The following is a 133,798-nucleotide window of genomic DNA, read 5'->3' as shown; positions in this document are numbered from 1 at the left end:
GTTTACTTTGTGTTTCTCCACGTCCACCAGCACCAACTCGCCGCAGCCCCGCCTTTTTTTTGTTTCCTACCCTTGCTGTTCGTTCTTTGCGCCTGTTCCTCTTCTTGTGTGGTGCAAAAAGCAAGAAAGCCAATAAAAACGACAAGTACGGGTGTTACTCTACGCCGGTGGAAAGCGAGAGCGCACTAAAAGGAAAAGCAGCGCAGAGATGAAAGGTGAAGTTAAGTGGAGAGGGGCTAGAAAAAAAAGAGCGGGAGAAAGCTTTTTGTTTGGACGACGCACACGTTACCCACACACGAGCAGGTATCTTCGCTGCCACACACCCCACTCGTCTCACTCCGATCTGGAGCGCTGTTGTGGCTTCCTTTTTCTTTTTGTGTTCTTCTCCGCCTCTCTGCCCGTGTGACTCTTCGTCTTTGTGTTTCACTTTCTCTCGTGCCTCATGTCTTTACGGGAGGCTTGTATGCACTCTTTCTGTGCGCGTAGCAAAGTCCTTCTTCCTCAGCTTCTTTCTTTTTCCTCGCACTTTCATTACTATGCACCGTTGTTTCGCTCCTTTTATATATATATGTTGTGTGTGCATGTGTGTGCATGTGTGTGTGTGCTTTTGTTTCCATTCATCGTCAAGCATTACCACTAAAGCAGCCACTCCCAAGCTCACTTTATCTCTTGCTATATATATATATATATACATATATATCACTCACCTGTTTCTGGTCTTTGCTCCTTCTCTGGCCTTGTGACTGACCCTCTTTGGCTCCTTCCTCCCCCTTTTTCGATTGCCTTGATGACGGCAGACACACACCTCAGTGCGTGGTATACAGGGCTCAGCACCCACTTTCTGAGGACGCCAAGCAGTCCCCCCTATCCCTGCCGCATGCTTAGCGACGTTCTGGTGGGGGTCACAATTAGGCACCTACGACATGGGAATATCGGAGCGACCTATAGCTGCGCATATAGGCGGCCAGAACACATAAAAAGAGAGGATACACAACATGCAACATCATCCATAAGCGTTTTAGGGCGCTCCCAGCAATAAACGCAGCGGCGACGCAAGAGGTGCCCCGCATTCGCCCACGCGTCACCCCCTCCCCTCCTCCCCTTCAATCCCGACACCCCCGCCCTTCGCCTGCATATTTGCAGGGCCGTACGGACGGCAAGTGCGGAGGTGGGGGTGGGATGTATGGAGCGGAGAGGAGATGATCACACGGCGTTGCCGATCAACTGAACAGCTCTCCCTCTTCTTCCCGCACATCCTTTTTTTTCTTGTTTTCCTCTTTGTGCAGTGGAGAACTATTCCGAAATAGGAGAACCAAAGAAAAAGAAAACAATTTGAGTGTGTCTCTGTGTACCCGGCTGCCACTCCACCCTCGTGCATCGTTCAACCGCGGCGTTACTCGTGAGCTCGGTGACACTGTTCTACCACTCCGCTTCCCCCTCTCCTGCTCTCTCCTCACCATCTTTCCTCGTCCTGTGCCTATGGATCTGGCTTGATCGACTGGCCGCACGCCAGCACACATACACGAATGCACGGGTACTTCTGTTGTTACCGCCGCGCTCATGCAGTCTCCTTTGCGTGCCCCTCCCGCATCGCTTCCGGGAGACAGCCGCCACAGTGAGGCGCTGCCCGCGTTTGAATACGTGCCAAGCGGCTTCCACCCTGGTGGGTCGTACGGCGTGTCCATGCCGGGGATTGCCGACTCTTTGAGTGGAGTCGCCGTAGGGTCAAGCACGATGTTTACGCGTGGTACGCATTCGAGCCAAGGCGCCGTCCACCACACCGACACTGCAGCGGCGGCCGAGTGGCGTGCTCTCTATGGCGCCAGCGCTGACATGATGAACTCGACAGCGCACACATTCCGTGCCGGCGGCGCCGGTGTCTCATACATGACCCCCATCTTCCATCTTACCGCCGACGACGCCACCATCCTGTCCATGGAACACAACAACCACTGCAGGCTGCTGGGTATTGCCACCTCCAAGAACCAGATTTTCGTCACGTGGACACAGCTTATGCCGGTGATAGAGAACATGGGCATGCTGCGGGCACCAGATGACGACCTGTTTGGCGGCGAGCACGCCACGCCAGTGGATGAGCGACTGCTCGAGTGGGACCCGGCGACGATGTCTATCTTGATTGACGAGTTGCCTTACACCTGCACCGAGTTGTCATGGGCGCCATGGCAACAAGGCATCTACCTTGCTGGGCTCTGCCCGGGGAACGGCATCCGGCTCTATCGCTACTCGCACGGGAATTGGGCGCTGGACGACTGCATCCGCTCCAGAGAGAGTGTGAGCTGCTCCATCTCCAAAAACTTCACCGTGGCGTGTGCATGTCGCGGCGGTCGAGTGGAGCTGTGGGTGAAGGGCACCACCGCGTTTGGCACTGCAGTTGCACCTGGGCCGTCGCCTAGCTTGAGTGTGGGTGACAGCACAGCAACAAACGGAGGCGATGGGGTGAGCGGCACCTCATGGGTGCTGTGCCGCGTCCTCACGCTTCCCTTCACCGAGGACGACGACAGCGGTTCCCGCACGCACGACGGCGACAGGAGCGGCGGTGCTGGCTCGTCCTCCGCAGCTGCCACGCGACATCGTCAGCGAGACACACTCGGCGTCGCCTGGGACGAGTCCGGCGCCCTGCTGGCGGCAGGCGATCAAGGAGGGTCTGTTTACGTTGTGGCGGCCACCCAAGACAGCACGTGGTTTGGCGAGGTAGTCTACCACCAACTGCCGTTTGCTTTGTGCGGCCCGTGCAAGCAGGTTGCCTGGTCTCCATCCTCGGGGCGTAGCTTTTTGTGTCTGGCGATGGTGTTCACGACTTGCGTTCGACTGGTGCTCTTTCGCCGGCCGCGCTTTATGAACGCGGCTGGCCTGCCTCACGCGGCACACAGCGTTGGCGGCGGTGGCGGTGGGCGAATGGGATTGGCGCACGGCAGCGTAGCGCCGATAGCCGCCAGCCCCCTTGAGGTGCTGGCAATGGCGCAGGTGCCGTGCGAGGAGGTCGCGAAACTGTCGTGGAACAACACCGGCACGCGCTTCGTCACGGCGCACCTCGACAGCTCCGTAAACATCTGGGCAGTTGACTTCAGATACCAGCACCCCGTGAAGGGTGACGAGGCGAACGCGACCGGCAGTCGAGAGGAGGCCAATACGCTGCACAGCGTTGACAGTGCCCGCATGATTGGGCAGGTAGAAAGGAGCGTGTTTGCAGCGGCGGGGGAGAAACGACTCGGGATTGCTGTATCCGTGCGGCGCACCTCCGCGGTGCACCCTTACCACGCCGTATCGAAGTGATGTGGGTCGACGACGTTTTGGGGACCGCTCTCTCTTGCTCATTTTCTCTCGCTCTTTCCTCCTCATGCCCTGCTCCTCCTCGGTGCGCCTGTGGTCTTCTTGGAGGGAGGCCTCTTGTGAGCGCTGCGGTGTGCGGATGAGTGTGTGCGTGTCGGCTGTGGTGGTTCTATCGTCAGGAGCGAAAAATGCGAACGGAGCTGACGCTCTTGCGAGAGCAACACGCATGACGTGGGAGGGAGGGTGGGCACGTCTGTCGGCGACAACAGAAGACTTTCGCAGGTGGTCTCGCTTCCCGGTGCTTGCTGCTGTGAGAAGCGCGCTCTGCTTTTCTTTTTTTTTTCGTGCATTGCCCTCTTTCCAACCCCTTGTCCCTCTTGCGCAGCTCTTTAGCAGGAAGGCATCAAAAATCGTGGCGGGAGCACACAAGCAGTTGGCGACTGGCCGAAGGGCCATTGTTGCCTTTCGCCTTCAGAGAGACCCCCTTTATGCGACGGCGTCTCGAGTGTGTGCTACACATCGCTCACCTCGTTCCTTGCTGCATGGCGGAGCATGTTGCTGTGCTTCTGTGTGCGTGTGTGGGTCGTCTGTGTTCACGGTGGCCGATGCTCGCTTTCAGTGTTCCCGAATCATGACGCCCAGCTGATATTTGACCCCATCTTCACCGCACCACCGCGCCGTAGGTGCCTGGCGTTTCGATGGCCTCTGAAGTCCTCTCTCCTTATCCCCTTGTCTTTCTCGGTGCCTTTTTTCTTGATTGCTTTCGTCTTCCCCCCTTCCCCTCCCCTCCTCCTCCCTCTATATGCACGCAGGTCCGAGACAGCTCCTCCGCTGCGTTGGAGCAAAAAGAAAAACGTGGGTGTCTTTACAGGGACGCCTGTGCACCCTCCCCTCCTTCCCACTGATTTAGCGGCAGGAGATGCCGGGCTCTCTGAGGGTACAGGCCGGCAGGAGCGATGCTCGGAAGACTGTAAAGAAGACGGTCCGTACGAAAGGCAATATCGCACGCAGTGATGTACCCGCGAGGGCCACTCACTCGGCGGCTTCTGCCTCTGTGGCGACGAGCAGCGCCACCCCTGCGTCAACCCTGGCGAATGTGGTGGCGCTCAGCACGTCCGAGCAAGAGCGGGCAGTGGAGGCGGTCAAGGAGACTATTCCCGCATCCGCAAGTCGAGATGTGCTTCGCAAGGATCCGATCTACCGAATCATGCATGCCCTTCCTCGCTCTGATGTGCTGGAGGTGGTGCGCAGCCGTTTTGAAAAGCCGCACTGCGAACGCGCCGCGGCGTATTTCGACCTCTCCTACATGAAAAATCCGCTGCGGCATCTACGCCTGCAGCTCGGGTGTGACGGTCCTACAGGGATTTACTTGTTTTTCCGTCGCATCGCTGCACATCGCCACACCCTGCGGGTGGTGGACTTTTCACGAAACCGACTGAGCGCCGACGATGCCGTTCTACTGTGCAACACACTGGGATTTGGGGTCGCCGGAGACGCAGCAACCGCGCCGGGTACCGCGAAAGCCTCCTCGGCAGGCGCTGCAGTGGATTCGACTGTTTCGATGGCGGCGGGGGCCTCCGCCCAACCGTCTTCCTCGCTCGAGCTTTTGGATCTCAGTTACAACGCGCAACTTGGTAATGACGGCGCCGTGCATGTTGTGACGGCCGTGCGGCGCCTTCCGTCAATACGGGCAGTGATACTAAAGAGTGTAGGCATCGATGATGATGGTGCAATGGCCGTGGCGAATATTGTACGCCGCTGGCCGGCGCCAGCGCTCTGCGCGAACTCAGCTACCCCACACTCGCTGCTCCGTCCAGTCACCGCCTCTGCGACCAAGTTTTATCTGAACTTGAACGAGAACTACATCGGCGCTCGCGGCACGGACGTGTTGGGGAAGGGGCTGCCGCATCACGTTTCACTTACCCTGGCAAAACAGCGGCCAGACCCGGCGCCTGACCGGAAGCGCTCGCGAGACGATGACGGAGCCGCGCGTCGATGAGCGGGCGATTCTCGAAGGCACAGGACAACCGATGCCCAAATGCCCGTGGGAGAAACTGACGCGATGCCCCTTATGCTGTTTTTTTTTGTTTACTTTCCGGCTGCGTCTTTTGACCCCTGATGACCAATCGATGGCATCATCGGCTTGATGTCAAGTGGTGACGATGGGGACGCGGTGTGTCGTGGCGCGTGGGCTTGGTGGTGGTGGTGCGGAACAGGGAGGTAGGCGTGTATCGCGTGTCACAGCGCAGTTGCCACATGTCGGCTTCACATGTCGTCGCTCTCGTCTCACGCATCTGTGGTTACGCACGGTTTGCAGATTTTCTCTGACCGCCCTTGCCTGCGTGTTGGCGCGGGGTGGCTCACATGGGTGCCACCAGAGCGCAATCGCCATATTAGCTGTTTTTGTTGTGGCTGTTAAAGGTGGCAACACGCGCACGCAGAAAAACCAATCAGCGAACGGCATCACGCTCGCAGGTGCGTAGAAGGAGGAGGAGGATGGTGGTACGACACACCGCTGTGGTGGCTGGTCCTTCTCCGCTTTCGTTGCGCAATCGTTTCGGGCGCCCTTTTACGACACCGCCAAGCGGTGTGCGTTTTTTTTGTCGGTGTTTCACCTCCCTGGCGACGAGGACGCCATGCTCGTTCTGGAGCGAGTCGCTCTCCCAATCCTGCGCCTCTTCTCATCCGCCTTATTCCCCCCCCCCTCACACACACTCACCCGCTCACACGTCATCACAACCGCGCTACCCTTGCTTACATTCGCCACCATCGTCCACGAGACGAAAGAACAGAGAAGCAGCGCGCTGTGACGAGGGTGCCTTTGTGCGGCGTGCAGTCTCTGTCCCCACGACTCTGTCGTCCAGTGTCCGCCTCACTGGATTGCCTTCTGAACATTCCGCTTTACCTGCCCGTCATCATGACACAGCAAGATGGCGGCCCCGGCCCCTCTTCGGCGGTCGCCCTGAATGGGGATGTCAGCGATGTGACGCATTCGACGGCGTACGTGGTGCTGAACGCGCTCGTCGACGAGGGTCAAATCTCTGAGGAGCGTGCCGATTACTTGAAGCGAAAGTTCAAAGACATGCACTCCCGCGTTCTCGCCATCTACAGGCGCGACAACACACTTCTGAAGCACGCCCGGCAGCTGAGGAGCCGGCTTGAAGTGGAGCGGCAGCGTATTTACACCTTCGGCGACGCAGCCAAGAAGGATGACGAGATGATTCAGGCCCTAAAGCGCAACTTAATGGAGCACGAGCGTGATCTCGCGGCTGCGTTGGAGCGCGACAGCGTTCTCCAGGTCGAGGTGCTCGAGTATGATCGACGTAAGCAGCACCTTATCCTTGAGCGCGAGGACGCCATTGCGGCAGAGGAGGCGCGGATACGGCCCAAGATGGAGTCCATGCAGGCAGAGATCGCGGAGATGGGCACCCACATCAAAGAACTGGCCGCTGACTTGGCCAGGTGCCAAACAGAGAAAGATGAGCTCGTCAAGGAAGAGGCGCAGAAGAAAGAGGAGATCGCGAACTTCGCGACCACCCTGGCTCAGGCGAGGCAGCAGCTGCAGAACGTGCAGAGCGACCCTGATCGCGCGAAGAAGCAACTCGACCTCGTCCAGGGAAGCCTGGTCGGGGCCCAGCGCGAGCTTTCCAGCACCGAGGAGAAGGTCTCGGCGCAGGCAGAGCGCATTCAGTCGATGGAGCTGCAGCGCAACAGCCGCGCCGAGGACCATGAGACTGCCAAGAAGCGCTTACAGACTCTACGTGCCGAAATGGACGCGAAGCGCAAGACACTCGCCACGATGAACACGTCCCTGGAGGTGGAGGTGGAGACACGCCAGTCAACTCAGGAGCGCGTCGCCGAGCTCGATCAGCTCATCCTGACGACGAAGATAGCACTTCAACAGGAGCAGGACGGTGTCGACCGCACCGAGCGTGAGCGGGAAAAGTGCATGCGAATCTTCTCCGCTCTGGAGCGCGAGAAGGAGGACTCACGGCGCGAGGAGGTATCTCTGAGGGAGCAGATTGGCCTCCTGGACAGGGAGGTGGAGCAGGTGACGCGTACCACGGGGCACGTGGAGAAGGAGATCCTAGCCCACCGCAAGGATGCTGATGCTCGCACGAAGAAGCTGCTGCTTGAGCAGGCCAAGTCGAAGGACTTCGTCAAGAAGGCGGAGCAGGTGCTCGCTGAGATCCGCGAGGCTGAGGAGACGATCGCTGTGAAGGGAAAGCAAGAGGACGTCAAGCGGCGAGAGCTGGCGGCGATTGCGGTGAAGCGGCAGGAGTTCAGCCGAGCCAGCGCGCGCGAGGAGACCCGCGTGTCTTTGGCTCAAAGTGAGCTGCAGATGCGCGAGGTTTTGGTCAAGGAGGCGCAGCGGCGCCACAGCGAGCTGGAAAAGCGGTTTAATAAGGCTATAGATTTGTTTCAAAAGGTGAAGCAGGAGCGGGCGCAGAAGGCTACGCAGATCCAAGCGATTGCGCAGGCCATGGCCCAGGTGGCGGAGAAGACAAAGCTGCTCGAAAAAGAGCTCTCCGTGGTGACGCGCGAGTCTGCCCTGAAGGACCAGGAGATCGCGAAGGCCAAGTTCCAGTTGCACGAGCTGACGCACCAGTGCGCTAACTTGCGGCTGGAGAAGAACCGGCAACGCAAGCAGATGGAGAAGGCCGCGGACAGTGAGCGGGAAGTGAAGGCGCAGGTGCGCCGCCTGAACACTGACATTGCGGCAATCGAAGACACAATGACGGACCTGCGCCACGCCTACGCAGCGGCGATCGAGAACCGCAACCAGACCGGCATCCAACTTATCGATCGCAACGACGAGGCCGCGCTGCTTGCGGCCCGCACCAAGGCCCAGGAGGCGGCTATCGCCGAGGGTACTCGGATGACGAATGACCGCGCCCATGAGGTGCGCATGCTCAAGACGAAACTGGGATCCTTGCTGCACGACATCGAGGCATGCCAGCACTCCATCCCGAAGGTATCGCAGATGGAACTGGAGCTGACGCGAGTGAGGGAGGAGATCGAGGCGGAGCAGTGGCGCACGCAGGTGCTTGAGGATGACATCACAGACCCCAAGAACCCGCATCGGTGGAACCGCATTCCGCTCGTGCTCTCGAGCAGTGTCGCCTTACCAGTGGTCACTGAGGCGCAAGCCACGGCGGCGGCAGTGGCAATGTGCACCCGGGCGGATAGTGCAACGGCAACACTTAGCGCCTCCTCGTCTCCTGGCGACGCAGGACATGTTGACAGAAGCAGCGGTGGTGCCGGTGCGGCGCCGGTGCCGACACTGGTGGACGGCCCTTCTGAACAGTACGTATGCCTGCAGACTCGCTGCCAGGAGCTGGAGGCGCGCTTGCAGAAGCTGAACGCCAAGCTGCGCGAGAAAAACCTTATCCTCGAGGAGGTGACGGAGCTGTCGGAGCGCGTCGGCGACCAGGCGGATGCCGGTAAGGAATGCACACTAGCTCTAGCGCAGCAAGTCAACAAGTATCACAGCAGCATCCGCCACAAGAGTCGCCAGATGATGGCAACCGTTGCGGAGCTGTCCCTTTTTCAGGCTTCGAGCATTCAGCTTCAGCAGGAGGTGCAGCGCCTCGAGTCCGTCGTGGAGGAAGCTGAGGAGCGCTTGGAGGCTGGCGAGGCCCCTTACGCAGAAGCCGAGCTGCATTACGAGCGGGAGCAGCAGTGCCAACAGCGCTACATGGCCGCCCGCCAGCGCCAGCGCGACGCAGCTAGGGAGAGCGAGGCATCTTTTGGGATGCAGATGGTCCTCACTACGGCGGTGCCCCGCCCCAACGCATACGTACCACAAGGTGACGACCTTGGCCTTCCGCGGCCGTACGGGCCGTTCGCGCCGTTTAAATCGGCGTCGGCGCCCCGCGTGGCGCTCAATCCACCTCGCGCAGATGCGTGGTTGCAGTCTGGAGCTCAAGGACCCTCACCTGCGTCGAGATCTTTGGCAGCGGTGCGCGGCTCCTCAGTGCCCCTCTCGGCGTCTTCGTCCCCGCCGGGAACTTCGGCTGGTGTACCGTCCAAAGCCTGTGGCCCCTCCACACCGCCTCCGCTTTCAACTGCGACGGCAGCAGCTGCGACGACGAACGCCACCTCCTTCAGTAGCTGCGTTCCGACGCGACGGCAGTAACGCACCTCGATAGAGGTAAAGGACGGCGTGACAATATGGCGGCTGCAGCGCATCAGCGAAACCTCACTGCCACCTCGCAAGGGCCGATGCGTGCCAGCCGGTGGACGAGCTCCAGCGGCACTGGTGGTGTAGAGCCACTGAGCTGCCATGACCACAGGCACACAAAACAGTTCATCCACGTCTGCTACACTCCTTGTTTTGTGTGTGTGCGTGTGCGTGTGTGAGGGAGGGGGCTTTTGCCTTTTTTTCTTCACTCTCTGTACAGTCCTTATTGTGTTTCACCTCCGTCTCTTGTTAATAAATACCCCCCTCCATCGCTGCGGTGATGTACAGAGCTTATCCTGGCGCTGCTGCTGCTGCTGCGAGAGAAGGACAGAAAGAAGGAGAGGCAGCCGAGTGTAGACCCGTCGCAGCAGGAGGCATACACATTGGTGGACTTACACCTACGCCTGTTGGTGTGTTTTCCTCGCGCCTTCCTTATCTTACCATCTCGCAACTCGCAAGTGAAGTTTTGCCCTTTGCTCCCTTCTCCGAAGGGAGGAGCGGCACACTCGATGTATACTGGGCGACATGCCCCTCCCCCGTTTCGTTTTATTTGCCCATGCGCGCTCTCGTAGGTGGCCTCTCAGCTGAGAGCGCAGACGAGGGACGAAGGAAGCGCCACCGTCCCTATCCCTCGCCCCCCAAAAGAAACACACACACCCACACCCACACGCGATAAAAGAAGACCTTCCTCCTTTCCCAAGTGCCCGCACAGGTTGGGACAAGGCAACAGCTGCACTTCCGTACAACACGAAACTGTTGCTCATCCAAGTGCCTCTTCTGCTTGATGACGGGTTGTGTGGGAGGGAGAGGGGCGAAGAAAGTGGCTGCGTAGTAAGTGGGGAGGAGAGGTTTTGCCAACCGTGCCCTAGCAATGCAGCCGCGCTCTGGGGGAAGGGCTTGCCGCCTGTGAGGGAAGGATAACGGCAGTGGCGCCGCGGACAACTCTCGGTGCATCAGATGGCCTTGGTTGACCGTGCTGTTGTATGTTCCCCCTTTTTGAGTATGATAGCGCCTTCGCTGAGCGTTTAGGAAACTAGCCGGCAGCTTCCGTCGCCCTCCGCCCTCCCCTCTTCCCTCCTCGGCAATCGTTGCCATCAGCTCAACACCGTGGTCCCATTCTTCAAACGCAAGCGCTGCCGCGTTTGCACGCAGCCGGCTATCTTACCATCCCGCCTCCTCCCTTGATGCTTTTTTTTCGTTCCTTCCCGTTGCCACCCCCTCCATCACTGACATCCGCCTCACTGTCTTGAGCACTAACGGGCTCTCTTCCGTTATCTCACGCATCCTCTTGCGTGAGGCACCTGAAACTCAGCGACGCAGGCGAGGCCCACAGATACACACAAGAGAAAGCGAAACCGAAAAGTCTGCGCTGCACCTCTCTCAACTGCTCCTTCTTTACCTCTCGGTGCCAGGAGCCACCTGCTCTCTTGCTTACCGACGCCTACACAAACATAAAATCACCGGCGTCTTTGGACGGTTTGAGCTCTCAGCGCCAGCGGATGCGCTTTCGGGTTCAGGCTTGCTTCGATACGGCGGCACATGAGCTCATTCTCTCCGCCGAGGCATCCGAGAACTCTGCCCTATTAATCGCAGATGACTGCTCGGTAGAACTACGCGTTTCACCGGTAAGTAGCGGTACTGCCGGTGCCGCTGGCGTCTCACCAATGACGCACGCACTCACAGTATTGCCGTGGGATGGCAGCCGACTGCGACTTGGCGTCAACGGCATCAGCTACGGCACCGGGCCGCTGGTGTTGCGGGATGGAGACGAACTTACGCTGCACCCCAACCACGTCACAGAGGCCACAGCATCGTATGCATACAATGTCAAAGCAGTTCCCACATCGGCAGATGTGGATGGGAATGAGATGGGGGATGGGCCGCCGCTTGAGGCCCGCGCCAGTGCATCCGAAGAGAATCATCGGCTGCGAGTGATCATGTCGAACGTGGAGCAGTACGCAAAGTGGAACAATTATTACAGCGAACGGTTTACCAACCTTGCCACGGTCAGCTTGCCGCCGAGCAACGGCACTTGTAAGACCGGCCAGCTCCACAAATGCGCATGTGGGTCCTATGTACAGACAGAGGCGGCCCCATCCGGTGCCATGCCACGTGCGACACACGCACCCAACGCCGCGCAGACGCAGGTCGTGTGGGATACAGACGCTAGCGTGAGTAAGGCGCTTCCGTCAGCACATGCCCGCACCCTCGTTACGCTGCTCCCCAGCCTCCCCCAGCTGTTAGATTTGGACTCTCCTGCAACGCAACCACAGACAACGCCCCATGCACCCTTGCCAGCAACGTGCTGCTGCTGTCCGCTCATCTCTGCGTCCTCAAATCCGGCGCTGCGGCTCTGCACAAAGAAGACGTCTTATACATCAGCGGCCGCGCCTTCCTCTTCCATCGGTGAGAACAGGGACGCGCAGCAAGTCTGCGAGGCCGGCCCGCCTTTGTGTGCCGATAAGAGACAGACTTCTTGGAGTGTCTATGCCCAAGCTCGTCGCGACGACTGTGTAGCGGCTTCGCACGTCGGCAGTGCCAAGAAAGCGGTCGATGTGGCCAACAGCGGCGCCTTCTTGAGTGGCGCCTCACTTGACAGGCCAGCTGTAGAGCTCTTCAACCGAATTAGCTCCTTAGAGAGTGCATTGATGGGCTTACGCTATGAATGAGCTAACCTTCCTCCAGAGCCTCCTTTTGTTTTCTGGAACTCCGCCAATGGTGCCCAGAGATGCACGGATGGCGAAATTGAGGCTACGCTAGCGCCAGCGCCCGGCCCGCGCCTGTTGCGTACACACGTGGGACGAGGTTTCCTGGTGTATGTGTTCGTCTCCCCCAAAAGGGGATGTTCGTTCCCTCCTTTTATCTCTCCCCCTTTTTTCAAAACAATAACAAAGAAAACGTGTCTGCCCTCTCATCACGCACTCACTCACCGACAGACTGTTCGCCATACATGCGCGTGGCATGCACGTCCGCGCCTAGACTAGATCCTTCGTTCCCTTTTTTCCCTTTTTTTCTTACGTACATACATGTCACCGATGAACCCTGTTCTCGCCTCTCCTGCTGCTTTTTTTCTTATTTTCTTCTCGCTGCCACCCCCCTCCCCCAATGACGAGGGAGGGGGTGTGGGGCAACACACACCGCAAGAGCGCGTGGTATCGCAGGGCTCGGCACACCCCTGCGCGGTGGGCAGGCCGAGCAGCCACCCTCTATCCCTGGCACTGGCCCAACCACTTTCTGGTGGTGTCAGGGTCTGGCGCCGACGACGCGGGCATGTCAGAGCGACGTATCGCTGCTGATGTCGGCGGTGAGGTCATGGGTGGCGTGGCGTCGGAGCGACCTGCGTCCGTACACACAGCCTGCGCCACCCCTATGAGCAGGCAGGGTGTCCGCGTGACTGGAAACGCATCCCGCCCCCGGCCCTCACGTTGCCTACTGGTGTGGTGGTGGGTGGGGGGAGCCTGAGCCACCTCGTGAGGGATGCACAGGTGTGGCGACCTGCAGAGCGGGTGGGTGGGTGGGGGCTGAGGCAGGGGCCCGTGCTCTCGCATGACTGAGCCGGTCCATTGCCGCGACGCGTGTCCACCGGTGCTTCGCACCACGCGATGAGGGGAGGCCTGTGACAAGTCGGTTGGGTTGGTGGTAGAGTGAGGTGCGGCTCATACCGTATGGCAGAGATGGCGGACACGTTGACCAGAAGAGCCCGCCTCCCTGCCATTTCCCGTGAGACGGGGGGATTCCAAACTCTTAAGGCGAATGTATGATAAAAAAACTGTAACCTGTTTTGGGTGAGTCGCAGTATCGGCAGAGGGCAACGCATCATTGGCAACTGAAGGCGAGTTGTTTGAGGTGTGACAGCGATGATGTGATTGGTGTGTACGCGCGCGTACTACGCAGCAGCGTTGACCGTTGTTCACCAAGGCACGTACCCACCAAGAGACCAATACTTTTCCTTTTCCCCTTTTCTCGACTTGTGTGCTCCCTGTCGCTCCCCGCTGCAGGCTTGCCCCTCTCTCTTTGCTTACGCGCGGCGGCTCTCCGATGCCCGCCCTCCTGCTGCTAGCTGCGCGACTTCCCCTTCTTCACCCTATACACTGCCTCTCTCCTCTTTCTCCTCATACCCTGCGTGTTCGCCTCCACACGCTCACGCACGCCTGGACACCGACTCTTGCCCGATCCGTTGCTTTACGTGCTTTGTGCACCTTGTCCTTGCGAGCGGTGAAACGCGGTAGGAGATCCTTTAACATAGACAAAAGACGGTGAGGTGTGAGTGCTTCACCGCCAAGCACAGGGGCCGCACGAATTACATACACCATCCCACGCACCGGGAAGAAAAAAGAACATTCCGAGGAATACCTGCGGAAGAGCTCACAAGGGCAGGAGGCGCTTGGGTATTCTCTGTTGCACACTTCAACTCACGCAGCACCGGCGGCACGTCCAGTGACTGTGGAATTTTTCTCATCATTCACCTCTGCATCTCCTCTGGTTCTTTCTTCTTTTTTTTTGTTTTTGTCCGTCACAGGGCTCGTTGTGCTCTTCTTATCGAAACACGTCTTCACACACCGCTGCCTCTTTCCCGCCTCCAGTTTGCGACTCTGCCTTCTCCTTACTGCCACGTGAGCCTCACTGTGCAAGTTGGCGAGGAACGAACCCCTCGGCCTTCCCCATGAACGCGAACTCCCCTCGACGTACACCGATACACAAACATTTGCTCAACGCCTGAATCGGATGCTAACCGCAGGGGAAGGCAGTTCTTAATACGCATCAGGAGCTTTTTTTTGGGGGGAGTACCTCTCCCCTTCTGCTCGCTTCCTTTTTCGACTTTTTCGTTATCGAACGCCGGCCGCTGCTTCCGTACTGCCTCTTTCGTCTGCTCGTCGCTTGTTTTTTTTCTTAGGTCGTGTATGTCGCACTATGCTTAGAGAGTCAGCCTCGAGCTCGCAAGGTGGCGAAGGCGGGGGAAGCGGAGTCACTGGCGAGAACGCTGTCAGCCGATCGGCCCTCTTGCCGGCCTGGGGGCCCCTCGAAGCCCCCACCCTATATCAGCGATCGGCATCGCTCACACCTCAACTGACCTCAACAACTTACTCGCCCCTGCTAGGCTTTCACCGCTCAAATGCGTCGAAGATGGCCGGGCGCGGTGGCGATGGCTTGCGCGGAGCGGAAGTCAGCGCATCACCACAGCCCCTGCTGGGGAACCCTCGCTTCGGCTTGTCGCCGCAGCGAGCGTCGACGTCACAGAACATGCCGTTGCCACCACTCAACAGCATGCATTTCTCGCTGCAGGTGCCGCAAGCGCGGTATTCAGGCTTGCCGATTACGCCGACGATTGCCTCGCTCATGTCGTCCTCTTCCCATTCCCCTACCGCTGCGCGGGTGTTGATGAGCGCCGCGGCTTGGCCGTCGCCGTCGCGCCGCCCCGTACGATTGGCGCTTGGGGCCTTCTGCGTGTTAAATGCGGTTATCGCTTTCCTGTTCACGTGGATGATGCGCACGCAGCAGACTGGCTTTGCGCTGACGGCGGCGAAGCGGCGGTGGGACCTCAAGGAGCGATCTAGCGCGACCTGCACGGCTGGCGTCTACTATTTAATCATCGGGCTTGTGTTGCTAACAGACCGACTCAGCTCGATTATTGCTGTGGCTGTTCAACTAGGCGTGCGGTTCGTGAGGGTCGCCTTTCCATCGATTCTTCGCTGGTTGCTTTGGTGCGTTAGGAGAATAGCAGCGTCTAGGATTTGTGTTCCACTGCTGCGCCGCTTAGCCCCACACGCCGCCACCGCCTCGTCTGAGAATCAGCGATTGCTAATGCGAAGCAAGTCGGTGCGGTCTCTTCGATCTAGTGCTGCCGTTCCTGCTGTTGATGCGCCGACGGCGCTCTCGAGTCATGGGCTACTGCAACGCTTTTCATGCAGCCAGCTGGGCCCCTCATTTCAGTTGTCGCAGACCAACTCGATGCGCGAATCCATGGCCGATTTGGAGGTGGATAGGCGACCGAGTTCCGCCACCGCTGCATCACTGAGCATTCGGCGACGCGGCGCCTGACGTTGCCGGGGCATGGCACGTGTAGCGGCGTGATCGCCCCTGCTTGTGAGGGTGCCCCGACGGTGCTGCCTTTACAGCAATGTGATCATGCTGTCCTCTTGTGCATCTCGTGCCACGGCGTGGCGACTTTGTGTTGTTTCCGTTCTCTTTGTTGCTCACATCCACCCGACAGTAGCGGCCGCTCTCTTGTACATGCCTTGCTTCGCCTTTCTGTTTTCCTTTGGTGTGTGCGTGTGCATGTATGCTTCTGTCATATCACCAGCGCGTCTTCCTCTTCCCGTGACAGTCTCATCTGAGGGCCTGAGCTCGAGCGTTGCCTGCTCTCGCTTCCTCCCCGTCTTCGTCCATCATACATTGTCGCACATTGCCTTTGGGCGATTTCGAAGTGGAGCTCGATGGGGGAGACACGAGACGATAGTGGCGGAAGCGCACACGCGCTCGTAGCTGTGCTGCCTCCTCTCGCTCTCTTTTTTGCTTCCACTGCGCGTACCCGCTGTCTGCACGTTTTGAAGTGTGTTCGCCTTTGCCCAACTCTCCTCCCCGAAAATGATGCATTGCGGCGCCAACGTCGTTGGAAAGGAGAAGGGTGCGCATCGACCCACCTGCACCTACAGATGGTGCTTTTTGGGCGGTTGTTTTCCCTCCACTTTCTGCCTCCATGCGTCTGCAGAACGGCGTCACGAGGACCGGGGGAGGGGCGAAGTGGGGCGGGGGCGAGAGGCGATGGAAAGTGCATCGGACAAACACATGAATATACCCTCTCAAAAGAAAGAGAAACAAGCACGTATCCCCTGTGCACAGCCGCGGCCGCTCTGCAGAGTTGGCGGCTTCATCGAGTAGAACTGCACCCCCCCCCCTTCCGCCACACAGACACACAGACACATACGTACATACGCATATACGCAAACGGAAACAAGGAGCGCAGCTCCGGCTCTGCACAGAGATGGACGAGGTGCGATGACAAGACGTGAGGGAAGACGCGCTACTTCTTGCCGCTCTTTTTTTTTTGTTTGCGGTGCGCCAATGTGGCAGAACAACCCCACTGCATGCGCCAGGCGTTGAAGTGGTGTCCCTCTTCGACTCACCGTCGTGCATCGACAGTTCGTAACCCCCTCTTCCCTTTTACCTCTTTTCTTGCCTGTTACACGCTCCATATTCTTCGCCCGCGCAACGCCGCCCACTAAAACGTCAACGGCGACGGCGACGGCGACGGCTGCTGTTCGTGTCTGCTTACCCCACAGAAACGAAGAAACGAAAAAAAAAACAACAACAGCGTACTCGCTTGGTTTTCGTACTGCAGCACTGGGTGACTTATCCGGTGCCACACACCCACATACGCCACGCCATAGCGGTGCTCGTGTGCTTCTTTCTTCGTACTGTGCTCGTCTGTATCCCCCCTTTTCTTGCCCTCTGCATATAATCCGTTGATGTGTTGGCGATTCTTGAGGAGGAGTGGGGTGCCGTTTTTGTTGCGCTTTGTCGTACGCAGGCCCACCGGCTTTGCGTAAGCCACTAGAACACAACTCCATTGAGTGCAGGAACAACCTCTGCGATATACCTACTCTCTCATATATATACACGCGCGCACGTATATGCCACGTGTTGCCACATCGACTGTCCCAGGTCCTGAGCGGGTTTCTTTGATAAGGAGAAGAGTCACGTTCATCTGACGCGGTTTCATATACAAACACGCGCACGCGCGAACGATTTGATTCCCTTTTTTTGGTCGTGTTGTTCTCACGCTCGCATTACGTATTTCGGCCACGCCCCGCTCCTGGTCTCGCTCTCTCTCTCTCACACACACACATACGTGCACATGCATATATGTGTACATCTATAGACGTTTGTATGTATATATGTATATGCATGTATGTGTGTATTTTTTTTCGTGTGTGCTGATTGTGCGTTTGGTTTAGTATCGTTCTTTCATCGGCGCTCTGTTTTCTTCCTTTCGGGGACGCCTCCTTTTCCTCCGGTTCACTTGTGACGCACTTGTTCTTATTTTTCCTTTCTCTTCATCGCTTCATCGTTCCGACTTTGGGCTCTCAGTTTGTCACGTGTGTGCTGGTGACGCACAGGTAGCAGCAGCGGCAGCGGAATCCGTATTCTCTTGTCTCTTGTGCTTGATTTCGGTTTAGGGTGCCTTGTTGTCAGGCGTCCCGCGCGTTCCGTCAGGCTCTCATCTGTCTACCAAAACACAGGCACACACACGTCCAGCATCGCTACCCGCTTTCCTTTCTGCTGTCTTTGCCCTTCGCGCCCGCTTTGTTTATCGTCGTACGCTACTCCTCCTCTCCATCCTCTTACCCCTCACGGGTTACATCAACGCAGACCAGCAGACAGTCGTACAGGCGCGCCGCTAGGTATTTCACCATGGGATTTGGCACCCGCTCCTGTATGGTGTTCTGCTACCTGAACGGTGTCTGTGCTGTGTTCATTAGCTATTTGTTCAAAATAGGCATCGACTCGATGGCAATCACCTCGGTGATCAACAAATGGGATCGGCAGGAAAAGGCGCGTGCGTGCCGCAACGCCGGTATTCTGTACTTGATCTTGGCGGTGGCGGTGACGGTAAAGGATGCGATAGACACCTGTCGGGAGCGGCGCCTGAGCAGAGGCGTTGGTCAACGCATGGCAGAGTACGGCATGGCTGACGCACCCGCTGATGCGGCGGAGACCGTACCACTGCTTGAGTGTAGCGCTTACGTCCACGGCAAAGGTACGCGCGGCCGCAGTGTTGCCAGGCGTGGTGGCAGTGACGGCGGCGGATACGGTGGCGCGTATTACTAGGACGATGCACGCATGCATCTTTCTCTCTTGTGTGTGTGCACCCTCTTCTCTATGCAACGTCAGTGCCGCGTCACAGATATTTTTCCCTTTTGACGTGTGGATTTGTGGTCGCGTGTTGTGCTCCTTTCATGGCAAACGCGGTGGCGCAGTTATGTCGACATGCGCATGGGTGGTGTGCGCGTCAACATCCGTGTCTCTGACGTCTTTCCCCGTCCCTTCACTTTTTCTTTTGTTATTTCATATCGTTGGGAAACAACAACAAAAAAGCAGAGGAGGGAGAAGAACGTGGTGAGCGTCTCGATGTACAACGTGGGCAGAGGGCAACACTGCCGGTGACCCCTCACTGCGTGTGCATGTGTGTCATGTAGGACGCAGCAGGCGCAGGAAAAGCGGCGCAGGTGATGATGCAGTCTTGCACGAGCAACGCCATAGCGGAAAGGAGAGAGAAGGGGCAGAAGCCAGGAGGAGGATGCGTCTCCACTTGCTGCAGCAGAGGAGGCGCGCAGCACATTAAAGATAGCTTTTTGATACTCTTCAGCACAGACGCGAAGATGGCTGAGTTTCCGTTGAAGGAGGAGAGCTGATGACGCACGGCGTCCCGCTTCTCAGCAGTGTATCTTTTTTTGTGTTGCCACGCGGGAGTCGCTGTGCAACAGTGAAAGCAAACCTCAGCAGTGCGTCACCACGTGGACGGGCACGCGTTTGCAAGCGGTCTGACAAGGGCAACGCAGCGGGCCGCGGTGCTCGTGTCGTCGAGTGCACGGTGCGTGTACTCACAGAGGCGACCTATGACACGCTGTGCGTCACTTCACGCCGCCGCCTCACTCCCATGTGCCTTTGGGTTCTACCCCCTCGCTCTGAATTATGCGCTATTCCTTTTATTCAAAATCTTTCACCGTTACCAAACCTTCATCCCCCCCCCACACACACACCCACACCCACACAAACAACCTTTTTCTTTACTCGCCTCTGCAGCCGTTAACATCCGGATCGACTTCAACACGGATGACTACCTCGAAGGTCCATTCGCAGCGCAGCAAGAAGCTGCACCAGCTGTCTGCCAAGACGAGCAGGGTGAACCGCAACCGCAAGGCACCTCGTCTTTACATGAAGGGCACCCTCGCCGGCTACACTCGTGGCCTGCACGGTCAGACCAAGCAAACTGCACTGGTCCGCGTTGAGAACGTCAACACCCGCGAGGACGCCACGTGGTACGTGGGCAAGCGCGTCTGCTACGTCTACCACGGGAAGAAGGTCAAGCGGTGTGTGCGCTGGAGCAAGGCGCCCGCGCGCCGCAGCACCACCCGTGCCTTGTGGGGTCGTGTGACGCGTCCGCACGGTAACGCCGGTATGATGCGCGTGAAATTCAACGGCGCGTCTGTGCCGGCGTCCGCCATTGGCCGCCGCATCCGTGTGTACCTGTACCCGAGCCAGATCTAGAGAGCCCCAAGAACCACGAAGAGGGAGGGGCGTCCGTAGCGGCGTTTGGAGCCGATCTCGAGCACGATTGCTTTGTGGGGGCTTTCGCTTCCTCGGCTGACTCTCTGGACGGTACCGGACAGGAAGGTGGGGGATGGGTACGACTGAGGTAGGAAGGCAGGGAAACAAGGCGGCACGGTGGGAGGGTTGGCTCTCGCAGCTTCTCCACACCCTTCTTCTCTTACAAGTTGTGGGTGTTGGCAGCGGCGGCGGCGGCGTGAACCGTCTCCGTTTCCGTTCACCATCGCTTTTCCTTTTCCTTTTTTTTTGTTTGTTCTTTTCGCTTTCAGTATCTACGACGGACAAAAACAAAACACCCGCACCCGCAAATAACCCACCACGCTGCCCAGGCCACACCTCACGCAGTGGCTGGGTGAGTGGAGCAGAAGATGGGGCCGTGACGCCCGCGCTTCGCCAGAGGCGGAGAAGTAGCATGCATCGTCAGCGTTTTCGAACGGCTCCTCTGGGACTGTTGCTGAACTTTCGCCTGTGCAGGCAGTACCGATGTTCACACGCACCGAAAAAGTGTGGACGGTGCTGCACTACTCGTTTGCCCTGCCTGGGGGTTCGTGTGTGGGTGTGCGTGCCGGTCTCCCTCTGGACGCCGCTGTCCTTCGGATGGGATGACTTCCGAGATGCCCCTCTCCGCATAAGGGCTGTTGCCATGCACACGCAAGCGCGCACGCGCACACACGTGTTCACTGACAAGACTCATCTCCTCTCTCGCGCTCCACCCCGCTCCCTCTCGCTCGTGTTGTTTTGTCGTGCCGCTATCCTGTTTGGGGGGAGGAGTACCGTTGTATGGAGCATACCCGCACGCAAGAGAGAAGGACGGACGTGAGGGCCGAAAACCGGTTCCCCCCTTTCTTCCCGTCTTGAGCACCTACACTCACGCACTGTGACATCCACCTATTCCCACCGCCACCCCCCTCCCCCAGCAGCGAGCTCCCGCGAGCTTCCGCCCCCGGTTACTGTGCTTCTCCTTATACAGCAGTTTGCTGTTTGCCTACTGTCATTTCTACTGTTCGTGTGTTGACTGCTGCTGCGCTTTTTCTTCACCGACATTCCCGGTGACTCGAAGCAGAAGGAACAAGGAAACTGTTGAACGAGTGCGCACCTCCCCCCAAAATCCGTATGTGTGTGAGCGGCGACATCGCCTAGTTGTCTTCTCACCCTTGTCTGAAACACGTTGCATGAAGACGTCCATACACACACAGACACAGGTCCATTTTTTCATGTGGCGCACACTAGCTCGGCGTGCTGAGCTGTCTCTCTCTCTCTAAACGCGCCCTTCTCTTGTGTTCACGTCTAGTTGGTGGTCAAGGAGGTGTGTGCTCTGAGACGCCGCCTTCATTCGGCTCTCCTCTACCTTCCTGCACCCCTTGTTGTTCTCCCTCCCCTCCCTTCCCTTCCCCTCCAAAACAAGAAAACAGAGGCGCTTCGTGTTTGCCCCGCTGCCCTCTCCATTCTGGCCTCCTCTCACCAATCCTGTGCGCTTGCCTTCTTTGCTCCCTCCACTCACCCCTCCCCCCTCTCTTTGCCTGTTTATCCTTTCCCCTGCTACGCCGTGTGTTTTGACTTCGCTGAGTATGCTGCAACAGGAGGCGTTTCGAATACACAGGAAGTCTAGCGACGCCACGGCTAGCGCCGGCACGGGCTACCAGGACGATGCCGTCGCCACCACCACCACCCCGTCGTGCACTTCGGCTTCCCACTTCGTGCCACCATCGGCTTTGCCAGCCCCTAATGGATCCTCTTCGACGGCGGCGGTGGGGGCCGGCGAAGTGGCGGCGGTGTCATCAACACTGTCACCATCAACGTCGTCGTCAGCCCAGGGCGAGCAGATGCTGAGTTTCCACGCCGTAGTGCAGGAGACGCATGCTGGGGCGAAATCACAGCAGCAGATCTTTGTTGAGCGCGCGCACGCGTCGTTTCGCCATGACCGCCGCCTTCAACGAGGTCAGATAGATCCCAGAAAGACCGACGCACTTCCATCGTCAACGCCTCACTCCCCTAACCATCTGATGGACTCTCCAGGGTGGGTGGCACTTCCAGAGTCCGTGGTTGCACACAGTGAGGAGACCGCCCCGCCTTCGCTGCTGCTCGATGGCGCCGATAAGGGCGACGCTGTCTCCGCTCGACCGACTACGTGGATGTTCAGCTCCTCCTCCGTTATGAACCCCACTCCGCCTCAGCTGCTTCCGACATCCGCTGCATCCGCGACGAGCTCCGCAACACCTTGTGGACGCACTGGCGGGCTGGCGTCTCAGTCTCTCACCGCGGAGGATGACGAGGGCGATGTGGAGTACAAATGGCGCCTCATTGGCATCTCGCCGAGCCGCTTCCAGCACCTCGTGACGCAAATGCAGTTTCGCGTCTCGGAAGGCCATGGCCAGTGCCTCTACGAGCTCGGTGTCTCCGACGACGGCACCCCTCGCGGGTTGACGCGGCGGGACTTTAACGAGTCCGTGCAGACCATTCACCGTATGGCAGCTCAGCTGCAACTAGAGGCGACGCTGCTGCAATGCTGTGTCGTCAGAAAGACTGCCGCGACCCCGGCCGGAGGCAGCGCTTCCTCCCCATACGACAAGTTAAAGGTCACTGCGGCAGAGTGGGCGGGGCGAGATGGCGAGCAACATGAGCCATGTCACAACAAGGAGAATGAGGAGGAGCTGCTGTGTGGGGAGATTATGCTATCGCGACGTCAGGCAGGCAATGGCGGCCGCGATTTGAGCGTCGCCTTCTGCGGCGCCGTGGGCTCAGGCAAGTCGACGCTGATGGCGGTGCTCCTCACGTCTCGCCTCGACGACGGCTGCGGTGGAACGCGGCAGTCCCTGTTCAACCACAAGCACGAGCTCGACACAGGGCGGACAAGCTCGCTGGCGTCCCGGGTTTGGACGGTGGCGCAGGAACCGGCTGCTACGTCGCCAGAGCCGACGCGGCCCGTCAGTGCAGCACAGCTGCCGTCGCCCAGGGACTCGCCCGCTGCGGCCCTGCGCAGCTCCGCTCCCAGCTGGTCCTGCACCTCATCTCCTGCGGCGCCGCTGCCACCATCAACGCTGCCTTTCATGGGCACCTCGCCTCGCTCCATCACGCTTCTCGACGCTGGCGGCGACATCACTAAGACGATGCTGTTTTGCCTCATGAGCCGAAAGCCGGATTACGTGTCCGTGTGCGTGGCGGCCGACACTGCCGACGTCTCCGACGTCTCTCTCTACGCGCAGGTGTGCTGCGCCATGAACACGCCGTTTGTCGTGGTGGTCACTAAGAGCGACTTGGTGGAGGAATTTGAGCTGGATGGCCTCATCATGGAGCTCGCGATCGCGCTGGAGATGGTGGGGTGTGAGTCGGAGCAGGTGGACTCGACCCTGATGACCGCGGCGTACTGCCGGGCCTGGCTACCACGCCACCGCGACGCCGCCGTGGAGGGAGGTGTGGGCACGACGACTCCCGTTTCCACCCCAAACACGACAGCGGGCCCGCCCCGTGCCGAGCGGCTGCGGGTGCCCGTGTTCTGTGTGTCGTCGGTGCAAGGCGGAGAAGGTCTGGAGTTGTTCCGCTATTGCCTCTCCCACCTACAGAACCCCCCTCCCTCGCCTCTGCTGAGCCCGCCTTCGCAGGTCTCCAAGCCCCCCTTTGAGGTGCTCCTGGACTACGCCTTTGCCGTCGATGGTGTGGGGCATGTTGTGCACGGCCGCGTCGCACGCGGCCCAGTCGAGGTGGGGTGCAGCTGCTACATCGGGCCTGGCAGCGACGGTCGCTTCTATGCTGTGCTTGTGCGCGGCATCCACGTTGACGGTGGGCATGTGAACGAGGCGCAGGTTGGCGACGAGGCCACGTTCGCTCTGAACCGACTGCCGGACGCGGTGACGGTCTCGCACAAGGGCAAAGTTCTTGTGCGTCAGCCGGAGACGGCGGTGTGGTCTTTCCAGGCGGCCGTCTCGGTGCTGTCGCAGTCGATAAGCACACATATGGAGCCGATCATGTACACTCGCAATGCGCGTCAGGCTGTGTGCGTGACTTCTGTCACGTCACGTGGCAGCGAGGAGGAGAGCGACGCCGCAGCAGCTGCCGGCCTCCGCGAGAGCGTCCTGGTACAGTGCCGTTTTCTCTTTCGTCCAGAGGTGGTGAGCGCCGGCGACGCGGTGGTGCTGCACTGGGCTCCGCGCGGCATTGCTGTTGGCCGCATCACGTCCGTGAAGGCGCCGGTCAACGTGTAGACAGAGGTAGTGGCTGATGTAGAAATTTGCAGCATTACAGCGAAGGCCCAGTGGCTCTTCATGGAGAGGAGACTACGTGCGAGTAGGTGTGTATATATATATATGTATGTGTGTGTGTGTGATGGCAGGGGCGCGCGAGGTGCTTGTGCCGAGGTGCTGGAGAAGTGGCAGAAAGAGAAGCAGCTGAAGGCGTTAGTGGCGCAGCGGGCGTTGCACTAAAACTCCTCCCTCCTACAGCGAAAGTTGAACCAGATGGTGATGTTTCGTACTGCAGGTGGGGAGACTGTGTGCGACTGCCTTAGCAAGGAACGACACTGCCGCCTCTTCGCCCCCCTTCTTCCCTCCCTTTGCTGCGCTTCTTCCCACCTCTTCGATTCTCTTCTGCATCCCTGTCGGCTCGCCCGCGTATTCCAGCCAGACGCGCTTTTCATCGAGAGCGACATGATGAACGGCCAGCAAACGAAACAGGCCGCAGCCAGTTTATGATTGTGCTCCGTTTTGCTGTTCTTGTCGCTTGCTTTCGTGTTCAGTCCCCCTCCCCCTCCCCCCACCCAGCCTCCGAAGTCTCCACAGATGCTCCTCTACCTCTTCACCTGTTTCATTGTGAAAGTTACCCTTTTTTATCGTCGTTTCTGTTTCTCCAGTTGCACCTTTCACTGTGAACCCCACGGCAGTGCTGCTGCCGCGGCGGGCGGCCTGGGGGGGATGAGTGTGGGCGTGGGCGAGGAACGATGGAGTCGAGTTCGCGGTGACTGTGTAGAAGGATGTGATTTTGTGTCTCTGCGTGCGCGAGCGTCGAAAGTGTTGTGGAATCATGCGAACACAGTCGAGAGGGTGTGCTCTCGCTGGCTCCCACGAACACATACATGACGAAGTGTTGTATGGGCGTTCCGTCATACAGGAGCGCGCCGCCGCTGTCGTCTGACTTGCACCCACGCATACACAAAAAGGAAGAAGTTCAATGGAGAGACGGGAGGCTGGCACTCACGACCGCTGCTGTGATTCAGCTGAATCTCCCCTCTCTCATGCGCTGCCCTTCTCTTGTCTATATTTGTTGATTCACCATGCTGAGAACGGAAAGAAAACGGGTGGTAACTCGTGTTGGTTTCCTACGATGGACGAGTCGCTGCGGATGGCTTATCCCTCTGCTTTCTTGTCGTCTAGTGTATCTTATCCTCTTTTATTACTTTTTTCTGGTGCACTTCTTCCTCATGAGGAGACACTTTGGTGCGTGGTATCAGGATCCAGCACCCAGTCTCTCGGGAAGGAAAGGGCCTGCTGCCTGCCCTCGGGTGTCTTTGCGGACTTTTGGTATCGGCGGACGGGTTTGAAATGGCGCTGCCACCGGCGTGCCACGCGAGATCCGCGGATCGCCCGACGCCCGAGGCAGACCGCGTTTCACGCAATGATCTTGCGCGCAGGGATGCCATTGCTCGCACGTGACTCGCGCTGCACGGGCTTCCGCCGTCGGGTGTCTATCGCTGCTCGCCACATCCTCCGTCCCCTTTCTCGGAGCGGCGCGCTGTGCGCTCTCTGTGTGCGCAGGCGCTGCCGGGGACAGCTGGCATGGTGTGTCGCACTCCGCGCAGGGTGTGCGGGAGGTGTGCACGGCTCAGCCCCCCGGGTGCGTGTGTGCGGCATCTGCGGCATCTCGTACGCCCGACCGGGGTGGGCTGATGCGGCACAGGCGCCGGAGGCGTGTGTGTGTGTGTGGGGGGGGAGGACCGCACCGCGCTGCCGCGTGGAGCCCTCCAGAAGACTGTGTGGAGAGACACCGCACCGTATGCAGGCAGGGTGCGCGGTGTCTCGGAGGGCCCTTGCCTGAGTCTGGCCAGCGTCCTCCTTGAGCCCACCCGGCACGCGCATAGACGGAGATCCCCTGCTGCCCGCACGACAGACGCCGCCGCTTCCTGGCCTCGAGCAGGAGCCTGGACGCGGTCTGCGCGGGTCAAGCCATGCCGTCCACACCCGGGTCCGTGTGGCGCCGATGGCGCAGCACGCATGCGAGGAAGGGACGAGGAAGGAGACGGAGAGGCCATTCGACACAGGGCCCGACGCAACGGCAGGACGGCTCGCCCTTGATGACCAGGGCGTAGCCGTGGTGGGGAAGTGTTAGATAAACTATGGTTGTACTTTTACACTGGCATGGTTTGTCGTGGTAGACGAAAGGCGTTTGAAAGAAATGTCGCCTTGTTGTTGAAGTGCTGCAGATTGACGGCATTGCACGGCATCCGAATTATTCCCTCCCTCTTTTCCTTCCGCACGGCTACTTAGCTCCCCCCTTCCCCCCTCCCTGTGCCTTTGTCGATCTTTCCATCTTGTGGTGGCATTGCGTTTCGCAGTTTCTTGTTTTCTTTTTTTTGCAATGTTGTCTAACCGATTGTGTCGCGGAAATGTGCGACGACGTTGAGAGCGCTTCCTGTGTGTTCTGCTTGCTTGCTTGCGGCTGGGCTCTCTGCTGTCTCTCTCTCTTGCGAGACATCGAGTTATTTGTGCGGAAGCGTATTGTCAAAACACATCCGTCGGCAGGAAGAGGGGGGAGAAGCCGGATGCTTCGCGCCTGCGTACATGTGTACATGTATACATGCGCATATATGTATAGGTATGCGAGACGAAAGTGTATTGTGCGTGTGTGTGCCAAGCAAACCCCTCGAAAAATTTCGGCTCGGGGGCGTTGGTGTGGCGTGCAAGGTCGGTGTGCGCACGAGCATGAGTGAGGCGAATGTGCCTGGCAACGGCTGCGCTCTTCTTCTTTACTTCATGAAGAAAAAACGAATTCACATATGTTTACATGTATTCGTATGTATATATATATATATATATACGCTATGGACTGCCGTTTACCACCTGGGTTATGTGTTATGTGTATGTGGGTGCGTTCGTGTGTGCGTGTCTTCTTGCACTTTCCCTTGTGGCGGCGTTCCTTGACACCTCATCTCTTTTTTAGTTTGTTGTTCATGTTGCGCCTCCTCCTCCTCCTCCTCCACCCGCATATAGGCGCCACACCTGTGGCGACGGAAGCAAAACTTGGTATGTCTCGTTTTTTTTTTCCCGGCTATCACACGTGGCGCTCATGCGGAGGAAGGGGATGCGCCTTAGTAGTTGACAAGTGTGATATACACGGTGCCGCTGCTCTCTCAGTCGTAGAGGGCGGCAAAAAAAAAGACGCTAGGAGTGAAGCAACACGCGGCGAGGCAACTCTGCTCGTCAGACATCACCTTCAGATGGTTTGGCTGCACTTATGTGCAATATGAGTAGGGAGAGGAGGGCCAGAGAGCGCGCACGATGATGATTGTCACGTGCTTTGGTATCGCACACTGCTGGATTGCAAGCGCGTGGTCGCCGGGGAAGTGCTTCACGGCGCTGTTCTCTCCTCACATAAAATATATTTTATGCGTACAGTGACTTGCTTTCGGTCGTTGAGGACAAAGACAAGAACGCCTCTTTTCTTATATATTTGCTCAGCTTGGTCATTCTGTGCTGCAACATGAGCTACACTGTATGCTTTCCCTGGCTTGTCACAGGCCTCCCCCCATCGCGTGGTGCGAAGCACCGGTGGACACGCGTCGCGGCAATGGGCCGGCTCAGTCATGCGAGAGCACGGGCCCCTGCCTCAACCCCCACCCACCCACCCGCTCTGCAGGTCGCCACACCTGTGCATCCCTCACGAGGTGGCTCAGGCTCCCCCCACCCACCACCACACCAGTAGGCAACGTGAGGGCCGGGGGCGGGATGCGTTTCCAGTCACGCGGACACCCTGCCTGCTCATAGGGGTGGCGCAGGCTGTGTGTACGGACGCAGGTCGCTCCGATGCCACGCCACCCATGACCTCACCGCCGACATCAGCAGCGATACGTCGCTCTGACATGCCCGCGTCGTCGGCGCCAGACCCTGACACCACCAGAAAGTGGTTGGGCCAGTGCCAGGGATAGAGGGTGGCTGCTCGGCCTGCCCACCGCGCAGGGGTGTGCGGAGCCCTGCGATACCACGCGCTCTTGCGGTGTGTGTTGCCCCACACCCTCCCCCGTCATCGAGGGGTAAGCATCTTCTCGTTGGGGAAACACGAAAACGAAAAAGCGCACCCGTCTGCTGCTTACGCTTCTGTTTCCTTTCTCTTCCTACTCTTGCTTCGCTGTCTCTCTCTCTGAGTGCCTTCCTTCCGCTGTTTTTCCCGGCACCGCCAACGGCCTCATCGATGGTTTAGTTGCGCTTGCTGGGCCGTATCGCTTGAGGGAGCCCGGGCTACCTTTTGTTGTGCGTTCCTTTGTATGCTCCTTGAATGCCGCGTGCTGTGTTGCGCTCTGCATTTTACACCACGCGGCGTACTGCTCCATCCTGTCAGCCCTGTGTGCGCGTGCGTGGAGCAACTTCTTTTTCTTTTTTCTCTCTCCCGCCACCGCCGACTGTGGCCGTGCCGGTCCGCTCAAAAGGCTGTTTGAGGTACAACACCCCCCTCTACCGACACCCACCTACCCACACAGAGAAATCTCTTTAGTCATCATCATCCAAAAAAAGGTGCACCATCTTTTCCCCTCGCGCGCCAGTCCTCCTCGGCGTTCGAGTGCCCTCGTCTTCGTTCCTTACGTGTCGTACTCTTTTTTTTTCACGTAGCGCGCCTCCTGCTTGTAGCTCCCTTTACAAGACGCCGCAGTATCACCGGCACCGAGAGGATGGCGTCGGTATGCGCGTCGGCGTGCGATCTGCATGCATCACTGAGCGATATCGGTGAGACAGACAGACAGATGGTGCTTATCCATGTCGATAACACCTTGCTTGCAATGCGCACGAGCAAACGGCTCAATTATCGCAGCGGCCCGCGAAAGGAGAAGGAAGCCAGCGAGTACGCTGTTGCTCAGGAACTGCATGGCCTGCAGCGGCGTCTCTTCGCTGGGGCTCTGCCTGTGTCCAGCCGCACTCCGTCTTTGTCCTCGGTGCACCCTACTCCGCAGGGAGACAGTAATCCTGCCTGTGGCTTCTCCACCGAAGCACTACCGGGTCTCGTTCCATTGACTCTACAGGACAACCACGCGAATCACAGTGAGGTGAGTGAGGTGGCAATTCTGAGCGCCTTCGCGAACGTATGTCGCAGCCCTAACACCTCGGCAGTTGTCACCGGCGTCGCCCTCACCGCTTTGGTCGACATGTTGGACTTGCCCTGCGCATTCGTGTCCATTTACGGCGTGTACGCCGCCATCGAGGCCGCCTCCGAAACGCGGGCTGAGGTGCATGATAGCGCGTCGCATGAGGTGCTGCTCTCTCGCATCTTTAGCGTCTATGTCGCTGCTCTGAATCACCCCGCAGCGGTGATGGCCGACGGCGACGTGCACGTACGGGCACTTGGCCGCATGATGGTGCTGGCCACGCACCCCGAGGCAAGTCAGCTGCTGAAGCGCACCGTGGAGAAGAGCATGCAGCTCATCGTCATGACGTTGTTTCGGCGGTTGCTGCATCTGCCAGTGGACGAGGGCGCGCGCGGGGCGTTAGTGGCGGCGGGTGTGACGGTGCTGCGGTTCATAAGCCGCCTCATCAGCGGCGAAATCGCCTGCTTCGACAACGACGGCCGCGAGGTGGCGTCGACGGTGGCGCTTAGCGGCAGTGAGGGCTTGGGGGGCACTTCAGCGAGCGGTGGAAGCGGCAACGACAAGACCCTACCTTTGGAGAACACGATCACGCTAATTCAACTGGAGGGACTCGCACTCGCGCAGGATTGTCTGCTGCTGCTTCGGTGCTCCCTCAGCAAGCCTTTGTTTGCGCCGCTGCTGGACACGGTGCAGAACCAGCTGTGCCGCGCGCTCTTGATTGCCGGCGTTGGCACTACGCGCATCATCGTTCTTGCCCAGGCGCTGCGCACTGTCCACCTCGTCATGCAGGGCAACTCGGAGCACTTGATCCCGCAGATATACAACTTCATCCGCGTGCTGCACCTCAACCCGCTGGAGGCGCTCGCAAACGAGCTTGCCGACGCCGGTGCGGGCCAGCCGGGATCGCCAGTAGGCAGTAGCGGTTCTCCGGGCGCGTCCAGGTCTCCGGCCAGTCCTGTCAGCAATACTTCCTCCGGCCACGGCAACACTGGCCGGCTCTCTGTGCAGCAGCTGCAGAGGAAGCAGGAGCGGCGCGACATCATTTTGGAGAGCTTGGCGGAGTTTTGCAGCGACCCGCGCTTTGGCATCTTCTGCTTTATCCACTACGACCTTTCGTGGCGATACGCCTCGCTGCTGCCGCAGCTTTACCAGGTCCTGGCAAACCACGCCTACCCCGTCTTTCACGGCGACCCAGAGGAGGTGGCGACAGCGGCGTGGTCACAGCGGCGGGGTGGCATGGCAGGAGACCGCAAGGCCGCCGCCCATCGACGCCAGAGGGCTGCTGCCGCTGTGGACTACCGCAGAGACAGGCGCCAACGGAGCATGGCGGCGAGGCGTCTGCCGCGCAGCACCCAACGCACGTCGCTAGATGCGACGACGAACATGGTGTCCGGCATCGCGATCCGAGCAATCGCGTCAGGCGCATTGCCGTCGAGGGCCGCCGAGTCGGATACCACCATGGGCGCTGGAAGCGCCTCGACGTCCCTCACGGAGTTACATCGCCTCATCGAGCATGCGCAGAAGGAGAAGGACAAGCTGAACCACTTTGCATCCCTCTTCGAGCACTCGCCGATAAAGAAAGGCATCCCGTTCCTGCTCGAGCACGCCATTCGCGTGCCTCCCGGCGCGGAGGAGGAGAGCTCCTTGAAGCACTGTACAAAGCTTGTGCTTGCAGAGCCGGCAGGGGGGCGGGAGCTCGGCGAGGCCCTATACCGTCTCAGCATTGTGCTGAACAAGCGTGTGCTTGGCGACTACATTGGTGAGCAGGGCCGCAACAAGCCAGAGGACGTCGCCGCTGCCGAGGATGCAACGAGACCGGCTGCTCTCTTCTCCGTCCGCTTCTTCGAGGAGCAGCTTGACGGCTTTATTCACCAGTTTGAGTTTCACAACAAGCCGCTGCTAGAGTCGATTCGGGAAATGGTGTTCCTCCTCTGTCTGCCCGGCGAGTCGCAGAAGATTGACCGAGTGATGGAGTCCTTTGCGAAGCACTGGTACCAGCAGAATTTGACCTACCGCGAGGACGGCACAGTGGTCAAGGACGAGACGATCAACCCCTTCCACAGCGAGTCCGGCGCCTTTGTCCTCTCTTTTGCCATCATTATGCTCAACACGGACCAGCACTCCGGCAAGGTGGCGCAGCAGATGAAGAGGGAGGACTTTGTGAAGATGAACCGCGGCATCGACGACGGCAAGGACATTCCCGTGGCCTACCTCCGCAGCATCTACGACGATGTTCGTCAGCACGAGGTGGTGATGGCCGAGATGATGGATCGCGGCTTCGCGAACAGTACGACGTGGAGGCTGGAAATGCAGCCGTGCTTGAGCTTTGTGCATCACGGGCTGAGCGCAGCGGCAGAGCTCGAGAAGGCGGAGCCGGTGAAGACGCTGGCAAACATATCTTACGAACTCGGCGCTGCGACTGCCACCTCCACGGCGGGCTCGACAGTCGGCACGGCGCGTATCCTTGACACTAAGAGTGGCGTCCTTCAGATCTTCGACCTGTTTCTCTTTCAGTCTCTCTGGAAGCGTAGTCTGCTCGTGTTCGATGGCATGTTGGCGTCTGCCGTGGACGAGGTGTCGCTGTCGATTGTGGCCACCGGTGACACCGTCGCGCGCGCCGTCGAGGAGGCGGAGCAGCAGTTGCCGGCCGAGATGGCTATTCTGCAGTTGAGCCTGCGCGGCGTCTGCCTGCTGGCGCGTGCTGCCCACGCGCTTTCTTTACCTGTAGTGGCCGACCAGTGCTTTATGGGGCTGCTAAAGTACGTTGTGATGAGCGACTTGACGAACGCCGAGGAAGAGGTGCGCGCCCTGTACCGCAGTGTGCCGAAACTGTTGTGCATGCGCGAGGTCTTTGCGCTGTTCGTGGACATCCACAGCAGCCTTGCGGACAGCTGGCTGCCGCTGTCGCGCTTGATACTGGACATGCAGTTGATGGGGCTGTTTGTCGAGCCAGCGCAAGAGGCGGCGAGGCGCAGATCGAAACCGTGTGAGGCTGGTGACGGCGACGCTGAGGCATCGGAAAGCAGGGCAGCGCAGCGGTCGGTGTCGACGCCAGCAGGCCCCCTTCACGTGCTTCTGCAGGATCCCGGCATCTGCGCCAACGTCTTTGCACCACTCACGACCGCCTCCACTGCTGGGGACATCGCCGCGGAGCAGAAAGCGGCGAGTGAGCGCGGTTGGTTCTCTTCTCTTTTTGGGGGCAGCGGGGCGCTGCAGGTGTCGGCGGTCCAGCTGTCTGAGCTGCGGGATGCGCTCGGGCGAATAGGCAGCTGCATCCCGAATATGCGTCGGCTTTTGACGATTCTGCAGCGAGTGTCAGCTGACCCGAACGCTGCCCAGCGGTGTGTGTGCAGTCTCTCTGCCGTTTCTAGCATTGAGGAAGATGTCGCCGGCGGCGGCGGTAACGGCGTCAGTCCTGTCTCAGCAGAAGAGGAGGGCAAGAAAGGGAATGGGCACCCCAGCGACCTGGACGAGGCGTCCGCCTACGCCGCCTCGTACGAACTCGCTTTCATCTGCGCAGTTGTGGGTGGCGCCTCAACAGCGGCGGTGCTTCAACCCGCGAACGTCGCCTTGCTCACCACCCGCGTTAGCCGACTGCTGCGGGAGGTGGACGTGTATCTGCGCGACACCCGCGCGAGCGACGGTGTGCGGGCGTACTGGTGCACCCTTGGCAATCGCGTCGTGTGCGCGTCGCTGCAGCTCATGGCGGTTCACTGGCGCGGCCAGCACGGTGCCGTCGCGATGGAGCAGCTATGGGCATGCTGGATGCGCGCTGCTCCTTCGACCTTCGCCGTCGTCGTGGCTCGCCCCGTTGCAGCGTTTCTCTACGATCAAGTTGTGCTGGGTGAAGCTGAGAACGGCACTGGCCCAGGTGAGAGGGAGAGGGATGCAATGGCGCCGTGGGCCTCTGGCAGCGAAGTACTTGTTCTCCTTGCACCCTTCGCTGTACACGCCGTCGCCGTCTCTGATGCTGTGGTACAGCGCCAGATTGGCTGCCTCCTTTTGCATGTGGTGCAGCCACGCCGCTACAGCGTCTCGGACGACACGGAGAGTATTGTGTCGCTCTGTCTGTCGTTTAGCGTGTGGATGCGACACGGCCGCGCCGCAGGGTCGAGTACGGCGGTCGGTGACACGCCAGAGAGCCATGAAGCGGCACTCACGAAAGCGGATTGCGGGACGGTGGAGACTGCATCCCTTCCAAGCGGCGTCAGCGTGGCGGAGGTGCTGGGCCTGTGTGGGCGAAATGTACTCCTGGACAACGCCGACGCGGCTCCCGGTGGGACTGACGGGGGAAGGGGTGAGTGGTGCAGGCTTTGGGTGTTTGTGCTTCGAAGTCTTGGCGCGCTGGCCCTCTGCAGCTCCGATGCGCGCGACGGCAGCGAGGCAATCTTGTGCCTGCAGCGCGCTTTGCTAGATTCGGAAGCACACGATCTTCCCTCCTCTGCGGTTGTGGCTGTGTATGAGGACATCCTCATCCCTCTGACAGAGCGTCTGTGCGCACCGAAGGCGCGATTGCAGACCGGTCTGCAGTGGACCGGCGCGAGAAAGGCTGCCTCGGGCGAAAACAACGGTGCCCTCGCGAGCTTCAGCGGAAGCGTCCTCGGCAGCCTCTTCAACTCACTCCTGTCGCCGGCGTCGCCGGAGCGGAACGGGCACGGTGAGTTGATGGCTTATGTAGCCGGCGCCTCCCCTGCGTCTCGGCGATCTACACCACCGACGCTTGTGTTCACGGAGGTGAAGTGCCGATTACTGAGCTTGGTGCCCAAGGTCCTGCTGCGGTACACGGCCCCGCTGACGACGCAGCCAGATTTGCTGCTGTCTTTGTGGAGGCGGGTTCTGGGCACCTTGTACGCGGTGTACAGTGCTTACCCGGTCATGGAGGATGCTGCCGGACGTGACATGGGCGGCGGTAGCACCTCCCATGATGATGCGATGCTGGTGCAGGAGGCGGTGGAGGAGACTGTAAAGAATATGATCTACGTGGTCGCTTCCACCTGGAACGGCCCGTCGTTGCCCACAGTGGGCGGTGCCACCGGTACCCAGCAGCAGCACGCGGCTGCTTTCTGGGCCGCGATTGTGCGCTTCTTGCAGCCTTTTGCGTTCTCGGCACCGCTGATTGATTTCATGGTCCAGGCTGGCCTTGTGCGGGTAGAAGCCGGTGCTGAGGCTGCTACCGCACCGGACACTGTTGCTCCAGCTGGTTGAGTCTTCTCTCTATCTTGTGCGCTCTGTGCTCTACGCGCGGGGGAAGAGGGGAGCACGAGCTCGTCGGCCGGTTATGCTCGAGGGGGGGGGGTTGCATGCACGCAAGTGGCGGTGGAAAGAAAGGAAAAAAGGCGAAGCTCATGAGGTAAAGCAGGCAAGCAACGGCAACAGCAGAAGTGTGCACCATCGGAAGAACGCAACCGCCTGTCGAGATGCGAACGTGTATGAGCCTGAGGCGCTTTCTTCGGTTTTCACCTTTTTGTGCGCGTCTACCACTAGGGGATGGGCGGGGGGGGGGAAGCTTAGTATGGACAACTCGTGAGTGCGCCTGGCAGATGTCAGGGTGCGGGTGCGTCTGTGGGTATATTGTTTTGCTGCGCGCTTGTTTTTCCCCTCTTGTTTCTGTCTCGTCCGTTGACCGCCTTCGTCCCTCCTCGACTCGCTTGCGTATGTGGCTGCGGCTTCGTTTTGCCAGCTCTGCTCTGGCGAATGTGCAACTCGACTCGCTGCGTCATTTCTGCCCCAGTGTGGTGTCGCTCTCTGTATGTGCGTGTGGGTGTGTAGGTGCTGTGCGGCAGCCCTTGAATTGTGTGTATGCGTGTGTGCCCTGATGCCTTGGTTCTACTTTTCATCCAGTGTGCGCACCTTAGCGTGCTCGCTGGCGCATGTTTCATTCGCTTCGTCGTTTTTTCTTTTTTCGCTTTCCCCTTTTTTTCTGTACTTCGCGTGCTTTTATGTTCCGTTTTCTCGTATGTGACGCGGCCGATGTTGTTCAGCAGCGTGTACATCACGAAGCAGCAAACCGTAGAGCACACGTGCACCTCTCGCTGTGAAACGTGAATCAGGCAGACGAACGAGGTGTAGGGCGTCAAAGCATCCTCTTTCTCTCTGACGGCGATAGCTCACCGTAGCTGCACCTTGGCGGAACGCTAATAAAGGAGCGAACAAGAAAAAGAAAACGCAACGAAGGTAGCTGTGAGCGCTCTTTCTCCAAGCTCACGCCGACTGGAGCGCGTCCAGCGAAGTTGGAAAGTGCAGCGACACCTCTGAGACGAGGAGGAGTCTGCATGTCCGACCGTGCCACATGCATCTCTGCATCTCTCTTTCCCTCCCTGTCCAACGCGCCTTTGCTGGCGCGCACGCCTCCCCCTTCCTCCACTGTCCGTCTCCTATATTCTCTCTGTATCTCTCCCTCTCTCGGTGTGTGTGGCCATGTCACTACCAGGGAGTTGCTTCAACGCGGCACTGATCTTTGTTGTCCTCGTTTTTATTGGTGTCCCCCGTCCCTCTCCCTCGTCGTGTTTCCCTCGTCGGCGTGCGCCAGAGCTACCACAGCGGTACGGTAGAGAAAAAAAGAAAAAGAAAGCGCACGAGAGGCAAGCGCGCATTCACATACACATATACACACACACACGCACACACATCGCTAAACAGCAACAAGGAGGAGAAGCAAATCAAGTTGGCACGCGGCTCTATTCCGTGCACCTCCTCCGTGCCTGTCTTTTCCTCAAATTTTTTTCTTTATGCGTTTTCACCGCACAGCGGCCGCCTCCGGCACTGCTGCCCTTCGTCTGTTTGTTGTGTCTTTGTTTGCCCCTTCACGGCTTACTCAGTTCACTTCGTGTGTGCGTGCCTGCGTGCGTGCGAAGCCGAACATCATCTTTTTCTCTCTGTTGTTGTTGTTGTTGTTGTTGTGTGTGTGCGTGTGTGAGCCACCACAACGAGAAGAGACTCTCACAAGCGCGTACACGACACAGTAGCCCCTCCCCCTCCCTCCCACACTCCGACCTTCTTTTTGTTTGCATTTCTTCCGCCCCTTTTTCTGCTCTTTTCTTGCAACGCGTGCACGCACCCGCACATACACACCTTTGTCTGGTCCGTGCTCGCGCTGTGTGCACTTGACGCAATCTTTCGTCCACAGATCCCCCCCTTCCTCCTCCTCTTCCTCCTCTTCCTCATCCCAGAGTAATTCAGCATAGGTTCCTTCTGTCATCGCTGTCGCCAACACGAAAATGTCGTTCCGAATCGAGAAGCAGCCGGCGAGGAACTTTGCCTTCGCCACCCCCGGAGAGTCCTATCTCATTCTCGCGTCGAGCGCCTCTCTGCGCAAGCACCTAACGGACAGCTACTGGTGCGAGGCGATGGAGCAGGTGTGCGCCGGCAAGCTCGAGGGCATCGTGGTACGCTACACTGGTGAGAACCTTGTAATGGTTCAGTTCCGCCCCACCAACCTCTCTCCCGCCGGCTACCGCTATCCCCTCTTTATGTCCATCCCGATTGAGTTTCTGGTGCCGCTGGCGGAGAGCACCTTCAATATCCCGCCGACATCTGATCTGCAGGGCAGCTTCGGCACGGCAACGACAAGCAGCCTTCACTCCAGATCCAGCAGCGAAGGCCGTTCCCCGTCAAACGGAACGACAATGCCGAAGTTGTGTGTGGTGTGCGGCCGCTTCAACGTTCCCGGCATGATTCACCGCCCGCACGGTTGGAAATGTAAGGAGTGCAAGGGAAAGAAGTCTGATAATCGTCTCCGGCAGGAGGCGCAGAAGCTACGAAAGCGCATGAAGGCACACGCATAGCGGGTCCCGCTTTTGGAGTGTTGTCTAGTTGAATTCACATCATCTTGCTGCTCGCCTCCTCTGCTCCGCATGCTGCTTCCCCTGCCACGCGCTCTCTGTCTATGTCTCCCCAGCCCCTTCTTTTTTTTTCTTCCGTGAAACATGCCGCCTTTCGTGGTTTTGTTGTCACGTTCACAATCCACTTGTCGTTTCAGAATGCCTGCTCGCGTATGTACTGTTGTATATTGGGTACGTGTGTACAAGCACCGTTTTGCCCCTGCCACTCCACTCCTGACGCACGTTGATGTCTTTGCTGGTGCGTGGTTAAAGGCGCGAGCTCCTCCTGTTCCTTTTTTCGCGTTTTTTTTCCCGCTCACCCTCTCGCTTATTCCGTGTGTGACTCGAGGGTGCTCAGTCACGCATACGCGAGTGAGCGATGTGCTCTCTCAACGGACGTTCATATCTGTCTGCGTTGGCGAGCAAAAGAGCGCATGATGGTGGCGCGCGCGCGCCTTTGTGGATCGCTTCGTTGTTTGCTTTTTTTTCTGGTGTCTGTGGCGTTGGGTTGATGATTAAGCGTTTCACTGTACGGTATACACCGCCCGCTCCGGGATTATACTACGCGTGCTTGTGCTTGTGTGCACATCTCCCACCTAGGTCCTCACGCTCGTGTAAGCGCGTGAGGCAAGAAAAAAGTCAAAATAGAAACACACAAACGGAGAGGACTTCAACGACAGTGGCTTCCCTGACAAGCTGGAATCAAGCGGAGCAAAACGCGACGAGTCGCAGCGCATCCTTCATGGACGGATGACTTCCTCTGCTTCTCGTTCTCCTTTGCTGCACAGCGCTCGGGGCAGGCGGTACGAAAGAACGAGGGAGTCGCCAGCTATCCGCTTGCTCGCTACGAGCTGAGGTAGCTCTGTGCTCATTGGAGGTGCGAAGTAACGAAAGGGGGGGGGGTAACACTACCGACCGCTTCCGTTCTCTCTTGCGCGGCACCGATGCATCTACCACCGCTTCCCATTCTGCTTTCCTTCAACTTTCTTTTCTTTTTTTACTCCAACATTTTACCTGCTCTGATCTCGCGCCTTTGACACGCCCTCCCTTCCCTTCTCCTACTCCTCTTTCTCCTCCCGCCCTTTTGCTTGTTCGTCAACGCTGAACGGCGTTACATTGCAAATTCGTATCGCCCACTTTATGTGGCTTCTCGCATCGGGTGACGATAATCCCGTGCTTCCTCTTTTCCCTCTCCCCCCTCCCCCGCGCGACAGTCCTCTTCCCGCAGTCAAGAGCAGCAACTCGTGGCCGCGTCTCTGTCCCTTTCCTCCTGCTGCGGTGTTGGCACCAAGCATCAGCCTTTTGTTTCTGATTTCCACTTTGCAGACGGGGAGGTGCCTGGACTGCCCCTCACCGCCTTCTTCATACTTTCCGATACAGCTTAATTTCGTTTGCTTGTCAGTGCGGCCTGGCTCTTGTTTTGCATACTCTCTGCTTCCCGACCGTGGAGCCGCGTACCGGACTACCGCTCCGTAATTCACTTGGCCCTCTATCAGACTCGCACCTTCCCTTTCCTTTTACTTCTTCCTAGAGACCCTGGCTGCCGCCCGTGTCGACGGCAGCCTCACTCCTGCCCTTCCCGCGCCTTGCTTGTTCTCCTGTGGTGTGCACCCTGCTCAATTAGCTCCCGCGACCCTCAGACCCCCTCCTCCCTCACCTCACACGCACATCCAAGCACGGGTATACCTTTCCATTTTTCTCTCTCGCGGACGTCTCGCCGCTGCAACGGATTACCACCAATTCTTCCTCAACGCCGTGCGCGCGCCGTTGTTCTCCCTTGTTTTTTTTTTCTGTTGTTGTGTGTATGTGTGTATGGTCTACGTCTTGTCTCGCTCTCTGTGGCGCCACTCCTTCGCCGTTTTTCGTTTTCTTTTCGCCAGGCCTTTTCTAGTTGTTGCCGTTTTGCTTCTCAGCGATCGGGTTTCCCGAGGCCCCCTCCCCCTAGTCGTGCCTGCTGCCCGTGCGCCACTGCTGATCGGTGCTCTTTCTCTCCACTCCTGCGTGCTTGTGTGCACGCAGCTGTGCGAGCACACGGGTTTTTGGAGTATCATCTGTTCACAACTGCGTACACAATTTCCTCTCTCGCCGTCGCGCGTTGTTTAGACTTGCACAGTCGTCTGCTCTCACGTGAGCGACATAGAAGCCAGCACCCTCTCCTTTCTTCCCCTTCCCCCGTCATCACAAGTCACTCAGGTGGGGGGACCACTTGGAGAGGACGCGCCACGTGTGCACCAGACATCCCCTCCGCGCTTTCGGTGACGCTCATAGATCGCAAAAGGAACAACAACGAAAAATAAGAAAGTGGGCGACTGTCGGAGAACACAGGCCAGCCCAATCACGGGGGGGGATATACGCTCATATCCGTCTCCTTGTGCCCACGCCTCCGCCATTCAGAAACAGCACAATATCAAGACAGCATCGACAAGGCGCTGAGGGTGCCGGCCATTATCGTTGCTGGTGAACCCACCCGCCCACCCAGCCACCCGCTTGCAGAAGCGCGCAGGACACAGCGCACGCCTCCGCAGAGTTTTTCGCCTGTTCTCACCGCTCGTTTCCCTCGGCTCCCCAATCACAGACGCGCGTGCCATGAGCGCCGCCCTTGGAATGGAGCCGGAGGTGGTGTCTTCATCGGCTTCCTCCTCTTCTAAGTTGGATGAGCCCACCAGCGACCCGCGCGACGTCGGCACCGATGCGGGGAACCGCTCGCCAGAGCTGTCACTGAACACGGCCACCGCCAGCGCGAGCGGCCTGGCCTGGCCCAACAACCTTAACGTCAACAAGATCAGCGGCGTCCGGGCTGGCCCGACAGACAAGCTACAAGGTGGAACTCCTGTCCTTCGCGGTGTCAACGGCGTCGCAGCACGATTCACGGACCCGAAGGATGAGAACGGCTTCACCGTTTTCAGTCGCCGCCCGACCGGTGCCAGTGCCGCCGCGACGGGACCTTCACAGCAGCAGACGAGCCCTAGATCCACCTTGGCGCCAAACGTCGGCAATGGAAGTGGGGCCAACAGCGGTCACGCAATGCGCAGCTCGGCTAATGCAAGCGGCGTCGCTGCCAACGATGAGCATCCAGAGGTGATGGAGTTTGCCAAGAGTCTCTCCGAGCGACATCTCAGGTGTGCTTTGTGTGCCAAGGTAGTGGTAGACGTTGTACTCATCGGGGCGCATGCATCGGTAGCGTGCCGGCGTTGCGCTCTGGCCTTGCCAGGCACCCACATCACAGAGTTGCCGCGACCGCTGCGAGAGGTGCTGCGAGTGCTGAAGGCTGCAGCAGGACTGCCTGAGTCACACGACGACTTCGTGGGCGATCGCCGCATTCTGCGCGCAAAGCGACCCCTTCCAGTGAACGCCACACACCCCAACGGCGCAGAGTCGGTGGCAAAAGAGGAGGCGGTGGCTGTCGCATCGCCCAGCTCACCGGCTCCGGCTTCTGCCACTTCCACAGCCGCGATGCAAGCGGTCTTAGCGGAGCTGACGGATGCCGAGACTGCCGAGCGCCACCAGATCGGCAGCGCGGAAGCCTCTAGCCGCTCGGAGATCACGACGCGCAAAAGCGCTGCCATCACCGCGCGAGCCACCCCGGCGGTTGCCGCCGGGAGGCCTAACGGCGTCACGAGCCGACAGTACAAGCTGGAGGCGGACCGCAAGTATGAGAACGCGGAGTACGTTGCTGCGTTGGAACTTTACACAAAGGCAATCAAGTTGCAGCCGATGGATCATCAGTCCAACGTCAAGTTCCTCTACGGCAACCGTAGTGCGGCACACTATATGGCACAACGGTACAGCGAGTGCATTGAGGACTGCCTCGAGGTAGTGCGCCTGGACCCGAGCAGCGTGAAGATGCTGTCGCGCGCCGCTCGCTCTGCCTGCACGATGGGAAATCTAAAGCGTGCCGTGGAGATCATGGAGAGCACGCCGAGGGATCGCTTGACCAGCGACATGGAGGCGGAGCTTGCCCGGTACAAGAGTGGCCTCGAGGCGTACCGCCACGCCGAGCGTTGCTTCGGCACCCCGGAAGGCGATGAGCAGTACCGGATGTTGGTTGCTCAGTTCAGCGATACCGTGCCGTTCCGAGTTCGGAGTGCCGAGTCGCTGCGGGAGCAGCGGCACTACATGCGCGCCGTGGAGGTGCTGGAGGCGCTCTCGCACTCCACGCGCACCCCGGCTGCGTGCCGCATCATGAGCGAGTGTCTCTACCTCTCCGGCTTCGAGTACTTTGAGCGAGCGCGGAAGTGCATCGTGGACGCGGCGCAGCTGGACGACGCCTGCAACGAGCTTTTGAAGAAGATTGATGCCGTTGACGACGGCAAGCAGAAGGGCAACTCAAACTTCAACAAGAAGAACTACGGCCCGGCGGCCGAGTACTACACGGTCGCCATTCAAGCCGCCGCTGACAACGATCAGGTGCTGCGCGTGCTCTACTGCAACCGCGCCGCCGCGTATAAGGAGCTGGGTCGCTACCGGGAGGGCGTCGAGGACTGCACCAAGACGCTGCAGATCGACAAGGAGTTCTACAAGGCGTACGCGCGCCGCGCGCGCTGCCACGAACACCTTGGCGACCACTTTGCCGCCGTGCGGGACTTCAAGAAGGCGATCGAGTACGACAGCACCGACCGCGAGCTGGCCCGGGAGCTGAGAGCGGCAGAGCAGAACCTGGCCAAGGAGGCGGAGAAGGAGAGGGACTTTTACTTTCAATTAGGTGTCTCTCGCACCGCGACAGAGCGAGAGATCAAGCTCAAGTACCGCGAGCTCTCGCTGCGGTGGCACCCGGACAAGTGCATTGGCCTGGATGAGGTTGAGCGGGAGCGGGCCGAGCACAAATTCAAAATTATCAGTGAGGCGTACGCCACCTTGGCGGATACTGTGAAGAGGCGCGAGTACGACGCGAAGCAGGATCGCGAGCGCTTCACGCGTGCTGGCGGGTTCAATTTCTCCTCCACGTACAGCGGAGGGAGCGCGAACGACTACTACCGCGGTCGTCACCGCGCTGGCGGCAACGGCTTTTGGTAGTGTCACGCACGGAGTTGCCCATATGCGAGGACGGAGAGGCGCAGCAGAGACTCTGCCACCTGCCTCCTTTCACCTCCTCTGACACCCTCTGCTCATGGTGGGGTGAGAACAGCGAACAGAGCGTCTCGCTCTCTTTCACTATGGCTGGTTCGTTTCTGCTCTTCCGTCTCTTCTTTTTTTTTCGCACGGCGCTCTTGGTGATTTCGTGGCCCACTTGCTGAGTCTGCCTCGTGTTCCTTCCCCACCTCCCCTCCCTCCTCCTCCGTGATATTTTTTGGTCTCCCTCTCTGGTGATGTTCACGCTTCGTTTTTCCCTTTCTATGCTGCGTGATGTATGGTGCTATCAGCTTCGTCTTGTTCTCCATGTTGGCCGTCTTTGTCTGCACGCCGTACGTTAGACTTGGGTACCGGGGGTGGGGGAGGGGGAGGGGTGGCTGGATTCCATGGTTGGGTGGCTCGCGTGGTGCAGTTTCTGGTGCGTTGTCGCGCCGCCTCGAGACGCCGCTTGCGCATTCACAAGCAAAACCGGCATGTCGCTTGTTGGCGGCCTCTCGGCGCCCCTTCCCCTTCCTCCTCGATCTTTTTTTTATTTTCCTTAGTGTTGGTTTGCCTTTACTCTCTCTCTCTGTGAGTTTCATGTCTCCATGTCCTCTTCTTGTGTTCCTTCGTGTGATTAGAGAAGACCGCCTCTTTTGTCTTGTCCCGTTTTGCCCGCCTTCGTCGTGTTGTTCCTATGGTTTGTATTGGCGCTTGCTTCTTTTTTTTTGTCGACTGCGCCCCCTCCCTCCCTCCCTCCCTCCGTCTTTTCTTTCCCTCCTCGCTTCCACTCGCCCGCAAGTAAGTTCGCCATCACCGTCCTTTTTTGTTCTTCCGTTTTTCTCTTGCTCTTGATGTGTTCCTGCGTCTGCTCGAGGCACTTGGGCATGTTCACGCTTGCCCCTATCGCTGTGTGTTCGTATGTGTCGGTGTGTGCATATGCCAGCAGGTATTTGTGTCTTTGTGTCTGTGCGCGCCGGCGAGGTGTGAGCGTGGATGTTTCGTTTTTTTTGTGTGTTGGATGTCTGGGCCTCTCTCCCATGTTGCATTGCTCTGTGTGTTTGGTGTGTGCGTGCGTGTGCTGCTGCTGCTCGTTGAGAGAGGGGAAGAGGGACAGATATCGAAAGAGTCCCGTCTCTCTCTTATTATTATCACCTTTTCGCTTCTATGTACGTGAGTTTGCGCGTGTGTACGTGTGTGTCTGTGTGTATGCCTGTGTGCAGGCCTTTTTTTCTTGATGTGACTCTCATCTCTTTTCCTTTGTTTTTGCCGTTGTATTGTGGTTTCGCCCTTGTGTGTGTGCCGGCATATCTCACGGAATCGTCTGTGGTTCTTCCTTCTTCCCCCCTCCCCCTCCATCTCCCCGCCGAGCCTTTCTGTCTTCCTGAAAGGCATGTCCTGTCGTCTTATCGGCCGCGGTACATTTTCTGTTGCCTCGCTCTTGTCCCTCCTTCGCTGATGCGCGGGTTCAGCCGCAAGAGCGAGTATGTCCGGACAGGCAGGAGACAGTTGTGATGGAGCTGTGAGGTGAGTGTTGGCGGTGGCTCGTGCAGATCGGAGAGAAAGGGGAAAAGCGAAGTAAATACCGCAACTGGAGAAAGTGCACGGCTTGCTGGTATGCTCGACGGCCGATAAGGGCAGCACCCTTGGGTATGTCGTTGTACAACCTCGCGTCGACGGCGAATGCGCTGTTAAACACCGTACGCAGCGCATATCTAGTTTCACGGACACCCTCCATGTTGGGCGAATACGCATCGGGAAAGCGACGCACATATTTTACTAGAGCGAACGTCAGCCTCTGCGGAAAACAACAAAAAAAGACGAACGTCAGCGTTTCTTCGAGCGTACTGGAGCGCATAGCAATGGTATTCAGAGTCGCCACTCACTGGAGGCGGAGTAGGTTACGGGGTAGCGTGTTCCGACGGCACCGCAACAAAACCATGTGCCCTTGGCTTGCCGCAGATATGACGCTCTCCTCGCTCCCCTCTCCTCTCCACCTCATCGGAGGATCGCTGTATACGCCATTACTGTTTTCTCATACATCTTACCCTCTGCACCTCTTTCTCTCTTTTTTTCCTCCCCCTTTTGCGCCGGCTGTCTTGTCGGTAACTGGCAGCTGTGGAGTCTCGAAACGTTTTTCGTCCTTCCACCTTCCCTCTTCCTCTTTCTCCCTGTGGCACCCCCCGCGTTTACACTGCCTCTGCCGCCCCCTTTGCCGCCTTCAATCATCGACCTCCACGCCTTTAAACAGAAGGTCTTCACGCGTTCCGGGTAGCGCTATCGTGCAGAGCAAGTGGTCGCTTTGCTTATATATATATACATCTACATCTTTGTGTCTATATTTCCTCCGTCCGCGTGGCGTTGTCCTTGTCGCTGCTGTCGCTGTCTCTATCATTCTGTCTTCTATTTTTTTCCTTGCGTGTCTGCGCTTTCTCAGTGACAAGATCGGCCCTGCATCGGCCGCATCGCATGCTGCGTCTGCTCACCTCTACCCACCACCTCCGTTTCTCCCTTCCATGTCCCTGTCTTATCCGGCCTATTCATGTGTTAACGTGCTGCTTTATTCTTCTTTTCCCGCTCCTCTCATCCTTTGACGCCTATTCGTCTTCTTCCTCCTCGCCCTTCTCATCCTCAAAAATAAGGGCGAAACAGGTACCCTCATCCCGAGAGAGCCGAGCAGACAAAATGGACCTCATGCTGCTCGGTTTCCTCTACGCCTTCGGGGCGACGTGTGTGATGAACTACCTCATTATGCTGGTGCGCATCTGGACGACGGAGATGAACGTTCAACGGCGGAAGAGGATCGTCGAGGCGTACGAAAAGCTGCACGGGCCTTTGAGCAACCGTGCGGCGGAGGAGAGGGAGGGTGAAGGCGACGCGCCTGAGACCGATGCGTCAGCTGACTTGCTGTCCGAGGAGCCGCTACGCGTCGCCTTTCTCCACCCCGACCTCGGCATCGGTGGCGCGGAGCGGCTGATTATCGACGCCGCTGTTGGACTTCAGAAGCGCCAATCGATCCGCCTCGTGGAGGTGATGATCGTCACGAATCACCACGACCGCCGTCGAGCCTTCAAGGAGACGACGGATGACACGGTGCGCATTGTGGTGCGGGGCAGCATGCTGCCCGCCAGTATCTTCGGCCGCGCCAAGGTGCTGTGCGCCACGATCCGCATGGGTTTCGCCGCCTTCGCGACATGCTGGAGCTTTCCGAATACAGACTGTTTCGTTGTAGATCAGGTGGCGGCGGCGATGCCGGTCCTCAACTTTTTCGCCGGCAGAACCCCGATCCTCTTCTACAGCCACTTCCCTGACCAGCTCTGTGACCCGAACCGCAACCCCGACGGAACCTTCAAAAGCCCCGGCTCTGGTGTGGCTCCGTGGCACGAGACCTATCGCGGCTTCTTCGACCAAGTAGAGACCTCTTCCATGAATTTTGCCACGAGCATCGTGTGCAACTCAAAGTTCTCGCGTCAGGTGTGCATCGACACGTTCCCGAAGCTGGCCGACAAAATCGACGAGGCCACCGATATCTTTTACCCGCCAGTGGACATGAAGGTACGCGAGGTGACAGAGGACGCCCTTTCCGAGTCTGCAGCTTTGCGTGAGCTGAAGGAGGCAGTGAGCGGCGCTGTCACCTTCGTCTCCATCAACCGCTACGAGCGCAAGAAAAATATCGAGCTGGCCATCGAGGCCTTCGCGCTCCTGCTGTCGACGGGTGAGTTCAAGAGCGCAGATGGCAAGAAGCCGCTAATGCTGGTCATCGCCGGCGGCTACGACCCCCGGTTGGAGGAGAGCGTGCAGTACGCCGACGAGCTGGCCGCGCTTGCGACAACGAAGCTGCACATTCCAGCATCCCAGGTGCGCTACCTAAAGAATATCAGCGACGATGAAAAGATCGTGCTGCTGTCTGAGATGCGGGCCCTCGTGTACACGCCCTCTCGTGAGCACTTTGGCATTGTGCCGGTGGAGGCCATGGCGTACTCGAAGCCGGTTGTCGCGATCGTCGATGGCGGCCCGTGCGAGAGCGTTGGCAACGTGGAGCTGGAGGACCCATCGAAGTGCGGCGGACTCCTGTCGTCGCCGGATCCGGCGGCTTTTGCGGAGAAGATGGCATGCTTTGCGCGCGACCCGGCCTACGCAGCCAAGGTCGGTGCACAAGGTCGTGCCCGCGTCCTCGAGAGGTTCAGCATGGAGGCGTTCAGCACGCAGCTAGTGACACGCCTGGTGCGCCTGCGGAGTGAAGCGGACAAGAAGTTGTTGGCTGAGGGCATCGAGTTTGCCAGGAAAGAGGCGGCCTCCAAGGCAGGTAAATCTTCACTGAAGGCGAAGAGCGACTGAGCGAAGCAGAAAATGGTGAAGGTGCTGATGACGCACGCACTTTGTGCTCGAGGCGGCGTCGACGCTTCCGGTCCTCCTGGAGCGCACTCACTCACACTCGATTCTTAAGGTTGATCGCCGTGCGACCCGGAGAGGATGGAGGCTGTGCCCATCCCTTCTTCTGCGCCAACATGACGTTTCCGTCTTTAGTGTTCTTTTTTTTTCGCTCGCTCTTGGCTGCTCTCCACTCGCGTATGTGTGTGTGTGTGTGTGAAGGGTAGTACCTGTGCTCGTTGCGCGCTCGGTCTTGCGCTTGCTTTACCGCCTGCCACTCTTCCAAGTCAACTGGAAACTAAGAAAAAAGCCGCAGGAGGCAAGCAAACAGAAGCCCAGTCGTATTCTTTCTGTGCATTACGTGCCCTGTTTAGCGGTGTGCTTCTCTCTCGTCTGTTGGACCGCATGGACCGATGTCAGCTGTGCGTGGGTGGTGGTGGTGGTGATGGTAGAGCGGGGGCCCATTGGGGTGCAAAAGAAGCGGAGGCTCTCGCTGTCGAACGTCGTTGTGTGACCGACATTCCCTTTTTTTCTTGTGTTTTCGCATGCCGGACGCTGCAGTGTTTTCATGCCTCGTGTGCACGTCCTACTCGACCCTCTCTGCTCACCCTCCCCTCTCCGTCTTTCCTTTCACGACTCTTCTCCTCACGGATGCCTCACACCCGCATCCGCTCCACGCGATGACATCTTCTTACCTCTCGCTCCTTGCGGGTGTTTCATCTCTGGACAAGTGGACGGACCCGTCACTACAGCGGAGGGGGACAAAAAGACGATGGAGCGCATCCCTCTTGTCGTGCGCCGGATGGTGGCGGCGGAGCAGTGCTGCGCCTTTGTCCACTTTTTCGCCTCCTTCGACGATGTGTCCGCAACGCCGTTGGCCATCGAGACGAAGGCCTTCAGCAGCGCTGCCGCCGGTGGTGCGGCGACGTCCGCTGCATCACCGGCGTACCAGTTTGTCTACGACGTCATGCGCTCACGAAACGGCCAAATACTCTTCAAGAACTCGTATGCTGAGCGCTTCATGCACAGTCTTACCCTTGCCGCCCCGGCGCACGCTCTTCCAGCCGAGCTACAGTCTCTTGTTCAGTCGCGTCTGCAGGCGTACATCGAGTCGCCTGGCGTTTACCTGGACGGCGCCACCGAGAAGAATGTGAAGTTACTGTCGTGGATTCCGGCCGCCGCTGCGTCCACCAAACAAGCGGAGACGTTCCCGATTCCCGTCATCGTCATGCTTTCCAAGTCGTCCTACCCCTCAGAGTCCATGTACCGCGAAGGTGCCAAGCTCGGCTTACTGTTTAACGCGCACCGCACCAATCCCAATGCGAAAGTAGCCCAGATGGGGCTGCGCGATCGCGCTAACGCCTATCTGGCCGAGAACGGCGTTTATGAGGTGCTACTCGTGCACGACGCCGCCGACGTTTACCTCGTTCCCGAGGGTTCGCGGTCGAACTACCTTTTGCAGAAGTCGGACGGAACGTGGTGGTGCAGCGCCGAGGAGGACATCCTCGTCGGGATCACGCTCAAGACAATGTACCGGGTCCTGCAGGCCTGCGGCCTCGGCAGTGTGCAGCATGCCAAGCTCACCCTCAAGGACATTCTCGAAAGCAAATCGCTCTACATCCTGGGCACAAGCCCGACGATCATGCCAGTTCAATCGGTGCTGCTGTACAGGGATACGGCGACACGCAGGTTCTACGAGGAGGCAGTTCGGACGCTCGGCGCGACCGCGGGAACGGCGCAGCAGGTGTCAGACGACAAGGCAGAGCTTCTCTTGCCCGTGAATGTGGAGCTGGCCGCCGCCCTGCGAACTCAATACTTTGCGGAGGCTGCATCCTCATAGCGGCCGACGGTCCTTCGACCTCCTCCGCTCGGGTCACAATCACCAGCAATTGCGGCTACGTCTTTTCACTCCTCCCTGCCGCCTCCAGCACTTCCTACATTTTTGCGCTGCAACAGGGGGGCCGAGTTTGCGTCCCTCGTCTCTGCCTCAGCGACTCCTCTCGTTGTTTTCTGGCTCATTCTCTGTCACACCTCTGAGTGAACCACAAACGCGCACGCACTGGCACACGCATCACTCCAGAACCGTCTCGAATATCTTTCCGCCCGCCTTCTCCCATGACGTCGTCTCAGCCGCTTCAGACGCCGTCGCTGCTATCGCTATTAGCGCGTCTTTGCTTGCCCCTCGATGACGGGGGAGGGTGTGGGGCAACACACACCGCAAGAGCGCGTGGTATCGCAGGGCTCGGTACACCCCTGCGCGGTGGGCAGGCCGAGCAGCCACCCTCTATCCCTGGCACTGGCCCAACCACTTTCTGGTGGTGTCAGGGTCTGGCGCCGACGACGCGGGCATGTCAGAGCGACGTATCGCTGCTGATGTCGGCGGTGAGGTCATGGGTGGCGTGGCGTCGGAGCGACCTGCGTCCGTACACACAGCCTGCGCCACCCCTATGAGCAGGCAGGGTGTCCGCGTGACTGGAAACGCATCCCGCCCCCGGCCCTCACGTTGCCTACCGGTGTGGTGGTGGGTGGGGGGAGCCTGAGCCACCTCGTGAGGGATGCACAGGTGTGGCGACCTGCAGAGCGGGTGGGTGGGTGGGGGCTGAGGCAGGGGCCCGTGCTCTCGCATGACTGAGCCGGCCCATTGCCGCGACGCGTGTCCACCGGTGCTTCGCACCACGCGATGGGGGGGGCCTGCGAAAAACCGGTGGGATAGTCGTGGCAGAGTGGCGCATGACTCCTGGTGTGCGGCACAGTGAGCGCGTTGCTGGAAATGTTCGTTTCTCCCGCGTGTCGCGCTGACGTTGCGTGCGATGACCTTGCCTCAAAGCAAAAAACAAACCGGTGAAGGGAGTCCATCTGTAAACGCGACGCGGCGCGTCGTCGAAGTGCCTTGTAGCGTTACCATCCTCGATTGCCGGGCGTTTTTCACGCTTACAGTCGCCTCCGACTGGCGCCTCTCTAGGCAACTGGGGCGATATAAAAGTCTCAGTGGACGTTGAGAGGCCCTGACTTGTGCCGCTCTCTTCTTGCGAATCTGGATGATGCTTTCTCTCTCGTATCCGTGGCCAACGCAGAGAGCTTGTGCTGCAGGCTCTAGCAAGCGAGGACGGCGCTGCGTTCACCTTTTGGACTCGCATCATCCTACAAGGCAACCAGGGGAAACTGGAAACGACCCCTACGCTGGGGAAATCGGGCTTACCAAATCTCCTCCACCTCCTCGCTCGCTGGCGCCGTTGCGCTCACGTGACGCATGTGCGCCTGGGTGTGTTGCGCCGGTCTCTATTGCTTTGCCTTGCTCGGCCCATGCCCCTTGCGTCTTTTCTATTTGATTAGTCCCTCTCCTGTCTTTGTTTGGCCGACAAGACGAGAGCAAGTCACGGGGATCGGCATGTCTGTCTGCGCGCCAGCGACCCTTTTGCCCATCGGTTTGATCGCTGTGCTAAGGCTGCTGCCTTGCGGTGCGGACGGAACGCAGTTGATGCGACCCGCTCGATTTCGCGTGTAGCTCCCTCTTTGCTATTTTTTTCAATCTCGCAGTCTGCGTGACGTCTGCAGTACACATGCTTCGGAAGACTGGACGGCGGCTCGCCCTGGAGGGCGAGCGCCAGTTCTTCCACCCCGGCAACTCACCGATGCAGTCGACTGGCGGGTTGCCCTTCTACGGCAACCTGTATGCTGGCCGCGTCGATTCCCAGAACTACGTGCCACCTCGCCAGGGCGGCTCTGGGCTGCTGGAGGTGGACAAGTCCCTCTGGGACAATCCGGCGACACGGCAGAAGCTGCAGTCCTGCCCCTACTTTGCGCTGAGTGATCAGGTCATGTTCCACAACATGGACCCCGTCTACCTTGACCCCGGCCTCCTGTCCCCCGAGGAGCACCAGCTGCTGCTGCTCTTTAGCCGAGCCTACTACGAGAAGTGGGCTGCCATCCATCGCCGCCCCCCGCACGCACTGCCGAGGCTGCGCATCACCTACGGCTCGTCGAAGCTGTTGGACGAGATTCTTTTCTTGCTGGACGTGCACCCGGATGTGTGCGAGGTACTGAAGAAGGAGTACGCCGTCGACGACTCCACGCTCATTGGCATGAATCCAAATCTGTGGAGCTCCGCGTACCTCGACCCTGCCAACATGGATCACCTCTCCGGTCGAGTGCTCGAGTTCGCTGGCGTGCCAGAGCCGAAGCGGCGGAAGTTCTTTCTCCTGCTGGACCAGATGCGCCGCATCAAGGTCCATCGGCGCGACCTCCCCAACGGCGAGGAGAGGGTCGATGTGGTGCCGTTTCGCTACGGCGTCACGCTCTACGACTTCTGCAAGTTTCTCGGCATCACGCCTTACTCGGGTCAGCTGAAGGTGTACGACTACGTCGACCTTCAGGGAACTGCGCGCTCCGAGACGCTCAAAGACGAGGACTCGTACTTTGACTACCTTGTTGCCCTGTTCTACCGCGCCGATGTTCGCTCCGCCACCTTGACGGACCTGGCTGACGCGAGCGACCACACTTGCCGCTACACCGTCACCGTGGAATCTTTTACGGCAGCCGACCGCAGGGTGGGGCGCTGGTTCTGAGCGTGTGGAGAGGGATGTAGTCGGTGTGGCAAACGTGGGGGGAGGGGCGGTCACGGCTGGACTCGTGTTTCTGTGCTAACTGTCTCTGCCGCATGGCTTTGTATCGTTGGGGAGAGGTCTCGCATGGGTTTCTGGTCATTTTCCGCAGCGCTGCCGCTCGTGCTGCCGCCTTCCGGTCCCTGCAAGGCCTCTCCCTGCAGGCGCGCCGGTGCATCTGGGCTTCGACCTCTTGTTTCGCTGCACGTTTGTGGTTGCTGTTGCCTGAATATGCCACTGACGCACAACTTCTTGTTTTGTCCCTTCCCCCCTCCCTCCTCCCCCGACGTGTTTTGTTGTTGTTTCTGCTGCGTGGCGCCCACGCGTGTGGAATGGCGCTGCTGCTGCTCTCACGTCGTCTACCGTCTCCATGATGGCACAGGGTGGTGCAGAAGGGGGGAAAAACACAACACGCACACACACACACACACCAGAATACACGCGAACAGAGCAACAAGGAGAGACTTTCGGAAACGACTAGGGTGGCAGGGAAGGGTGAGGTGTTTTGTGTCCCCACTGATCAACACAGCTGCCTGTGCTCCCTTTCTCGCACCGCTTCCTGCCCTCTTGCCCGATTACTGTCGTAGATGCCGAAGGCACGCCAGACGCCAAAAAAAAAGAGTGACCCACGGCGGGGGGCGGGGTTCGTTGCTTCTCCTGGTGAGTAAGAGACACATTGCCTGTGGCATCCCGCGCAAAAGGGAAACTTCATCGCGTGTGTCGCCGGCTTTCTCAAACACACTCCCCTGACCTCTCCTCCCTCTTCCCCTGACCGCCTCCTCCTCAACGCAACTCTGCAACGCGAAAAAAAAACGACAACCACACAACTCACGGAAAAAGAAGGAAACGAGTCAACCCCACGGGCCTACTTGAGCGCAGAAGCGCGCCTGCGTCTACCACTATCTTCGACTCGTCGCACTGTGGATTCCATAGAAGGCTGCACGTGCTGGTTCTCTTTCGTGTCTTTCACGTGTCACTGTCGCCGCACACGCGCACATATTCAGCTCCGTCCGCCACAGCTGCTGAGCTTTTTCTTTTCTGTGCGTTGGTGTGCTTTACGCGCTCTTCTCACTCCTGCCAAGCCAACCTCCTCCTCTCCCCTCCCAATAAAGCAGATAGAACGTGATGAACATCACTAGTCGCACATCGGGGCCTCTGCGCACCACTGCGCCGGCGGCATCCGCGCCGTCCGCCGCAGCGCGCCGTCGCTTCCAGCTGACGGAGGAGCAGCGCCAGGAGATCCGAGAGGCATTCGAGCTGTTCGACTCGGATAAGAACGGACTCATCGATGTGCATGAGATGAAGGTTAGCATGCGAGCGCTCGGCTTTGATGCAAAGCGGGAGGAGGTGCTGCAGCTCATGCAGGACTGCGCTGCCCGGGACCAGAACAATCAGCCGCTTATGGACTTACCGGGCTTCACCGATATCATGACGGACAAGTTTGCGCAACGCGATCCCCGGCAGGAGATGGTGAAGGCGTTTCAGCTGTTTGACGAGAACAATACCGGCAAAATCTCCCTTCGCTCGCTGCGTCGTGTGGCGCGGGAACTGGGCGAGAACATGAGCGACGAAGAGCTACAGGCCATGATTGACGAGTTTGACGTAGATCAAGATGGCGAGATCAACCTAGAAGAGTTTCTTGCCATTATGCTAGAGGAGGACGACTACTAGGAAGCGGGAGGCGCCAACTCGGACACAGGACGGCTATGATACAAGGGGAATCGTGCAGGGGGCCGTCTGGTGGCTTTGTGCGCTACTGAAGAGAGAAGACGCAGCAAGAGTATCCAGCGTCGAATCGAAAGCGGCGAGACCCACCGCGATGGAGATGTATCACCGGACTCGACAAAGCCACGTGCTTGTGTGATACTTGCTCGCCGGCATAACTCGTTTATGCTGTTTTTCTCCGTGCAAGCTCTGTCCACGACAGCTCTGCTCCTTTTTTATTTGCTCGTTGCTTTCCGCTGCTCGGTGTTGTCCTGCTTCTCCATTCCATTTTCGTTCGCTTGCATAGACGTTGGAATAGAAGTCAGACGCTTGGGCGTGGTGACGATGGCGTTACTGGAACGACGTGCAGGCAGCCGTGCACCCGCACACCTCAGTCGTCTCCCGTATTCGCCCCCCTCTTGCATGTGTGACGTATTGGCATCCCTTTCCTTTGACTTGTGTGCGTCTTGCGTTTTTTTATCCTGGCTGATAGTTGTGCCTCGTTCGTTCTTAGTGTTGAGGTGACTAAAGTGCGATTGAATAGCCTTCACAACACCGCACGCGCACACCGCCGTCATGCGCAGCGGCCGCGTCTGCGTCAGCATACTCCTCCCCAGCTGGGCTGCGGGCGCTCTCCCCAGACGAGGAGAAAAGCAGCAGTTTGCAGGCAGCGACTCTACCGCGTCGCGCAGCTTTTCTATCCGCTGTGCACAGGCGGTGCAGCACAGACAGACAGGAAGCCGCGTGCGGCCACGATGCGCTATCGCGATCATGCACGCACAGGTGTGCATGGGCAAGGGGCTCCGGCACGCCGTTGCGTGCCGTGACCGAAACCACGCGCCGAGTGTGCAGCCGTGGTGCTCGCGCCCGACCTGCTGCGAGGGTGAATTGGCCAGCGAGACGACACCGAGCAGCACGTGTGGTTGCCCTTGCTGCGGACCCGCTCTCCCGCCCTCATGGCACCCGACACGCGCCCTGCAGTTGTGGGCCGTCGCGTGCGCCTGCTTTTGCCGTGAGAGCGTGCGACTCGGTGCCGTGCCCGGCGTGCCACGCGAGATCCGCGGATCGCCCGACGCCCGAGGCAGACCGCGTTTCACGCAATGGTCTTGCGCGCAGGGATGCCATTGCTCGCACGTGACTCGCGCTGCACGGGCTTCCGCCGTCGGGTGTCTATCGCTGCTCGCCACATCCTCCGTCCCCTTTCTCGGAGCGGCGCGCTGTGCGCTCTCTGTGTGCGCAGGCGCTGCCGGGGACAGCTGGCATGGCGTGTCGCACTCCGCGCAGGGTGTGCGGGAGGTGTGCACGGCTCAGCCCCCCGGGTGCGTGTGTGCGGCATCTGCGGCATCTCGTACGCCCGACCGGGGTGGGCTGATGCGGCACAGGCGCCGGAGGCGTGTGTGTGTGTGTGGGGGGGAGGACCGCACCGCGCTGCCGCGTGGAGCCCTCCAGAAGACTGTGTGGAGAGACACCGCACCGTATGCAGGCAGGGTGCGCGGTGTCTCGGAGGGCCCTTGCCTGAGTCTGGCCAGCGTCCTCCTTGAGCCCACCCGGCACGCGCATAGACGGAGATCCCCTGCTGCCCGCACGACAGACGCCGCCGCTTCCTGGCCTCGAGCAGGAGCCTGGACGCGGTCTGCGCGGGTCAAGCCATGCCGTCCACACCCGGGTCCGTGTGGCGCCGATGGCGCAGCACGCATGCGAGGAAGGGACGAGGAAGGAGACGGAGAGGCCATTCGACACAGGGCCCGACGCAACGGCAGGACGGCTCGCCCTTGATGACCAGGGCCGTAGCCGTGGTGCGTCAGGGGTAGGCGAGGTACGGGTATATGCGTAGAAGATTATATGGGTTTGCGCGTCGTCGAGTGAGGGCTTGACAAGAAGGGGATACGTTGTGAGCGATGGCGGGAGGGTGGCGGCGGTGATGCTTCTGCCTCACGGCGGACGAATGATTTGTCGATGTCGCGCTCGTGGTAGGGGGGGGGGAAGGTCCGCTGAGGCTGCGTCACAAAATTCACAACGAATGGGACCGAGGATGATGTGTGGAAGCAGAGGTGTAGTTGAAACGGTGGACACAGAGAGATGTGCATCAGAAGAAGAAAAAAACAGGTACACAAAGAACATTTTAAGCTAGCGGGCTGAAAGGGCGGGAACGGGACCGAATGAGAGTGAGCGCGGGGTACCGGAATTTGGCGAGATGATCGCTTCTCTCCTGCTCTCCCGTAATTGAGCGTGCCCTGTTGAATGCTGCGTTCGGCTGTGCACGCTTGACTGCTCTTGCGATGTCTCGTCTGCCACGGATGAACAACGACCCACTCCCACATTTTAGCGGCACGTGTATGCGTGCTTCCTCAGAGCTGGGCTTTCTTGTCCTCGTTACAGGCAAGTCTGCATTCATGTTTTTTTCGTATTTTTATGAGGGAGGGGGGGGTGCATGCTTCCCATTCCTCAGTCTTGTGGGCAATGTTGAATTCCCGTCTTCTCTCCGCTTGTCATGCCGAACCTTCTCGTCTTTCCCTTCTCTCTGCCTTTTCTTTTTTATGGCATACTCCCCTGCGCGACAACGCGGCATCCCTTTTTCCCTTTTCGTCGATTGGAATACTCCATGCGACGGCGACATCGTTCATTTTTCACGCGCGCGGCGTCTGTGTTTTTTTTTCCGCGGGGGCGTGTACATACCCTCACACCGTGCACACATCTGGCACACGAAGCTTACTCCCCTCCTGCCGCGCACCGCCTCCTTTTCTCTCTTTTTTTCGTGTTTCCTCTCCTTTCCGCCTCTCTGCCACACTTTCTCCTCGCTTCCACATTTGCAGTACACAACCGACAAGGAGAAAATTCTCTGCGAGGACGCAGGAAAAAAAGAGAGAGGTCGGTGTTGTGCTTCCTCGTGCAAGTCTTTCTTTCACGTTCAGTGGATTCGTTCTCTTCTGTGGTGACGCCAATTCTAGTAGTTTCTCGCTCTGCTTTGCGGAGTGAAGTGCGGTCTGTGTCTTCCTGTTCTCCATAGGTGATCGTGTGTGAGGGTTAACCTAATCTTCTTCTTTTCTCCCGCTTGACTCTTTTCCCTGTAGCTCCTCTTACCACGCACGAGGTAAAGCTTTACAGAGCGGCATCGCCTTCCTCGGGGTGGCGCCACTCAACATTTTCTGTGTTTGACCCCTTTGTTTGCATCGGGCTCCCGGGTAGGTATCTGCGGAGACACCTCCCCGCCCCCTCCAACACACACGCTGGCACAGGTAACAGAGGCACAAAAAGTTCCTGGTTGTGAGACGCGGAACCACTTGCGCAACGGACGTGGACCAAAACACCAACAGCTCGGACAAATAGATTCGCAAGCCACCCATACGTTTATGAGGAGGAGGAGAAGGCGGACTGTTTATGTGGTGCCTTCCTCGGCCTTGCCCTCTCACTCTTTTCTGATTCATACCCGCCGCTGCTGCTGTACGGTTTTGCCCTCGTTGTGTTCTCGCCGAGCGTGTCAAAGACGGTTCTTCCAATCGAATCGACGCGATTACGTCCTCCTCCTTCTACCAGATATACACACGCACAAACACACTCGCCTCACGTTAGCGGAGCTCTGTTCTTTTCATTTGTTTGTTTCGTGCGTTTCTCTCGGCCTTGCACCGTTTTACAGTTCGTAGCACCAGTGACCGCACTCGTGGAAGAGGCCGGACGTCGTTAGGAGCGACCTCCCCCTCCCCCACCCACACCACTTCCTCACGTTAGTGGGCAAGCGCGTGCGTTCACATCTCACATTTAGCCAGAGGACCTTGTCTTTTGTGTCCTGTTTTTTCCGGTGTCTCTGTGTGGTGTGCTCTCTCTCGGTTCCTCTGTTGTCCTGAGAGGTCTGATTTCGCACCCACAAAGGAAACCGTACAACCGATTCGGTGTTAGGTTTGTGCGGATCCGTTTCTTTTGCCTTACAGAATTACTGTCGAGCTCGTACACCTCTGCTCTGAAGCGCTCCCTTCTCCCTTCCTGTGCTTTTCGTTTCGTGTGTTCAGTTGTCACGTGGTGGGCACCTGCAACAGTAGCGGAGCCGAGTAGGATTAGACTTGAAAGACAAAGGACGAAAAAGCCTATACCCCGGTCGTCTCCCACTACACCCCACCGCAACTCGTTTGTTTCGTCCTCTTAGCTACCCGAAACCACTGCCCTTTTCTCTCACCACGCCCTCGACTCCCCTCATTCACGCAGAAACTCTTTCGAAAGGGGGCGACCGAGGTAGAAAGCACGTGTGTGTCCCGGCTAAGGGCGCCTCTCATTCTTTTTTTTTGATTCTTGTTCTCTGCTGTCCATTTGTTTTTGTTTATGTGTCTGTGTCTGTTTGTCGTTCGCCCCTCCCCCTTCTCCTGCCTCCCCCTCCCTCCCCCCGCGAGCTTCCTCTTTTGCTCGTTGAAGCGCGGTGACTGGTCCCAGCTTTCCGTCCACAAAGGGTTTCTCATCCCCTGAAGGGGACAGTTGTGGGATTAAACACACACACACACAAGACAGCGGCGCTCATTCTCTCGTTTCTTTTTTCTTTTCTCTTTTGCGTGTCGATAGTGGTAGTCAAGTAGCAACACTCACGCACGCACAGATAAGCCTCTCCCCGCTGACCACCTGTGCTGCTTGGTCCAGCGGGTCCGCACTGTCGCCACCTGCCTCTTGGCAGCGCTCTTCGTCGAACCCTTTCTTCAGTTTGTGGGTTCTTATTCCTGGATTGGCCTGTCAAGAGAACTCTTCTTCGCTTTTTGTGTTTTAACTTTTCTCTCTCAACCACCCCCACACACGCTACACGCACAAGGCAAGATGAACATTCTGCATAAGATCTTCACACCGGGCAGCAAGTCGAAGAAGACACTGCTGCACTGTGATGTAGAGGCCGGGGACAGGCAGTCCAACAGCTCCCCCAAGGTTTCCACCTCCGTCCAAATCAAGCGCAAATCGACCGGGAAGAGCTCCGATGACGACGACTGTGGCCCGCTGATGCGGAGCGTGTCAATGACGGTGGTCAGCGATCCAGTGCCCACATCTTTCAAGACTAATTCGAGCTTTGCAAATCAATCGAGGCCGACACAGGGTCCTGCCTCCTTCAGGTCTGTGCCTCCGGCTAGCTCTCTCTCCAACGCAAGCTGCCATCTCGAGCGGCACCACCAGCACACTGCCGCCCTCGCAAGCAGTGTCTCTCGCCATAACCAACGCTCTCTCTTTGATAAGATACAGGGCAGCGGAAGCTTTGCGGTCGGCGAAACGACGGTATCAGGCGGGAGCTTCACGGCGAACGGCGGCACGGTGAACCTGTGGCGGTTGCCGTGGACGCAGAAGAAGGTGACCATGTGCCCCAACTGCCATCGCCCGCGTGAGCGCGATCGCAACGTGTACGTCTCTCGCGCCAGCTACGTTCTGCAGGAGACAACCATCGAAAATGGCATGGGCGACGACATGAGTGAGGCGAATGAAGACATGTCCTACAGCGAATCGGAGGGCATGGGCGGACCGATGAGCGACTCCGTCACCTGCCGCTGTGGGGTCGTATCAGAGGGCGACGCACCACTGGATTACGACGACTCTGCCGAAGCCACCGAGGAGCACCCGCAGATGTTTATCGTCGAGACGCAGAATCCGTCTGCAGTTCAGTTGCCAGGCACCGTCGCCGAGGCCTCGGACAGCGAAGACGAAGGCCGCGACGACCTCCGGCGGTCGTACAAACTGTCGTTTGTGTCTCCCCCCACCTCCACCTCGCTACGGCGTCGTGCGCCGCATGCGCAGCGGCCGCTGGGCGGCGCATCCCCTCAAAGTAACACCGCCTCCGTGCCGAAGAGGGTGACCCATTGGCTTCACGAGCAGCAGACCTCGGAGGCACCTGTCCTGTCGAAGCCCAAGGCAACCATCTAGGCGCCGAGCAGCCGACATCGAAGCGAGCATGGCGGTTTGCTTCTTCTCCTCTTTGCTGGCCAGCTGAGCGAGCTTCGCCGTCTCTGACAATCCTTTTGTTTGCTTGTTTCTTCCACCACCACCTCCTGCCTCTTCTCTTCCAAGCCAGCCCGAAATCATCAAAGGAGAGAGCGACTGCAACATCCGCACCGTCCTTCGTTAGCTGAGGGGTCTCTCCCACTTGCTTCTCTTACTGTTTACGCTCCTTCATACTCTACTTCGCGGGTGCTATAAGTACATGCGTTCTTTGCCCCCCTCTCCCTCCCCCTCCTCCCTTTTAGGTGGCGTTGCAGGGTGCAAGCGAGTGCCGCCCTACACGTCTAGATTCGCATCAGTCCTCGCTGCTTCTTCATCTGTCTTCTTCTTCTTTTTTTTCCTCTCTTCTGGTTTGGTCCTTCTGAGGTCCCGCCTCTACAAAACGCGTGTTTTTGTTCTCGTTGCGTTCACTTCTCCATTGCTGCGCAGTGCGCGACATCCTATACACAACGCACTCGTAGTGTCGTTTGATGTCTTTTTCTCCCTGTGTGTGTGTGTGCGCGCGTGCGTGTGTGCCTCTTCGCCTCTGCTTCATGATGCTTGTGCCTCTGTGCGTGCGTCCGTCCGCGCTTGTGCGTATTCCTCTCTCTCTCTGCAGTATCGACAGGTGTTATCATGCGCTTTTCCATTTGCCCCTCCTCGCCTGGTTTCTTGGCGTCTGCGTGTGCTCATCGTCTCAGTGGTTTGCCCCGACGCTTGGCTAGCATGCGAGGTTGAAAGTTTCCGGGCACGTGTTGCACGAGTCTGTTTTGCGCTGTGGACTTCAGCGACGCGTACAGCACCCGTGCGCCGGTCGGGCATGAGGAAGTCCAACGAAATAAAAAGCGGAAGCATGCCGAGCGCAACGCTGATGGCGAGCAGTCAAAAGGTGGAAAACAAAATATGTACGCACGCTTCGTTACCGTGCTTGACCGGGCTGGGAATGAGTCCGGAGTTACTTCAAAAGGCGCTTCGGAGTGAGCGAGGCACGCTGCGACCGGTGTCTTTTCGTTTTTGCTTTTCTTGTTTTTGTTTCTAGCGCTCACTTGCCTCTTCGAATTTCACTTGCTTGGTCGGACAGCGACGTTGATGGCCTCCCGGACGGCAGCCCTTGCCACCACCGTACAAACGGTGACGCAATTGACCCTGTGATGCTCCCTTTCCATCATCGTCTCACCCGTATACGTAGATGTGTTGTGAGCCGGGACGTGAAGGCACAGGAAACAGGAACACACACCTACCCCCAACCGGGCTCTCCGCGCGTGTGTATGTGCATGCAATTTGAATGGCGACGATGATGATACATACCCACACGCACAGACACAGACACCCTCCGCTTCGTCTTCCTGGAACACTCGAGTCTTCTACTTTTTCATGTTTGTCTTCCTTCAACGCGGCGATTGCTTTCCCTACTCGTGCGTGCTCCCCCTCGAGCTGCCGTCTTTTTTTTTGTTCGCTCGTTGATGTCATGTGCCTCTGCGTCCCTCAGTTCCACGTCCCCCACCGCCCATTCCTCGTTTTCCCTCCTCCCCTTACTTTAGAACTGTTCGCCCCACACCTCGTCTGTATATATATATATATTCTTTTTCTGTGACCCGTGTGTGATTCTCGTCCCTCTTTTGATGTCCCTTTTTTTTCTTGGCTACTCTCATTCCTCTCTTCTCTGGAGCGATGGACCTACCTCCCCATCCCCCTGCGTGCCGTGACCGAAACCACGCGCCGAGTGTGCAGCCGTGGTGCTCGCGCCCGACCTGCTGCGAGGGTGAATTGGCCAGCGAGACGACACCGAGCAGCACGTGTGGTTGCCCTTGCTGCGGACCCGCTCTCCCGCCCTCATGGCACCCGACACGCGCCCTGCAGTTGTGGGCCGTCGCGTGCGCCTGCTTTTGCCGTGAGAGCGTGCGACTCGGTGCCGTGCCCGGCGTGCCACGCGAGATCCGCGGATCGCCCGACGCCCGAGGCAGACCGCGTTTCACGCAATGGTCTTGCGCGCAGGGATGCCATTGCTCGCACGTGACTCGCGCTGCACGGGCTTCCGCCGTCGGGTGTCTATCGCTGCTCGCCACATCCTCCGTCCCCTTTCTCGGAGCGGCGCGCTGTGCGCTCTCTGTGTGCGCAGGCGCTGCCGGGGACAGCTGGCATGGTGTGTCGCACTCCGCGCAGGGTGTGCGGGAGGTGTGCACGGCTCAGCCCCCCGGGTGCGTGTGTGCGGCATCTGCGGCATCTCGTACGCCCGACCGGGGTGGGCTGATGCGGCACAGGCGCCGGAGGCGTGTGTGTGTGTGGGGGGGGGGGAGGACCGCACCGCGCTGCCGCGTGGAGCCCTCCAGAAGACTGTGTGGAGAGACACCGCACCGTATGCAGGCAGGGTGCGCGGTGTCTCGGAGGGCCCTTGCCTGAGTCTGGCCAGCGTCCTCCTTGAGCCCACCCGGCACGCGCATAGACGGAGATCCCCTGCTGCCCGCACGACAGACGCCGCCGCTTCCTGGCCTCGAGCAGGAGCCTGGACGCGGTCTGCGCGGGTCAAGCCATGCCGTCCACACCCGGGTCCGTGTGGCGCCGATGGCGCAGCACGCATGCGAGGAAGGGACGAGGAAGGAGACGGAGAGGCCATTCGACACAGGGCCCGACGCAACGGCAGGACGGCTCGCCCTTGATGACCAGGGCCGTAGCCGTGGTGCGTCAGGGGTAGGCGAGGTACGGGTATATGCGTAGAAGATTATATGGGTTTGCGCGTCGTCGAGTGAGAGGGCTCGTGGAAAAGTTTTTTTTTCCCAGGGTGGGCTGTGGAGTTGGGGGGGGGGCTTCGCGTCGCTTGTTCTCCGTTTCTTGTGCGATATAAAGTATCGATGCCATGTAACGCGGTTTGTTATATTTCTGTGTGCGTGCGTGCGTGTATGCTTTCCAGTGACGTGTTGATTCAACGCCGTTTTTTTTTTTTGCGCGTGTGTGTGTCTGGTACCAAGGATCACAGGAATGTTTCTGTTTCATTTGGCTGTGGTGGAATCCTATGTGCTGGGGCGGTTGTGAGCCTGCTGCTTCCTCTTTTTTTTCACCGGGCATGCGTGGATGTTGAGCGGAGTTGTGTGTTCATCTGTGCGTCTTCACAGCCGTGTGTTAAGATTGTGTTTGTCTTGGTTATGGCTGGCGCGCGTGGACGTGTGCATGATGCGGTGGTTTGTTGTCTTTCTGTATGTGTGGATCTTTTCATTTCTCGCTGATCTCCACCGACCGTGCGGCTCTCTCTCCCTGTCCACGCGTACACAAACACCGACGCAGGCAAACAGTGAACCGAAGAGACTTAGGGTCATCCTCTGCCCCAGAATCCGATGTACCTGTACGCTGCCTTTCTTTTATGTGTTTCTTCTGTTGTTTCTCTTGCCTTTGATTCTTGTTGCGTGTGTAGATGCGCGTAACATGTTTTGTTGTGCATATATAAGTGTTTTCTTGTGCGTGCGTGCGTGCGTGTGTGTGTGTGGTCACTTCTCTGAGTATTTTTTTTTATACTCTCTTTGTTGATAACGTTTAGTGCGTGTGTGTAGTATGTGCGTCGCGTTGGCGGCTGTTTCCCGGTAATGTTTTGCCTTCGTTTCCTCTTCGCTGCTTTCGCCCGCCTCATTTTTGGGTGCACTGCTACGCGCCTCCCTTGTATGTTGGTCGTGTGCTCCTTTGCTGTGCACTCTACGGATCGGGGAGCGAGGATGATGGTCAAGGCCCTCGTCCTGACGCTCCCCTCCCTCCCTCCCTCCATCTCCCCTCTTACGCTTTCTTTCTTTCCCGCCTGATTTGAATCTCTCTCTATATGTACGTGCATACCACCTCTGTTGTGGCTAGCTGCACACGTGTGTACACCAAAGACACCCACAGAGACGCCTAAACACCTGATTGCCTCTCAGTGCTCCTCGTCACTCCCAGACCCCTCCACGCTGTCGCTGTCTTGGTGCCTTTTTTTGTTTTCTACTTTTCGAGTAGGTCACGTGGAGTCCTGGAGAGCCCGTGGTGACGCCCGAAAGAAAGGGAGCCCTCCCTCCTCCCCAATACGCAACGAATATGTTTCGTGAAGACAGAGAGGATAGAGGTGAGCCTTTTTTTTGGCGTGTGGCGACATCCCTTCCGGTGAGAGGAACAGAACCGAGCAGAGAAGCAGAGAACGAGGGCCGACGGCCCCGTGGCGACGGATGAGAGGCCCCTTTGTGTGTATCGTTTGGATGACTGTTTTGCCTTGAGTCGGCGATGGATGCCATGCAGGATGAGAATCAGAAACTTCAATCTGGTGACATCGGAGGAGGAGGAGGAAGGAAAACAGGGGAGAGTCCACGCAGCGCACAGTTGGCGGCGAACGCGACGTGCATGCTCGATGTGTGCGTCATTGTGTATTCACCGCTCTCTTCGTGGGTTGCTTCTTCGTGCTCGCTCCTCCTTCTCAATCGCCATCTCGCACGCAATACAGCAAGCAAGCGCGCCCCTTCGTGAAGTCTGCACTCATCCTCGTTTTTTTTTGTGGCCCACGGCTTCTCTCCTCGTTTCTTGCACAGATTCTCCTGCTCCCCTGTTGCGCTACCCCTCCCCGGACTACTCCGCATCACCCACCTCCTTTTCTCTCTCTTTCTGCCGACGCTTGTGGATTTCGTTTTTTTTTTGTCGCATCTCCTCCTCCTTGTTTCTCTTCTACATGTGATCTTCACTCCAGCCGACTAACCGAACACCCTGCCATTGTTTCTGTCTATGAACACCGCTGCGTTCAGTCGAGGTGCGCTGAAGAGGCTCGACGTGATGCGGACCAAGGCGAGGGCTGTAGTGAAAAAGAAACGAGGAGGAGAGACGCAGAGAAAGTCACATGCAGACTCGCTCTCTCGTGAGCGTGGGTCGAGAGAGAGTCGCGAAGCAGACGGTGCGCACCTACACCACGCCCGGCATCACGAGACGATGAGAATTTCTCTATATAAAAAACGATGATTTTAGTAGACTCTGGAAGCATGTGCATTGGCAAAAGAGAAAGCGTATGCAGGAGCTTCGAACCAGCGGAAGGCAAGGTGCAACGCAAAGCAAACTTCTCCGGAGCACCTGTGCGAAGGAGCGCACGTCAACGCTACAGCACGCGGTGCAACGGAGCGCCCGCTCCGTCACTTGCCGTTTCTCCTGCAAGCCTTTTTTTGTTTGTTTCTGTAATGCTCCACCATCTTCCTTTTGACTATGCACCACGTTTTCTTTTTTTCTTTTTCCGTGCCGTCTCGTTAAGATTACTTGCGCGCCATGAATGCGGATGCAGTTCTTCCTTTCCTGGACGCTTCCCTTCTCCTTGTTCCGTATGCTTCCGTCACTCTCTTTGACGTCTTCGACTCTCCACGTGGATTGGCTCGCTGTGTTTTACTCACAGGCCTGCGCCTTCGTCATCGCTTGAATGCTTTCTTTTTCGTCGCTGGGTCGTCGTTTTACGTTCAGTACTCCTCTGCCTCTCTTTCACCTCGGTCCTTCTTTCTTTCTCTCATGCGACACCGACTGCGTGGAGTCGGGTGCCGCAGGATTCGCGAATCGCTCTACCTTTCTTCTGCTTACTCCACTTCTCTCCCTCTCTCTGTTGGTCAGAGGCAGGTAAGCAGGCAGCGCTTAGCGATCGCCCCCCCTCTCCAAAAAAAGAAACTCATCATTGCGTTGTGCTTTTTTCTTGCTTTTGTTTTGTCGTTCCTATTCTTAACCTCCTCCCTCCTCCATTTCCCCACACTACCGCCTCCCACACCACCGCCTCCCTCCATTCTCATCAGAATGCGCGAACGTCGTTGTTTTTGTTTGTTCTTAGTTCCACCGACACGCACATCGCATGTTTGCTTGTTCTTTTTTTTCTGTTTTGCTTCCTGTTCTTCCGCTGTTCTCCACTTTCGCTTCCTCTCTCCTATGCCCCGCCTCCCCTCTCATAATCTAATATTGTGTCTTCCCCTTTTCTGTGTGTGTTCGTCGTCGTCGTCGTGGTGCTTGTGGCACCTAAAAAAATCGCCATCAACCATTCTCTCTTGTTTTGTTGTATACGGTGTGTGCGTATGTTGTGAAATAGCCGCACATCTTGTGGGGGTCACGTGTACGCCTCTATCAAAACGAAGGCTGTCCTCGGCGCTTGTGCTCTCCCCCTCCCTCTCTCTGTCTTTATCTTTTTTTCTCTCTATGTGCGTGTGTGTTGTTCTCTGCTTTAACCGCGACGTCGTGGTGGTGAAGAGAAGCGTCGTCGGTGATGGAACTCAAGAAGGGTGGGGCATCCATCCGAGACCAATAGGGAGAGAAGTGAAAAAAAAAGAAGAAAACAACAAGTGAAACGTCAGACATGCTGTTGAGCAGACTCTGCTCATCAGTGCCGTCGCTGTTCTGTCCTGTCCTGTTTTTTGTGGTTGTTGTTGTGGAACGTTTTTTTTTTTTGGAGGGGGGGGGATGATGTCAACCTTCCATCACTCTAGGCTTTTAAAAGCGAACGAAAAAAAAAACATTGCTACTATCGTATGCGTGTACTTTGTTCTCCCGCTGCAGCCGAGGATCATATGTGCGTGCAGTGGCGGAGTGCCGTCGCGTTCATGTAGGCAAGGGGATGCGCGTCGGTTGTGCGTAGTGACGAGGGGGAGACTGCCTTTGAATAGCATGAGTAGCCCTGGGCAGATCTGCTCCACCTCCCATTTCCTTTTCCCCTTCTCATGTGTGTGTGCTCTGTTCACCTTTTTGTTTCGTTGCCTAAACTTGTTCGGCGCCTTTTTTTCTGTCTCTTCGCGGCATCGGCAGAGGCCCAAAATATAAAAATGCGCGAATAAAGAAATGAACGTGAACGGCCTTTGGGAGTGGAGTTGTCGTCTCCTCTTCTGCCCGTCCCGTCACACACGTAGTGGATAACCGTATTTGACGGATACTGTCATTCTGTGACTTGACGCCGGGCTCTTGCTGGCTCCTGGTGTGAATGGTCAAACTGTGTTTTGAGTTTATTTTTTTCTCATCGCTCTGCTTCGCCTGCCCCTCATTTTTCTCTGCTCCCTCTGTCCCTTGCGTGTTTTTTTCTTCTATCCGATGTGGTGTGTACTGCTCAGTGCGCGTGTGCGCTTCCGAGTGTCTTTTATAGCTGTGTCCCGAACAAAGATGGACATCTGTGTCGTCATCTTCCAGAGGGCGGCCTTCTCTCTCTCTCTGTCTGCGCATGCTTGCGGATATTCATCAGAATTTTTTTCTTCTCCTTTTGCGTGCGTCGTCTTCGTGTTGGCGTGTGATTCTCTCGCTCTCCCTGGAGTGTGAGTGAGATATATATACGTGCAGGGGCTGGTAGGTGTATGTTTATGTGTGAATGAAGGTGCGCCTCTTCGCACAGTGTATCGTCCCTCAAACAGCCGTATGCGTGGTTGCTATTTTTTTTTCGAACGTTTTTCGTCTCTCTCTACCTTGTTGGGTCGAAGCGCCTTGTTATAAGTGGGCTTTCTCTCTGTGTGCGGGTGTGCGGGTGCGGGTGTTGTACCCTCCCTTATGGTTTGCCTTTTTTTTCCCGTCGACGCATGTTCTTGTGTTCTCCCTTCTCCCGTCTCGTCCCTACTCTCCCTTCTTCTAGGCGGGGGTGCACGTAACGGTGGAGCATGACGAGGAGTGGGAGACGGAGCCATACAAGCAGTCAAACCGCTTGATGAGAACAACATCCGGTGAATACTCCTACGGGCCATTACCGGCGCCTACGCAATCCAGCACGCACGAAACGCAACGGCTGTGTTGGTGATGGGGGTGGGTGGGGGAGACTCTCGCTCGTTTTCGCTTGTGGGCCTTCGTGGTGCGCCTTTCCCTCTCTCCACCCTCTCCCCCTTCCCCTCTCCCCCTTCCCCCTCTTCGGGGGACTCCCTCTCCGATGTGTGTTCGTGTTCGCGCCTCCACGAACGTTCCGTGCCACGCTCGCACTGGAGGCTATTGCAGCCCCGAGTGCGCGCGCTGGAAGTTTTTTTTTCCTCCGTTGCTTTTCCTCCCCGTGCGTGCGTACCGTAGGCACTGGGCAGAATAGCCTGGTTAGCCTTCTTGCTTCACAAGTCGCGATGCGGGAAGGTTGGTGGGTGGCCGGGGCGGAGGCGAGAATGAAGGAGTGTGGCGGGGTGACTTCTGGCCTCCCCATCTCTTGGTCCCTCTATTGCACCCTTTTCTCCTTTTTTTGCTTTCAACTTGTTGTGCGTCACCATTCGCTTTCTTCATCGGCGTCGTTACGTTCACGATGCAGGCACCTTGCCAGAGTTCAACTTCACTGCACACAGACAAAACCCTGAGGCGCACGCCACCCTTCCCCCTTTCCGGGTGAGCATAGATCTATCCCACCTATTTATAGAAGAAGATGTCTGCTGAGGGCGACATGGAGGGGGTCGCGTACGACGACACGCTTGGAGAGACGCTGGACCCGGACGAGGAAGAGGAGGACCTGGCTTCTTATCTTGTGCCGCGCTTGGCTACATACGCGCCGTCCACCTCACCGCTTTCGTCATCACTGGCGTCGCAGGTCGGCGAAGCCGACGGCGCCGCTGAGGAGGACCATGCTCTGCCCCTATCCAGGCAGCGTGACGGCAGCGGAAGTCAGGTGTGGGACAGTGGCGAGCGGTCCGCCGCACACGCCCTCGAGGACGACACAGCGGAAAGTGTCGCAGTGCGTGCGAGTCACGGTCTGCCTGCGCACTCGTCTGCCTCTGCCGACGAAGAGGCACAGGCGAACGCCGGCAGCGGTGTAGACCCATTTCTAACGGAAATGGATGCCGAGGATGTCGACGACTGGCACGAAGAGGACGAAAATGACGTTGACGAGAACGACGAGGAAGCGACTGACAGCACTGATGCCCCGCCACAGACGCGCCCCGGCACGCGCTGCGGTGGCGCGAGCGACGTTCCCGACTATGTGAACGCCTTCGCGCACAGCCGTGTAAAGGAGCTGCTCAAGTACGAGGGCAGCTCCTCCATCATCTCAAAGGATGCGATATCGGCGGTATCTGAGGCGGTGGCGCTCCTGACGCGTGATCTTGTCGCTACGGCTGCGGGAGAAGCAACCAGGCGGCATCGCAAGACCGTCACCTATGAGGATATCGCCCGCGTGGCGCAGTTGCTCGACCGCTTTTCTTTCTTGGCGGAGGTGGTGCCGCCGGTGGCCGCCTTTTCCTCCAACGCGCTCGGTGCTGGAAGCTCAATCGTGGTTGGCAGCAGCGTACACTCGGCCGCGACCCCGAGCAGTAGTCGCGGCACGAAGCGACACGGAGAACCGCTCGTGCGTAGTCGATCTGCGCACGGACGCCCAGGCAAGGATGCGCTGCAGACCCTCGGCGAATCGCCGCCGGCGGCGACGCGGTCCAAGACGGCGCACGTGCGCGTGTTCGGTGCAGCCGCGCACCGATCGACTGTTCACCCGCAGCCTGGGGCTGGGTTGCGTCAGGCAACCCTGCGTTTTTGAAGAAGATGGCGCACAAGAGACCCGAATCCCAGAGGCGTCATGAGTGGCTGCTGCGTCTCTCCCCCACGTTTTTCACGGAGAGGGTTTGATGACAGAGAGGAAGCGAGGCGCAGACACCACCGCCCCCGAATCGAGCACCTTAGAGCGTTACTGTGCAAGGTCTGCTCCGCTTCGGCGCTTCCGCCCTTCCCGTTCCTTCCTCGTGCATTAACGCGACTTTCCAGCTTTCCTTAACCCGGCGTTTGATGTGATGTAGTGGGCTTGAATCTAATTTTGCACTTCCATAGGTGGCGCTTATCGAAGTTGTCTGCGGCCGGAAGCGAAAGTAGCGAAGAGGCGCTGAGGCCTCAACCAAGCTACAGCTGCAACCAACAAGCATCGAAAAAAATGAGTACCGTCTCTTCATCGCCTACAGCTGCTGCTGCTGCTGCTACCAGAAGAATTCACGGATTCACTTGTGCGCAGCAAATGGGTGGTCGCCCTTTTCTGCCCCACACCGGCGCGAGTTACACGCGTGCTCTGCTGAGTGAGGGGTACTTGCGCTACGTGCGCGGATTCAAATGGAAGGGATGGGTGGGTGTGCGATGGGGGCTTTTATGGCTTGCTAGCAGTTCTAGTCGTATCTTACTACACGTTGTCTACTTTCTCTCCCTCTCTCGCATGTCCGTTGGCTGTTGCGTTCTTTGCTTCCTTCTGCGTCTCGCCCTTCCTCTGCGCGGCTTCACCTCCCTCCCACGCACTCACGCGCAAAACACTAAAAAAAACGTACAACCCCGCGCACCTGAATAAAACGCGCACCACCGCCATCTCATATTTGTGTCGCTTGGCCGATGCCAGCTGCTCTCTCGCACTCTCTCGCTCTAATTTTTCGGGTGCTCGATGCACAGCGAAAAAAAAAGCAAAACAGAAACCCACACGATTAGATAAGCGGCTGTCCTCTTCCATTTCCCGTCCTTTACCACGTGCGTTTGCCTGTCATCTTCCTCTCCCTCATCTGGGGCTGATTTGAAGGGTGGTCTCTCTTCGTGTCGCGTGCGCTCTCCCCACCCCCATCCTCGTAGCTGTCTTTCCGTTGCCACGTACCTGTGCTTCTTCTCGTTCCCTATTTGCCGTGCTTGTATCGGTTGAACTGCGAGCGAAAGGAGGGCGTGTCTTTAAGGCGCTTCACGCAACCTCTCCCCTCAAATAAAAAAAAAACAGAGGAAAGACCACCGCAATAAGCTCACCAGCACATGTAAAACTGACAGGGCGTGAAGGAGAAACCCTCACCAAGGAAAAAAAAACAAAAGAACGTAACACAAGTGTCTCCCCCACCTCGCATCTTGAAGTCTCTCTTTTTTTTCCGTCTTGAGTTGTTTTCGCTCGTTTCATCACCTGACGATCTCTACGTGTAGACATCAACTACAAACGGCAGTCCAGGGCGCGCGCGAACACGCTCTCGCTCTCGCTCTCACACGCACACACACACACACACACAACGAAGGAAGCTCATATACAGGCACCGCTCAAGGTAACGCTGTCGCACGTTCGCTTATGCGCACGTTACATACACTGCAACGCAACGCTCTCATGAAGACGTGCACTTGGTAGTAGTATTGTGTGTTCTGGTTGATACCAATCCGCCGTCTCTCTCTCGTTTTCTTGCTTCTTCTCTTGTTTCAGTCTGCGTCACGGCTGTTTGCGGTCACCCCCTTCCTCTCCCCTTACCTCAGCTCTGCTGCTGCCCTTGTGTGTGCTGTACGTTTTTTTTTCAGCTTAGTGCCGGGGGGATCCTTTTGTTTTCGCGAATTCCTAGACTCCTTCCCCCTCCTCCGTTTTCGTTGGGCTACGAGCCATGTCTACGATGGCCGCCTCTCGCAGCGACACACCGGCGCCGGTGCATGAGATGTCCATGGAGCGGCTGCGGCGCGAGTACGTGTCGCTCAAGAGCACCAGCTACTCGTTGACGGTGGAGGAGTCGCATCTTATCAGGAAGATTGAGACTCTGCGCGAGGAATCAGTCCGCGCGGTGCTGAACGCTGAAATGAAGGAGGAGCAGGTGTCGAACCAGCTGTTCCGCCGCCTCGATGGCGCAGAAAAAGAAGTGCAGCGATATCAGACTTTGTTGAAGGAAGAGGAGAGCGAGGCAGAGTCGCTCAGCAGGCGGATCAAGGAGATGCGCAGCCAGCAAACAGAGGTCGAGAACGCGTTGGAGGAGCGGCAAGAGTATCTCTTAATGAACCTGCAGCGAAAACTGCTCGACATGGCGCGTAAGAAGACGGCGGTGGAGCAGGAGCTCATGGCGGAGCGGCAGAGGTACTTGGATGTGCTTGTCACGCGCCTCAACATGCTGCGAGGCCGCGGGCTCGTCTCTAGCACTGAGTCTTCTTCGACCATCCACTCACAGCCGAGCCCGGCGGAGGCGAATACTACTTCAGTGGAGAAGCACTTTGACGTGCTGCTACCGTCAACGGCAGCGTCCCACACTTCCACGCCATTGCTGAGGACGGGCGTGCCTCTTGGTGACAACCACAGCATGCTGCCATCCGAGAAGCCTCTGCGAGAGGATGCGTGCACCGAAACCGACATTTCACTACCCCTCGTCGTCACGCCCGCCGTAACGGCTCAGAAGAAGCCCAAGGATGGTGTTACTGTGAACGCGTCTCGCGGCAACACAAACAGCACCAGCGGCCGCCTGAGCGCGTCAACGACCCCCCGCTCTGCCGACCTCACGCCACGCTCCTCGCACTCCTCCGAGACTCACCACGCCGTGGCGGCTCTCGAGCGCAAACTCAACCAGCTGCTGCTGGAGCAGGCCGCCGCTATGCAGCGGACCTCCGCCACAGAGAAGCAGTGCGCCGTGCTGACAGCGAAGCTGCATGCGGTGCAGGAGGCGACGTTCCTCGACCGCGCCCGTGCCTCGAAGATGAAGGAAGAGCTGGAGAAGGCACGCGCGCACCTCTCGGAGATGAAGGCTAGCGACAGCAGTGGCATTCCATTCTCGTCATTCGACGACCCCTCCGTCATGAGTAGCTCGAATATGTCTTTTGACAACTCCAGCTCTGTCGTATTAAGCAATCTCTCGCTGCGAGAGCGCACCCGCGAGCTGCTCTCGTCGGTGCCGCTACCAAACCCGAACGAGAGACCTTGCTGAAGAGGGCGAGGGGAGTCGGGGGGGGGGCGTGTAAGTGTGTCGAGAAACTGGAAGATGTTCGACCGATACCCCTGGGGGTGCACACCTTTGCAGGGAATGAGGCGAGAAGAAGGGCTCAACGGCTGCTCTGCGTGCGATGCCCCCGTGCATGTGTGTGTGTGGGACAGCCCCCACCTCTCTCTGCACTTCTTCTTCGCCGAAACACACTCAATATCTTTGCAACAGCCAAAAGAACACCAAAAAACGGCGACGACTGGATAGTCGAGTATCATCACCAACGTGACTTCAGACACCGGCACGGTCCGAGGCTCTCCTTTATGACATTCCGGGTCGCCCTTCGTTTTTGTTTTCAAGTATTGTGCTCAGACCCCGATAACGAGAGGAACACCTCATAGTGCGCGGTTTCACAGGGCCCAGTGCCCAACTCTGTGGGTAAACCAAGCAGCCCCCCTCCTCCGTATCCCTGCCAGATGCCAGACGACTTTCTGGTGGTGTCAGGGTCTGGCGCCAACGACGCGGGCATGTCAGAGCGACGTATCGCTGCTGATGTCGGCGGTGAGGCCATGGGTGGCGTGGCGTCGGAGCGACCTGCGTCCGTACACACAGCATGCGCCACCCCTATGATTGGGCATGGCGTCCGCGTGACTCGAATGTATCCTGCCCCCGGCCCTCAACACTGCCTACTGGGTGGTGGTGGGTGGGGGGAGCCTGAGTGTCACCTCGAGGGTGGGGGGATGCACCAGGGGTGGCGACCGTCGTGAGGAGGAAGCGGCTGTGCGGGGCCCTGCGAGGCCGCAGGGTGTGTGTGTGTGTGCAGGTTGAGGCAGGGGGGGGCGCGCTCTCACATGGCCGAGTCGGCGCGTTGCTGCGACGCGTGTGTCTAGCGCGACTTGGTGCCGCGCGACGGGGGCCTGTGACAAGCCGAGGTTCCAGAGGAGCCTGACTCGTGCTGTAGAGCCCGAATGGACGCGCCGAAAGAGAGCGATGTGGTGCGCGGTCCCTCGCATTTCCACACAAGTGCACGATATCTTCTCTGTGTGCTTGTGGGCACACTGACGTCGCCCCCCTTCTCTTCCATTTTTCTCCACCGCCTTTAGACTCATCACTATGCCTGTATCACGTCGCCTGTTGTTCTCGTCAGTACGCGCACTTGTGTATGCCTTCCCTTCTTTCTCGTTTACTCGCATCTTGTGAGCGCGCTGTCTTTGCGTCGCTCTCTCAACCACTCGGATTGTCCCTGTAATACGTCCTGCACTCCCCCTCTCTGTGTGCGTGTATGGGGGTGGGGGAGGTGAACTCGCGCGTCGGCGTGCTGTCGTGGTGCTTCCAGCCCGCTCACTTCTTGCGTCCTTTTTTTTGGATTTCTTGTCTGTTTTTGTCCATTTTTCCCCTGTTGGTTCATCCTTCGCCCTCTTTGCTCTCATCTGTTCCTCTGGTTTTCGATGGAATCGCTGCAGGTGAGGAACGGCCTTTGAGAGCCCGACGTCCGCGTCTGTCCCCTCGTCTGGTTGCCGTTCCTTCCCTTCCTCTCTCTGTGTGTTCTGCAGTGACAGTTGCCCCTGACGTCCCCCCCGTCGCTCTGCGTCCTTCGTGTGTGTGTATGTGGCTGTTAGTTTTGGCTTGCTGCACGCTGGCATATTTTGTGGTTATCGTCCCCCTCTCCTTTTGTGAGGGCACACACGCTTATCTGCTTGTGATGCTGACTTACCAGACACCTCCCCTCCCCCCGCTGTGTCTGCGCGCCTGTTGCTTCGTTTGCGTGACCGTTACACCCCCCCCTCCCTCTCACCACGGCCCAAAGAACAGCGCAGACACGCAATACAGACGCACGACACCAAAACACATGAACGTAATGGGAAATGCGAGTGCGTCGCCGGATGCATGTTTTCTCTGACACGTGGATGTGTTGGCGTGTCTTTCTCTTTGGTATCACCGGAAGGTTAGCTGTTTGGCGGACACAGCATACGCCGCTATCCGTCTCTTGATGTTCTGCGTCACCGTCGATGGGTGTGACCCATGTGCTCTCCTGCCTTCTCCTTCATGTGTCACCTTCTCGTCCTTCCTTTTCTTTTTTTTACGCGTGTGCTTTACGGAGGTCTTGCCGAGCGCGTGGTCTCTGCTGCAGGGGTTCTTTTTTTCACGATGCTCGAGGTGGCTGGAGGGGGAGGGGCGTCAATCATGTTTCATATACACCACACTTACCATGGGCGCGTAGAATCATCAACCACGACCTTGTCCTGCTCTAGCTTGGCGGCACAAGACTCCGAGAAGCAGCGTCAGTACGGTCAGCGTTGCGCGCTGCTACGAGAAGAGCGATACAGGCGCGGCTCAGTAGGCGCGCTGGAGAATAACGAGTGGGAGGAGCTCTGCAATGTGTGCGCTGATGAGTTGGGGGAAGAGTGGGAGCGAGAAGTCGCAAGAGAAAACAACAATGCAAGTCCTACAGAGCCATGTCGTCCGCGGTACGCCTATCGGTACAGGGCAGGAACAACGGTGTCTGTGCTGCCAGTAGACCAATCGACGGAGGCCCTCAATGGGGGTCTCACTGCCGCAGTCACCTCTGTCAATGCCGAAGAGAATCAGCTGAGGCTGTGGGAGTGGGAGAACCGTGCCGACTTACAGGAATGGGAACTTGGCGAGCGACAGGAGATGGCCCAGACAATGCAGAGCATCCTGGTGGCGCAGCGCGAGCTCGAGCTTGCCCATCTGGAAAGTGTGTGCAGGCATGTGATGAGCGGGACGACGGCGCTCGACTGGACGTCGTACCCACGCTACGACGGGTCGGAGCTGCTCTCATGATCCCCTCGAAGAGTTGCTGTGCGTAAAGAATCTGGCGAGAAGGCAGACTTCAGGAGGATAGGAAGGCGCACCGCAATGCAGGGCTTGTGTTTGTTCGTACAGTGCACATGCATGTGCGCTGTAGGTGCTCGGTTCCCATTACATCCACGCACTTGTGTACGCTTCGCTTTCGCCTTTCCGTTTTGCTTCTCTAGTTGGAACTTGCTGACACGTCGTTCCCTTTTTCGCTACCCCACTTCCATGCGCGTGTGTGCGTTCCTAGGTGTGGGCGGTCTGGCGGTGCGTGCTTGATCTGTGGGCTCCGTGTTGCGTCTACGCAATGCGGTTGATGTACAGTGTCATCATATGGGGGTGTGGAGATGCTCTAGACACCAAAGACAGAGTCGAACAGAGGAATGAAGCGGTGGGTGTCCACGGCGACCCCCCTCTCTCTCTCGCGCCACGCTGTTGCTTCCTCGTTCGACAGCCGCTTGCTGTGTGATGCCGCGGGAGGGGGGGGGGGGGAGGTGGAACAGTCTCTTTCCGGCTTTTTACGCAAATGTGCGAACCACCCGAAGGTTTGTCAAGCGTGATCGGTCAAGGCCCGAAGTGGCCGGTTCCCATGTGCACCGTTGAAGGTGCGCGGGCTCGTACGGCTGATGTTTTGGCGTGCGCAAAACGCTCTTCCCCATCCTCCCGCGTAATCCTCTGTGAAGGTGGCGCGCTTGCGTCAATGCACTGCTCTACAGCAGACACCTCTTTCCCACTGCTATGCTGTTCAATAAATATGTACATACCTATTTTGTTCTCTTGTGATGGATACCGTCTCGCTTTCTCGCGTTGTTGTCATCGAGGGACGGGTGAGGGGAAGGGGTGGGAGGTGAAGCAACAAGTGGATCAAGCCTGACTGACGGCGGTCGATCCCTTCCAGCTGTTTTTTTTTTCGAGCTCTGATTGGGCGCTTCTCTCGCCCCGTGTGCGCTCTCGTGGAAGAGCGCGGTGGAGGGTGAGGACGTGGTACACAGGAAAAGGCTACACCAGCGCTTCCAGCCACACAAGCGTCCATCTCCCTCCCTCCTCTCCCCATCTACACACAATTCAGGCTGCGGCATATCGGGCACGGGTAGCTGTTTGCGACGAATGCATGCCAAGGCCTTAGCGAGGCTGCGGATGTCCTTGGTGGACACGTGGCAGGCGCTGTGGGTGGTGGCGAAGTTGAAGACGGTCGAGAACGAGGCGCCGCTCTGGCAGACGACGATACAGAGGAATCTGGCGATGATCACGGAAAAGCCGCATGCGCTTGCTTCTCCGATGATGGCAAGCAGTCTCCGGCTGGCGGTAGACGAGGCTCCCTCTTTAGCAGCGACGTCACCGCCTCTTGGACCCGGTCGCGGGTTCACAGAGTTCTGTTCCTCAGTTCCAGCACCCGTCTCTGTAGAGCCACCACCACCGGTGACATCCTTGCCATGGCGTGGTCGGGCTTTGCGCACAAGAACCTGCGCATCTTCCTCATCAGCGCTAGGTCTGATGGCCGCCTCGTCTCTTCCGTCTTCTCTTCGTCAACACTGGTCCTCTTCTACTACTATCTCCCGCTGCCCTTTCCTCTCTCTGGCGTTGCCGCTTTGTCTGCTGCGTCACCGTCGGACCCTGCCCCCCCATCACCACCACCACCATCGATCCCCGCGTCTGCCCCTGCACACGCCTTGCAGAACCATAGCTATTCAGCTACACTCCGTGTTACTCTTTAAGGCATCGGATTCGAAAGGCCCGCGAAAACAAACGGAAGGTGCCATGGAGACCGAGCAGCAGCGCACCGCTGCCATTGCGCAGCTCAAAGCTATTGTTGGTCTTGACGACAAGGGTGCCAAAGACTTGTCCACCAAGCCGGAACGCGTTGCCGATGTGCTGGCCTTCTTTGCGCAGCACAAAATCGATGAAGCTTCTCCTCGCGAGGAGAAAGTCATGCTGTTCAACGTGTGGACGAAGGTGAAGAAGCCTGTGCACCGCGATCCCGTGACCAGCTTCATCCTTGACGGCAAACTCGACAGCACGCAGAAGGTCGACGCCGCCATCAGGTTCGTGAACGCTGCTGAGAGTGATGTGGTGGACACGGCGGCCATGTCGGCGGAGTGCGGCGTCGGGGTGACTGTATCGCGGGAGGACGTGGAGAAGGCAGTTGCCGAGGCCCTCGCCGCCGAGGACGTGGCCGCGCTCAGGACGAAGTGGGACAAGAACCCGAACATGATGCTCGGCCAGATGCGCCGTGTGGCGGCCCTGCGCTGGGCCGACGTGGAGCACGTGCGCGCGGCGCTGGAGAGGCAGGTTCCGGGGTTGATCAAGGATGTTATCGTGGAGGCGAAGCCGGCAGCCGCGAAGGAGGAAGCCGCTGCGATGCCGAAGAAGGAGGTAGAGTCGTGCCAGCAGAACTCGAACTTTAAGGATGTTGCGCAGGGGCTACTGCGATCCCCGATTGGCGAGCTGCCGTCGCACAAAGAGGGTGCCTGCGTCTACGTCGTTGGTTGGGCCCACCGCGTACGCCACCAGTCTCGCATGTCCTTTGTGGTGCTGCGTGATGGCACGGGCTTCATCCAGTGCGTCTTTGACGGCTCCACGGAGCCCTTCCACCGCGAATCGTGCGTCGCCATTCGTGGGACGCTGCGCCACGAGCCGAAGGCGAAGTCGGAGCTGCAGCCGCCGATGGAGCTGCACGTGAACGAGTACGCCGTCGTTGGGGACTCCGACGGCACGATTGAGACGGTCATCACGGCTGAGAGCTCCGTCGACAAACTCTATGACCAGCGCCACATTGTGGTTCGCGGCACGCTGGCGTCGTCTGTGCTAAAGGTCCGGCACGAGCTGCTGCGCGTGTTCCGCGAGCACTTCTGGTCGCGCCAGTACTACGAGGTGACGCCACCGACCCTTGTGCAGACGCAGGTGGAGGGCGGCTCGACCCTGTTCGAGGTCCTGTACTACGGCGAAAAGGCGTACTTGACGCAGTCGTCGCAGCTTTACCTTGAAAGCGTGACGGCGTCGCTGGGCAACGTGTACTGCTGCATGCCAAGCTACCGCGCGGAGAGGTCTAAGACGAAGCGCCACCTCAGCGAGTTCACGCACCTGGAGGTCGAGTACGACGTGTGCTCCTTCGAGGATCTGTTGAATCGCCTGGAGGACATGTTGTGCACCGTCATCCGCACCGTTATTGAGCACGTCGGCGACTTGGTTGCCATGCTAAACCCCAGCCAGCTCATTGACCCCAACGGCAACGTGCGCGACCCCGCCAACTACAAGTTCACGCCGAAGCGCCCTTTCCGCCGCCTCCGCTACGCCGACGCGATCCAGTTCTGCAATGAGAACGGCATCTTGAACACCGAGACGGGCAAGCCTTTCGAGTTCGGCGAAGACATCACTGACCAGCCGGAACGCGCTATGGTGGCCAAACTCGGCGAGTTTGTGTTCATGACCCACTTCCCTGCCAGCATGAAGTCTTTTTACATGCAGCGCGACCCTGACGACCCGACGCTGACGGAGTCGGTCGACGTCCTGGCGCCCGGCATTGGTGAGGTGCTGGGTGGCTCGATGCGTATGTACAAGTTCGACGAGCTGCTCGACGCGTACAAGCGCGAGGGTCTGGATGCGTCCACGTACTACTGGTACACGGACCAGCGCCGCTACGGCGGTGCCCCGCACGGCGGCTTTGGCCTCGGTGTCGAGCGTCTGCTGGTGTGGATGCTGAACCTCGATAGCGTGAAGGACGCATGCCTGTACCCACGTTACATGGGCCGCTGCAAGCCGTAGCGTGCAAAGGTCAGAAGGACCGCTGCATACGCGCGCGCGAGGTGGGGCGGTCAGAGACGTGGAGTGTGCGTCACGCAAGAAGAAGACGTTGGCCGATAGGCGGCGGATGCGCGTTGGCTAATAGTGGAGAGAAACATGCGCGACCTCCCCTCCCCCTCAAACGACAAAAAAAAGAAAAGCACGACGCAGATGACCGAGACATTCGACTTCCATGAAACCAGCTCCCCTCATACACACACACACACACACACACACACACTAAAAAGAAAACGAAAGAAAACTTCACCGCCGTGCTGTCGATGGGTAGTGGCGATGAGACAAGGCAATAACAGGCGAGACATCTGACTATGCGACGGATCGTGTTCTCCGCTCTTTTCCGTCTTCCTCCCCCCTCACACTCTCTTTCGTTGTCGTGCCTCGATGCGCGCCTATGCGTGTATGAGGATAATGCCGCGCCCCAGAAGCAACGTCAGATTGGCATTACAGCTAAAGCAAGAGATAGTTTTGCGCGAGCATGGCGGTGGTGCAACACGGACATCTTACAGAAATCCTCGCAGCCCTTGTGGGTGATATGGTTGGGTCGCTGTGCACGCTGTGTTCACAGTCGAGGTGCACGCGCGCTTCTAGGAAAGCCTCGCAAGCGCGTTAAATGACAACGTACACACGAAAAAGAAACGGAGCGCGCCCTCACTGTGCGGTAGACGGTGCGCACCATGTGTTTATATGAGCGGACTTTGCACTGCCCCCTCCATGGAAGGTGCTTCGGAATTCTTCTTTGTGTATGTGGCCGCCACCCCCTCCCCCGCTCCCCATGCTGCACTTGCGGACGCAACCAGCCGCATGCACCTTCTTTTGCTCTCTCACTCTCTGTTCGACGACAACCATCGCTCCTTCTGCGCCCCGTCTCCTCTTCTCATTTCCTTGGGTTTCGTACGGTCTCACATGTTCTTCTACAGCTGTCGTCGGGCTGCTTCTTGACACCTGCGCACAAGCATGAGGAAAAGGGCAACACCAAAGGCAAACAAACTGGTAGTTGCGCAACGTTACAGGAAAAGCTAGAACCAAGGAGAAGCGAGGCCCTCTCGCACGCGAATCGTCGTGGTGATGTGAGGACAAACAAAACAAGAGAACGATAGGCACGTGCGGACATCATCACAACAAGAGCTGCCACGACATCCAGAGGAGATTACTCGCCTCCAGCGCAATGATTCACTTTATCCTCCTGCAGAACCGCATGGGCAAGACCCGACTAGCCAAGTTTTACATCCCGGTCGACGATGCAGGCCAGGCGCAGATCAAGCGTCAGGTCCACGCTATTGTGAACGCGCGCGATACGCGCGCGACAAACTTTGTGTCGTTCGAGAGCATCAAGGTCGTCTACCGCCGCTACGCCGGGCTCTTCTTCATCCTCGGCATCGACCAGGAGGACAACGACTTGATGTACGTGGAGCTGATCCACCTGCTTGTGGAGGTGCTGGATATGTTCTTCAAGGATGTGTGCGAGCTGGACTTGATCTTCAACTTCCACAAGGTCTTCATGATCATCGACGAAATGATTATGGGCGGCGAGATTCAGGAGGTGTCGCGGCCGGTCATCTTGAGCCGGCTACAGGAGCTCGAGATCTCAAGTAAGTAGACGACGAAGCAGCGGGAAGAGATGCGAAGTGAAGAAGACGTAAAAAAATGGCGAACAAAAACAGCACGTCCGTGTCCCGAAACATTCACACGGCGGTGCTCTCGACGGCATAGCGCTTGGGCAAATCTGGAATCGTGTCAGAGCGAGAAGGCCGCAGCAGCACCAGAGGTGCACCAACGCGCATTGTGACCGCTGCACTTTTTTGTTCCTTTAACATTGTGTCTGCTTCCTGCCGCGGAAGTGCGCTGCACTTTCGTTCTCCTTTTGCCCTTGCTCTGTGCTCCTGCACCCCACTCCCCTCCTTCGATGGGTGCGCGTGCGTTGGCTCTGCGTCTGGCGGTACTCGCTGAGCTTGCGCCTCCAAACGGAGGAAAGTACAACAACAACGTAACGGAAAATACTCCTGCGTGGAGACTCGTGCTCGTGCGCGCGACTCGCCGGTCTCTTTCGATGAAGCACAGAAGGTCCTGGAGGGGACAGCAGTAGTCAGCGAAGTGGCGCACCTCTCAGGGGTGATGACGCTCGGTGGCCATGTGCTGGGCTGGACTTAAGCCTGGGTTATCCTCCTCCTCCTCGGCTGCCATGGAACATGGCGTAACTCTTTTCGCTTTGCTCGCCCCTCTTCTTCGTCTCTCTCTTTCGCCCCTGTCCTGGTGTGTGCGCATTGCCCGGAGTCTTGGTTTTTGCTTTCTTCTCCACTTTGCCGTCGAAGTCTCATCATCGAGCCACAAAAACAGGTGCACCACGCGTGGGAGTCTTGCCACGCTGCTGTCTGTAGCTGAAGAAGGAGTTCGTCGCCGACACGGACGAGGAAAAACGAAACAGGTCGACCAACACTTGCCCCCACCCCTCCCCCCACGGACTGGCACGAGCCGCCGCACAGGTACGCAAAAGGCACCGCATATCGATTCACCCTCACCACACCCGCACGTTGAGAAAAACAAATATGGCGGTTCTCGACTACCTGTTTTACGCAGGCATGCTCCTCCTGGCGCATGCACTGTATATGGCCTACTCTATCCGTGAGCAGCTGCAGGCGGTACACCACAGTCACGGCCACATCCCTGCGGCCAGCTTTGGAGGCCACAACGTGTCCACCACGGCGATGATGGTGCCCATCACGTTAGAGGTGCTCGCGGGTACGTTGCTGGGCATTGCTGGCTTCGCGCACAGTCACAAGATGCAGGATGCGCGGCTGTGCGACGTCACCAAGTACCTCCGCTATGACAATCAAATGAACTCCGGCGTAGGCTTCATTCACTTCAATCATCGCGGCACTGTGGCGTGCAAGAGGGATGAGCTGAAGGACGAATGCAAGCCACTCGTGCAGAAGAAGAAGGAGTGAGTGTGCTGCTTGTCCGGCCTGCGCGTGTGCTGACCGCGTGACTGCCTGACACTGTCTTTGCCTTCACTGTTTCTTTCGTGCTTTGGGGGACTGTGCAAAGCTTTAGCCCTGCTGGTGGCGATGGGCGGAACACATGCACCCCCTGCAAAAAATTTCCCGCCGCGTCTTGCATCATTCCAGGCGCTACCAAATATTCCTGCTGTGCTATGGCAGAACAACTGCGCTGCAGTTGCTTCTCTGTTCTCCCCTCTCGTGTGCGCGCGGAGACTCGGTGCGAATGTCCATTTGTTTGTGTGTGGGTGTGTGTGTGTGTGCGTCTTGGTGGTGGGTGGGTGGGTGGTGGGGGCTGTTTATGGCTCGTGTTGCACGAGGTCACGGTTAGGGTAAAGGCTGGTAACGACTTGTTCCAAGAGTGAACGAAAACAACAACCACCACCACTGAGGATAGTGCGTGGCCGTGAAGAGCACATTGACCCTCTAGGACTTCCCGCCAGTCGATCTCAACCCCCCTACCTCGGTGATCGGGCAATGGTGGGGACTGAGGTCGCGGAAGGAACTGAGGGGGTGCGTCCATGAGTCCGTCACCGCCACTCTCCTAGGGGTGTGTAATCGGTTGCACTCTTTCCACGGCGAGAGAGGCGCAGTCGCCTCGAGTTTGTTTTGCACGTCTCTATGTCTGTCTGTCAGCATAATGTCGAGAACTTGGTGTAATGGTGACACTGCTGTTGTGGCAGCGCTTCGTTTTCTTGCACAACCCCCACTGCCCACCTCCAACATTGACATCCTTCTCTCACCACTTGTACACCTTTGGATCACACCCGTGCATGCATGCCCACACTCCTGCAGTTGCAGGTTTGCCTGTTGCTCGAAGGGCGCTGCCGTTGACAGCAGTTATTCACTTTCCCCGCCCTTCTTGCTGCAGTCCTGCGTTCTCCTCGTTTTTGTGTGTGTGTTCTCTACCACTCGTCACATCAGAGTTAGTGCGCATGTTTCAGCGAACAACACTGCGCTGCTACAGCGCTCTCGTCGGCCAGGCGACGCCGGTGCTTCTAGGCAGCAAGGGCGGCACGCCAAAGCGCAAGAAGAACCCAATGCAGCTCCGTCGCAAGACGTACGGCCTTCACTTCAAGGAGCGCTACCTCAAGCTGGAGGAGTGGTACTTTTGCCCTCTCTGCGCAGAGCCGAAGAAGCAAGGTGAGTGGTGCCGACGTGAGGACTGCCGTCAAATCAAGCCATAAAAAGGCGGCGATCCGTTCAGCTCGTAAGCAATGCAACTGTTTCTTGTGGCCATCCGCGCTTATGCCGTGGCGCGCAGGTGACTTGACTGTGTGCGCGATTGAATGGGCGGACAGGCTGCTGCTTGTGTATGTAGGGCCTCACCGTATGCGCTGCGGTGTGCCAAGTGCACGAGGTGGGCAAGGGTTTCTCAGAAACAGGTGTAGGGGGTGCATGCAAGAGCCGGCTAGACCTGTTCAGACCTCGGTGGAAGTCCCCAATCACATCTTTTTGCTGGTTGGGTTCCTCGTCCTCATCTTACCGTCTTGCGGCAGAGCACACAAACAAACCTGAGAGGCACTTTGCGTGTGTGTTGTTGTTTGACGGTTGCACGATTCGCAGCACCAGGTGGCACCTTTACAGCTCGTGAATGCTCTGCACGGCTTTCTGTTTTCTTCAGCAGCAGAAGAAAAGAGAGTGACAGCAATGTCGAAAGCCTGCACTCGCATCCACCGAGAGAGGGGTGAGTAGCAAAGCCATGGTGTTCACAGGGACGGATGCGTGTTTGGCTCTCCATGGAGGGTGTCTCTGCTAGGCCCGTTTGCCTAGGGGAAGGTGTCATGAGTGGCTCGCAATGCCTACGTGGAGGGGTCAGTAACATGCACGTACGTTGAACAGTCCAAGTGCTCGCTCATCCATGACGCAAAAGCGCGCGCGAGAGAGACAGGGCGGGCAGGCTCAGGTACAAACGCGTACGCGTGCCTTATACGGAGGACTCTTTCATTTTTCTGACGTGCCCATGATTTGCGCCCACCCTGCGGTGGGCACAAGGGTGCAATAACACAGGTGGGCTTTGGTCTCGAGCTTTGCTGCTCTCGGTCCGCTGAGAAAAAAGCGTCTAGGGCCCTATGCTCCCGCTTTAAGCGATTGTGTGCGCTGGAGCACTCGCGTGATGTTGTGTCTCCCGACCGAGGCGGGGGGGTGGCGGTGCTCCCCTACACCTTCTCTTTCATTTCTTCACGCTCTTCATCGATAAACAAACTTCTTCTTGTGTCGTCGCGAATCCATCGCAGACCGTAGCCGGAGTGATGCAGCAAGTGTTTCCGGAGGACCCCGCACGCGGCGGGGAGGGCAAGCCATTCATTCACTTTCCTATTCCATCACAGTCAGCGACAACCTCGACCGCAGCGCGGAAGCGCTCGCGGAGCCCGGCGGGGACGAAAAACGCACCAGAGAGCTCCACTGCCACCAGCCCTGCAATACCACTGTCGCCGGAGGAGCGTGCGGCGCTCTGCCGCTTCATGGAGTATGGCAACCAACCTAGGCCTGCCTCGGAGTGGTTCTCTCGCAATTCTGAGAAGTACTCCACGCCGGCGCAGCTCTTCGCCAACCACACGGAACCGTCTCGCTCTGCTTTGGCCCCTCAGCATCGATGGTGCGTTGTCGCTCTCCGTCAGGCCATGTCGCTCCTCTGTCGGTTTGTCCAGCTAGACAGCTCCGGGTATTATCTCCGCGCGGCGTCTCCATCGAATGCCGGGGCCGACGCGACCGCGGCGGCAGGCGGTGCACTACCTTTATCCACCGAAGTTCCTACGGCGACTGCGCGTGTGACGACACTGGAGCTGTATTGTCGCTTCCAAGCGCTCGAGCTCGAGCTTGAGGATGCGGCGCTGCGAGCCGAGGCAGCCGCGCATGCAGATGCAGTTCCCGAGTCCATACGGCAGCAACTGCGATCTGATGTGGACGCGACAGTAGCGTGCATCGAGCAGAGCTTGAATGCGCTGGAGTGTACTCTCGTGCAGATGCTGCTCGGCAGCTTTGCAGATTTCACTGTCAACATTGCGAGCACGGTGGACATGTCTCTGGCGCCGTCCTTGGAGTATGTGGCGAGGATGCTGCGGGAGCTGCCGTCCGTGCTCCGCGCGGAGCAATGGCCCTCTCAGTTTGTGTGTGATATCAACGCTCCCTTAAACGGGGGCGACAGAGAGCTGCAGAACGCCGGGGCAAGCACATCGTCGTCGTCCTCCGTCCTTGAGCGGACTCTACTCGGCATTTCACCTCTCTCGGGGGCCGACGCCGCCATCTCGGAGCTTCTCGAGCAGCTCGGCGGTGCGACAACGTCGCTGGCTTTGCGGAGCTTGTTTGACCTCTGCCACGCGGACGTATGGAACCTCCTCGGGGTAGCGGCGGCGTCTCCGATCAGCCGACTCGCCGCGCTCGAGAAACTTGCGGCGGCAGCCTCGAGTGGCTCGGCCAGTGCGGCCGGACCGTACCGACCCGTGCTGGACGTGGAGACTTTCGAGTTCAAAGAGATTCTCGTGCGGGCATGGAACCGGCAGTACGGATGCGTCGGCCTCCGCCGCCTCTTCTTCGAGATGCAGGTGCTGTTCTATCAGTACGCGATGCAGGCGCAGGCCACGTCAAAGCAGTCCAAGGCCGGTAGCGGTGCCGCCCTCCGTGACGTATGCGGGCTGTGGGCCGCCTGGCGTCTCTCTCTGCAGAAGTGTTCAGCAGCGTTTCTGGCGAAGCTCGGCGCTCGTGAGCAGTTTGGTGATGTTCTCGGTGCCTCGACCTTGAGGGCGGACGCGTGTGACCTGATGCGCCAACACTCCATTCCTGTCAGCGGTTTGGCGGAGGTGCAAAGGATAGCTCTTCGCGTCATCACGAAGGTGCAGGCTGTCGATGCGAAGGGCTGGTTCGCTGTGCCAGCGTTTGACCTCGTGAACGTCGATTTCACGAGTGTGCGTTACTGGATTTTGAGCCCCGTCTTTGCACGCAAGTCGAAGCGAGAGGCCTACCGCTCCCTCTGCCGCACGCTGGAGCGGATGGTGGACAGCTGTGTGCAGAAGTACGGTCCGACACACGCCTTTAGCGATGCCATCACAACAGTGCGGCAGCAGCTCGTTGACGTGGCTCGTGCGGAAGGACTCTTGTAACGCGACGGCGTCTGTGGAGGAAGAAGGACAAAGGGAAATCATCACCGAGGGCGGCGAGCTGGACCGTAGAAAACACAGAAGGGCCGCCTGCGGGAGTCTCACGCACTCGCGATGTCAGCGACGCTCTGGTGAAAATGCCGTGCGCACACGTCCTTGTACGCTAGCATTTTTTCTTTCGTTCGCGGACGAGGCAGGTCCAGCGGTCTCTTGTATGTGTTGCCCGCTATGCACCACATGGGCGCAGGAAGGGAAGTCAAGTGCAGTGCATGCCATCTGAGGGGCTCTTCAGCAAACCAAAAAATCGAAAGCAAGCAAAAAGTAGGCGTCGGCGTCAGTAGTGGGGGGGGGCAACGCCTTCGCCACAGATCAAACCGTCGCGTTTTGCCCGCTTCGTCTGTGTCTTGCTTCCTCCGGTTCATGACCATCACTTGAGACGTCGCCCGTACACAGACACACACGTAATGAAGGCGACATTCTTCTTGCCGCCTCGCCTGCATCGTGCATTCTGCAGTGATGTGCGACAAGGAGCGTGCCAAAACGCGCATGCAATCATCTCCTCTCTTCCCGACACCGACGTCCTCGTCGTTCTTGCTGCGCTCTCTCCCACTCTTTCGATGGTGAACTGCTTATCGTTTGTGGAGTACCAGTCCTTCATTCGTTTGGTCGTGGGATATTGCCATCCGAGCGCTTGATCCTTTACATCTTTGCCTTCTCAACCGTCGCCCCCCCCCCCCGCTCCCATCCCTTCCTCCTCTACCTGCTACTGTCTCATTTTGGTTTCGTGTCTTTGGCCTTAGAGTTGAGCCTCTCCTCACCAGCTCTCTTCACGTCGTTGTAGTAACAGCACACGTACACACCGCCATGCTACATATCGACTTCTCCATCGCACCGGATGCCCAGGCGGCGCTGGAGGAATCGGGCAAGCCCAACACCGCCACGGTGGCCGTGCCCATCATCATTGAAAAGGAGGTGCTTAAGTTGCTGGCGCCCCCAGTGTGCTCCAGCGGTGGCGGCCTCGAGTATGACCTGAACGAGACCCGTAAGCTTCTGGATGCGAAGGGCACATCCGCAGCTTACATTGTGGTGCGCACCGCCGCGAGTACGCAGTATGTCGTCATTTACGTGAGCGAGGCCACAAGCGCGAAGGATCGCATGCTCTACTCCACTGGGTCATCGTGTGTGGTAGAGACGACGCCGCATGCGCAGAGGCGGACCGTTCAGATCTCCTCCGTTAGCGAACTGCTGCCGTCGCTGTTCGAGGCCGAGTCTAAGAAAGTGAGAGAGGCTTTGATGACGGAGAGTGAGCGGCATCACGCCGCGATTGCGCGAATGGAGGTGGCGCCGCAGCCGGTGGTGCTCCCCGGCGTGGCCGTCCAAATAACCACGGAGGCTGACGATGTGCTGTCGCAGTTTGCGAGCGGCGCAGTGGAGGTGGCCACGTTCAAGATCGCAGCAGAGCAGCTTCAGCTGGACAAGACTATGGCGCAGCTGAATGGTGACCTCGATCAGGTGAAGTCCATACTGACGGACGCTGACCCCCGCTTCGTGCTGCTGCGCTACCCCTCGCCTAAGACACAGCTCGCTGAAGCTGTCATGGTGTACGTGTGCCCGCCTACCTGCAGCCCCAAAATCAAGATTCAGTACGCATCTTCGGCCGCCGCCTTCCGTGAGCAGGCCTTGCGCCACAAGATCAAGCTTGCCCACAAGGTGGAGACGGACACGCCGGCGACGCTTGCCGAGGACGTGCGCAGCGCCTTCGAGCCGTTCCCGTCTGCTGGCGCACGCAAGACTCAGGATCAATTGCCGTCATGCCCCACAACCTCGTGGGCACCGAAGGGCCACCGCATGCTCATTTGACTCGGACGACTGCTTCTGCCGCACATCAAAAGTGCCCGGGGGCGCGTCGTCCACCACCTTTTGTGTTTTTTTTTTCGTGTGCTATGTGTCTCTTCCGTTCTCTCCTCTCTCTCACACACAACTCATCGTCATGTGTGTCCCCCTCCGTGCAGTGACGTCGTCCTCCGTTTTTCGCCTCCTCTCTCCTCTTTCTGTTTGACTTTTCTTCATTTTTTTTTCGCATGCGACGGGCCGTCGAAGAGGGTTGCTGGTTCTTGCTCCCTCGTTGAGTGTGTGCCGCTCTGCCTTTTACGGGTGCTGTTCGTGTTCATTGCGTTTCTCGCTCCATTCTTTTTTTTCTGTTGTTGTTTGGCTGATTCCACCCTCTCACGCTTCGCCTACCCTGGTATTCTTCTCTCGGTCCTAGCTTGGATGAGTACATTGTGCTGCTCTCTTCCCTTCGCCATTTCGTTCGTTCGTTGTGTGTGAGTCTTCAACGCACCCCCGTGGCGCTCCGCTCCGCCTCCTCCACCGTCTTGTACATCCTGGGACCTTTTCGGCTGACAGTTCATCAGCGTCAGCAGTTGCTGGCTCGCAGACGGACGAGGCATGCTTTCTTTCCTTTTTTTTCTGTTTGCCCTCGAGCATGAAGGTGAAACGTGTGGGCACACTGCATGCGTGTATCTCCCCTCCTCTCACCACATGTGGCTCTTGTTGTCTCTCGCCCGAGACGCATAAGCAAGAGGAGAACACAGACACACGGCGACGGCGTATGCTTGGCTCCGCTATCTCCCTTCTGATGCAGCGGTGCTCTTGTTTCTTTCCCTCTTGACTCTCCTCCGTTGCCCCCCTCCCCCTCCTCTGTGGCTTTCGCTCCAGCGCTCTCCGCCATCCAGAGAGCATGTCGCCACTTATATGTGGCGCCCAGTAGAGATGGTTAGAGGCAAACGCTCACGTGCGCACACCCAGTGTGAAAGGGGCGGCGTGGGGCAGAGACATCACGCTCCGCCCCCCCCCCCTCCCCCCACGTACACATGCGTTCTCTGTTCTCTTCTCCCACGCGGGAGAGCTTGTTTGCTGTGTTGTTGTCGTCGCCTCAAGGCAAGTGCATGGGTGGGTGAACGAAGGTTTGAGGTGGCGAGACGGTCAACAGAGTTGGGTTCTGCGTTGTGCGTGGTGCATCTCAGGTTTTTCATTTTCTTTGCTCACCCACAAGGCGCGTTGTCTGTTGCGTGGAGTCGAAGCATCGAGAGAGCGTAGAGACGTAGAGAAGTGAACATAAGCCAGCGTTTAGCGGGTGTGCTTGCCACCGTTGCCATTGCCCTTTGGGGTGGGGGAGGCGTGCGACGATGGGGCGCTAGGCTGTGGTGGTGTTTTTAGTTTCGGTTTTCGCGTTCTTCTCAGGGAGGGAGGGGGAATGAGGAAAACGAAAAAGAAGGGTTGGGAAACATAAAACAAACAGAACCACAGCGACCGGGTGTCACGTCACGGCCATCCCATCAACGGCACACCCGGAGCTAGACTTGCCGCCCTGCTTCCTTCTCTAGCTTCTCTTCTTTCTCGGCTTTCTCTCTCTCTCTTTGGTCCAGTAACTGATCGGCACAACCTCGACTCTTCCTCTGTCTGATACGCATGCGTGTCTTCGCCGCGTAGACCGCCGTCCCTTTGTCACCGTGAAAGCCGGCTCGATCTCTCTCTCTCTGCCTGTCTGCCTGTCTGTCTGTCTGTGCGTCTCCCTCGTTCTTCTTGGCGTCGTGCACGCGCACAGAAGCAGAGGAAGGACGGGCGACGAATTGGATATACACGCGCCCGCTCTGCTGTGCCGGCACACAGCCGCTGCTCCAAGAACGTTGTCTCAGCTCCCTCTCTCTTATCTTTGCTGTGTCTCAGCGCTTCGGATGGAGGCGCCTGCCGAGGTGGACCCGATGGTGGCACTGGTGGAGTCGTGGGACACCTACCTTGTCCCTTCTTCCCAACTAGCCTTCTCAACGAAGGCGTCTGCGCACGATCACGCCTGCGTTGACCAAAGCACGCGCGCCTTCGCTTCTGAAGCATCACCGTTTCGCTATCACCTTACTGATGTGTGCCCTGTCTTCACTACAAGCAAGCAAGACAGCAGTGACCAAGGCAGTCCACCGACCTCAGGTCCGAACAGCACGGGCACCCCCGCCGATGTCCCCGCTACGCTTTCATCGTCGTCGCTTTTGTGGTTGCTTACACTTGTGAGTCGGAACGTGGAGCTTCTGCGCGCCGCGGCTCACCTCTTCCTGCAGTTCAATGCGCAGTTTGCCGCGCTTGTGGAATCGAACGCGGTGACGGTCAACGTGCTCCGCGCACGTCACCAGCACCAGCTGGACTCCCTGCTTGAGGTGACGCACAATCATGCAGCGACAGACATGATTGTGGACTCTGCCGTCACAGAGCGAGTGGTTCTTCAGCAGCAGAAGGAGCTGGACGCCGCTGAGCGCCGCTGTGCCGCGGCGGAGCAGCGGTTGGAGGCGGAGCTGCAAGAGACGTTTTGCCGATTTCTCACAACGTCGGCGCCGGACGCCGTGGCGGCTGCCAATCGCAAACAGCAGTCGCTTGACTGGGCGAACGGAGGTGACGGCACAGGTGCTGGCGGCAGCCCCTATCGTGCCGAGGTCGACGTCAGTCGATTCGCGGAGGTGCGCAAAGCCGCTCCCTCGAACATGCGCCGTTGCAACACCGCCGTCGCTCCCTTTTCGCCCGTCCGCCTGGTGCCCGTGCGCACCATCAAGCTGAGCAATGAAGTGGGCGATGCGTCCGCGGCGTCTTGGACGCGGTCCCCATCGAAACGATCGCAGGATTCAGCCCTTCAGCCCATTATTCTGGATATTTCACCTGTCTCTGCACTGTCGCGCTGTCTCGGGTGCTGCAGCGGCACTCAGCTTGGCGCCATCGCATCGTCCGTGTCGAGCGCGGCAGAGGAGCACCTGCTCCGCCTCGCACACACCCGCCACTCTGTGCTGCTCTTCATCGGCTCCGAGGCCGCCGCGATGGATGTGATGCAGAGCTGCAGGGCGCCTGAGCTGCTGCTGGGGGCTGGGCACAGCTGCCGTGATCGCTTTCAAACCTTGGCAAATCACCCTGTTTTACGGGTTCTTTTCACGACTCGACTGTGGGGTGCCAACGTCGTTCTCCTGTGGAACCCCGCGCAGGACGCTGCACCCGCTGCGGCCGCGCAGGCGGTGGTGGAGGACGCGCTGGAGCTGGCGTACGCGTGGGACGCGGACATGTTCTCCGTGGCGGTTTTGGAAGGCGCGCGACTGCCGAGCTACGCGGGGACCGCTGGCGTCTCCGCCATGACGGCAGGGACCTCGTCTACGTCGGCAGCGTTTTTCGCGTCTCAGGCGGTTTCGATGGAGGTCCTGCGTCAGCTGCGCAACGGTGTGACACGAGAACTTCTTGACACCGTTGGCACGCGCCGTGCCCGTCGGTGGCAAGGTACGGCGACATGGATGCAACAAGGGATTGGTAGCGCGGCTGCTGCGACGGCTGGTACTCACATGTGCCCTCGCGCGGTGGGAGTACTCTACGTCAGCCAATCAGCCCAGCAAGAGCAGGAGAATCAGCTGCAACATCAGGAGGTGTCGTGCAGTTCCTCATCTATTCGGTCTAACGCGGCTTCGCCGGTTCGCGGCGACAACTCCATCGTGTCTGTCACGTCGTCGTCTTTCCTGTTCTCGCCAATGTCCCCTGCCGGCGGATTCCGCGGGCCGTGCATCACCTTCAATACGCCACTGGCGATTCGTGCCTTTCTTCCGCTGGGAGAAGAATACTTTATCCGGGAACAGCCGAACTTGGTGAGGGGGCCCAGTCGCGGCGGGGGCGATGTGCACCAGGGCGTCTCTGAAGCAGCTTCCTCGAGTACCCTTAATCAAGAGGGAGGCGGCACGCGCGGCCTGCTGCGTCGGCCAGCCTCGGCGACTGCCACGGAAGACGACGACGCTTCCTTCAGCAGCGAGAAGGATGCGCGCTTCTCGCACGCGAGCTTCAGGGCTACCTCCGCACCCGCTTTATCTGCTGATATCGATGCAGTGAGAGCCAGCGGCAGCAGTGGCGAGGCAGGACTGCTTCGTCAACCAGAGATGACTCTTGAGTCGCTGATCCAGGACGCCTTTGGAGCGCTGGCCGAAATCCTCTAGGACCTGCATGTGTCTCTTGCTCTGCGCCGCTGGGCAAAACGCTTCACGCGGATGGTTTCCAAAGGGATTCAGAGATGTCCGATGGTGAGCACGTACTCGGCGGCACAACAGCGCTGCAATCCGTGAACGGGTTGGACTGCGGTGTCGATAGTGTGGCGCGAGCAGCGATGCGCAACGGCGCGCGTGCGCGCTCGGGGTGGGTGTGCTCGTTGGGTTGTGCGCAAAGTTTATTCGCGCAGTTGTATACCGCGCTCCTTGCTCCTGCTGTTGCACGTTGGGGGACTGCAAGAGTCTTTGGTGAGGCAGCGACGGGGTAATGGCAGCTTCGCTGGCGCGCTCCAGCCCTCACCCTCCCTCTGTGGTTGCTTCTCCGGCGCTCCTCACGCGTCTTGAGGGTGTCGACGCCGTGATGCGGAGGCGTTTGCGCAATGGACCACGAAATTGCCGCGGGTCTCTCTGGTTGTGTGCATCTGAAGGTTTCGTGTGGGCACCTTTTACTTCTGTTTTAGCTGTGACACCGGCGCTGCCATGCGCGTCGTGTCGTCAACGCTTCTCGCTCTCGCTCCCGCTTTTCCTACTCTACCTGTTCCTTTATTTTCCGCGCTCCCATGGTGACTGCCGCGGCGCAGAAGCAACTCAGCAAAGGGCAGAGTGCGCTTGTGTGTGTGTGTGCGTGTGTCGGTGTTGCACCTTCGTGCACGCATCGCCGTATCGTCGTTCTTTCCTTTGCTGTGCCTTTTTCTTGTTTTGGCATGCTCATTTTGCGCGCTTCCGTCTTCACCTCTGCGACGCTTCGACGACGAGGTGGAGATGCGCCTCTCGCTGCAGGCTATCTCAGGACCCAGTCCCACCACACGATGAGGGGAAGCAAAAAGCCCGTCCGCCCTCTCTGCGCCAAACGCCGAACCACCTCTGAGGGTGCCACAGCCAGCTGTCTGCGACGTAGGGGGCGGCCAGAGCGATTTACTGCCACTGATGGCATTCAGGTTCTGGACGGTGTGAGCTCGGAGCGACCTGCGACAGTGAACAAGTCTACGCCCTTCACATGATTAGGCACGGAGTTGGGGCAACTTGAGCGTGTTTCACTCGACCTTCACATTTCACATAGGGATGGGGGGCGTGTGAGCTACCCTGATGGGGATGCACCAGGGGATAGCGGCCTGCATGATGGGGAAGCGACTGTGAGGCCACCTGCCCAACGGGGGTGGGTGAGCAGAGGTCCAGGCAGGTGGGAGGGGGGGGGCGTGCTCGCCAGGCTAAGTGGGCGTATCGCTGTCGCACACGTGTCTAGCGTTGCCTCGGACCTCGCGATGGGGGGCCTGTGACACAGGGCCATTTGTATGTGTGTTGGGGGAGGGGGGGGGCTGGGGAGCAGATTGGAACCTGACCTCGTGTTGTACGGCAAAGAAACGGATGCGTGGTACACCGCCCCGCCCCCCTCCCATCATTCCCTACACAACAAACGGAAGAAAAAAAGCGCTTTGAGAGAAAAGGCTAATAGCCCTCGAAATGACAATACCAGCAACGGCCTCTCATGCACTGCCGTTTACTCGGCTCTGCGGCCCTTCACCTTCACCTTCTCCTTTCCTCTTCTTTTTTTTTGCGGGGGGGGTCCGTTCTCTTGTGTGAAGCAGGCGCTCATCATTGGCGTCGCTTTCGCACATCTGTCTTTTTCCCAACTCGTACGCGGACTCCACTGCCCGCTTGCCAGGTGGGTGAGGGGCACAACGGTAGAAACGGATAGACGAGCAAAGGTAGATCGAGTCGGACTTGGGTGTCGGTCGATGGGATGGGCGAGATGCAGGAGGCGCTCAAGAAGAAGGAAGCTTGGGATGACCATCTTGAGTCGACGTTGGTGCAACTGAGTCATCTCTACACCAGCCGCGTCGAGCCGGTAGAGGCCTCCTACAGCTACAATGTGTTCCGTCCCACGTGGTTCGCTGAGTCGATCAAGCAGAAAATGCCGTTCGTGACGTTTCTCGGCCCTTTCTCATCCGGCAAGTCTTCCTTTATTAACTACCTGCTGCAGGGCGACTACCTCGTGACAGGACCGCAGCCCGTTACTGACAAGTTCACCGTCGTCATGTATGGCGAGCAGTTCCAGCAAATTCCAGGTCGTGTGCTCATGGCAGACAGCCGACTGCCCTACCGCGGCCTCTCGCAGTTTGGTGACGCGTTTGCGGAGTTCTTCGCTGGCGTGGTGGCACCTCACCCAATACTGCGCTCCGTCTCGTTCATCGACACCCCTGGCATCCTTGAAGCGTCCGGCGATATGCACTCCCGCCGATACGACTACATCGAGGTGTGCCGGTGGTTTGTTGAAAAGAGCGACCTCGTCTTCTTCTTGTTTGACCCCACAAAGCTGGACGCCGGGCCAGAGCTGCGGCAGGTGTTCAACAAGGCGCTCTTCCAAGAGGAGAGCAAGATACGCATCGTTATGAACAAGGCCGACTCGGTGAGGGCAAAAGAGCTGATGCGAGTGTACGGCTCCTTGTACTGGAACTTGTCGAACTTGGTCCGCTCAACGGAGCCGCCGCGGCTGTACGTGTCCAGCTTCTGGGATAAACCGTACCACGACGGCACCGACCACGCCCTCTTTGAGAAGGAGAAAGAGGATTTGCTGTACGAGCTAATCGTCACGATCCCGCTGCAGTCGCTCGACCGCCGCGTCACGTCCGTGATGCGACGCGCGAGTGACGTGCTTCTGTTCGCGCTCATCTGTGCCAGTTACCGAACCCGCTTACCGGCTGTCTTTGGCAAAAGCAAGGCGAAAGAGCGCTTCTTTGAGGAGTACGAGACCATCGTAAAAGACCTGGCTTCGCGCTACCACACTAGCGAGAACAGTTTTCCCAAATGCGCGGATATGCGCGCCTTCCTGACCAGGGTCGACTCCAAGGACTTCCCTGACATCGAGAAGCTGGAGAAGCGTGGATGGATCAAGTCGCTCAAGAGCACCATCGAAGAGGACCTCCCACGCCTGCTCCAGCCGCTCAAGGAGTACTCGATGGGCGACCCGCAGGAGCAACGCAATGCTATTATGCTTCAGCGCAAGTATATGCGACAGCAAGCCAGTGGAGTGCCTCCCGCTAAGGAAGCTACGATAGCGAGCCTTGGGGACACTGACGCACCTAGCGCGACCCCGAAAGCCGTTGTGTCGCCGCCCCCTGCAGCAGCACCTGCTGTGGGTAGTGTCTCGCCTACCACTGACCCCCAGGCGCAGATATTAACAATGATGCTGCAGATGCTGGCTGTGCAGCAGCAGCAGCAGCAGGCTAGTAGTCCCTCGACTGGTCAGGCTAGCCCTGGCGCAGCGACGACGGTCTCGAATGACCAGATGCAGCTCACGATGCAAAGTATGATGACCATGATGCAGCAGCAGTTGCAGCAGTCCCAACAGCAACAGCGGTAGGGGAGAGAAACAAGAGAGGCGGCTTCCTTTACCGTGTAACACCCACACACAAAAATAAAAACGAAACAAGCCGCCCGCCAAAGACGCGTGCCATCAAGGAGGGATACAGCAGGGATCGGTGGAGCAGAGAGGCGGACAAGAGCTCCGACTTGCTTGCTTTGCTTTTTGACGGTACAGTAACGATGCGAGCTTTTTTTTGTTCTTCGTGGACCTCGTGGTCTCAGCGGTTTCGCTCTTCCGTCTCGCTTTCGCAGTACCCTGAAAAATCAGCGATGTTGCCGCTTGCACATGTTTCTGCTTGATGACCATTTGCCATGCGCGTCCGGGAGGTGTGGTGGGGGTGGGGAGACTGATTTTGGCCCTCTTCTCTAATAGGCGTTACACGCTTCCGTCGACCCCTTCCCGCGTAGAGGGCCGCCGTCTTCGGTTGGAGACGCACGTATGCCATGGGAGCATTGATGCTGTTTTTTTTTGTGTGTGTGCGTATGTGTCTGTCTGTATGCGTGCGCTTGTTTCGGTGCATTCGAGCATCGAGTCGATTGGTTGCTTCCTCATCTGGCTTCTACTTTTCCCTGTTATGTGAGTTGGTGTGGCACAGATGCCTCCATCGTGCACACACACACACGAGCACATCTATATGTTTATCGTTCACCTTTTACATGTTGCTTCATTTTTTTTTTCCGCTGTGGTGCTTCGATCTGTTTTCCTCTGTCCTCATCCTCGTACTATGCAAAAGTATGTGTGTGCGTGTGTGTGTGTCGGTGGAGTGGGTGGGTGGGTGGGAGGGGGAAGACGCGCCTTAGGCTTTGTCAAGCGCATCGCCTCAACACCAAAAATGGGCAATGTGAACCATGGCGAAGCAAAAGAAGGCTGCAAGCATGTCTTTGATCACCATAATCGCTTCACTCGTTTGATTGCGGTTGGCGCACGTTGCATTTATGGGCAATGAGCTCTCCGCCCCACCCCCTCTCTCCATCTCGCCCTCACGTGACATTGCCACAGCTCTGCGAATGGCAGCGAAGTCTGTCATCATGTGACACATGCTCTCGCGGGTAAAAAAAACTCCCATGCTCTTGCACCCCGCCCTCCGTCGTCTTGCGTTGCTTTTCTTTTTGTATTGCCACGCATCTGGTACACTGCATACAGCGCACCTCATGGCCCTCAAGCGCGTGCGCGAGGAAGCTGCCGAGAACGGCGAGGTCGGCCTCGGCGACACACTCGTCTCCCAACTCCCGAAGAAGCGTCCTGACGTGGCTGTCTGCACCTCCAGCTCCGCATTGAGTCCTTTCACGCAGCAACCCTTCTCAGCCCGCTACCGTCAGCTGTTGCAGTCGCGTCAGCGACTGCCTGTGTACGAGAAGCGCCACCTTATACAGGAGACAGTGCGAACCAACGCTGTCACGTTGCTCGTGGGCGAGACGGGCAGCGGCAAGACGACGCAGGTTCCTCACTTTCTTGCGGAGCTGCAGGACACCTTCACCGGCGTCATCGCATGTACGCAGCCGCGTCGTATCGCTGCCATCTCCGTTGCCACGCGTGTGGCCGAAGAGATGGACGTGCCCCTCGGTGCGCAAGTCGGCTATCACGTCCGCTTTGACTCGCGCCAGTGCGACGCCACGCGAGTGCTGTACATGACGGATGGCATGCTGCTTCGTGAAGCGTTCACGGATGCGGACCTCAAGAAATACAGTGTCGTGGTGGTGGACGAGGCGCACGAGCGGACGATTGACACGGATGTGGTTCTCGGCCTGCTGAAGCGGCTCCTCACACGGCGTCCGCGTTTCCGGCTGGTGGTCATGTCGGCCACGCTGGATGTGGCAAAGATTCAGTCCTACTTCCCTGGTTCGCCTCTCGTGCACGTCTCGGGGCGCATGCATGACGTGGACGTCTTCTACATGCCACAGCCGGTACGCGATTACGTGGAGGCGACCGTGTCGTGCGTGCTTCAGCTGCATAAACGTGAGCCCGCCGGGGATATTCTCTGCTTCTTGACTGGCGAGGCGGAGATTGAGCGGGCGGTCGCGGCACTTCACCAGGCCCTCGACTCGAGCTCTGCAGCCGCCTTCAAGGAGCAAGAAGCGTCGGTGCAGGGACCCGGAACGGGCTTGACGCTTCTCAAGACGTCGGCGGACGACCTGGCGCGGCCGGCGCGGCCGACGGAGGTGGTGGTGCTGCCTCTCTACGGCTCTCTTAGCCTCCAGGAGCAGCAGAAGGTGTTTGCTGCCTATCCCCCCAACACGCGCAAGGTTGTCGTGGCCACGAACATTGCTGAGACGTCCGTCACAATTGACGGCATCGTCTACGTTGTGGACTGTGGGTATCAGAAGCAGAGCTTGTACAACTCCGAGGCGCGCGTGGACTACTTGCTGCCGGCGGTTATTAGCAAGGCCTCCGCAGAACAGCGCAAGGGCCGCGCTGGCCGTACGCGGCCTGGGAAGTGCTTCCGCCTCTACACGTCGGCCGACTTTGCCACCTTTCCCGATCAAACGCACCCGGAGATACTACGCACGAACATTGTGAACACTGTGTTGCTGCTGCTCACTCTTGGTGTCGCTAACCCGTGCGAGTTCCCCTTCATCGACCCGCCCTCGGATCAGGGCATGAGCGACGCATTCTACCAGCTCTTGTACTTCGGCGCCGTGGATGACGGGTTGCAGCTCACAGACTTTGGGCGACGCATGGCAGTGTTCCCCGTGGATGTCTGCTTGGCACGAATGCTGCTCATGGCATCCAAGCACGGGTGCGGTGCCGACGCCGCGGTGGTGGCGGCGATGCTGGAGGCTGGAAACGCGTTCAGCCGTCCACCATCGCGGTTGGCCGAGGCTCGCGAGGCGCACGCGCGCTTCGACGATGCCGACGGCGACCACGTTGCGCTCTTTCGCGTCTTTCACGCGTACTTCAAGAATCAGCAGAACGGTAAGCGCTTCTGCTACGAGAACTACCTACGACACCAGACCCTGCAGCAGGCGGTGCAGGTGTACAACCAGCTGCGGCGGTTAATGGGCCAACTTACGATACCAGTGCAGTCCACCTACATCCCGGAGCGCGAGTACGTGGACACGGTGGCGCTCCGCAAGGCGGTGCTGGAGGGATTCTTCACACAGGTCGCCTTCTTGACTCCCGTGACACCCATCACTCATAGAGCCGGAGCGGACCCGACGACGCGAGTCTACCGCACTGTCCGGGACGCCTTGAATGTGACGCTGCATCGTCAGTCCGTGCTGGCGGCGACGCACAAGTCACGCGCGCTTCCGACCTGGATTGTGTTTGACCGTCTGGAGGTGCAAGGGGACTCCGGGACGTTTATCCGAACCGCCTCAGCAGTGGAGGTGGGCTGGCTGCTGGACGTCAGTGACTTCTACACGGACCTCAGCGAAATCCCAGACGGCGAGATTGCGCAGGTGCTGCGCCGTGCTCATGAGGCGGAAAGTAGCGCACACCCGTGCAAAGTCAAGCGCGAGAGTGTGTAGTGCGGCGCTGTGGGTCGCAGCTGCGTGCTTGCCATTTTCGAGCCTCGTTCCTTAATCGCGTCCCATGGCCGCACACGATGGGAGGACTCCTACGCGCTGATTTCCCTTCATCGACTTTAAAAAGGATTCGTTTCGACGATGTCGCCTGCTCCACGGAGCAGATGTCGTGCGTACCACAGCAGAAACAAAAGAAGGTCTCCTAGGGAACATACGCCCTTTTTTGTTGTTGTTTTTCCGGCTGTTGCTCAACTGACATCTATGCTTGTCGTCGGCGCAGCAGTGGCTCAGCGGTGCACAGCCCGAGCGCTACAGGTCGTGCTGAGTCCACCGCATATGAGGGTAGGGGCGGATGAGGGAGCAAACGCCGCAAAACGTCCTCCCCTCCCCTCGCTCACGCCCTGCCGCGTTTGCCGAGTCGCTCAACACGGTGCGCGCACCGCTTGCGTCTACTATTGCGTCCTGCCGCCTTCATGCGTTTTCCTTTTCTTATTTTTTGTGTGCGTGTTCATGATCCCTGGGAACTGCAATTCAGCCGTCACAGCTTGCGCAGAGGAACGCACATACATACATACACCTGTACACCTACACATACTCTCTGCCGTTGCACGGAACGGAGGAGGCGAGGCAGAGAGAGGGAGAGAGACGGTCGCCCCCTCACCTCCTGCCCACCCCCCTGTCGCACAAAACGCGGAACCACGAAAAAAAAGCACATAAACGCGGGTGAGACTTCCGGTACATCACGGTGAGGTGAATCGCTGGAGGCGGCATCGAGGAGTCTCTCTCTTCCCCCTGACGCACGCAAGCAACCACTTCTTGTTTGTGTGTCCGTATTCACAGGCCTGTACGCTGCTACAGAGAGAAGGAGACATCACACGTAGTAGACGTACATGTTCACATAGACGTACCCAAGGATAGATTGCCCCTTTTTTTTACAAATCTTTCTGTATCCCAGCGCGCCGTCATGAGCGGTGCTTCGCCGCCTCTACCGCTGCGCGGCGACGCTGTGCAAGTTCAGCTCGTGAGCGCAGACGGCAGCACCATCGCGCAGCGTCCCATCCATATTGAGGAGCTGTTGCAGCAGAAGGATCACACTGTGGATATCGGCGCTGGAATTGCCCTGCGCCTCGAGGCGCTCAATGCCGAGCAGGACTACAGCGACGACAGTGACACCAGCGCACACGACGACTATGCTGACGACGAAGAGGGGACCAAAGGCTCTGTCGAGGGCGCCGGAGCTCGAGAAGAGTCCGCCGCCGCCGCTGCCCCGCCTTCCGGCACGCGGGCCACCATGGACTGGTACGATGTGCTGGATGCTCTACGCCGCGAGCAGATCAATGTGAAGCGCAGCGCGGCTGAGGTGGAGGACGCCATGCGAAAGTCGGGTGAGGGCGAAGGCCGCCTTGTCACGCGACACCTCAATGAGTTGCGCAGTGTGGCCACGCCGCTGAAGTGGTTTTCCAATGCAGCGGGCCTCGAGGGCAAGGCCATCGCTGCAGATGATGCTGCCAGGAGCGTGCCGCCACCAGGCGCGTCTCGGCGTGAGGTATGGGCCTCTCTAGCACCGGCGAAGAAAAAGGCGCATCCGCACAACTACAAGGTTCTCCGCTACGTCTCGTATATGCCGGTGCTAGACTACCGGCGTTTTCGCCCCACCGCCCTCGCTTTTCACGCAGCGGCGTCGTACTTGAGCCGCAAAGATCGCGGTCAGCGCCTGCTCGTCTACGGCGGCGTTTCCTTTGGCGTCCGCACCGTGGAGCAGGAGCTGTACGAATTTTCTATGCTGACGGGCAACTGGCGCCGCATCGAGGGACGACAGCTCGTCCCAGCCGGCCACTATGGTCACACGGTGACAGTGGTCGAGTCGTTTGACCGACTCGTGGTGGTGGGCGGCATCGGGCCCGGCGGTGCGGCGGTTTCAAAGGAGAAGAGGCAGGTGTGGAGCACCGACCCGCTGCGCGCGCCGCGGTATCGATGCCTGTGCCCACTCCTGCATCGACGTGCCGGGCAAGCGGCGACTACGTTGGCGCGTGCAGGTGGGACTGCTGCGCCGCTTCCCCCGTCTTTCCCGCCTGTCTCAATCGGCTTCGTATCTCTGCTCTTCGACATGAACCTGAGTGATCAGACCTGGCGTGCCATCCAACCCGCCACCCAGTTTCCGCTGGCGTATCATACCACCGTGCACTTTGGCCAGGAGCTCTTTGTCTTTGGTGGGCTGACAGATGATCTGCACGTGTCGGGGCAGCTGCTTGCGATCAACTCCGCCACGTACGCGGTTCGCCTCATCCAAACAGGTGCTGACTCGTCCAGGCGAGGCCGACAGGGGGTGTTACCACATGATGGTGCGGAGGAGGCGGACAGTGGCAGCGACCTGGACGAAGGCGAGGCTGCGGGGCCGGGGCCGCGCTTTCTGCACACGGCAGTGCGGTACGGCCCGTACATGATTGTCTACGGCGGCTACGACGCGCAGAATGAGGTGCTTGGTGACTGCTGGGCGTTTGACATGGCGAATGAGCGCTGGGAGCAGCTGCGGTGCCGCGGCGAGGCGGCGGGCCGTGCAGGGCACGAGTCCTGTGTCGTTGGCTGCCGCATGCTTGTCACAGGCGGCTTTGAGTCATCGCTCGATGAAGTCGGCATAGCAGCGTCGCCGGTGACAACAGTGATGGAGTTGAACCTTGTGCCAACGGTGCAAGGGGAGCACATGTGGCGTGCTGAAGTGCGCGTCCACCCGCCCTTGCCGCCGCTCGCCTTCACGCGGTGCGCACCGTGCGGCGACGACCATTCGTTTCTTCTCTTTGGCGGGCTGACGAAGCTGGCGCGACATCTCAGTCGGTCCCGGTCGGCCGGCAAGCGCTCCGCCTCCGCGAAACGCGGCGCGGCGGCCTCCGCTGAGGAAGAGAGCGGCGCGGATGATACAGCGGACAGCGACGTGGACGTGGACAACCACCCCGCCTCGCACAAAGTGTCGGAGCGCGGGGCGTCTTTGGCGGCGCGCAACGGACTGTGGAAGAGGCTTGCACCGTTTGACGACGGTCTTGTTTTGACTTTCCCAGAGAAGCGTCAGCGCAGCAAGGGGGCCAAGGACGAGCCGGTGGTAAACGCGCTCGGCATCGAGGTCGCCCCTGACGAACTGCCGGAGCACTTCAAGGCCTTTGTGCGACGGCAGGAGGACTTTGTGAAGAAAAAGGACGCCGCCGCCGCAGAGACGATTCGTAAGACGACTCTGGAGGAACAAGAGGAGATGGAGCCGGCGCTGTACCTCACGGATGACGAGATCGAGCTGCTCCTGCACCGGAGCGAGGAGTGCTGCGTTGCGTTTGCGGAGCGCTACAAGATGAACATGCTGCCCGGCAATGTGCCGGACCGCGAAGAGCGTGTGCACCTGATTGAGGAGTGCATTTCCGAGAGTCGCCAGGTGCGGGATGTGATGCGCTCTATGAAGGGTTCGGCGCCTGGCGTCACCGCCGTCAAGTCGAAGACGCACCGCAAGCGTGCTGGGCAGAAGTTTGAGGACTACTCGGCCGCAAAACCCTTCCGCCGCGTTGTCGTCATGCACCTGCTCGAGAGCATCAACCAACACCTGTCACGCATGCATCGACTCAACAAGGCGCTGCGGACGGTGGACTGGCCTGAAAAAGAGAGGTTCCTCGAGGCCGTGGGCGACATGCAGAACTCCGTCCACGCCGTGTCGCGCGCCATCAATGGCGTCCTCAACAAATACATCCAGCACCGAGTGGAATCCCTGATGAAGGGGGTGGACAAGCACAAGGAGGTGATGCGGCTGCTTACGCAGGTTGTGGAGAAGAACCTTCACGACAAGATATGGGGCGTCGAGGCAGCGCGAGATGAGAAGCGACAAAAGCACCAGCGCGTCCGTGCCGCCGTAGCGACGCCTGGGCAGCCGGCGGCTACAACAACGCAGGCCGCGAGACAGCGGCGCACACCATCGGCTGCCGCGCGTAGTGGAAGCTCATCTCCGGCCGCGACACGAGGTCGCTCCGCCCGCAGCCGCTCGCTCGGTGGTGGCTACCACGCCGATGAGAGTAAAGCTGTGGTATGCATGATGGACAGGGAATGGCACGACCTGCTGAACCGCGCCCGCATGGTGGAGAAGTGCGCCGGTCGTCTGCGCCGCTACTGCGTGGAAGGTGCGGCGACCAGCGGCACAGCGCCACTGTCACCTCTGCCACCACCACCAGCACCACCGCCATCGCAGCCATCCGTCGACGACCCCCTTTCGATACCTCTTGCGCCGCAGCCGGCACCTTTGCTGATGGTGCCCGTCCAGCCCTCTCTGCAAGCGCCTACACTGGCGCCAGCTGGCTTGATGGCGCCGCCGTCAATTGCGCCACCGGTTCTCCTGCACACCGGCGTGCCGCTGGCAGGCGTGTTGACGAGTGAAGCTACAGAGGCTCCTGCTGTGGCAGTCCCCGCGTCGACTGCGGGTGAGGCTGGTGCGGCTCGACCGCGCGAGATCATGATTCAGCGCTCGAACGAATTGCGAATGACGACGGCGACGGTCGCTGAGGAGGTGCGCAAAGCAGCTTTGGACTTTCACACAGCGCTTACCCAGGCGGCTGCAGAGTTGCCACCGGCGAGTTCCGCAAACGCATCGTCGGCGACGATAGCGGTGAGCCACCCCACAGCCACCCCACCTCAGACGACAAGAGGTACCGATGCCGTCCCCCACACCATTCCCGCTCCGCAACTCCCGGTCCCCAGTGCTATATCATTGCACACGACAACAGCGGCGGCGACCAGTAGGCCCACGCTGGCTTTCCGATCATCTCCATCGAGCGCCAGCTCCTCTTCGTCGTCGGGATCGTCGCGGTCGTCGTCGTCGTCTTCGGGGTCGTCTGGACTGGCCGCCGCCGCCGTGATGGGCGGTCCGTCGTCGCAGCTCCCGTCAGGAGGCTCCTTACCATCCGCCATGCCGGCGCCGCCGGAGTCGACGGGGTTCGTGCAACTGCAGCAGCCAGCGACGGCGTCCTTGGGGCCGAGCACAGAGGCACCGCTTGCGAACGTGCAGCAGCCCCAGCTCACTCGGTCGGCAGCGTCTTCGCACGATGCCGCAACCGGCGCTTCCCGTCATAGCCGCAATGCAAAGACAACCTCTGCTGCGCCGGCGCAAACCTCCACAGTTCAGGGGCATGCTGTATACCTGAGCGCGCTGCGCCCCATTGTCGCAGCGAAGGATTCCCTCTTGCAGCTCCAAGACAAGGTGACTTTGATACGCCTGAACGAGTGGGACGTCAGCGACCTGGCCGGCGCGCCACAGGACGTGAAGGTGGAAGAGCTCTACAGGCGTCTCAGCAAATTGCTGACGGGAGTGGCGCAGTGTGTCACGGCCACCTTCCTGGCCAAGGCAGGCGCGAGGCCGCCTCGTCTCCGCCCCGCTCCCGTCTCTGTCGGGCCGCCGCCGCCACGCTCAAGGAGCGAGAAGTCGACGGGAGGGGCAAGGACCAGCGGCGCGGCCACAAAGCGAGCCTGGCAGCCGACGTCGCTCACCTCGGTGGCGGAGGCGAGCGCGAACCCTGCATCCGCGGGCTTTTCGCAAGCGCTGTTTTCCGGCGCGAAAGGCAACAAGGGAAACTCTTCTTCCAAGGGCCACGGCGCGGCAACGGTGGCGCTGCCCGGCGCCGCCGACGGCAATGTGGCGAACGCCCTGAGGTTGATGCCACTTTCTCCGCCCGCCCACAACCAGCTCGATGACGCTGATGACGGATGGCTGTCGAAGCGTTCTCGCCCAACCTATGGCGAGGCAGCTGGTATACCTCTGGTATCACATGAGGCGCTCCTGCGAGATGTCCGGCCAGCGGTTGTGCCTCCTGCTGCCGCATCCACGAATGCAGCCGGTTCATCCGCCGTGGAGGTGCACGCGGTGTACCCAGACGCACGCACGGTGCCGAATGCCAGCGCCACTAGCCTCTTGTACGGCAGCGTGGCCGCACCGGTCATAGCGGGTCCGTGGACACCCACGGTCAGCTCAATGCAGACAAGCGGAGCGGCGCCTGTTGTGGCGCTGAGCGTCGTGCCAAAGGTTGTAATGCCGGGAGGAGCGAATGACGTGCGCACCGATGAGGCTGAGGCGACCTACACGACACAATCGCCAGTGCGGCGCCGGCGTTCTACGATCGCAGATCTCACGCAGCTGCGTCACCTTTCCCAGAACCGGCTGAAGGACGACAGTTTTCGTGGTGGAACGACCAACAGCGACGACGGCATAGATCCTGTGACTCGCGAGCCGGTCACACATATCACGAGGGGCAACTTCGTCGTGAACGCGGAGTACCTTTCTCGTGTGGCGCCGCATGCATTGTTGGCGGCGACCACGGCCGAGAAAGAGCTGCAGGGGGGCGCCGGTGGCATGCAGCAGGCGTGGTCGGACATCGATGAAGACTATTTCTACTTTGGTCGGCCTGTAGGGAAGCGTATGACCACTGCCGAAACGGTAGTGTCTGGCCCTCCCTACATCTCTAACCGTCCGCGTGGTGGCGTGGGCGTGTCGCCGCCCGTGGGGACGGTGTTGGGCTCGCCGCGTGTGAATGCGGAGTTAGCGGCTTCGTCGATGCGCGGCATCCCCGGCGTCACTCCTGCGTCAACGGCACTGCGCACGCGCTCCTCTACGGCGCGGGGCAGAAGCAGCGGTCGTCGGGTGTCGGATCACTACCAGTCATCGACAGCGTCGCAGTTGCTGAAATTGCACACAGTACGACCAGTCGTGCGCAAAAGCGGCACGAAGCACGGCTTCTTCACTCCCGGGGAGCTGCATCTGATGCAAGCCCGCGAGCGCCTGCGGTCAAAGTCGTCCATGTAATGAACGCGCAAGCGCATGCTGCTTTTCGGTGCGGGACACACTCTGCGGGGATATCCCCACATGCCCATCTTGGTTGTGCCAGCGTTTACGTCGATGTGCGCTCGACAGAAACTTTCCGATACGTTTCTGTGCAGAGCCATTCGAGAGAGTGAGTGAGCGGGACGATGTGGCGCACAAAGAGGCGCGTACGTGATCACGTGACAAGGGGCGATCCGAAGTGCGCAGCCGTGGCTGTGGCCGCGGACGTGTAGCCAATAGAAAATAGATGCAGAGTGGATGTGATGGAGGAGGGAGTTGATGAAGCACGTTTGACGGCGACTGGCGAGCTTTCCTTGCTTTGCCGGTGCTTGGGTGTTGTCCTTTTTTTATGCTGCTCCACGTAGAGGAGCACCGAAGTCAAGCACAGCTGCGTCTCCCCCACTTCTCGCATTTTCGACGGATATAGACAGCGTGTGGTGTGTGTGTATGTAGGCGTGACCGCAAAGGCGCATTACTCGATCACGAGGAGACGTCTCCTTGGGTGCCGTCTCATCTTATTATATCGATATACATCGCCTGTGTTGGCGTGTCTCTGGGGATGTGCTGGGAGGTGCATCGCACGCGTGCGTGTACTTGTGTGTGTGTGTGTATATGTCGTTTCCTCCTTGTGCTGTCCAGGAAGCAAACAAAGCACACGGAGCAGGAAACATGCGTCAAGTGCGTGCAGAGAAAAAGTGAGAGACGCAGCAGCGGACGGTAAAGTCGGTCGATGGCGTTGTACATCACGAGCGGTGCTCGCAGGAGTGTGATAGCAGACGCGCACCGGGCTCGCTCTCTCGGTGTTGCGTCGCACGCCTGTGAGCGGACGTTCATTTGACGATGGCTGGTGCCTTGCCTTTTGCGGGCAGCGCAGCGCCTCCCACGACCGGCACATTCCCTCTCAGGATGTGCGTACTATTTCGGTCGCGGTCTCGGCTTTTCTTTTGCCCCTCCTCTCCCTTCCGCTTCTCTCTCCTCTATTTGGCCTGCCCGCTCCTCCGCCTTCCTCTTTCAACCTTCACGACACCCCCACCCCACCCGCCCGTACTGACCACCCTGCACATCCTTTTTTTACATTCGCATCGCATCCAACACAGAGATACAAGCGCAAGGAAATAAACGTATTTCGGGGCCGTTCTCTAGTCAGACTCGCCACGCTGCTGGGTGGTAGAAGCGACGCCATAGCGAGACATCACCCGCGCCCCGCACAGATCCACAGGCAGCGTTGCTTTCGTTTTGACCTCCTCCCTCGCCTTCCTCTCGGAGCCTTGAAAAGGGGTTGCACGTGAGTCTGTGGACGGCTTTCGTCTTTGTCTTTCTCACGCACATCTTGATAGTCCCCTTCTCCACTAGCGGACGCTCTCACAGACCTGTCTTGTGTGTCCACGGCGCCGTCACACAAGCGTACCAGCCCACCACCCCACCACCCCGCGACAGCGAATAAAAAACGGAAGAGGAACTGCTTTTCATTTCTTTTTTTTGGAGTTTTTTTCCCGTAATCCCTTCGAAGCGAGCGCTCATCCGACGTGGTGGCAGCCACACACACACACACACAAACACACACACGCACACGCAGAACGAAGAGGAGAGCAGTAAGTGAAAAAGGAAGTCGGACAGGAGCAACGATACGAGAACAAAGCGAGCCTTGGCCTTCGTGCATCCTCTCCGCCTGACGCAGTCGCTGTCCTCCCTCCCCCTCCACACACACACGTACCATCGCTCCCCATCCTCCGTAATAACAGGCTCTCCTGCGACCCGCTCACGCTGATCCAGAAGGTGCAGCGTCTGGCAACGCACAAGCAACAAGGAAGAGGAGAACAGGCCGCGCGCCGTCGCATAAGATTCGCAGAGCTGCCTCGGAACGACAACAAAAAAGTAAGCGGCTCGTCGAGTGGCATCCGACGGGACGACGCGAAGAGCACGGACGCAACAGACGGACAAACATCGATACCCTCGCGCCTGCATTGGGCTCTGTTTTCTTTCTGTGCCGAGTCGTTTCCTGCTCTTCGTTGTCGTTCTCCTGTGTTGCCGTACGTGCGTCAGCACGCTTTTTTTATTTCTGTGCTGCGCGTGTGTGCGTGTATATCTGTGTATATCGGTGTATATCGGTGTGTGTGTGTGTGTGTGTCTCGTTGTCGTTCCTTTTTGGTGTTCCAGCTGTGTCTCAACGACCCCGTAGTAGGGTGGCAATAGTGCGTGCCTGGACCGGCGGACCCCCCGCACACTTTCTTTTTTGTCTTTTTTTTTGCCTTTGCTCTCCGTCTAGAGTGGAGCGTTTTTTTTTTTTGGCGAGGGAGGCGAACTCAGATAGGTCGGGGTGGCTGCGTGTGCAGGTATCTCCTCCCTTTTTTTGTTTGTTTTCTTCTCCACCTCCTCTGTGTGTGGCTCTCCGTAGAGGTCCTCCTCGCTCGTACAAGTATCATTACTATTACGTGTTTCTTCTTGTTGTTGTTTCCTTAGCTGTTGCCACTTCTGCTTCGTCTGCACTCTTCGTATTTTTTTTTCGGCACACACGCGAATCGCCTTCCTCGTCTTCCCTCCTTGTTGGCCCGTTCTTGTTGTTGGTTGTCTTTATTTATTTTTGTTTCCTCGTGTGTGTGTGTGTGGGTGGGTGGGTGTGAGGGGAGAGAGAGGGAGCGGAGGAGGATCACCGTTTGCCGTCGCCGCATACACCTGCCGTGCACTCGTTGTCCGTACGAACGCGGGAAGGTGTAGTGTAAGTACCACGCTGCGAACACGTGATATAGGGACACGGTGCCGGTGGCCACCAAGGAGAGAGGAAGGAGTCCAGACCGTGGCCAAGGTGACGAAGACGCAACTTGGAGTCTCTGTACTCTCCACTCGAGCAACACCTGCGGACCTAAACTCCTCTTGGGTGGTAGGGCGGAAGGAGACCTCTCCAATCCGTTTGTGCCATCGATACGCAACTGTCGCCTCCGTAAGAGCATTCGTGCAGAGAGGGAGTGCACAGGCGGGGCACTGTGCATCACGGTGAGCGGATTTCTTCTGTGCTGGCCGTGCCGGAGGCTCAACCAGAGCGGGGCCGAGTCTTAGTAGTGCGCCCGCGTTCCTTCTTTTACCCTTTCGCCTCCGGATCGTTTTAAATCTTTTTTTTACTGTTTCTGTGGGGTAATTTGTGTGTTTGTGTGTGTGCGTGCACTCGCGGGAGGGTCTGCGCGTGTGCTCGAAGGTGTCTGGCTCTCTCTGCATCGGGCTGTTGAGGGAGTGAGTTGTGTCTCTCCTTTGTGTTTTCCGCATCAACTATTGGCCGGAAGTGGCGATTGATACGGTGTAGGGTGTCGCTTCGTCGGCATATATACGTGTTTTCTGCTCCCTTACCCTGCGTCTATTGTGAGGCAACCTTCGCACAGCCGAGCGCCCTACCAGCGCTAGCTCTACCAAAGCACGCGCATACCCACGGGTATATATGTGTCTATATCTGCCTCCTCCTCCCTTCCCACCTCGCAGAGGCAGCACGGCACCTTGGCTATTGCCGCTAACATTCCTTCTCTTGCTCCTCATCGTCTTCACGCCATTGACGCCCAACGTCGACAACCACGCCCCGGACTCTACTCTTTTCACGTCTATGTAGTATATACTCGGGGTGTGGTTTTCGTTATCGTGTTCTGGAGTGCTCTCGCGTTCTCGCTAGCTTCTCATCCCCTACACCGCCATCTTTCTGGCTCTTCTCCGACTTTCTCTGTACTGTGTACTGTGCGGTTGTATTTTCCGTTCTGTGGCTGTTTCTGACCCTGTGGTCGCCTCTACTGCTTCTCTTCTCTCGACTTCTACGCTTCCTGTCGGCCTCCCTCCCTCCCTCCCACCACCTCTCTCCTTTTCCTCCAAGGCGGTTTCAAGGCATTGCGCGTCTTGACGTTTTTTTTTCGTGGTTTTTTCTCTGTGTCGTCGAGGCCAACGGTTTTGCCTCCCCTCCTCTCTTCCTCCCTCCTCCCCCTCGTGTCCTCGCTGGTGTTGCGTGTGTGTGGCGGAACACCACCTCGGTCGTTCTGATCTTGGTGCTCGCAGCTCTCGCTCTGCGTGTGTGTGTTTCATTGAAGCTCATATATATATATATATATATATCTGTTTTGGTGTTGCGCCACCGGCGGCGGTGACCATGAACCCAATCTTAGCGCGAGACTACGAAGTCCCGAAGAAGCCCATTTTTCTTCTCGAGGGCAGAAACGTGGTTCAGAGCATCGAGGCGTCCGCCTTCGTGTCGAACAGCGTCACTGATAGTGTCATGTACAGCACCAACGGTAACCTCGGTCTGCGACACCTGAGCGAGGTGGAAAGGGTTGGCTTCAAGACGGAGGTTCTAATGAATGGCATCTACCACGAAGAGCCGACTGACATTTCGGAGTACATGGGCATTCCTCGCACTAATCAGGTGGGGGCGAGTATCTGCACGGTCGACTTCGACTGCATGCTGGACGGTGAATCAGGCACGCTGTCGTCGATCCCATCCCGAAAGCTGAGCCTCGACGACGGTGCTTATCGCAGTTATTGCTCCGATGTCATGAGCGCCGATGGGGGGCTCATCTTCAACACGAAATACGTGCGCACAGTCGGGCTCAGCGACCTGAGCACGTGGGGTGCGCAGGTGTGCTACAGCGACTTCCGACTCGGCGCCAAGGACTCGCCGGTGTCTGTCGGCAGCGACGCTAAAATCGGCTTCGGCAACGGCTTGACGGGCTCCGGCGCGCCGCACAATCTTAGTGTGGATAGCATGTCCGACGGGGCACTGCAGATACATTCGTCGCACAGGACGCACTGCTCGCACAGCGACCTGAACTATCGCATCGAGCTTGTCGTGCTGCTCTCCATTGACCAGGAGTGCTGGGATGTTGCCCACCAACAAATGGATCACGTGCATCAGTGCTCGCTGACCTCGTACAAGGAGGTGACGACATTCACAGAGGTGGAGTGTGTGGTGAAGTACGGCGACACATATCGCCTGCTACAAGCGGAGGTGGATGCCACGCCATGGATTCTCGAATCCGGAAGCGATACGACGTCGCCGTTCTCGCGCGATCGGTACAATGTGAGCGCGGGCGGCGGCAGCGGCGCGCGGGACGGCGCCAGCAGCTGCAGCAATGCAGAGAGCAAGGAGCACGGTAACGGCGATCGGGATGGCGGTAACAACTCCGCCTTTGTTCGACCAGGCTCGTGGAGCTACCACACCTTCCACAGCCCCAACAAGGCGCACAAGTCGTACGTGATCAAGAAGCGATTCATGATGCCGCTGACGCCCGAGACGGTGCCGGATAGCGTCGTGCTGACGTTCCGTGCCTGCCACACACGCGAAACCGCGGAACAGCGCCCGCGAGCGCTGCCGACGATTGAGGAGATGATTGCAGATCAGAAGGCGGCGCTCCAGTTGTTCTGGAAGACGTTTGACGCGGATGTCAAGCTGCAGGACGAGCTGAGTCCCAGCCGCAGCTCGCTGCCCTTTGTCTACAATGCGTTTCGCATGTTTATGGTCAGCCACGGTCTGGAGGGTGGGCTGTCGCGCTCTGGGCTCTCGGCTGCCGGCGACGGGCTGCAGTTCAACCTGTCCGAGTACATCTACTATGGACTGTACTACCTTCTCATGCAGCCGGAGGCGTGCTTGCGACTGCTCAAGAGCGTCTACCACATGCTGCCACAGTCGCGGAAGTATGCGCGCGTGCTCGCCATGAACCACGGCGCCGTATTTCCACTGAAAACGATCAGCGGCGTCCACTCCACGCATGCGGCCAACGTGAGCAACGCTCGCTTCCACGTGAACGCCGAGATCGGCTTCCTCATCGCCCTCTACGACGAGGCAGCGGAGAGCATCTCGGCCGAGGATCGGCTGCTGCTTCTCGAGCTGATGATGGAGTCGGCTCGCATCTGGCCCCAATGTGGGGAGTGGCAGGACGACCACACCGTCTTCCGCCTCGACAACATCGCCGGCACCGATGAGTACAATAGCAACGCCTCGGGCAACTTCTACGTCAACATCTCCGCGCGGAGGCACATCGCCTCCGCCTTCTCGTTTCTGGACCGTCAGCGTGAGCACCTTACCGAGGAGCAGCTGAACAGCGTCTTCGCTTCGCTAGGGATGTCCCGGCACGAGATGGTCGAGCTGCAGGCCGTCGGCGAGGGCATCGTTGTGCCGCAGCGCCACGAGCGACTCGGTGTGTACATGGTGCATGACAACTTCGACACCTTGATTAACTGGGGCAACGAGCGGGCCATGCACCCGCTTCATCTGAACTACCACCCGATCCACATCTATCGTCGTAAGCTCATCGACGTGCCCGAGGTGCTGCTTGGCATGCTGCTCTACCCCGACGAGTTTGACCAGCGCGACTTTCTGCAGAACTTCGAGTATTACCTCCCACTCTGCACGTTTGACTCGCCTGAGTCGCTGTTTGTGATGGTACACGCGCTCTGCCGAGCGCGGTCAAACTTCTCGCAGCCGATGCCACTTCTGCGCTCCTTGGCCAACATCGATCTCGATAACATTGTCCACTCCGCCGAGGGTGGCCTGCACTTTAGCGCGATAGCGTCGACGCTGCCAGGGCTCATCTTCGGTTGCGGTGGGGTTCGACTGTCCCACAAGGGACTGCAGGTGCATCCCATCCTTCCAGCCAGGATTGAGCGGTATTCCTTCACGATCAAGTGGCGTGGCGCGGTGCTGCGCGTGGTGGTGGACCGCGCGAACATCACGTACGACCTCCTCTCGGGGACGAGCCTGCGCTTCATCCACGGTACCCCTGGTGAGCGCATCCACCTTCACACCGGCTTTGGCCGCTGCCCCGAAACGACGCACCTCGCCATCCCGCGCACGCGCCAGAGCCAGGTCGCGCAGTTTGACGGTGTTGTGCTTCTCTCCGACTGCCTCTTCGACAATCTCCTTGAATACAGTTACCGCTCGTGGTACAAGACGCTGGAGACGCTCTTCGATACGTACCGGGTGCTGCACAACCGGCCCATCCCCTCGCTAACACCGGAGGAGTTTATCGAAAAGGTCGTCTACCAGCACGAGGACGGCGAGATTTCGTTTAGTGGCATTGACAAAATCTTGCAGCGTCGTGGGCTGTGCCTGGAGTTGGGCACACCTGAAGATGCCGAGATCGTCGAGACGCGGTACGGCTTGGCGAATGCAAAATTGGCGGAGATGACGGAGATGGTGGTCATGTCGCCGCCACCTGTCAATGCAAGCCTCTTTTGCCTGCTCAAGGGCCTGGTGGAGAACGGTGTGGCGCTGGCGGTGGTGTCGTACAGCCGGACGCTGAAGCAGCTGCTCGCCTCGAACCCGCAGTTGGCGCGTCTCTTCGTGGCCTCCATCGACGGCGAGGAGGCGCACGATTGGAAGATAAAGGGACAACCTCACCTTGATCTGTACATGCGAGCCGCCGAGAAGATCCACGTGGACACTAACCGGTGCCTCGTGATTAGCCACCACCTGGACCGCGGATTTAACGCGAAGGAGATGTCGAAGTTCCGCATGTTCATCGATGTCGAGGACCCGTTTGTGAGCTCGCGCTTCATTCGCAACCCGTACCCGTCCTTGACGCCGGAGGAGTCGAAAGAGACCGGCCGAGACAACCCTGTCGTGTGCCGTCTGGAGCTGTCACGGATTCCGTCGTCGATCGACGAGTTGGAGGACTTGGTGGACGGCCGAAAATTGTGATTCAAAAAAAAAGAAACTGGCCGTCGTGACACACACCAGAAGGTGTAGTGGCTCCCGGAACGGCTGCTTCGCCAGAATTGTGTGTTGGTGTCTGTATCGGTTGGCCGTGGTGTGTACGCAGGCAAAAGGGGGAGAGGGGAGTGCTTGATGGGGGTCGAATGTGCGCAAAGAAGGTGCCTATCCAGCGACGTCTGGGGGCCTGCACACACACCCAAGCACACACTTCTGTTGAAGGAGGTCGGGGCCACCAGTCCCGATAGGCATGCGTTTTCACATTTCCTTTTTTTCTTTTGAAAAGTGTCGTCGTTGTTATTCATTGCCGCGTGGCTCAACCACACGCTGTTGGCTACATTGTTGTCTGTGTGCCTCGCTGGTGTCCGTTACAGTGCATTTTTTCATGCTCCACAACACAAGGAACACCGGGGGGGGGTCGCCGTGGACCAATCGGAATGAACACGAGTTCAGCAGAGACGGTAGCGAGACCGACGCATCTTCCCCCGGACACCTCTCGCATGGGTGGTAATGCGAGGAAGTAAAACCAGCACGGTGCTGGTCTAGCCTCTCGGGTTTAGCTGAAGGAGCGTCCCTGGCGAAGCGTTGGGCGAGCAACCAGTGTAAATCAAAGTCGCGGGCCAGTGAGAGCTATTGCTGTTCGCTGTGCCGAGCTGGTGCGCATGAAAAGCCGTCCTGCGAGGCGTCTGTGGTCCTTTTTTCTAGCTTCTGTTGACTGCCAGGAAGACAGCAGTGAGCGCTTGCATTGCCCTGCCTTTTTCTTTTGCGATGCTTTGTTTTCTCCCCTCTCTGCCCCACCCTTCTCGCGCACCATCGCATCCCCCCTCTGCTCCTCTGTCTCTTGGCATTGTTGCGGTGTGCACGAGCGTGCTTTCGTGCGGCTCTCTCTGGTTGACTCGTCTACACATCTCCTCTTGTCTGCTCCGTGTGGCACCACCGCCGTCCTTTCCCCGCTATGCTGCCTCTCAGCCTGTCCAGATCCGCGGCGCCATGGTTGCCATAACAACCCTCCTTCAGTGGTTTTCATTCTTTTCCCTGGCCACCCTGCAGAGGCCGTTTTTGCCGGTGGTGAAGGATGTGCTCGTGTACGTGTGCATGAGCGGCGCGCTGCTCTTCCTGGTGACGATTGTGCTAGCCTACGGCTTTGCAGATAAGGAGATGCAGCAGTACCTGACAAAGACGGCACGTGTTGCGGTGCCAGACGGTGTGCCGACGAGAGGCAACGCCGTGCTCGTACCCTTTTCGTATGAGGCGTTTGTGAGTGCCTCTGTGACGATGAGTGTCGTAGCAGCGCTCACTGTTCTGCTGTGCTGCAGCTTTGTTCTTCAAGTTGCATGGGACGGCATGGGGACCTGCGTGGCGCCGATGGTGGCGATGACGGTGAACACGGTGAAGCCCAAGTGCTGGGACACCGCAGAGGATTATCGTGGGAAGGTGCCACCACCGCCAGAGGCAGCAACGTAGACACAACATCGGCAGCTTTCCTAGTCGGCTTTCCTGGCTAGAATAGCTAGAGTGGTGGCGCGTTGCTCCTTCCGCTACTCGCACGCCGCGGCTGAGCGGTGGTGATGGCATCGCTGTGGTGCTGGGTGGCCGCTCTCTCTCTGTGTGGCTATCCGTGAGAGCAGGTGTGCACTAGTGTGTTCATTGAAAGGGTTGTCCTGAGCCTCCGCTGCTGAGCGGAAGCGAACCGACGAATGAGGAGAAACACCAACACAGGGGCAGCCGTCCGCGTCCGCGTCCGCGCGGCTCCGCCCTGATGGCTCGCCCCTACCTACCCGCAGAGTGTTGTATGGACGCTGTCAGTTGCACGGTTCACCGCTTCCCCTCTCAAACAAGTCCTTTTCGACCGCACCGAGGTGCTCGCCTGTTGTGGGGACTGCTCCCGTCGCACGGTCGCAAGAGAGCGACGCGTCTCCTTTCTGCACCGTAGCTGTCAGCTTTTCCAGAGGGTTTGGGGTAGGCGGGCGCCGGTGGCGCTGGCGGCAGACCACGGTCACCCGCGGCGGCACCGCTCTAGAGAAAGGCAGCCTACCCCCTTCCCCTTTCTTTCACCCACGCGCACTTTTCATGCCCCTCCCCACCCGTCGTCTCCCTCGGGCGCCATCTCAACATCTGCACCTTCTTCGTTTTTCTTTTTTTTCCTCGTTCCAACCTGATCTGCTTCTCTGTGTACCTTCGCCGCAAGGGCTCGGCAAATCGGATAGGTGTGACGACTCTACCTGCTGCCTATCTTTTTCTTTTTTTTCTTTCCCATCAGTTGTTTTTCGCGTGATTCCCTGTGTGTCTTGGGTTCGGCGACGGCGCTCGCGCACACGTCTGTCATTGGGCCGCATGATTCTCCGGCACGAGTGCTTCTCCCTTGTGCTTTAGTCACCGCCGTTCACTGTGTGCACGTTTACGGGTGTGCCGCTGCCACTCGTCTTCCTCCATGCTTCGTCAGCTGCCGCTGCGCCGCTTTCGCCTCTTTGCCTCATCCCTTGGCGCTACTCATACCACCTCGGTCGACGCCACTACCCCGCACGTGGACACGCATCGGCACGACGCCGCCGCGAGCACACCAGTCACTGACTCGACCTCGCTGAAGAAGAAGCTGCCCACCAAGACTGCTACCGCGTCCCCCTCCTCTGCGTCATTCCTGACAGATTATCGAACGGAGAAGGCGCAGCGTCGCTGGAGCAAAGCGAGTCGCGCTACACAGGCCATTGAATCAGCGTCATCGCGCACCGGTTCATCACACAGCGTTGCTTCCGTGCCCTGCGGCTCATCATCACCCACGTCGCCATCGGCTGCGGCTCGCCCACTTCTGAAGCGCACAATGCAGGCCAAGAACAAGGTGGTGGTGCTCCATCCAGAGGGCAGCCAGGTCATCACTCTCGACCTGTCCATCGAGGCGCCGGCACCGGCGGCCGGCGCCGCGGCACCGTTGCAGCCGAAGCACGGCACCACAACGGTATCAAAGAGTATGGCTCGAGAGGAGAAAGAGACGGCATCGAAAACGCTGGGGCGCATCCGGCTGCTTTTTGCGCCGCCGCGGTCGAGCGGGCAGAGCTCGAAGCGGACGACGAAGGAGAAAATATTCGCTGACTGCCCTATTGTGCGCGCCTTCTGCCGCTCCTCCGATCTCGCAGGGATGGCGGAGGAGGATGGTCCACTGGCGGCGCCAGGGGCGACGTCGGTTGTCCTCCCGTTGTTGAACGAAACCGAACGTTTCACGGAGCTGAACCCCGAGCTGCCCAACGGTGTCTTTTGGAGACATGCTCGGGTGCTGTGCGTCAACGAGACGATCGTACGCGTGCTCTACAACGTGCCCACGGTCGTCTCCATCACCTCGCCAGGTATCCCGTACGTCGGGCTCCCGCTCGCGTGCGCTGACGTGTCGCTGCTCTTTGCGGCCAAGGAGAGCTTGTGCTACGAGTGGTGCGTGTTGTCTGAGGCGTCGGCGAACACGCGCAGCACAAACCACGGCGAAGCGGCCGTACGCGTGGTTGGCACCGCGCCAACGTTCACGCCGACCAGCGAACTCCAGGGCAAGGAGATGATGCTGCGCGTCTCGCTGGACCCCGCCACGGGCCTCTGGACGGAGATGCGCCTGCCCAGTGTCGTGCGCCAGCTACCGCCGCCGGTGCCGCGGTGGCAGGAGACGACGACGGTCGTCAACTACCCAGCTTTCCGCGTCGTGACGTACAACATCCTCTACGATGACTTCTGCACATCGAAGAGCTCCAAGGCGAAGATATACCCGTTCGCCACCGACGACATCCTCGACCTTGAGAACCGGAAGGTGCGCATTGTGCAGGAACTCTTGGCCTATCATATGGATATCGTCTGTTTGCAGGAGTGCGGTCGGGACGTCTTCCAATCCTACTTTCTGCCTGTGATGCGCGCGTGCGGGTACGACGGGGTGTACTGCAACAAGTCTGGATCGGTGAAGGAGGGCTGCGGCTTCCTATTTCGCGAGTCCCGCTTCCAGCTCGTGCAGTACGCGTCCGTTCCGCTAAACTTTCAAACCCTCTCCATCATGTTTCCGGAACTGGCGGAGCGAGTGGGCGCCTGCCCTGAGCTCAAGGAAGCGCTCTCCGCGGTCACCTCCATTGGGGCGCGAGTGGTGCTGCGGGAATCGACCAGTGACAAGGAGATCGTGGTCGGCAATACGCATCTTTTTTACCACGCGAATGCTTGCCATATTCGCGTTCTCCAAGCGTACATGCTTCTGCACTGGCTGAACGACTCCACCCTGATCTCGCCCGACGCCGACCCAGCGGCGCCGCCGCCGCTCAGTTTAGCCAACCGCGCTCGGCGGCGCCGACCTCTGGTCATGTGTGGTGATTTCAACTGCACGCACCCGACCGGTGCATACCGTCTCCTCACAACAGGGCAGGTGGAGGCCGATCACCCGTCCTGGGACAAAGGGAGGCTCTTCTGGTGGGGCTGCGCGCGACTGCTCGGCTACGACGACGACCTCGGGGAGCTGTTTGGCAAAGTCGCAGCGCTGCCGCACGCCACGGAGGCGCGAAAGGATTGCAAGCGGCAAGACAAATTGCCAGCAGAAACGGCGACACCCACTACGGCTGATCTGGCAGAGGTCCCTGTAGAGGCAGGCAACCAGGCGCAGGCAGAAAAGGACCCGGTGCATGGGGAGGGCAGGGAGCGCGTCATCACAAAGGTATTTCATGAGGCGCTCTACGGACCGCAAGTGCGCCTCCAGGACGCCTACCAGCGCACCGACCTTTCACTGCCGTGGACGAACTTCACGCTCACCTTTCGCGAGGTGATCGACTACATCTTCTTCTCCGAAGACTCACTGGAAGTGCTACGCACGGTGCCCATCCCCTCAGAGGCCGAGCTGACAGAGAACTTTGCCTTGCCGAACAAGAAATACCCGTCCGACCACGTCGCCCTCGTCGCAGACCTCGCCTTCACGATGCAGTGAGTCCACTGCCTCCTCCCCTCCCCAGTAGAGGTCGTAGCCACGAGGTGACGCCCACCTCGCCGCAAAAGCGCTCCTCACTAACGCAGTGTTTATGCTGCATCCTCGTAATCAGAATGGTTGGTGGGGAGGGGATGTTTCCAGCTGGCGCCCTGAATGAAGCAGCAGCTGAGGTCGCTCCGTCTTAACGAACAAAGCAAGAGGGTAGAACATGTTTGTGAGATGCACCACGTGTCACATGTATCCTCGTGGTGGTGGCGAAAGCAGCAAAGGCAGCCCCGCGGTGCAGGGTGCACAGGCCCATTTGGGTTCTTTCCCCCCTTGCCAACCGGGCTCTTCGCTTCTTCGTAATTTTCTCTGCTCCCCTGCCGCAAGGCTCCACCATGCCCCTTCCTCTACTACCGTCATGCATACAAACAGGTCCACCCTCACCCACTCCTTCCCCATGCTCGTCATCACTGGCGTCTTTTGCGGTTTTCTGGGCGCGTCGACTCCCTCGCCTGCCTTTCATCTCTCCTGCTGTTGTGGTGTGTCGCCTGCCTCGGACTGAGACTTGCCTACATAAGATACCGCCCTCGTCTCCCTCCTTCTTCCTCCCCACGCCAACCACGGGAAGGCGCGGAGACGCTTGTCAAGTTGCCCGCGTACTTCCCTATCCATACACGTGAGCCAGACAATCAACGCACGTACGAGAAGCAGACCCGCTGGCGTGGAGTCACACACGCGCGCTTGCGACGACAGCGAACCTGCTCTCTTTTCTGTGGAGCTGAGAGAGCCGAGACGGCTGCTTCTCTCTCTCCCCCGCTGTCCACAGCCGCCTTGCAAGCCGCGTCAATCTCTCAAAGCAAGCACGCGCACACACAGCCACACTATAGATCGATAACTGGATAGATCGTCGACGCCGCGAGTGGAGGACGGACCGTCTCACTCGTTGTTTCTACTTTTTCTTGCGCCAACGTTTGTTTTTTTCTTTTCCGTTTGTCGGTGTTCAGGCCACATGCAGCTGGCCACGGAACGACGTGTTCTCGTATACCAGTGCGGGACGCGCTCCGTGGTGAAGTTGAGCAATATCCGGCGAAGTTCCTGCCGTTCACCCTCCCGCGTGCCTCCATCCGCGTCGCCGACACCGTTTCAAGGGAGCCGACCGCGCGAGGCGGCAGATATCCTGGGCAGCACCACCACCGCTGCCGATGAACGGAGCGCGCTGGCGTCGCCGTGGAGCTCACTCACCGTGAACGCAGTAATGGCGCCGGAGGGTGAGTGGTGCAGTGACGGGGCTCTGTCCCACACGACTCACTCACCTTCGCCTCGCGTGCCTCCGCCTCCGCCGCCTGCTGGATGCGCGGATCATGATGTCGGCGACACATCCGGCATACCGAAAAACGCTGGCGCTCAGGCACTGTCGCGACAAAGTGCGCACCACAGTCTGCAAGGGGTGAGCCCAAGCCCGTTTGCAGATGACGTAAACAGCCACGGCGACTCGACTGCACATCCAGACAGTGACTACCATTCGTCGTGGTTTGCAGAGTGGCCACCGACTGCTGTGGTGGCGCCCTCAAGTCCTGCGCTGTTGTTGTGTCCCCATGGAGGTGCCGAAGCATCGGTGCCCTGTGCGGCAGCTAGAGGCGTACCTCACCAGTGGACGTCTGGCACTGCGGTGGGCAATCGCGAGGCTGTGAACTTGCTCACTGGGCCACCGCTAAAGCTGGCAAGCACTTTACCGGCAGGCGAAGTGGAAGCTGTGTGTTACACGGACGCACGGCACAGTGCGAGTGGAGAGCACCGTGGCGCCGTTCCAGCGCTGCATGCGTGTAGTATTGCAAGGCCGCCGCCGCACCTGCTCACGTCTAACACCGAGAGTGGGATCACCCCCATTGCTGCCGCGGGTGCGGAGCGTGTGCTCTTCGGTGACGACGACGACTTTACAGACATGTCCACTGCCTCGGCCCGCTGTCGCACCTTTGTGCCTGAGCCGGAGGCAACGCCTCCCGCACCCTGCGCGGTAGTTGATGCCGTGGCGCACACGCCTCCTCGTCCTCGCGACATACGAGCGAGTCCTCTGCTCGCTCCTAATCGCGACAGCACCGGTGGATGTGAGAGCACCGACTGCAGCTCCAACGAACACTTCGCCGTTCACTATGCCGCAACCTCTGTGTCTTCTTGCACCACTCCTAGCGCGTCTGTGCTCTCTCTGGCGACCGCTGTCGGTGCCAGCGGGGAGTCGTCTGATGCAAAGGCGCCGAGTGGCTGCGGGCCTGCCAAGGAGCGCCTCACAACGCCGGCCATCGAGGACGGTACCGAGAACTCGTCTGCAGCGGTAAAGGCTGACCAGATGGAAGGCACGCCGTGTGTCCCCCCGACTCTGGAGGGGACAAACGGCAACCTCTCCGCTTTCAAAACGCCCTTGACATCACCGCTTCGCCAAGGGCTTTTCCTTCGCCTGCTCACCGCCCACGCCGCCACAGCCGCGCACACGCCGACAGCGCGCACGTGTTCATCGGGTGTATCGCCCCCGAATGCTGGTTTGCTGACCACCCCCACGCCGCTGAATCGGGCGCACAGATGGAGAGGCGGCAGCGCAACCCCAGGCTGGGAGAGCCTGGCGGAGATTACGGGCTTCCCTACGCCAGTGAAACTGTCGCCCATACCCACGAAAGGGTACTCGGCGTACCCCCTGCTTACGGCCACCGGTGTCGCTGCGGCAGGAGCGGCCACCCTGACCTCCACGCCTCGTGCGTCCGACTCGCCGTCCCCTGTAGTATCTGCACTGCAGGGCGATGCTCACGAATGGGGGTATGATAAACTGGACGCGGCGACGCCGACTGCAGTGGTGAACGCCTTTGAGGTTGCAGAGAACGCTCGCGCATCGGGGAGCCAGACGACCGGGGTATCTTTTTCTGAAGGTGGCGGTGAGCCGCCGCTCTCCGATGGCAACATTGCGGACTACCTGAGCGGTGCCCACAGCATCAGCACCATCGACTCCGAGTGCTCTGTGTCACCGATTCGCGTGCGGGCCCGCCAGGCAACGCGCGTGTGGACGCCGCACCCGAGCGAGGTGTCGCAGCAGCAGCATTCAACGCCGCCGCCGTCTTCCGCCGAGGGCCACTCTTCACGCTTTCTCGGCGACTTTCCTTCGAGCACTGCTGTGCAGCAGCAGCAGCCACCGCAGCGACAGCAACCGAACGTCTTGCGCACCTCCCCTATCTTCGGCGCTGTCCATATCTTTCCACGTGATCACTCCTTCTCCGCTCACACAAGCCCATCTCGCACCGCGCTGCGTTCCGAACGGGTTGCTGAAGAGGCGTCCGAGGACTTGACAGCGATGTCGTTGATGTCCGTGGAGGTGCAGGCTCAACCATCGCACCAGCAGCCCCAGAAGCTACTCCAACCCGATGCCGCGACGGGTGACCTTGGGCTGTTGCACAGGTCTACGGATCGCTCTGCAGGTGGGTGGGTCACCCCGCGTTATGTCGCCGACACGTTGAACCTCGGTACGCCGACAGTGTCCATGATTCAGTCACCAGCACAGGCGCTTGGCGAGAGCTGCTGCTCTCTTTTCATGCCTCCAGCAACGCAGTACTTCCACGTTCTGCCCATTCCTGGACTTCGGCGGAACCCGGCCGTCGCACATGACGCGCAGCACGCAGGCCTCCCTGTGGAAGGTGTGGGTGGCGAGAGCGGGTGCAGCGCGCTCGCCAATGAAGCACGTCAGAACCGCGGACGGCAGACGCAGCACCCTGCGTTGATGTCACCCGCGCTCAGCGACGGTGAGGAGGCAAACGGCACACCGTCTCCCACAGTAGCGTCATCTTCGGTCAAGCCACCGCTTCCGCGTGTGCAGGCGTCGCCGCTGGTGTCATTGAATGCCAGCCAGTCGTTGGAGGCGGAGCAGCCGCTGCTCTCAAAGCCAGGAAAGGTCCAGTGCGACGCAAGCACACGGTGGGGCGCGTCGTTCACTACGTGCTTGCGGTCTCGCACAGTCCAGCAGGAGTCAGGCCGGCTTGATTGCAGCGTCCGGCCAGCGCCGCCGTGTCCCTCGTCGCTCGCGAGCCAGCTGCAGGGGCCGTCGTCCTCAAAGGGGCCCGCCACATCACCGCATGCATACCAGCAACTGCACCTCGGACTGTCGTCCACCAAAGACGCGTCGCGCAGCGTGGATGTGTCGTACGTGCGCTACCGCCCCACTCTCACAGCCACTTCCAACTCCGCCACCTACTTTATTGACTCATGGCTCTGACGCGGGTTGTGAGGAAACGGGGGAGAGGCCGATGAGGCGCGGTTGAAACATGGAGCGATGGTATGGAGCGCTCGGTCGTCAGAAACTCGTGACGTGTGAGTGCGAAAGGGGGTGAAGGGGAGACTGCGGCTTCTGACGGTGCCCGCACAGCTGTATTCTAAGCCGCTCTCCTGCCACCACCGCCGTCGCGACGACGGCGCGCTTTTCTGTGTGTGCGGTGTTTCTCTTCAGCTTATAGATGCACACCTCTGCTGGGGCTGTGGTAGAGTGGTTTACGCCTCACCTTTTCGCTTTTTTTTGGTGTGTTCCGCCCCCTCTTCGTCTCTATCAGACACGCGAGTCCGTGAAGAGATGGACCTCTTCTTGTGCCACCGAGCGTAGCTGTCGCGCGTTAGTGCGCAACATTGGGCAGGAGCAAGGAAGCAATTAGGCGACTCCATGTCTCGCGCACAGCTGCATTGGGTCACAGATACGCGGCTAGGCAGTCCGAGATGGGGCAAAGCGAGAGTCATGAAAGGACGATGACGAAGGACTCACCTTCGGTGCATCACGGCCAACGAAGAAGAACGCACGCAGCGGTATGCGCATTCTTGGCTCCGCTGTACCTTTTTTTTCCTTTTTCGTTTCTCGGCTTACCGCTTCCGCGGTGTTTGCACGATCTCCGTTGAACCCATGTCACTGCGCAGTGGGTCTGAGACGGAATCGCGACCGTTGGCGTGGCCCTCCGCTGACCCCTTTGCTTTGTTTTCTGTGTGGTAGTTGTGCGTTGCGGCGATGCGCAGGCGTGCGCATGCACCAGCCTTCCCCCACGCCTCCTTCGTCCACCTCTTTTGTTCCTATCAGCATTTTCCCTCCACACGCACGCACGCCCACCCCCTCTTCTCTCCCCCACGCAACCCCCGCTTTCTCTCCGATTGCCCTTCTACGCCTTGTTGCATGGTCTCCCATGCGAGACACAACACCGCCACTCCCTCTTCACACTTGGCGGCTGGCGCCTTTCTTTCTCCTCATCTCCGTAATCAAGACAACGATGATGCTTCCTCGCTGCGCACAGTGAGAGAGCGATGACGGAGGGGGAGGGGGAGGGTGTAGGTGAGACGAGCGGCCCCCTGTATCCCCTCGTCCCCCTCTCACCCCTTCTTGGTGGACAGAATCGGACGCTGTCGGCTCTGTGGGCCTAGCTCACGTAAGGCTCATATTTTCGGTTGCATTTTTTGGCGCAGTGCATCACGGATGCATCAACTCACGCGACGGCTTCTCCCTCGTTGTTGTTTGCCTTCCGCCCTCCTTTGGTTTCATGAACGTCTTCGCTCTTTCTCGCATGACAGGGGACGGCACCTTACCCGTTCACCTTCGGCTCGGGTTTCCAGCAGAGCGGGACGGATGCAGACGGCAGCAGAAAAAAAGGAGATACAGTGCCAAAACTAAGATATACCGCGGCGCGCACACAGTCACCGAGAGAGGCGTCGAGCACGCAGACAGCCCTTCTGTGGAAAGAGGGAGGGTTGGAGAAAGGGGTAGGGCACCTATCTTATTTTGACGAGTCGCCCTGTCTCTATACTTCACCAGCAACATACAATATATATATATATATGTTTCTGTGTGCTCGTTGTTTTTTTTTCCGTCATCATCGTTTCTCCCCGCCGCCCCCTCCCCTCCCTCTCCGATACCTCCCCTCTGCTTCCACCCGCACAAAGACGAAGAGATCGATGTGTGGGTGGGCTGTCGCAAACACAACAGCGCTCGGAATATTATCTTTCATTATTCGCTGGGCGGGGGTGGGTGGGTGGGCTGACAGGCTGTGCGCTCAGATAGCGTTCCCACGACTTTGAAAGCCCAACGGACTTCGCACACACGCACGCGCACCAAAAGACGGCGTACCCACGACTAGAGGCGACGTGAATGCGTCTCCCGGTCATGAGCGGTGAAACGGGCAGGCGTGTTGTGTCTTTTTTTAGCTTTGCACGTTGTTGTCCTGTTGTTGCTCACTCGGTCTCTCGTGCGCCTCACAGACCTCCGCTTCTTTTTTTTTTCGTCTGCACGAGGGCGTCTTTTTTGCGCGTAGTGTGTTTTCAGAGGGGATGGGGACGGCGCACGCACCAACCCGCTCCAACATTGCTATCTACGCACTCATCAGTGGTGTGTGTGTGTGTGTGACAGCGACTCGTGGCGGTCTCCAGAGCAGACACACACACACAGACACACACACATCGACATCTGCAGTCTCTTTCTTTTCGCCGTTGCCTCTGGTATAGTCTTCCTTCTGGGGCCTCTGTCGCGGTACAACCACCCGCCGCAACGTCTTTTGCCCAACCGTGGCGCAGGTGGCGGTCACAGGATAATTATGGATTCAGGCATCTTCTTCACTGCATCTCGGAATCAGTGCACATGTTGGTCCGTTATTGCCATGCTCGTGTCTTGGCTCTTCTCTGCCTCTTGTGACCTTTTTCAGCCCCCCTCCCCCCTTCCTCCCTTGTGGCATTCAAGAATGCCAGTGCCGCAGCGTCATGACAAAGACACGTGCTTTGTGGCGCCCGTCCGAGAGTCTTGAGCCTGCTGATACGCAGTCGAATAACAAATCTGCTTCATTGACGGCTACAACAACCGCCGCCTCTGCCGCTTCGCCGAGGCTCGCCGCCTGCGTCAACTCCGCCAGACAAAGCTGGGAAGTGTGTAAAGCATTGTGTACCTCTGCTGCCTTCGCCCGACGCTGCCACGATGAGGGCGTCCCCGAATGACGGCGAGTGAGTGGCACTGCAAGAGACTACCGATGGACGGGGGGGGGAGAGAAGGCGAAGCGGGAAGCAGGGATGCCCAGGGAGGGATCCTCTAGCGCGGAGGTTCAATTTCCCGACAAGAACAGCTCTGAGGAGCGACGGCGAGTAGAGCGGCTGCGCTAAGCGGACACGGAGATGCGTATTTTCGAGTTGCTCGTCTCTGACGGCGACAGGGGGCTCGTCAAGACCACAGAGGTAAGCACCATGTCCTTGCTGCAGTGGAGGGACATATCCCCCTTGCCTGAGTACTTCCAGGGCGCACTGATGACGTGCGTGGCGGAGGGTCAGTACGCCTCCTTCATCATGCGCGCTTTCTTCCCTCTACGCTTTCGGATCAGCGTGTACGCGAGCGGTGCGGTGCTGTTGGCGATCTGCATGGATGACGACTCAGCATGCTCGATTCTACACCCGAAAACGAGGACGGTGCGCCACCAAGAACGGCGGTCTGGGTAGTCTCCTGACCGACCTCCACCTTCGCCAGCAGGCGACAGGGCGGCTTTCCAGCCGTCTCGAAGCTCACTGGCTGCGGTAGCGTCCCTGCGCACGTGCGCCCCATGACCCGACCGGTAACCGAGCTCTGCTTCGTGTCACAAAAGGCGTTGGTTTGCAGCGTCATTTGGCGCGAGCCAAGGGTGTCGGTCAAGAGGCGCGAGCGCGTCATGGACCACGGCACGGATCTCACGGATGACTACAAGTTGCTCTACGTTGACGGCGTCCTCCCCGCGGGGGCGCGCATGGAGGAGCATGCGGAGTCACGGAGCACTCGGCAGTTTGTACGGTGCCATAGAGCAGACACAGTCTCACCTGCGTGCCTTGACTGTTTTCTCCACAGTGTTCATCTCCGTTGATTTCTTCCCCTGCTGTTGCGGCATCAACATCACGTGCACACACGACGAGGGTGAGAGCCAGGACGCGATGTGGGTCGTGCTTGTTGCACCGACGGCAACCGCTGTCGTGACGTGGTGATGAATTTGACGCAAGCTGTTCTAGGCGATGGGCTCACCTGTTTATGCCTCCCCCCTCCGCTCCTCTGTGCGTCTGGGAACTCTAGCACAGTCGCACACGATCACATGGGACGACAGATGCCATGCGCAGATGACGAGGGGAGGCCGCGTCGTTCACGTTAGGGCGGCGACTACTGTCTTTTTTCTTTTGATTAGGCCGGTTCCTACCCCTATGGACCGACCTCTCCTCTGTGCTCGGCATCCTTTCCTGCCTTTGAAGGGCAAGAATCGAAACGGCGGAAGAGGGCCGCGCAGAGCATTCTTCGGGTTTCTGTGTGTGCGTGCGTTTTCGAATATGTTGCTCTCCTCGGGACGCACAACCGACAGCACTGAATAGGAAGACGAAATGCGACTATGAACCGGCACACGGCGAGGACGAGACGCCGCTACATGTTTCAGCATGTGAGTGCGTGACAACGCACCCTTCGGGGACCTGTACGAGTGAGGCCCTCCCGTAGATACACACAGACACACACGGACATGCCACGCAGCAGAGGGGCAACCAGGAGACACCGCACGAAGGAAAAAAAAAACAGATGAAACCGCCCATCAGGGGCAGCCCTGTTGTGTGTTGCCGCTTGCTCCATTTTGACACGGTTTTCTGTGCTGTGCACCACCCTCTTTTAACCTTCTCGTTCGCTCCTTCTCCATCTCTCGGTCCGCTCTCCTGTGTGTGGGCGCCTCTGCCTACATGGACGGATGCTGTTGACTCGCACCACCTTCCTCTTTCGTCATCTCTGCAACTGGTTTACTGCGTCGCCGCGGTCTCGCTCATGTGCTTTTTTCTCTCACTGCCCGTCCCTCTCCGCAAGCATGACGACACCCCACACCCCAACCTCCCACACACCGCACACATTTTAGAGTGCATCCTGAACAACAAGGACACCATAAGAACGAAAACGTTCTCTTTCGTTTTTCTTTTACGTTTTGCCTTGTTTCACGCACCTCGCGTGATCAGCAGTACCACAGAAGCAGGTGGTCTGCCAACCATCACACGCAGAATTCTGCGCGGTCCACGACGCGGCTTTCTTGGTCTGCACGTTGTGTTGCTGCACGACGGTGCGCATTATAGCCGCTGCCGTTTCGCGCCGGCGAAGGGCCTTGCACAGTAACCCTGTTTGTTGCTCCTCTCGCTCGGCACAGTGTGACGACTTCCTCGTGGCATTTCTTTTCATTTTGTTTTCTCTTGTATTTTCTTCTGACGGCGCCCTCTTCACCGGTCCCTCTTTATTGGCTCGTGATGACTGTTTCGTTCCTCCTCTCGCTGTCTTCTCGGTTGGACTCGTATCGGTGATCTCTTTCCCCCCTCTCGGCCACCCTCTTCGCGCCACCACTCAGAGGTGCACGCAGCGTTTGACTATCAGATTTACTCTTCCTTCCCACTCCGTCGGTCGTGCATCGGACTCTTCTTGATCTCTGTGCCAACGCTGCCGACGATGTGTCGTAGCACCGCATCAGCAGTGCAGCTTCTTGGAGCGGTTGTTGTGGTCGCGTGTCTCGTGCACACATCGTTGGCGTACCCGTACGGACGATCGTCGGCTGTCACGGAGCTGACGCCTGCCTCGCTGCATGCATTTGTTAATACACACAAGCCTGTGGTCATCCTCTTTTACGCGCCGTGGTGTGGCCACTGCAAGCAGTTCCACCCCGAGTATGAGCGGTTTGCCGAGTCGGTGAAGGGCACCATCCGTGTTGGCGCGATCGATGCTGACAAGAACGCCGACATTGGACAGCAGTTTGGCGTGCGTGGCTTTCCGACGATCAAGTACTGGAGGAGCGGGACAAAGTCCGTCTCCTCCTCGCAGGATTACCACGGCCAACGCACAGCGGCGGCGCTGCAGAGTTTGATGGTGGAGGGAATCAGCTCGAGCAAGGTCATGACGGTGACGACGGCAGAGCAGATGAAGCAGGCCGCTCGAGACGCACCAAAGAAGATGATCGGCGTGTTGCTCTCCGCTAAGAACAAGGTGCCGCCGATGTTTTCGGTCATGGCCATGTCGCCGAAGCTGAAGGAGCTGCCCCTGGTGTTCGCGGGTAGCTGCAGCCCTGAAAAGGGCGTGGCAAAGGCCTTTGGCGTCTCGCAACTCCCAATGCTCGGCGTACTGCGCTACACCCCGGCAGAAGGTGATGCAGAGGAGAAGCTTGAGATGGTGCAGTACGCGAAAAAGACTATCGCTTACGATCCCGTCGCGCGTTTCTTCTTGGATTGCGCGGAGAAGGAGTGCAGCTCCGGTACGGAGGCCCCAATGAACTCCGTGAACCTTGACGAAGATGAGAACCAGCACCAGACACGAGAAGCCTCGCGGCAGTCCTCCATAGCGCTTCCGGTAGAACCGGTCGAATACACGCCAAAAGTGATCTCGACGTTTTGCGCGCCGCAGACCCGCAAGATTCGCGGCCAGTCCCCCCTGTGCGTTTTTAGCCTTAGCGAGCACGTCCACCTCGACAACGTGCACCAGTACTTTAAGAACGACCCGTTGCTTTTCTTCGAGGCATCTCAGCACAAGGAGGAGCTGCTGCAGCAGTTGCAAGCCGACTTTGGCCTACAAATGGCGCCTCCTGGGGAAGCGACGGCGTCTTTGGCGGGGTCCATTGTGGTACTGCGCCACTCGAAGCCGACAACGGTGCGGTACGCGCTGCTGGAGCACATTGACTCCGACGACGATTTACAGGCAGCCCTGCAGCGTATTCTCAATGGTGAGGTGCATCTCCGGTCAGAGCGCGTCGGAGATGCCTAGGCGCTCGCATCCTTTGCCATGTCACCTTGGCACAGGCCACGAAGATGAAAGAGGGCAACAGTCCTGGTTTGCATTTCCCTCTATCTCTCTTTCTACCGCCAGCTCCTCCCTTGTTCTGCGCGCGTTGCAGTACCTCGTCGCGGTGTCTGCCGCACCGCTGTCGTGACTGTGGCTCGCTTTTCACGAAATCGTCTCTCTCAGCAATTGCATTGATGCTATCGTGTCTTGTGTACGCTGCTTCTTTGTCCTCGTCTCTTCGACATCTTCGCGGTACATCGCATGGGCTTTCTTTTTTTTTGTGGCGCGCGCACACGCGTGTTTCGTCTCACCTCGTCTCCCTTTTTTTGTTTGCGTGGGTGTTTTGCCCCGCCGTGGCGCGGGTACGACCTTTGTCTTTCTCCGCGCTTTCTCACTACGTTATCTTCACTGGGCGGGCTTGCGTGCGCGCCCGCGCACCTTGTTTGTTGCCGCCAAGGGAAATGTTGACGCTGCGGAAGTGGTGACGATGGGTTCGCTACACTGGTCTGCAGAGAGATTCGGAGAGCGCGTGGGATTTCCTGCGGGGAAGGGCAGGCGTCAGGTAAGGCTGAAGAGTGCCGCGCTCCGGTCTGGGTTACAGACTGTACTCTGTTTGAGTGTATGCGAAGCACTGGTTAATCGAGCAACATACTCTTCTGGCACGTCGGCAGGGGCAAAGAAAAAAACGGTCATGGAAGCAGACACGAACAACGAGAGGACGGGAGCGCGCAAAGCCACCCCTCCCCCCTCCGTTTTCGGAGGCGGGACTCATCACTGAAGTTGTGCCGTGTTGCCTTCCGATGGGGCCAGTGACAACGTGCGAGAAGCTCACTGTTCTCCTTTCGCGACGAGACTCGCTCACCCTCACCCCCTGCTTACCGGAGGCGCACTTGGAAACGTACACCGCAGCCGCTCTCGGTACACCGTCCTCTTTCTGTGCAGATCCCCACCTCACTGGTGGATGCAGAGGCACCTGCACACGGACAGATACCTCGACGCACACACAGGGCTGACAGTGTCTCGTTAGCAGGTTCGTTTTTGCGACGCTCCGCTTTCCACTGCTCTCCCCCGCCTTCGTTTTCATCGTTTCTACTTTGATTTGCCTGAATGTCTGCGGATGTGTACGCATTCATTTGCTGCACACCTCGCTCTTCTCTCTGGACCACTTCACATACCTAACTGCCCTGATGGACGGGGGTGAGGGAACACGCTTCACAAGGCGTGGTATCTCAGGGTCTAGTGGCCAACTCTGTGAGTAAGACAAGCAGCCCCCCCCCCTCCTCCCTATCCCTGCCAGATGCCAGAGCACTTCTGGTGGTGACAAGGTCGTGCATCCACGACGTAGGGAGAGGGTCCGAGCGATGCTTACCGCTACGCATGTCGGCGAGGAGGCCCCGGGTGGCGCTGCGTCGGTGCGATGGCCGACAATGGACACAGCTTTTGCCATCCCTATGATTGGGCATGGCGTCCGCGCGACTCGAATGTATCCTGCCCCCGGCCCTCAACACTGCCTACTGGGTGGTGGGGGGCCTGAGTGTCACCCCCGAGGGTGGGGGGATGCACCAGGGGTGGCGACCGTCGTGAGGAGGAAGCGGCTGTGCGGGGCCCTGCGAGGCCGCAGGGTGTGTGGTGGGGGCAGGCTGAGGCAAGGGTGTCGTGCTCTCACATGGCCGAGTCGGCGCGTTGCTGCGACGCGTGCGTCTAGCGCGACTGGGGCCTGTGACAGGGCGGGGTGGAGTGCTGTTGGACTACTGTTCTACAGAAGAGTGAAGTCCCGCCGAGGATGAAAATCTCGATCTCTCTGCTTCTCACTGGAAGCATCCTGCCCTTCAGTCTTTGGCGGAGGGGGGTCTGAAATTTCGTTGGGTCAGCCTCCGGCCAGGACGCCCAGGCATGTGTGTGTGCGATGTGTGATAACAATCTTTCCGCGTTGTTCTGTTGGGAAGCCCACTGCTTTAACTATCCTGTGTCTGAGTTCACGTCTGTCCTACCATTACCACCGTTCCCTATCATGTCCGGAACCGGGTGTGCGGCATCACGGATAAGAAAGGGTGGACGCTACCTTTTTGGTCGAGCACGTCAAAACGATAGACAGCGATGCCGTAAGCGCGGCGCACACGCGTAAGCTTCGTCCCCCTACCGGACGACGCTCAACACGTTTGGTGAAACTGCCGAGGATACAGGTTAGGCAAATGACATGGAGCTTCTCTGACACACGACTAACCGACTTCTTCTCTTCCCTCCCCCGTTTCCCCTCCGATCGCCCGTTATTGAGGACCGAGCACCATTCACCTCCAAGTGTCGAGGATTCGAAAGCAGTCCTTTTGTTTTCGTCGCTCTAGACGCTATCATCTGTGTCTGTTTTTCTTCCTTCGCATCCGGGTTGCTCGCCAGTGTCATCTCGCCCTTGCATACCTACATTCACGTCGTCGTCTCTCTCACACCCCGTCGCGTCACTGGGGCGCACAAGCTTGTCACAGAGGGTCGTGCTCTTCTAGGGCAACGACAGGCTTGTACTCAGGCTATTTCGTTTCGTTTTTTTTTTCGATGTTCGCCTGAGTTTTGTGTCCGTCAGGGAAGCCCCACCATTTTTACTGTTGTTGTCTCTCTTTTTGTGTGTGTGTGTGCCAGGGTGCGCGTGCAGCTGACGTGTTTTCTCTCCTATAGCGGTGGCCGTGAAGCTCACCAACAAAGAAAAAAAAACGTAGACACCTTTGTTTGCGAACCCTTCGCCCTCGCTCGTTCTTACTTAAGGTGCTGACGAGTCCTCATTGCCGGCGACCACATGCGAGGGACGCTGCGCCGAAGCTGATCGAGGAGGAATTTGAGGGTCCGCAGGGAGGCCAGAAGCGGGAGGAAGAGAGTGCGAGAGAGCGACACCGAGGACTGGCAAGGACCCGCACCGACAAAACACCTAAACAGACAAAGGGGCGCGCGAGAAGAAGCCGAGGAAGGGACGGAAGGTGCGAGGAAATTTTTTTTCCATATTTCTTCTCATTCTCTCTCTCTTTTGTCGTACGGCAGCACCTCTTGGAGTTTGGTTTCTTCTTTTGACGACTTGGCCGCTTCCCAACCGTCCTCGTTTTTTTTCTTGCGTTGTGTCCCAGCCGCGCATACGGAAGCACTCTTCATTGCCTGCCCTCTTTTTATTTTTTTGTAGTTTTATATTTTGTGTGCGCTGAAGCAGTGCATTGGGGTGTGGTTGCCGTTCTTCACTAGATCAGTGCGATCGCATCTTCCCTCCCCCACATACACCTTTTTTTGGGTTCAATTTTCACCTTTATGCCAGCACCTGTATTCTTCTTCTTGTGCTCTCTCTCTGTCCCTGTCTCGATCGCCATTCTTTATATATATATATATATCTTGCTCGTTGTTGCTGTTGCTTGCCCTTTTGTTGGTTGTGTGCGTGCCTCTCTGTATGTGTGTGTGTGTGTATGCGTGTATTCAACAGAACAGGGGGCAAAAAAATAAAGAATCGTTTGGGTCGTCTTCGGTAAACCTGGACGTTGCCGAACTTACGGGCAAGCAACAACAACCACAAAAAAAACGAAAACGGAACACGCCGACACAAGACACACAAACAAAAGAAGTGAGCTCGTGTTTTTTTTTCTGTGTGTGTGTGGTGTGTGCGTGTGTTCATTTTGTTGTCTGTTTCTGTGTGTGTGTCTGCTTTTCTTTTTTTATTATTATTATCAGTATTCGTCTTAATTTGTCTGTGCTGCTGCCGCTGCGGCTGCGGCTGGATGTGTTGCCATCCTTTGCTCGTACTCTCGCTATCTCTATTTCTTATGAGCACTGTTGTTGGTGCCTGCTGTCTTCTCGTTTTTTTTTGTTCTGTGCATCACTGAGTCTTGTGTTTGAGCGTCTCCTCTTTCCCTTTCCGCCGGGCGTGTTCAGTTTCACGTGCACCTCACCTCGCTGGACGTTCAGGTGCCGTCGCGGTTATTTTTTTTTGCCCCACAACCCGCTGTTCGTCGTTTTTCTCAGTCACTTTACATCTCTTTTTCTCGTTTCCTCCGTGTCTTCGCTCTCTCGCACTGCATCCCTCGCTGTGTGACACCTCCACCACCTCTTTCCACGTCTCACCACACACACTCACTCACTCACACACACACACACACACACACACACGCAGATTCACACACCTATTTCTTCCCACCCTCCCATTTACGGACATTGATAAGCGCAGAGAAGCTCTCTCTTAACAGCTGCCCTGTGCCCTTGTTCATCGTTGCTGTTTTCTTTTTTCTCTCTCTCTCTCTCTGTGTGTGTGTGTGTGTGTCTGTGCGCACGTTGGCTCTCGCCGTCGTCTTTTTGCGTGGTGTTTGCTCGTTCTCGCTACCTCACGCATAGTGAGGAGGTGTTCGAGTGATGGGCGTCCTATGCGGCTCAGCGAACTTGCGCGGTGGCAGAATTCTGGCCGCCTGCGCTGACACCAACTGCCGATCGAACCGCGAGCTGTCGCGGTGCCGTGTGGACAGCTCTAATGAGAAGGGAAACGGGTGCGCGCCGCACAGCCACGTTAGCAGCTCAGCCGAGGTTGGCGATGCTAACGTATCTGAGACCATCCTGAGTGCTAGCACAATCTACATCAGTCGCGTAGGCGGAAGCGGTGGAACTGAAAGGTTCGCCGGTGTTGGGGCCGACACCAACAACGATGGTGTGGGACACTCGCCTGCTGTCGGTGCGGCTGAAGGCGGCTCTACGGAGCACGGCAAGTTACCGCAGGTGGCAGGGACAGCGCTTCCCAAGTCGCAGCCGCCGCACGCAGCAGCAGCAGCAGCAGACACAGCGCAAAACGGGCACGAACAGCAGCAGCTTCAGCTAGGCGCGAGCTCCCATGTCACGTCGCATGAAGCCTCTCTCGCACCGCAGAAGTTGTCAGCCCGTGCACTCCGCATTGTGTCGCGCGTCGATTCGATTGTGCGCAAGTGTGGGGGACTCGATGCGGAGCGGCGCACAGAGGAGGAAAAGGTCATGTACGAGGTGCTCGACGCCCTCCGCACCAGCTCCGTTGGTCTGCTGTTTCTGAATCACCCTGAAGTATCCTTTTCAAACCGGTCGTGCGTAATCTGCATCCCTGATTTCCATCAAGACGAGACAATCGATGGCTACCGTTTGCGCGCTGCCTACAACGCCGGCACCATCGGGCGAAGCTACTTCGCCACCCGTGACGTCGCGGCGTTGTCGAAGAGGTGTACGCCGACACAGGGCTCGAGCGACTCCCTTCCCGACGATGCCCCCAAAGGTCCCGTATTCTGCATCCTCAAGGTGATCAGCTTTGTGCTTCGCCGCCGGCTGCTGGAGGAGGTCACCGCGGAGCAGCGCGTTCTCGTCAACATTGTGCACCAGAACGTGCTGCATATCAGCGACGTTCTCAATGATGAGGCGAAGGAGAACATGATTGTGATCACCAACTACCATGCAAAGGGCAACATCGTCAACTACGCAGGCCGACTCTCGCACGACCCCGACAAGCTGCGCCGTATCCTGATGGAGGTGGCGGTGGGTCTTCGCATCCTGCATTCACACCGAATCTATCACCACAACTTGAAGCTCGACAACGTGCTCGAGAACGGCGAGGGGCACTTCTGCATCACCGACGCCGGCTTCTGGCGTCTCTTCGCCGTGCAGTGTCCAGAGGATCTCGTATTCAACGGCGAGTTGGCCTGCCTCCCGCCCGAGGTGTTCGACCCGGAGGGCGCGTACGCGACAGGCGAGGTCAATGTCGTCTCGGACGAAGGCGCGGCTGGAGTGGCCGCGGTGGATATCTGGGGCTTTGGCGTACTCATGTACCGCCTCGCCTACGGCTGCGATCCGGTCGAGATCGCCGAGTGCTCCTACGCGCAGGTTCATGAGCGGCTCGAGAACTTCGACCTGAGCT

At 58.6% G+C, this 133,798-nt stretch overlaps 35 protein-coding genes across 35 annotated transcripts in view; all 35 read left to right on the top strand.

The window, feature by feature from the left end:
- Positions 1 to 1,683: 1,683 nt before the first annotated feature.
- LMXM_33_2490 (conserved hypothetical protein) lies at positions 1,684 to 3,294 on the top strand (the record flags this gene model as incomplete). The annotated part of the gene is made up of 1 exon (XM_003878757.1): positions 1,684 to 3,294. One exon carries the CDS (start codon positions 1,684 to 1,686, stop codon positions 3,292 to 3,294), a length of 1,611 nt encoding a protein of 536 aa, XP_003878806.1.
- Positions 3,295 to 4,210: 916 nt separating this feature from the next.
- LMXM_33_2485 (conserved hypothetical protein) lies at positions 4,211 to 5,290 on the top strand (the record flags this gene model as incomplete). The annotated part of the gene is made up of 1 exon (XM_003878756.1): positions 4,211 to 5,290. The coding sequence occupies one exon, from the start codon at positions 4,211 to 4,213 to the stop codon at positions 5,288 to 5,290; it is 1,080 nt and encodes a 359-aa protein (XP_003878805.1).
- A 918-nt stretch (positions 5,291 to 6,208) lies between these two features.
- LMXM_33_2480 (conserved hypothetical protein) lies at positions 6,209 to 9,430 on the top strand (the record flags this gene model as incomplete). The annotated part of the gene is made up of 1 exon (XM_003878755.1): positions 6,209 to 9,430. The coding sequence occupies one exon, from the start codon at positions 6,209 to 6,211 to the stop codon at positions 9,428 to 9,430; it is 3,222 nt and encodes a 1,073-aa protein (XP_003878804.1).
- A 1,544-nt stretch (positions 9,431 to 10,974) lies between these two features.
- LMXM_33_2479 (conserved hypothetical protein) lies at positions 10,975 to 12,144 on the top strand (the record flags this gene model as incomplete). Its single annotated transcript, XM_003878754.1, has 1 exon — positions 10,975 to 12,144. The coding sequence occupies one exon, from the start codon at positions 10,975 to 10,977 to the stop codon at positions 12,142 to 12,144; it is 1,170 nt and encodes a 389-aa protein (XP_003878803.1).
- Positions 12,145 to 14,386: 2,242 nt separating this feature from the next.
- Positions 14,387 to 15,514, top strand: LMXM_33_2476 (conserved hypothetical protein; the record flags this gene model as incomplete). Its single annotated transcript, XM_003878753.1, has 1 exon — positions 14,387 to 15,514. One exon carries the CDS (start codon positions 14,387 to 14,389, stop codon positions 15,512 to 15,514), a length of 1,128 nt encoding a protein of 375 aa, XP_003878802.1.
- A 2,373-nt stretch (positions 15,515 to 17,887) lies between these two features.
- On the top strand, positions 17,888 to 18,304 carry LMXM_33_2473 (conserved hypothetical protein; the record flags this gene model as incomplete). The annotated part of the gene is made up of 1 exon (XM_003878752.1): positions 17,888 to 18,304. One exon carries the CDS (start codon positions 17,888 to 17,890, stop codon positions 18,302 to 18,304), a length of 417 nt encoding a protein of 138 aa, XP_003878801.1.
- Positions 18,305 to 19,309: 1,005 nt separating this feature from the next.
- LMXM_33_2470 (putative ribosomal protein l35a) lies at positions 19,310 to 19,744 on the top strand (the record flags this gene model as incomplete). The annotated part of the gene is made up of 1 exon (XM_003878751.1): positions 19,310 to 19,744. The coding sequence occupies one exon, from the start codon at positions 19,310 to 19,312 to the stop codon at positions 19,742 to 19,744; it is 435 nt and encodes a 144-aa protein (XP_003878800.1).
- Positions 19,745 to 21,372: 1,628 nt separating this feature from the next.
- Positions 21,373 to 24,003, top strand: LMXM_33_2460 (conserved hypothetical protein; the record flags this gene model as incomplete). The annotated part of the gene is made up of 1 exon (XM_003878750.1): positions 21,373 to 24,003. The coding sequence occupies one exon, from the start codon at positions 21,373 to 21,375 to the stop codon at positions 24,001 to 24,003; it is 2,631 nt and encodes an 876-aa protein (XP_003878799.1).
- Positions 24,004 to 28,673: 4,670 nt separating this feature from the next.
- On the top strand, positions 28,674 to 34,289 carry LMXM_33_2450 (conserved hypothetical protein; the record flags this gene model as incomplete). Its single annotated transcript, XM_003878749.1, has 1 exon — positions 28,674 to 34,289. One exon carries the CDS (start codon positions 28,674 to 28,676, stop codon positions 34,287 to 34,289), a length of 5,616 nt encoding a protein of 1,871 aa, XP_003878798.1.
- A 2,012-nt stretch (positions 34,290 to 36,301) lies between these two features.
- LMXM_33_2440 (conserved hypothetical protein) lies at positions 36,302 to 36,868 on the top strand (the record flags this gene model as incomplete). The annotated part of the gene is made up of 1 exon (XM_003878748.1): positions 36,302 to 36,868. One exon carries the CDS (start codon positions 36,302 to 36,304, stop codon positions 36,866 to 36,868), a length of 567 nt encoding a protein of 188 aa, XP_003878797.1.
- Positions 36,869 to 39,490: 2,622 nt separating this feature from the next.
- On the top strand, positions 39,491 to 41,917 carry LMXM_33_2430 (DNAj-like protein; the record flags this gene model as incomplete). The annotated part of the gene is made up of 1 exon (XM_003878747.1): positions 39,491 to 41,917. The coding sequence occupies one exon, from the start codon at positions 39,491 to 39,493 to the stop codon at positions 41,915 to 41,917; it is 2,427 nt and encodes an 808-aa protein (XP_003878796.1).
- Positions 41,918 to 44,638: 2,721 nt separating this feature from the next.
- On the top strand, positions 44,639 to 46,291 carry LMXM_33_2420 (glycosyltransferase-like protein; the record flags this gene model as incomplete). The annotated part of the gene is made up of 1 exon (XM_003878746.1): positions 44,639 to 46,291. The coding sequence occupies one exon, from the start codon at positions 44,639 to 44,641 to the stop codon at positions 46,289 to 46,291; it is 1,653 nt and encodes a 550-aa protein (XP_003878795.1).
- A 601-nt stretch (positions 46,292 to 46,892) lies between these two features.
- On the top strand, positions 46,893 to 48,164 carry LMXM_33_2410 (conserved hypothetical protein; the record flags this gene model as incomplete). The annotated part of the gene is made up of 1 exon (XM_003878745.1): positions 46,893 to 48,164. One exon carries the CDS (start codon positions 46,893 to 46,895, stop codon positions 48,162 to 48,164), a length of 1,272 nt encoding a protein of 423 aa, XP_003878794.1.
- A 1,720-nt stretch (positions 48,165 to 49,884) lies between these two features.
- Positions 49,885 to 50,889, top strand: LMXM_33_2400 (conserved hypothetical protein; the record flags this gene model as incomplete). The annotated part of the gene is made up of 1 exon (XM_003878744.1): positions 49,885 to 50,889. One exon carries the CDS (start codon positions 49,885 to 49,887, stop codon positions 50,887 to 50,889), a length of 1,005 nt encoding a protein of 334 aa, XP_003878793.1.
- Positions 50,890 to 52,050: 1,161 nt separating this feature from the next.
- Positions 52,051 to 52,596, top strand: LMXM_33_2390 (putative centrin; the record flags this gene model as incomplete). The annotated part of the gene is made up of 1 exon (XM_003878743.1): positions 52,051 to 52,596. One exon carries the CDS (start codon positions 52,051 to 52,053, stop codon positions 52,594 to 52,596), a length of 546 nt encoding a protein of 181 aa, XP_003878792.1.
- A 4,824-nt stretch (positions 52,597 to 57,420) lies between these two features.
- On the top strand, positions 57,421 to 58,506 carry LMXM_33_2380 (hypothetical protein, unknown function; the record flags this gene model as incomplete). Its single annotated transcript, XM_003878742.1, has 1 exon — positions 57,421 to 58,506. One exon carries the CDS (start codon positions 57,421 to 57,423, stop codon positions 58,504 to 58,506), a length of 1,086 nt encoding a protein of 361 aa, XP_003878791.1.
- Positions 58,507 to 66,886: 8,380 nt separating this feature from the next.
- Positions 66,887 to 67,984, top strand: LMXM_33_2370 (conserved hypothetical protein; the record flags this gene model as incomplete). Its single annotated transcript, XM_003878741.1, has 1 exon — positions 66,887 to 67,984. One exon carries the CDS (start codon positions 66,887 to 66,889, stop codon positions 67,982 to 67,984), a length of 1,098 nt encoding a protein of 365 aa, XP_003878790.1.
- Positions 67,985 to 69,818: 1,834 nt separating this feature from the next.
- Positions 69,819 to 71,117, top strand: LMXM_33_2360 (conserved hypothetical protein; the record flags this gene model as incomplete). The annotated part of the gene is made up of 1 exon (XM_003878740.1): positions 69,819 to 71,117. One exon carries the CDS (start codon positions 69,819 to 69,821, stop codon positions 71,115 to 71,117), a length of 1,299 nt encoding a protein of 432 aa, XP_003878789.1.
- Positions 71,118 to 73,295: 2,178 nt separating this feature from the next.
- Positions 73,296 to 73,916, top strand: LMXM_33_2350 (hypothetical protein, unknown function; the record flags this gene model as incomplete). The annotated part of the gene is made up of 1 exon (XM_003878739.1): positions 73,296 to 73,916. One exon carries the CDS (start codon positions 73,296 to 73,298, stop codon positions 73,914 to 73,916), a length of 621 nt encoding a protein of 206 aa, XP_003878788.1.
- Positions 73,917 to 75,035: 1,119 nt separating this feature from the next.
- LMXM_33_2340 (putative asparaginyl-tRNA synthetase) lies at positions 75,036 to 77,690 on the top strand (the record flags this gene model as incomplete). The annotated part of the gene is made up of 1 exon (XM_003878738.1): positions 75,036 to 77,690. The coding sequence occupies one exon, from the start codon at positions 75,036 to 75,038 to the stop codon at positions 77,688 to 77,690; it is 2,655 nt and encodes an 884-aa protein (XP_003878787.1).
- A 1,204-nt stretch (positions 77,691 to 78,894) lies between these two features.
- On the top strand, positions 78,895 to 79,326 carry LMXM_33_2330 (putative clathrin coat assembly protein AP17; the record flags this gene model as incomplete). The annotated part of the gene is made up of 1 exon (XM_003878737.1): positions 78,895 to 79,326. The coding sequence occupies one exon, from the start codon at positions 78,895 to 78,897 to the stop codon at positions 79,324 to 79,326; it is 432 nt and encodes a 143-aa protein (XP_003878786.1).
- A 946-nt stretch (positions 79,327 to 80,272) lies between these two features.
- Positions 80,273 to 80,671, top strand: LMXM_33_2320 (conserved hypothetical protein; the record flags this gene model as incomplete). The annotated part of the gene is made up of 1 exon (XM_003878736.1): positions 80,273 to 80,671. One exon carries the CDS (start codon positions 80,273 to 80,275, stop codon positions 80,669 to 80,671), a length of 399 nt encoding a protein of 132 aa, XP_003878785.1.
- A 986-nt stretch (positions 80,672 to 81,657) lies between these two features.
- On the top strand, positions 81,658 to 81,909 carry LMXM_33_2310 (conserved hypothetical protein; the record flags this gene model as incomplete). Its single annotated transcript, XM_003878735.1, has 1 exon — positions 81,658 to 81,909. The coding sequence occupies one exon, from the start codon at positions 81,658 to 81,660 to the stop codon at positions 81,907 to 81,909; it is 252 nt and encodes an 83-aa protein (XP_003878784.1).
- A 1,065-nt stretch (positions 81,910 to 82,974) lies between these two features.
- LMXM_33_2300 (conserved hypothetical protein) lies at positions 82,975 to 84,822 on the top strand (the record flags this gene model as incomplete). The annotated part of the gene is made up of 1 exon (XM_003878734.1): positions 82,975 to 84,822. The coding sequence occupies one exon, from the start codon at positions 82,975 to 82,977 to the stop codon at positions 84,820 to 84,822; it is 1,848 nt and encodes a 615-aa protein (XP_003878783.1).
- An 861-nt stretch (positions 84,823 to 85,683) lies between these two features.
- On the top strand, positions 85,684 to 86,679 carry LMXM_33_2290 (putative G-actin binding protein; the record flags this gene model as incomplete). The annotated part of the gene is made up of 1 exon (XM_003878733.1): positions 85,684 to 86,679. The coding sequence occupies one exon, from the start codon at positions 85,684 to 85,686 to the stop codon at positions 86,677 to 86,679; it is 996 nt and encodes a 331-aa protein (XP_003878782.1).
- Positions 86,680 to 88,583: 1,904 nt separating this feature from the next.
- Positions 88,584 to 90,824, top strand: LMXM_33_2280 (conserved hypothetical protein; the record flags this gene model as incomplete). Its single annotated transcript, XM_003878732.1, has 1 exon — positions 88,584 to 90,824. The coding sequence occupies one exon, from the start codon at positions 88,584 to 88,586 to the stop codon at positions 90,822 to 90,824; it is 2,241 nt and encodes a 746-aa protein (XP_003878781.1).
- Positions 90,825 to 92,613: 1,789 nt separating this feature from the next.
- On the top strand, positions 92,614 to 94,233 carry LMXM_33_2270 (conserved hypothetical protein; the record flags this gene model as incomplete). The annotated part of the gene is made up of 1 exon (XM_003878731.1): positions 92,614 to 94,233. The coding sequence occupies one exon, from the start codon at positions 92,614 to 92,616 to the stop codon at positions 94,231 to 94,233; it is 1,620 nt and encodes a 539-aa protein (XP_003878780.1).
- Positions 94,234 to 95,273: 1,040 nt separating this feature from the next.
- LMXM_33_2260 (ATP-dependent RNA helicase-like protein) lies at positions 95,274 to 97,703 on the top strand (the record flags this gene model as incomplete). The annotated part of the gene is made up of 1 exon (XM_003878730.1): positions 95,274 to 97,703. One exon carries the CDS (start codon positions 95,274 to 95,276, stop codon positions 97,701 to 97,703), a length of 2,430 nt encoding a protein of 809 aa, XP_003878779.1.
- A 961-nt stretch (positions 97,704 to 98,664) lies between these two features.
- On the top strand, positions 98,665 to 104,517 carry LMXM_33_2250 (conserved hypothetical protein; the record flags this gene model as incomplete). Its single annotated transcript, XM_003878729.1, has 1 exon — positions 98,665 to 104,517. The coding sequence occupies one exon, from the start codon at positions 98,665 to 98,667 to the stop codon at positions 104,515 to 104,517; it is 5,853 nt and encodes a 1,950-aa protein (XP_003878778.1).
- A 4,135-nt stretch (positions 104,518 to 108,652) lies between these two features.
- LMXM_33_2240 (conserved hypothetical protein) lies at positions 108,653 to 112,198 on the top strand (the record flags this gene model as incomplete). The annotated part of the gene is made up of 1 exon (XM_003878728.1): positions 108,653 to 112,198. The coding sequence occupies one exon, from the start codon at positions 108,653 to 108,655 to the stop codon at positions 112,196 to 112,198; it is 3,546 nt and encodes a 1,181-aa protein (XP_003878777.1).
- Positions 112,199 to 113,200: 1,002 nt separating this feature from the next.
- LMXM_33_2230 (conserved hypothetical protein) lies at positions 113,201 to 113,674 on the top strand (the record flags this gene model as incomplete). The annotated part of the gene is made up of 1 exon (XM_003878727.1): positions 113,201 to 113,674. One exon carries the CDS (start codon positions 113,201 to 113,203, stop codon positions 113,672 to 113,674), a length of 474 nt encoding a protein of 157 aa, XP_003878776.1.
- Positions 113,675 to 115,028: 1,354 nt separating this feature from the next.
- Positions 115,029 to 117,143, top strand: LMXM_33_2220 (conserved hypothetical protein; the record flags this gene model as incomplete). Its single annotated transcript, XM_003878726.1, has 1 exon — positions 115,029 to 117,143. One exon carries the CDS (start codon positions 115,029 to 115,031, stop codon positions 117,141 to 117,143), a length of 2,115 nt encoding a protein of 704 aa, XP_003878775.1.
- Positions 117,144 to 119,472: 2,329 nt separating this feature from the next.
- LMXM_33_2210 (hypothetical protein, unknown function) lies at positions 119,473 to 121,377 on the top strand (the record flags this gene model as incomplete). The annotated part of the gene is made up of 1 exon (XM_003878725.1): positions 119,473 to 121,377. The coding sequence occupies one exon, from the start codon at positions 119,473 to 119,475 to the stop codon at positions 121,375 to 121,377; it is 1,905 nt and encodes a 634-aa protein (XP_003878774.1).
- Positions 121,378 to 126,594: 5,217 nt separating this feature from the next.
- Positions 126,595 to 127,896, top strand: LMXM_33_2200 (conserved hypothetical protein; the record flags this gene model as incomplete). The annotated part of the gene is made up of 1 exon (XM_003878724.1): positions 126,595 to 127,896. One exon carries the CDS (start codon positions 126,595 to 126,597, stop codon positions 127,894 to 127,896), a length of 1,302 nt encoding a protein of 433 aa, XP_003878773.1.
- A 4,995-nt stretch (positions 127,897 to 132,891) lies between these two features.
- Positions 132,892 to 133,798, top strand: part of LMXM_33_2190 (putative dual specificity protein phosphatase) — a gene marked incomplete at both ends in the record, with an annotated part of 4,149 nt that continues 3,242 nt past the window's right edge. The window contains one exon of the mRNA XM_003878723.1: positions 132,892 to 133,798. This exon is cut by the window's right edge and continues 3,242 nt beyond it. Within this exon, the coding sequence (XP_003878772.1) occupies positions 132,892 to 133,798 (907 nt within the window).

The sequence above is a fragment of the Leishmania mexicana genome, chromosome 33 (assembly GCF_000234665.1).
Source record: "Leishmania mexicana MHOM/GT/2001/U1103 complete genome, chromosome 33".
NCBI classification, from domain to species: domain Eukaryota; phylum Euglenozoa; class Kinetoplastea; order Trypanosomatida; family Trypanosomatidae; genus Leishmania; species Leishmania mexicana.
Note: the sequence above shows the minus strand (reverse complement) of the source record. Positions and strands in the feature narration are given on the sequence as shown.